At 47.1% G+C, this 104,867-nt stretch overlaps 3 protein-coding genes across 4 annotated transcripts; 1 reads left to right on the forward strand and 2 right to left on the reverse strand.

Annotated features, from left to right (window-relative positions):
• Positions 1-35,740: 35,740 nt before the first annotated feature.
• Positions 35,741-54,153, forward strand: LOC141964722 (rho GTPase-activating protein 20-like). 2 transcript variants are annotated; one of them, XM_074915408.1, is made up of 14 exons: positions 35,741-35,821; positions 38,499-38,669; positions 39,250-39,399; positions 40,956-40,997; positions 41,797-41,881; positions 42,780-42,857; positions 43,581-43,647; positions 45,665-45,853; positions 46,307-46,482; positions 46,987-47,148; positions 48,178-48,287; positions 49,098-49,287; positions 49,911-50,028; positions 50,561-54,153. In XM_074915408.1, exons 1-14 carry the CDS (start codon positions 35,742-35,744, stop codon positions 52,276-52,278), a joined length of 3,336 nt encoding a protein of 1,111 aa, XP_074771509.1. In that variant the 5' UTR covers position 35,741; the 3' UTR covers positions 52,279-54,153. The 2 variants fall into 2 exon arrangements, with proteins under 2 accessions (XP_074771509.1, XP_074771510.1); XM_074915409.1 differs by having other exon boundaries at positions 50,567-54,153.
• Positions 54,154-55,280: 1,127 nt separating this feature from the next.
• On the reverse strand, positions 55,281-61,380 carry LOC141964544 (adrenodoxin-like). The gene is made up of 4 exons (XM_074915083.1): positions 60,998-61,380; positions 56,721-56,845; positions 56,205-56,334; positions 55,281-55,960 (listed from the first exon to the last, which is right to left on the reverse strand). Exons 1-4 carry the CDS (start codon positions 61,171-61,173, stop codon positions 55,840-55,842), a joined length of 552 nt encoding a protein of 183 aa, XP_074771184.1. The 5' UTR covers positions 61,174-61,380; the 3' UTR covers positions 55,281-55,839.
• An 8,028-nt stretch (positions 61,381-69,408) lies between these two features.
• MSN (moesin) lies at positions 69,409-94,459 on the reverse strand. Its single transcript, XM_074914855.1, has 13 exons — positions 94,388-94,459; positions 88,737-88,820; positions 79,847-79,942; positions 79,042-79,316; positions 78,488-78,571; positions 77,993-78,139; positions 77,443-77,539; positions 76,310-76,473; positions 75,720-75,850; positions 74,893-75,053; positions 74,284-74,376; positions 73,629-73,862; positions 69,409-72,632 (listed from the first exon to the last, which is right to left on the reverse strand). The coding sequence occupies exons 1-13, from the start codon at positions 94,457-94,459 to the stop codon at positions 72,468-72,470; spliced, it is 1,803 nt and encodes a 600-aa protein (XP_074770956.1). The 3' UTR covers positions 69,409-72,467.
• Between the last annotated feature and the right edge of the window lie 10,408 nt (positions 94,460-104,867).

The raw sequence follows: 104,867 nt of genomic DNA on the forward strand, positions 1-104,867 counted from the left end.
TCCATTCAACAAGGCCAACACCCATTTTCTCTAAACTGTACCTCTACGTGGGATCTTTTACTCAAGCAATGATTCAGCTGAATGGAAAATAATCATGGAGCCAACAGTTTTCAACACTGAGCAAAGCCTGTGCTGCTGCTGGAATCTAAATTGGACAGCTTGAGGCTTTGGGGCTTTGCAGCAAGGACTCTTTAGATTAGGAATGTGTAAAGACTTTCCTGTGGTTTGGCACGTGGGCAGCATTCCATAAATGCATCACAGAAATTAAATATAGACAAGACCTGCTGATAGGTCTAATCCATTTTGCTTGGCCAGCACAGCACTGGTTCCTGTGGGACACTTTGCATTATTTGCTTGAGACAAGTTTAAAATTTCCTAGGTGAGGAAGCTTCCACCAATTCTTTGCAGGAAACAATTAACAGTCTAACACATCTCAGTGTCAAGTAACTTTTCTGAGATTCTTCCTAATTTTCTTCATTTTTGCAGCATACACCTCCTAGCTATGTCCTACTAGACTGTTAAAAATAATTTCCTTTCTACCCGAGTGCTTACACTTTCAAATTTTTCTGGTGTGCTGCATGAACTAGGCAGAGGACAGGATTATACATATTGTGATCTCCCAGTTCAATCCTTTTTTATTCCCTCACATAAGCTTTTCGTTTAAAATCCCCCGTCAGCAAATTTTTATATTCTAGATCTTCACTGGTTAGATCACTGTTTTTTCAGCAGAATGGTGAAGTGGATGGATGAAAATCTCACAAGCACAGGACACAGCATGCACTATTCAGTGCTTTGCCTTCCTTAGAATGAGTGTGTTGTAGTTTTTCATGGGCTGTAACACTCTATATGTTCCTGAGCTGTGAGTCATTTTGGCATTTGTTTTATCTTCACCACAAGTACGGTTTTTAGTACTGGAAATTATGCCAAGGCTTTAGCAACCAGCGCACAAGCTCCTCTTCAGTGCTCGCTTTGTTCGAGTTCAGTGCATAATGTGGGTCTCGTCCGGTGTTTGTGGGAAGCTCACTCACGGCGTTTAGCCGCTCTTTAGTCTGGCAGGGTGGATAGCAGCAGCAGTGGAGCTCTGGAAGCAGGTGTGCTGGCCGGAGGCTGGGCCTGGGTCTCGAAGCAGAGCAGCAGAGCAGTGCCACGGCTCCGAGCGGGTGAGCCGGGAACTGAGCTCACAGCTGCTGAGCAGGACCAGGGTCGCTGCGGGGCCAGAGCCGAGGGAGCCCGGCACCGACTGAACAAACAGGGCTGTGTGAGCTGTGTGCATGAACGAGTTAAGAGTGGCTTGGGTGGAGAGCACCTGCAAAGTTTTACCTTTCAGGGGAAGACTTTCTGAGATCTCAGACACTCTCATTCTTCATCTTTCTCAAGACGAGGCACTGGTCCGGCTTCTCGTGTACAGTGCGAGCTGAGATGTACTGTTCTTTGTTAAGTGCTGTGATCTGCAACTGAAAAGTGCTGTTTAATTTGGAAAATCAAATATTATTTGCATGTATGTAAATAAAATGTAAAAATGCTCTTGCTGAGAAAATCATTTTAAGATTAAAAACCCCGCTAAAGCAAGTTTGTTGCCTTTTGCTCCCTCGCCATACAGGAGTGGAACAGTGAAAGGGGTTGTTCTGTTCCACTCGGGGCTGCTGCTGCTGACATACTCTACAGTGAAGTTACATGGATTTGCCTGATGGGGGCAGGTTTTATGTCTTCTGAGAATGAACTTTGCCCTCTCCCAAATGTTTCATGCCTGGCATCCCCTTCCATGGGCAGTTTAAAGCAGGACTCCTGGGACTGCAGTTCAGGTGCGTGAGAAGAGATAAACAAGGCCAAGACTGACCAAAGCCAAGAACACATATATTGAGTCTGTTTAACATTTTCTGTGACCTCTTTACTGATTTGTTTAGCCTAACATATCTTTATTATGTGTACAGGAGAATCTGAGGCTTCTCCAGCAGAATTCTTGTCACTTCACTAGAAGTTTATAAACATTTTGACAGTTCTCATACAATTAATGTGATTTTTATATTCATATAGTGAACCACACTTGTACGTAGTTTCAAGTGCTAAAGGTTTATTCATTCTCCTTTGCACTTCCTAGAAATGCAGTAGCAATTCCTAATCTGGACAGATTGCTTTGGGCTCTGGAACAGTTTTTCTCTTTCACAGAGATATTAAAACTGGATCAACCCTAAGCTGGAAACCCATATGCTCAACTACTACCTTGATCTTTAGCATAAGCCTTTCCATCAGGAAGACAGTCCAAAATCACGGCTGCTATTGCACTCCCTCATTTCTGAGGGGTTTTTATTATCCTTTTCTCTTTATTAATGTTTTTGATGAATGGAATCCTAGTGGAAAATGATTGATTCAGCTGGAGAAGAAACTGTAGCCTCTGCAGACTGCATCTTTTCCTGCCACTCCTAGAGTGACATTCCCCAGGGTCAGGTGCCAACCCCAGGCAGGAGCTGGAGAAGCCCCAGGACGCCTGCGTCTCTCAGACAAGCAGTGAGGACAAGGCAGCAGGATGTGCACCTTGGAGCCTTCCCCTCGGCTGAGTGCCGCCGGTAACACGAACGCATCGTCAGCCTGGAAACGGAGGGTTTCTTCAGGAGGGCCGTGCAGAACTGGCTCCAGTAAAACACGTTTCTCACACGTATCTTGGAGCATGTGAGAAGCTGCTCTCTGTCGCAGAGTGGGTAGCTCATCCTCAGAGGCACATCGATGTGGGACGGTTCGGCAGGGACAGATCCCACTGACCCGCTGTGAATAAGCCTCTCTGGGAGCTCTCTGCTGGGAGAGGGTCTGAGTACGGCCCTCACAGACTTCCTGGACGTGGTTGAGAGAGCAAGCCAGGAGGCAGACAGTCGAGTCCAGCAGCAGGGTGCAGTTTCTCGCATCCACTCCCCCAACACCATCCTGCTCACATCCTCTCCCCACAACCCCAGTCCATCTCCTTCTCCAAGTCCATATTTCCTTCCACTGTTCCCCAGCAACTCCTTGGGCAATACCATCTCCCTTCCCAGCCTCATAGGCAGGCTTGGCCCTCCAGTGTGAACTGATGGATGGGCTTTAAACAACAGAAAAGAACAAACATTTGCTTCTCCTCAGAAGTTCCCCCCAGTGCACGCACGCCCATGCGCAGGCTGCACTCAAATTGTCTCCTCTCACACCCATCAACTCGGGGATGGAGGGTGGGAGGGTTTCAGGGAGATGCTTGTGTCATCTCCTCCCTTGAACAGACGTGCTCGTAGAGCTGCCAGCGCAGCTCGGCTCGGTGCTGAGCTCCCAGGCTCCTGTCCCCTTCCTCACCGTCTCTTTCCAGACTATTCAGTATTTGCCAAGGTGCTGAGCATCTCCAGCCAAAGTCCTAAAGGCTAAATGGAAGCAAAGCCCTTGGAGTTTGTTTCTCTCTTCTGTTTTCCTTCTTTATCAGCAAACATCAGTGAAGTCAGGCAGAAGGAATCGGCAATCCTCAGCAAACTAGGAACTCTTGCGCAGACCAAATGCCCCCTAACATTTCCAGCAACCAAAGCCATCAGTATCCAATTTATTTATTTAGCCAGAAAACCTGAAAACCATGAGAAGTCAAAAGATGGTAATTTTTAATTTTTTAATAGCTTAATTTCAAGCTATTTAAGCTTAATTTGAAAAATTAGAAACATACAATAGAGGGGTTTTGTTTGTTTTTAACTGTAAATGAACCAGAAGAAAAAGAAATTTGGTTTGGTTTGGTTTCATTTCATTTTGTTTCATTTCTGAAATGATTTGGCCTTCATGCAAAAAAAGTAAGAAAACAAACAAATATGTTATTCTTTTTGTTAATTTGTCATGGGAGCCACAAAAATCCATTGCTGCGATTATTGTTTTATTCCTGACTAATGTCTATTAACTCTACAGTGTCCCACAGTGATCCCATAAAATCCTTGGGAATATGGACAATAGAAGAGCTGCTCATTCTACCCAAATGCTGATGGGATGAGAAGGGCGTCAGCTCGACCATCTCATCACAAACTGGTTACCTTGCTTGTTAACCCTGGTGCTCTTACCTGCCTGATAAGCATGCTCTGGGCCTCACAGTGCCTCACGGTGCCCCAGGACTTTTATTCCCTAATAGTGGATGGGCCTCACAGTTCAAGGAGGGACAATGGCAGTCGTTTGTACGTGGGCATTTAGAAATCTTCTGGGGATTTCTGGCTTCCCGGAGAGCTCTCAAAGCTGCTCCACCTTTGGAAGCACCAGGACAATGGTGTTAGAGAGCAAGATTAAAATCTTGGAACTCTTCTGTGCTCTTTTACAGAGTGAGTGAGGTCACAGGCAAATTAGCAGGTTGTGGGAAGGAGATCAGGGCTGTTTCTGAACATCTGTCATTTTCCTGTGAGGGGTTTCTACCACCCCAATAAGTGACTGTCCAAGACTGGAGCCAGCTGAGGGAAACTCTTTGATCACACTTTGGCCAATCCAGTCCCCAGTGATGCTTCTGAGGGTTAGACAAAACTCCTCCACCCAATTCAATGACTAACTCTCCTGCATGCAGCCCATTTCCTCACAACAGCAACCACAGGCTGCCGACAAAACCTTCCGACGGGAGACTGGTCATGTCCGAGGGATGTCCTCAATACAACCAGCTCAGTACAGCACGGCCGAAGGAGCGTTAACATGGGCGTGATACCCTGCTGAAGAATTCCAGTGTCACTAAGTAATTATTTGTAATAACTCAGAGTAACAATTTCCATATGTAAGACCCAAAAACAAGAACTACAGGTCAGGAGATGCCTTCTGCAGCTTGTTAGATGAAAGCAGGATTTCCATCTCCTCTAAAATAAGATCTATCCTGTTTTCTATTCTGGTCTCCATTGCCCCACCAAAATAAAATCAGCTGAAGACAGGTATGTGAGTGAGCAGAGCTGGAATTTTTGTTAGAGATTTGGGGTGGGGAGGGATTGGCATGGACTGGACTCTCAACATCACAATCATATTTTACTGATTAAGGAGCCTGGACAGATGCACCTTTCACTTCCAGTTTAGGTGAAAACCTGGGCTGTCTCCTCCAGGACGGCGAGTTTGGTGTTCAGGCTTTTCCAGGACTGTCCAGAATGTGGAAATTTATAAACAGAGTGAAAGAAACCAGGGGGCAGGCACAAACTAAGAAAGTGGAACTGAGGTCTGCCTGTTTCCCCACAGGGAGGAATGGGATTTTCCTTTACCCACCCCTCAGAGAGCTCCTTTATCCAGGTGGACCAAAAAAAGCCAGGCAGATAAGGGTTAATGCCAGCGAGGGTTTTTAGCTGAATGGTGCCTTTTTTTCTCCTCCACCTCCCATTCCACACCCCCCCACAGTCTCCCACACATACACATCCCAAAGCAAGAGGAAAGGAATTCCCTGAGCAGCCAGGAGGGACGGTGGGACGTGGGCCAGGACCTCCGGTGACACCACAGGCCGGTGACACCTCCTCCTGCCGTGCCCCCACGCCAGCACCGCCGTCAGCCCCCCCGGAGATGTGAGACCCCGTCACCGGGACCAGCACAAACGTGTCTCTGTTCCTCGGTCCACGGCTGTGGCCAGCACAAACCCTCTGGCTCCCGGCCAGGCCACAGGGGTTTTTTCCCTCTCTCTCTGCCAAAGCAAACAGACTTCTGACACCTTCCCTCATGTTTTCATCCTTTAAAGGGTGGAAAGCTGAAAGCCTGGCTTTGCCGTGTTCCCTTCCATGCCTCCTCAGTAGTCTCCCGCCTGGACGTTCAATAAGCTCTTTCAGGGAGGACTGGGCACCTGGGCCACTCGCAGGGAGCAGCGGGCACGGGCACAGGCATGTGTCTGTCCCTGCTGGTCCCGTGTCGGGGTGCTGTCCCCGCAGCCCGGGAGAGCAGCTCCAGTGCTCCACCATCCCCTGGGCCCTTCCTGCCCTGTGAAGCGGGTAACAGCTCTTGCCTCCTTCTCGAGCGTTTGGTGAAAGGCACTGTCTGGGGCCCAGGGATTACAAGCAGTGCCTAAAACTTACAACAAGCAACATATTGATAATTCCATGGCATCTATTTGTGCAAAAATCCGTCCCTACCACTCCTGTGGCAAAACTGATCTTGGAAAGCCATTCTAGAAGAATCCATTGATCATACAGAAACAGCACAGGACCAGGTTTTTTCCCCTCTCTGCCTTTAAGCCTTCATGATGCTTTTTTCATGTTGCTTCCTTGTCATCTCAAAAAAACTTGGAAATATGATCTATCTCAAGACTTAAACTGTCCAAAAAGGCACAGGGCAGGAGTACTCAGGCCTCCTGGTTTGATCCTAGCAAGCCTTCGCAGTGCCAATTCAGTAATTCTTCCAGCAGCTGGGAAAAAAAAAAAACTGTTCAGGACCCCTTTTACCCTCCAGTAAAAGGCGCTGAGCTGGGAGGGACAGATGGGTTAAGCGTGCAGTGACTGCACGCCCCAGCTCAGATCCAGGAGGAAGAGCTATTCTGTGCTGGGTCGAATTCCCAGGCAAGGACTGCGGGGCCAAAGTCTGTCCCAACCAGCCATCACCGCCGGTGCTGCTGTTGCTGCCCTAGGACTTGCAGAGCTATCGTGGGATCAGCGTGGACCAAAGGCCTGCGTCACCACTGTCACTCAAATGACTGACTTCATCCCGACCTGCTGCGCTTATGCTTTCTGCTTCAACAGTGCTATTTTCCACTAGAATATTGTCACATTCCAGCCATTTGACATGCCCATGAAAGTATCACTTTAGCCTTCTCAACTCATTAGCCCCCTAGAATGTAAGTTGGCTGAATTCACAGAGTTTAGAGACCTAAAGGATGCTTTTTTTCTCCCAGCCATGACTTACCTCTCTCTCCTGGAAGAGGCTGCTGGACATCTGTGAAATTACTTTTTCATGGGCCGCCCTGCCAGCAGGTTTCCATCTGGAATCAATGACAAAGCTTGGAAATAAATTTCTGACTGCTTAGAGCAAGAGAATCAGGAAATACAGCCCAGTTCTGAGCTAGAAAACAACAGAAAAAAACATCATGCCGCATACCTCTCGCATGCGTGCACTTCCCACAGCCTCCCCGACTGTTCACATTTTGCTCTGCAGGTGCAGAGCAGAAATTGTCCATCTTGGTGCCATTTCAGAAATTATCCAAGAGGATGAGACTGCTGGCAGTTGAGCAAGGAATAATCAGGGCTTGTAGTATGTGGGAGGCTTGGGATGTACAGGACCATCCTTGATGGAATGAGGAGCCACCTGAGGGACATGTATGTCTGTTGCAGACTATGCTTGATTAGAATATTTGTTGTAGGCTTGTACAAAGCTTGCAAACCAGCATCTCCATTTGCTTGATGTTCCACAATGGTGGTTGTTACTGATTGAAATTCAGGCGTGATGAGTTCGTAATGAGCGTGCTGGGTAGCGATATCTCAGTCAGCAGGGTCGCAGGGTGACTCTGCACGGGCACATTGCTGGCACTGGAAACCATCTGGTGGTGGAGTTGGGCTTCAGAAACCATCCTGGTGATCAGGCACTGCAGCGCACGTGTTGCGAGTCATTAGGCACCAGCTGTTAAAATGCTTCCTGGAGAAACTCCTGCAGGGTCCCCATCATTACTAGCAGCATTCTGGTGTCACAAAACACCCGGACCACATGAAGAGCAGAGAGTATGAGTGGTGTCACTCCAAGAGCACACCGGAGCACTGCAGCTCTGTTCTGAGCATCACCCACCAGGCAGCGTCAGCTTTCCCAGTTGGAAAAAAGCCCACTGGCTATTGGGAGAGACAAAGGATGCCTACTAAGCAGTTATTGCTGCTAATACTAAACATGTTCACTTCTAGGAAAACTTTTTCAACAGCTCGAATGGCAAATGAGTAGTAAGAAGGGCTTTTACTAAAACATTTAGACTTTGAACATTTTTAACAATTAATTTTTGGCAGTCCTGTCTTACTTTGTTTCTTTAGCTGCTAAACAAATAGCATTGAATCTCACTGTGCACTTTCATGGGGGACAGAAGAACTCAAAAGGAAAAAATATATCCCAAGACCTTAGCCCTGTGGTATATACAGGCATGGTCATTAATCTCAGTCAGATTTATTCCATAGTCCACATTTTCAGTCTTCAACACATGAGAAGACAGGTCCTGACATATTCTTCCACTGTAATTGCTGCATGAGTGCCAGGAAGGGCCTTCGTATCTTTAGAGTAATGCATTGCAAGAAAAAATTCCCTTTGTAAATTTGGAAAGATAATCCAGATCATTTCAATTAAATGTTGTGCTACCTGTACCATGGGTACAGGACAAGTAGGGTTCTCTAGGAAGTGCTGCCTGGTGCACAGAACTTCACAATCTTTATCTTTCCCTGAATGTGAATATGGAAAAACACCATTTGCTGAGTAAATAAGCTCACTAGCTGTCTGACATTTCAAAGCAGTTTGCGTATCTACAGTAGCATGTCTACACCTGGTCCAGGTTCAAGGACTGTAAAGCCTTTCCTCAATACCCGACACCAGTGTCAGCACTGGCCTTCCCACCCGACTCCTACTCCACACCAGTTTGTGTCGGCCTGTGTCTCACGGCAGCAGCAAGAACTGGATGCCAGGAGGAAGGTGGCTGAGGCCTGCGTACGCTGCCTTCCCACCAGGGTTGGAGTGGTTTCCAGTTCTTGGGCTTTTTGTGGCAGCCCAGCTGTGATGGGCAGGAATACAGGCCCTGTCTAACAGAGCCATGTCGGCAGTGACTGGGGAACAACTGCACTTGCCAGGATGCACTGGTTTCTCACGGCCAGCAACATACTGCGGGGTAGCCTGTAGAGTATCTGCTCGTGGAGCCTAAGGCAGAAAGAACAGGCTCTCATGGAGGTTAAATGCTCTGAAATTGTAGTACATCCTAAAACATGGCCAAAACCTATAAAACGAATATTCTCTCTCCATGGGTCTTACTCCCAGGGAAACTTCAATAAGACCCAGATGAAAGAAACCAGCAGAGAACTATTTCATGCAGAGACACCTAACAGACATCCCACAGAGTCTGTCTTTTTTGAGTGGTAAAGGGATCTAGTCCATTGTTCCTTAGAGATCCCAAATGTATTCTTATCTTTGTTTTGGAGTAAAACAAAGCTTTTACTATAAACCCAAATATGTTAATTTCTTCTTAAGCTTTGGAAAAGTTTCAGCCAGCCTTTTACTGGAGTTTTGTCATTTTAAGGTAATGAAGTTTCTACAGGTTTTAAAAACATGAGGACATGGGTTGAACAGGGAGATCTTAATGCTGATTTCATTTCAGAAATGGATATAATCTAGTTCATCTCTTATTTGATATAATAGAAAACATAATAGATTATGACTGAAAGAGAAACAAGGGTTCTCTTGCCCTGTGGATCATGGGTCTTATCTATTTAAAAAAAAAAAAAAAAAAATATTTCTAACAATACTTTGCAATCTCAGACAAGACCTTGTGCTAACAAGTGGATACCTTCTCCTACTTCCTTCACATTAGCAGAAACCTAATCCACTTTATATACTCCACCCAAATTCTTGTTCTTGACCATATGCAGTTTGCAGCAATTTTTCCAAAAAGAGTAAGAAAACAGGATTGTCCATGAACTCAGTGAACTCTTCCTCTTCTACTCCTCCTCTTAGTCTTGCATGAGCTTATGAGGGACCACCTCTTGCTTTGTGTTTATGTAAAATTTAACACTGTGCTATTACAGCAATCCAATTAGTAATGAACTGGTTAATAATAAAAGTGATGTCAAAACCAGATGGAATCATCTGACAGTCTGTTTAGCTCACAGTGGCACAAAGGACTAAGCCCAGTGTCCAGCGGACGGCAGCTGTGGACGTATGTGCAGACCAGTGAGCTTGACCTTAACCAACAACCCCAGTGGCTTTGCCACAGCTGTAACCAAGATGCACATTACCAGATCTAACGCACGGATGACTAGAACAGCACTCTGTGACAGACTGGCGCAAGAAAAGTACCTTGCCAGAACCGGTTCTTCCTTTGTTTCTGTTGCGACTTCTATGACCGAAGCGGTAAGTAAGCAGACGTTCCTTAGCTGTGCGCTGCTATGGCGTGGCCATCTCAGCCCGGCTTGGGACGAGCTCAGGGCCTAGAGCTGAAAATGCCCCAAAGCATCAGAGTGTGCCATCTGGCCTTGGAAGCTGGGAAACAAAGAGCTTATAAATATGCAGGGCCTCCATATGTTCCTGGGACCACAGAGCAAGAAGACAGAGAAACTCAAACGTATATGCAGAGGAATGTCTCTCCTCCTCCCTTTGCATGTGCTTCAGTCAGGATGTTTGTACAAGAAGAAAGTCAGTTGAACAATAAAACCCACATGTCAGATGTTGAAGGGAAGTCTGGAGTCGAACACACCAAAAGAAAAGATTGAGACCAGTTCATCCTTATGATAAGATTACCCACTCAGATCTGCACATCACAACACCCTTGTAGGGGACCAGACTGATAATAGTAGCAGTGTGGTACTTGGCACTTTGAACTTTTCACCCAAGAATTGCAAAGCTCTTTAGAATAAAGCCTAAATATATCTTTATGTGAGATGAGAGAGGCTGTAAAGAGATAGCTTTGCTTAGTTTGAGCATGAAAACCACACAATTCCATTACAACACAAACCAGAAATCTCTAATTCACCTGGAAATGGTGCTTTTAATGAATTTTAATGGAATTATACCCAGTTGGACTCCAAGGCCAGTGGTCTTGCATGTCTTCACACCTAAAAAGAGAGTTCCTGTGAGCTTTTTCAGTTGCATTTTTAATACTAAAGTTGATATTTTAAAAATGGACATGAGTCCCCACTTTAATAAGCATTTAATTATTTATTCGAAGTGGAACAGCTCTCAGCAAGCCTGAGAGGTCCTCCTAGATAAGGGACAAGCCAATAGCCCCAGAGAGGGCTTTTGAGGCCTGAGTTGAATCCTGGGGCCAGAGGGAGCTTCGTCTGAAGGTGGAGATACTTCATGGCTGTGAAGAACTGGACAAAAAAGCTCATAAGAGTTGAAAGCTCTGCCATGAGTTCTTGAAGTTTTCCTGCTGTTACTATGGCCAGAAATGCTGCAAGAGCAACTTTCTTTGTTGAGGGCTACATTTATTCACCCCTCAAATAATGGAGCAGGAAGGAAAGTGTTGCAGACCAAGTCTGGCAAGCCATAAGCTGAAATGAGTTCTAGGTGCTGGGGGGTTTTACATCTGAGTACTTGAAAATATTCCTCAACTTTTCATCAGATTCATTAGCTTTGGGTGGACAAATGTTGGCCTCTCATCTGTCTGTGTGGGAAGAGTCCTTGCTAACAAGATTTCTTTTAACATGTAACCCAAAAGTAAATAAGCTGCTAATTAATTAAACTTTGAACGAAGTTCTGGCAATGACAGTCCCCTGGCAGCAGTACTGACTGGACTGGGGCTGTCAGGCGTTTCCAGAAAAGAGCAGCGAGCATCTCCCAAAGTTCACGGCCACTCCTGCGCCTTCTGCCCTCCCGCCGCCCGCCAGCCCCTGCTCGTCTTTCATTGCTGAGGCAGCTCAAAGAGACAGTAATGTCCTGAAGTGATCCTGATGCCAAGTTTCTCTATCAAAACCATCTCCAGACAACAATCAAGTTTGTCACACGTCTGTTGTCCTTGTCACTGTCCGGCAGGCACAGCGTATCAAGGATGGGGGCTGGTTTCATTCCATGCCTTTGACCTGCTGCTGCTGTCCCCAGTTTCAAGAAGGGCTGTAAACAATGACGGGAAGATGAAGCGGTGAGGGCTGCATCTTTCTTTATCTCATCTGGCAGTTAATCCCTTGCCAGATGAAGAGGGGAAGAGGCTAGTGAGACGGACACATGGTGTCTTTGCGTTCTGTGGGTTCCCTGCTGCATCTATTTTTCTTCTGTACTTCTACAGCCTGAGTGAGCGACAGTGGCCCCAGATGAGGAGTGAGCAGCGGGGGCTGTTACACTCCCAGCCTTGGCACTGACCACCAGAGGGTTTTGGCTCCCATTCTACCCTTTGCCTGTATATTCATAGTCTCTTTAAGCTGGTGTAAACTGGCTTCATTGCCAGAAGCATCCGTCCTGACACAGGGTTTGTGTGATGGTCCCAGTGGGGCATCTTATCCCAGCTCAACCCAGCCAGAAAGCATATGTATTTAACCCTGAGATCAGACCTGTCAGTGGCTGTGTAAGCCAGCTCGCTGTGACTGTGCTACCAGGGCATCTCTTGGCCTTACCATGCCCGAGCCTGAACTCCCAGAGGGAGGGACTGGGGCTAGCTACCTGTGTAACAGCACCGATGTCAGTGGGTCCTTGGGCCCTGTGCAGCATCTTCCTCTGGGTGCACGGGCAGGAAGCCGTAGTCCACACGTAGGAGCAATTTTGGGCAGAGACTTGGCTCTCCTGCTCTGTCTGTGTGGCTGCTCTCAGCAGGGCTACTTCCACTCCAAATGTGGTTTTACAGTGAATAAACGGGAGACGGGCGGAGCGGCGGGGCAGTAGGGACAATAAAAGGAAATGTGTCTGCTCCACATATGCTGTGGAGAGGGAGGGTGTCTGTGTGTCGGGCGAGAGGGGATGTTGAGCGAGACAGGGTACAGAGGGGAGGCATCTGCCTGAAACCAGAGGAGAATAAAGTATCTGAGAGAGCGTGGGTGGTGGCGAGGGAGTGGGAACAGGACGAAAGCGGCGGTGTATGGCTGTAAAGAGAGAGTCTGCTTGAAAAGGACGGGGAGCGGGGTGTGTGTGAGAGGATTGCAGAGATGTGAGGCAGAATGTCTGTGGGTGGCACAGAGATGGATGCAGAGCCTGCACCACGCTGCAAACAGAACACTCCAGCCCGGATGCTCTGACCACCTTTCCCAGTGTCCTTTTCTGAAGCAGAAAAATTGTGGTATTAGAGCCTGGGGAGGGTGCCAAGGTTCAGCAAGAGCTGTCCATCCCTTCAAACAAACATTGCATCTTTTCAAATCTCCCTTGAGTGAACAAAGAGACTTCAGAGTCACTGTAGTGCTGGTGGCTTGAGGATCATTACGGAACCACATCTCCAGAAATGTTCCTCCTGATTTTTGAGTCAATGAGCCATCTTCTTCTTACCAAATGTATTCACAGGTATCAAGAGTTGCCACAGGGAAGTCAAAAGCTTCCTCCTCCACTGCAATAGCCTTCCAATCACACTCTTCCATATATGATTTTGACACCTTGTAGTCCGAGGGGTTGTTTCTTCTGGTTTCAAAAAAAACTCAGCTTGGTTTGGAGACTGCCCCGGTCCACATCGCCTGGACCAAGATGCAGCTGACCCCCAGCACCCTGGGGTGCTAACGTCTGACCTTGGAGGTTGGACCCCTCTGTAGGCCCAGTTCCTGAACAACAGTTGGCATGTGCCAAGTACCTTGGTGAATAAAATGAACTCATTTGAAGCCAGAATAGAGAAAAAAAAATCAAGCTTGTTCATAAATATTCTGCAGAGAGCAAAAACATAGAAATAGTGACCTAGCAGGAGGCTGTACTCAAAATTCCAGAGAAACATGGTAATCTGGTATTTACAGTGATTTCATGAGTTTGCAGTCCTTCTGAAAAATCAGACAACAGCAACACACACTTGGTCCTAGCCCCTGCATGCAATCTCCATGCCTAGCTATTATGGCTCTAGTTTGCAAAACGTTTCTGTTTGTTCCCTTGGTGGATGGTAATTGCCCTGGATCAGCTTCAAATAGGAGGGAAAATGTTAGAAAAACACAAAAGGAGTCTTCAAAGGTCCTGAACATTATGCCTAGGTGGTGATCTCATGGTAGCAATGACCTCAGAGGTGTGTTTGGCTTGGTTCAAATTCATAGAACTGCCTCTTGCCAAAGATATTTTAAGTGGGCCAAAAACATCTGTAAACACGCCCGTCCAAAGCCACATACTGCATCCATGGCAAACACACGCCATGTCCCTCACGTAAACACCCATCCACTGCCAGAAAACGTGGGGTCTGCGGCTGTAAGCAACCTCCTGCTGGTCGTTATCAAGATCGCTGGCTCCATTCGCTGCTTTGTTCCTGTTGTGCCAAGCATGGCAGAGGCAGGGACTAGCGGCAGCTGTGTTCACATATTTCCAAGGTCACATTTACATACTTGTAAGCATGAACATGAACCAAAATGCTTGCTTCATGCACCCCCAAAATTGTGAGGATTGCAGATATCCCCAGCTGCATTCCCCATCTGACTTCTGTGTTTGTAGCTCAGCAAGTGTAAAATGGCCACACACTTAAGAGCAAACAATCCTTCAGGAGCCCAGGGTGTTATCGAGTACCAATGGGAAAAACAGGACAAATGGTGAGGCTCAGAAAACGCAGCACTCAACAGAAGCTAAATCTCTGGATGAACACAAGGAGTTGACTCTGTAGATTCAGTGTGAAATATTGGCACAGTGTCACAGAACCACAGAATAATTTAGGTTGTGGGGGACCTCTGGAGGTCATCTAGCCCAGTTTGCCTCTCAGAGTAGATGCAGCTAGATCAGGTTGCCAAGGGCCTTGTTCAGTCAAGCTTTGAGTATCTCCAAGGATGGAGTCTCCACAACCTCGTCTGTGTCAGACTTACCCCCAGTGAAAAAAAAAAAAAATATTCCTTCTATCTAATCTGTTTGGAAGCTCAAATCTGTTGCACAGCATCCTACCACTCTGCATCTCAGAGAACAGCCTGACTGCCTTCTCTATACCCTCTCCTTAGATATCATAATATTGAGGCAGTTCTGCCCTATAGGTGACAAAATATGGAACTGAAACTGCAGCAGTGTGAAAAAAGCAAAAAGAGGAGCTGGAAAGAAGGTAATTAGAGTGTCGGAAGAACATGATCCCAGAAGGTGACAAAGAGTGGAAGGAAAAGAATGGAAATCCTAGGTTTTTTCTGAACATTGTGCTCCTTGCAGCCATAGCTGTTTGATGGTGGTTGCTCAGAACTGCTCCCAGCAGTGATGGCAAGGAAAGCACAGGTTGATCCCACCGGGGAACCCTCAGTGCTGAGCCTGCCTGACATTCTTGGTGCTCAACATGTGCAATAAATCATTTCACAGGCTGCTGTGCATTCCTCTCCAAACACACACAGGATGCGCCGATTGCCTCTACTTTTCCGAAGGCTAAATCATGCACACAGGGCCAGGGCTGGAAGCTGGCAAGAAGAACAGCCCTGTCTGCGTGGGCAGAGTGCTACCATGGCAAAAGCTCATACTCTCAAAAGCACATATTTTCCCATAAATGGCCAGTCACTAAGAGCCAGTCACCATGAACTGATATGGGCATAGGGAGGAGCTCTAATACCCATTCACCATCAGAGAGCAGCTCTGGCCTGCAGGATAAAATTGTAGGTGGCTCCACAGCCACCAAAATGCAGACGGAGGGTGCCTGGGGACCCGCAGGCAAGGCTCGAGACTTCCACCTGCCCCAGTCCCTGCGAGGACACGCAGCAACCAAACCCCAGGCACGGCCGCCGCCGGCACAGCTCTCCCCAGGCACGGTAATCACCCTCTCCAGGGACTCACCGTGGGCTGAGGACAGCCTGGGAAGGTGTCACAGAGTAATTCACAGGTGGTCAATTTAGAGACCCTTTTTAGCACACGTGGGTTTGCAGAGAGTCCCTCAGTGTCCGGCCCAAGCAGCACACTCCTCCGACTCCAGCCTCTCGTGAGTGCTGACAGCGTGTGACAGTGTCCCCCGGATTAAACAAACACCCTTGAAGTACATAGAACATACCAGCACACTTTAACAGCCATAGCAACTCCTTTCTAAACTATTTTAGAAAATGCATAGCTTTAATCATTTGTTTAAGCTATTTTTCAAAAGCTCTGGCACAAAGTGAGCACTGAAAAGGCTCCCTTAGCCTTCTAACACTCAGCGTATTTTCTCTGAAAGTGACATGTGTCTCAGCGTGCTGTTATGGCAGATATCAGCCACTGCCAAGGTGAGGTTGCACAACAACATCCACTGTCTTCCTAAGTTTGCTTAGGACACTTCCACTGAGTATTTGACCTCACATTTCCCATCCTTGGTCTCTCTTAAGAGCAGGGTTTTTTATTTTGAAACTGGGAACAAAATCCCAGTTGGTATTTTCAAGTTCAAGGAAAGTGAACAGAAACAAACCTAAACCCCCAGTGTGCAACCCTCCCCCCTGTAAAAATATTGCGGCTGTGCTTTTTTCAGCAGGCCTCTAGCAAGGAGAGATGAAAAGCAGCGCTCAGGACCAGGTCTGGAAACAGGACTTGGTCCAAGGCCACTGAATCTCTGGCTGCAATGTATGTTACATTACGTTTAAACAGGAGAAGGGTGGAACCTGAAGCGAAATTATTACCAGTGTTTGAAAATCCACCCTGAGTGTGCTTTGGGGCATCTGACAGAATTTTGTAATGGACCTTGACATAGCTGACTCCTGTCCGTCTGACGGGCCAGGTCATTGCTGCTTCGGGGTTTCTGCTGGGATAATTTGCAAGGAGAAGACTTCAACATCAGCTTCACAAAGCAGAGTCCTCAGAAGACCCATGCTTTGTTCAAGAATCAAAGAAAGTCACAGCTCTCCCAACACATAGGGACCTCCTGCATTTCAGCTGCACTCAAGAAACAGTGTGAGAACAGAGTGCTGGAGAGATGTTCCTTCCAGCTGGGAATCAAGCCCTGAGTTCTCATCTTTTATTCTACCTGAGATAAAGCAGTCACAATGTAAACAGACATATTCCTGCCCTTTCAAACCACCTTTGTGTCACGGTATTTCCAGACTGGCAATGACCAGAACAGGCATGGGAAGAGAGCCTTCATCACGCGGTCACTATTAAAGATCTAAAGACCCATTCTCCAGTTCTTTCCCTTTCTGGTCACTTCCACATATCTGCAAAACTGCTCAGAAAATACAGCTGTTCTGAGCTGGGGGCTTTCTCCTCTGAGTCTGCAGGACTATAAGTATGAAATAGAAGCAAGGCAAGATCTAATTAATGACATTGATTAAAATCACGGTAACTAAATCTCACCAGGTTTACCCATGTGAGTAATATTTCATTGAAACACAGGAACAGGGAGTAACTGAGTTACCCCACTGATTTCAGCAGGTCGTGGATTTTTGCATGGGTATTTCCAGCTACTCTTACAGCTAAATGAAGGTTTAACCACACTGGAACTGGCTTGTCTAGCATGCATGGAAATGCAAAAGATGAGATTCCAAAAGCAGCAACACCTTGGCCAAATAGCACAAGTGATGTGTTTTTTAATCCTGCTTGCTTGATTAACGGCGTGGCAAGACACACTGTGTATTTCTATTGCAAACAGGAGCACAACTCCAAGTTAGAGGTGGTTTTAGAAGATCTTTGTATTTTCTGATTGTGTATTCACGCTAGGAAGGTGTAGGGCTGCTGTACCTGTGGGAGAACATTACATAAGTTGTAAACACATTTTTCTCCTGGCCTAGCAGCAAAACTATGTGACACCCCACTCTAATGAATACTAGCCAAGCAGTGAAGGAACCTGTTGCTAATTGGGCAAAAACCTTTCACAAAGCAGCAAGTCAGTCCTGAGAGGTGAGGCTCAGGAGGTTGAGGGTAAGAAAGGGCACTGACTGGAAACCACCTGGGAAACACACACCTGGAGTGGTGGTTAAAAGGACTGTAGCAAGAAGGGCTGTTATAAAACTGACTTTTTGCCCTGAGGAAGGAAAGAAAAAGGAGTATCTGCCATTTGGAAACATACTCCTTTCAGTAGCCTTCATGCTCTTCAAACATGCCAAATCATTGTACAGACATCCTTATAGTATTTTCAGCCCAGAATAAAGCTACAGCAGACAAAGGAACCAGGAAAACAGGATGCCAGCGAGCCCGGCTAAAGGAAACACGATGTAAATCAGGGAGAGGAGTACACAATGCCTATAGGATGTATTCTTTCTATAGCAGGGGCCAGCTCAACCTTTGGCTCCAGAACAAGATCCAGCCCAGGCAGCCATGTTAAATGACATTGTGTCGGGAAGATGTGATGGGCTAGCCCTCACACATCAAAGGCTATCATCAAAATTCATGGCACAGGAACAGATTCTTGCAGAGCTCTGATCCATGCCCCAGCTAACCCAATTTCCTGCTCTCAGCCACAGCCTATGACTTCATGCTCGAAGGGAAGGAGGAACTTCCTTGGGTTTCAGCTCACGGACAGTGCAGTGCTAGACATGGAAGAGCTTCCTCACTGATCCCTACATTTGTTCAGCAAACATCTAATTAGGGCCTCTGGACATCGGTGCGTTACGACTGTGGGCAGCAGTGTTGGCAGTGTGGCGAATCGCCAGCCGTGTGGTATTTCTGCAGCACTCTAGTATGCAAAGCAAACCCCGGAGCACAGTGAATGTATTTGTTGATCCTATGTATTGGCAGACTCTTTCAAATAGTTCCTCTGCACTATCAAATAACAAGTCAGAAAAATTAAAACAAAATATTCCTATCTGTTGAGAAATTTACTTCTGTTCAGCGCTGGCCTGTCTCTGAGCCGCTCCCATCAGACAGAGGCCTGATCACTGATGCTCATGCATCAGGGTCCAGGAGATCTGGCAGCAGCAAAGTCTTCAGCCGTGTCCCATAAACAAGGGAAGTGTTCCAAGCCCTTCCCTGCCTGCACAGGAGGACGAGGACTGGACTGCACTATGTTTTGAAACAAATCCATAACCAGCAAAGGAAACAACTGCATTGGAGCAGAATCTCCTGGCTGATTCTTTATTTTCTAATGTAGATAGGGCCAGAGTTGTGGAATTGGGTCTGAGATGCCTCCCATGTGATAATGCAGGTTGCATTTTTCCAAAGCACAATGATTTGGAATAACAGTTCTCAAGGAATTTATCCTGAACGTCCTTCTGAAAACAAATCCCCAGCTGCTAGGGTTGTATTTCTGGGGAGGTGTGGGGTTCTTTTTTTTTTTTTTAAGGACTCTTTAAAAACTTACTCTAACAGCTACAGTTGGAACAAGCTGGGTTTGATCTGGTTGCAAATGGGCTTCCCTGCTGGAAAAGGCTGTTTCAGTGGAGCACTGACATTCAGCACCCCTGCGAAAGACACCAGGGACCTAAAGACCATTGATACTGTCAGATTTCCAAGACTGAATTCTTCTCTATAATATCCAGGCTTGCAGCCAATTTGGCTGGCTTGGAGTAGTTGTATCTTTAAAAAATGTTTGATGTGTATTCACACTTCAAAAAGGAAAAAAAAAAACAAAACAAAACCACAACATTGCTGAGCGATTCAGAAAGATAGGCAGATGATGGAGCAGAGCAACAAAGTCACAAGCAAAGACAACGCAAGCAGAGACGAGCTTCCCAAATTCCACATCGCTAATTCTGCTCCTTGGAGAGAGTGCCTCAGCATTTGCACCCTAGCATGATACAACTATTTCCTTTCTCCATATCTGATCCTCTACATGGCTGCTGTGATACCGCAAAACAAACTAGTTTGAGAAAACAGCAGGATATTTCTGAGCCCTTTCTGACAAAGATTAACTGCTCTTCACAAAATGATCATTCATGGATGTTTCCTGGGCAGGAGGCAAAGGGGAGGGAAGAGAATCCTCTAAGTTTGCTCACAAATTTAGGAGAAATGTTCTCTTGGTTATTCATGCATTTGCTGATCTAGAAAACAGAGATATCCTGAAACCCTATGCCCATGCAATGGAAATAAAGAAACATCAAGCTACAAGTGGGAGTGTAATAAACTTAGAGGCTGTAAAGCATTTTTAATTAATGTAACGAGTTGTTGCTAAACTCAGAATTCACAGAAACTTGTCACTGCAAAGGAAACTTTTCTCTACTTGCTAGATTAGAAAAGAGGTACTTTGGAAAGAAAAGCTCAAGAAATCTTATCTGGAGAGCTCCTTTGGAAAAGGCTGGGCCGTTTCACTTGCAGTATTGTTGCTACAACAAGACAGTGGGCAGAGCCGTATCAGATTGTGGATCCACTTCACCAAACACGGAAAAATACAAATGAAAAGCACTAATAAACTCTAGTATTGTTTACAATCTTAAATTTGTCTGGTCCATTTGCACCTTTTCGCTTACAGGAAATGCCTCTGCGGAGTTTCCCGGGAGAGTAAGAGCTGATGGAGGGACTGCAGGGTTAGTAACGCTCCAGCAGTGTATGCTGGGGGGAGGCTGGCTGCTTTGTTTTGTCTTTTTAAAGACTAAACACATCACATTGGGAGGGGGCTATCATTGCGTTTTTCAGAAGTATCTCTTATGTATGTACCTTATGTTCAGAAATATTTGTAAGGGTTGTTTACAGATAGAGATGTCATTACTGAAAAACCGCAACTTTTCAAATCTTGTATGCATAGAGAAAACAAAGATCAGACCACAGTGCCAGGTGGCAAATCCCTCCTATTTCTTCATAGCTTTCAGAAATCACTTGACAGTCTGTGTGACTGAGATGTGGTGTGCTTTTGTTTTTTAAATGCTTCCATTTATTTGCCGCTTTAAGTACTTGTTTGCAGGACTGAAGCTATAATGTGAAAGAGATCAAAATACTGTAGCCTAGATCAGAGTACGTTTCCCCCATGCAACGTTTTCTTTTTAGCACATCTCCAGAGAGAACTTTATAGCACAGGTATTTCTCAAAGTGACAGAACTGTGAAAGTATCCGCCCTTGGTACATGTTTACCTTGGAATAGCTTCCCAAGTGGCTTCTTTCTTAACACAAATAGACTTCCTCACAGAGACAAAATTTCCCTGCCATGCAGATAGAAACTTTCTAAAGGAAACTTCCTACGCAACAACAAAACAAAAATAACAACCTAAAAGAAGGAAGAGGGGGCAGGAAGGGAATACACTTGGCCCCTTTTGCTCTTCCTGTCCTCTCAGTGACGAAGGGTCCCAAACACTCCAGCCCGTGCCGCAGCCCCCGGGCAGGTCCCCCGGAGCACAGCGAGGAGCTTGGGCCGCTCTCTGAGGCACTTCCAGACCTCTCCACTTTGTTTATGGTGGCAAAACATTCCCGTGACAGGAGCTTTAAAAGTCTTGGTGTGAGAGCTTAACAGAGTGCCCACCACCTCTAGCTGCCTGGTCACTCTGAACTTTCAGCGGGACTTGAGCCCCCCCCACTTCGGGGGTTCTTTCAAAAAATTTCCCCATACGTTACGGCAACACTAACAAATAACTTCATGATAAAATCTATTAGCACGATTGCCACTCGCTGGCTTCCTTGCAGGAAGATCAAGGAAGAGGTCAAACACATGCAGTACAGGAGGTAAAGAAGCCTTCCCCGGACGGAGGCGTCCCAGGGCACGGGCAGGAGAAGGCCACGCGCTCCACCGGCGCTCTGGTGCGCCCCAGGTTGTCCTCGCTGGGCCGCCTGCCTGCTGCCTGCCCTGCTGCAGCGAGAGCTGCCTGAAATCTAAAAAAAACAACATTTAAAGAGAGAGGAAGGTAAAAAAATTCATAGCAAATATGTGACAAAATGCTCAAAGCAGATATTTAATAGAAGAGGGATACAAAGGGGAATGGGAGCCGGGGTGCAGAGCGGAACCGCCCCGGCCCCCCCGCACCCCCCGGGGCCGCCCCCGCCTGCGGCCCCGCAGCGCCCGAGCGCAGCCGCCGCGCCCCGACAGGGGGCGCCAGCGCCCGGCCACGCCCATCCCCGCGCGCAGCCAATGGCCGGCGGTTCCCGCGGCCGGGGGGGCGGGACCTCCGTCCCCGGCCCCGCCCCCGGCGCGCGTGGAGCCGGTCGCCCTCAGCCGCGGCCGCCGCCGCCCCGGGACCGAGCGGCCGCCATGAGCCCCGCGCGGAGCAGGCGAGTGCGGGGGTACCGGGGGGAGCGCGCTCAGCCGGGGCGGGGGTGTCCGGTGTCCCCAGCCCGGGGGCGGCCACGGCGCGCGCCGAGCCGGGGGGCCTTGGGGTGGGCGGGGGGCTGGGGGCCGCCCGGCCTGAGGCGCCTTCACGGAGCCGCTCTCCCAGCGCGGCGGTTCGGCGCATCCCGGTGTCGTTCCGGCTGAGCCCTCGGGAGCGCCGTGCCCCGACGCGGTGAGGGGCAGGGCCGCCCCCTCTGCCGCCGGCGGGGGAAGCCGGAGCGCGCTCTGGAGCGGGCGGCGGGAAGGGATGCTCGGTCTGTACCCGCCGCGATTTTGTTTGAGTGCAACAGAGCAAACAGTAGAATCTCGCATTAGCATGGGGTTAGCCTGGAAGGATGGAAAATGAGAGGGAAAGCTGTAAACGTTATTCAAAGCGCCAGTTCGAAACGCTCAAGCGAATCATCCAAAACAAACAGGAGCTGAGTGGAACTATTTTCTTTTCAGGGAGTTTCCACTGGAATAAATAGCAAGTTTTATTGAAAAAAAAAAAAATCCGCAACTAGCTGTAATACTGACAGTGCTTGCCAGGGGTTGGAGGGTGCCTGCAGCCAGAGGGACCCTGCTCCGGGGTGGCGGTTCATTGCAGCTTTTGCTGCCAGGGCTGTAGAGGCACTTGCAGTTTTTTACCTGTGGGCCCTGCCTAAGACAGAGGTGTCTGTTTTTCCCTTTACCTTCCCATCTTCGACATTTCGAACATTCCTCGGCGTTCTTTTTCCTAACCAGACCTCTGTCTGCTGATGCCTCGGTGTAACCCAGAGTGTTGCTGTAATGTGCCAGCTCTGCACACCCGCACAGGTGGAAAATGGGGCCTTTAAGGGCAGGTTCTTTGCCTCTGCGGGACCACGGCGCCGACTCTATTCCCTGGGATGCGCAGAGCACCGCCAGGCACTGCCTCAGTCTGCCCAGTGATTTCTTTAAGGACCTGGTCACCGGTTTGTCCAGCACGACAGAGCTAATTAAGCCCCTGGTACCTGATGGGTTCTGTATAACCAGCCGTGTTCCTGGCCACAGGACAGCTGCCCCACTCGCCGAGACCTGGCACAGCTCGTGCCCAGCTGCAGGGAAGTTCCTGGGTGCATTTCCCGGGCCCCCCGGCTGGCGCTCTCCAGGGCACACCTAAAGAGAAGTAAAGCATTCAGCTTGTGGGCCAGAGAGAAATTGGTCAGGAGGCCGTTTCGATATGCACAGACCTTTTAAACCTTCCCCACCAAGGTTTGCAAGGAAAGGGTTTTCTCAAAGATCTCACTGCCTGTACAGGCAGTTGGCTTGATTGGGAAGCTCATTTATTTAACGCCCTCTAGTGATGTTTTAACAACGAACATACATTCCTTCCAAGAGGAAAACAAATACTGAAGTTTATTAGTTTAAAAAGATTTACATTTTCTGAGAGTCAGCTGCTTCAGGGAATGCCTGTCAAGCACATTACCACACTTTGGATGGGTGCAAAACCTACTTTTGGATAGGTGTCTCTAGCTGTGGAGACATAATGATGGTCTCTGCCTCCCCTGCAGTCTCTGTGCTCAGTGAAGGTCTTTCCATCACCAGCACTGGGCACAGTTCCTTTCTCTTAACCTGTCTTTAAGTGCTGCTGCACTTTAGGTGTTGGCTGAACTCACAGGTGGATCACTTAGTGTGGCTCTGGTCTAGGTGAGCTTGGCATTCACAGAAGGGAACATTTATGTTTCTTGGTGCTTCATCTTTATTTGTTATAATTCAGCTAGTCTGGAGCCAGAAATGGGAAGTGTGTGGCCTTGTCTCTGCAGAGGAGCTAGCCCCAGGAGATGCGACTTGAGCATCTGTGTGGTCAGATTGGTTTTATTTCACAGGTATGGGAGATGTTGCGGAATGTACCATTGATATGGTTTCTCTTAATTAGCCCGAAGATGCAGTAGATGTTGGTTCTTCATGACTAGCCTTGAGGGATCTCAGATCCTCTCCTGCTTGTAACATGGAAGATTCTGATTTGTGGCTCTGACACAGAGATCCTGGTGATCCTTTCCTAGTCCCTCATGGACAGCATTACACCAGCACGCAGTACTCCCATCTCCCTGCCTGCCACAGGTTCACCAGCCCTCTGCTGTCTCTCCCTCCGTCACGCCAGCGCCCTTACAAACACCCCAACTCCTGTATTTGTTCTCTTCACCTTCCTCCACTTCTTACTGCTCCACTCTTGCCCGTGCCACCATCACAGCAAGTATCACCCCTGCAGATCCTAACACACACATCTCCAGAAGCGCCTACGGCAGCGCTCAGGTGCTCGCGCTGTGCCTCACGGTGTCCTGCTCACAGCTGTGTACGGTCACACGACTCCAGGCTGTGCCCGTCCGGACGAGCCCCCCAGCAGGGCATCGCCCGTTTGGCAGTGCTGCTCGGGAGGCAGCCCCTGTCCTCTGGCGAGCAGAGGTGGTACTGGAGGTGGTGCACGTCTGATCCGCATCGAGAGCTGGGACACACCTGGTCTGCACAGCCGGGTTCTCAGCTAAGGCAGGACATCTGCCTCGCCAGCTCCCCACCTCTCCACGTGCTCTGCCTGGGGACCGGGCACCAACTCAGGGTCTTCTCTTTGGCTCATCCATGAAAGCATCATGCATATGAGCACTTAGGCCTAGTAGAGCAAGTAGCAAATCTGCTTAACAGCACCTTCTCAATTTCAGAGGCTGAGACTGTGGCAGTCACCGTGATTTAAAAAAACAACAACAACAAACAACCACAAAAAGCAGTAAACCTCACTTCTGCTCTTCTTACCCTTCTCCACATTTTCTCCTGAGGGATCCTAGAGCTGTGGGAAAAAGGACTGGCTCAGGGATGAGTGTGGAGGGGATCAACCCCTCTTTTCTTGGCCCCACAGTGCAGCCCTCCTCATGTTCCCTCATGGCACAATAGATAAGGACATGAAAGTTTCCAAAACCTGGAGCTGGTAGGTAAGGTGGAGTTCAGCTTGGGGCATGTGAGAGAGAAACTGAAGCAAAACAGGATGTTTTTGTGATTTAATACTTATTTTTCATAATTCCTGTTGAAAGGCTTGTTTTGATTTGGTTTTGAAGTTGCCTGCCGTCTTTATTGGGAAGTTTATCAGCCAGAGAGCTTTGTGTAGGTTGTGTGTGCGGATGTGTATGTGTACATCTGCTTGCGTAGGGGGAGCAAATGAAGAGACTGCTATTCAGCCTCAGGACAGTTTTCTACCTGACAATTAATAAAACCAGTAGGGACTGACCTCTAAGTGGTGGAAAATACAAATTCCATGTAGGTCTTCTGTAAACCTTGCTGGACAATTGTTTTCTGCTCCAAACACCTCAAAATTGGAAAGATTCTCTCAAATTACAAGGTATATATCAAAGATCCACAAAAATGCTCATGACTGGAAGTATTAGTTTACATATAAATGTGTTAAACCCAAGTAATGGGAAGTGAGGCATAAGGGGTAGATTAGGAAGCCTTTGGGGTCGTCTGTACCCCATAATGTGTTCTATATTTGCCCTAGTTTCCGCTGATACATTTTTCACACTAGTTCCTGTAGAGATTAAGGCAAAAGTAAAAAAGAAATACCAGGAGAAGTGAAGGCGGGGAATAATATATGAATCAGGATACGTGTCTTTAAATAGAATGTTTCTCGGAGTTTTCCACTGCCTGCCCCTTCAGGCTGTGCCAGAAATAGTCACAGGGAGTGACATCCCGAGGAGCCCCGTGGCCACGCGGGCTGGGTGCTCCCAGGAGACGGTGGGAGCTCTGTGCCCCTCTGTCCCAGAGCAGAACCACCGCCCTGACCCCAGCCTGTGCCCTCCCGTGGGACACGAGGAGTCACTCTGCTCTCTCGCGGTTGCCTGATTCACTGGAGATGTCTGCCTGCTCCTGTAAATCCTTCGTGCTGCACGGCACTGGCGTTTTATCATTGGCTTCAGTGGAACAAGACATTTTCTGCCTTAATCCTTTCTTCTTGCCTCATCTGTGAATTTCTGCAGTAGCATGCACCAGTTGCTCCTATGGAATAATGTCTAGGGAACATGCAGGGAACTTAATGTCAATAGTTGGATTCCACTGCTTATCTTTTTTCCACCTCTCGTGTCATCAAAGAACTGGGACATGTTCTTTAGGGCCACACAACTTAACTTGCATTGGTTCACAGCAAGAGCTTTTTACTATAAGAATGTGCATATTTCTTTGTTAGCCTCACTTGGCAAACCATCCTCTGGCTTCCAGGCTATTTGATCTCTGAGCTCTTCGTCCTCCACGGTTTGCCTCCCCCCTTCCCTGTCTCTGTCCACTGGTAGCTCTTCACAACCCTCCTTCGCACCTTCTTTTTTACGTGGGCTCAGCTCACAGAATGCTGCTCCTGCCTGCCTTTCCATTCCTGACCTTTGCCCAGCTGCTGAGCCATGCCTCTCCCTTGGCCTCTGTCACTATTCAACCCTTAGTGTCTTCCTGCAACTCAAAAAGGTTGGAAAAAAAAGTCCAGTTGTTTAAGCCAAAGTCTACTTTTATTTGCCCGGCTCGTGTAACTTTAGACTTGCAGCTCCACTGTAATTGGAGATGTTCAGATCCTCGTTTAAGACTGGGATGCCTGTTTTTCATTTGCATCAGATGCAAAATCTGTGGGATTAAATCCTACAATTTAGCACAAACCTATCATGAGTTTTGAGGAGTTCAACAGTGAATGTTACCCGTCCTGATGCTGACAGGCAGATGAGCAAGCAACAAAAAGAGGAAAATGCCTTTCACAGTGTGTGTGCTAGCAGAGGTGCTCTTCATTAACCCGTTTTTCAGCCAGGCAGCTCTAAGAGTGCCATTTAAGAACCCCAAGTCTGTGTAATGCTAAGAGGATGCTTATAAGGCATTAATGTTCAGCTCTAATGAAAGCCAGATGCACAGAGCTGACTCTCTTCGAGGTCTTTTCCATGTCCAAGCTGCAAATCAAATGATTGAGCCATTGTAAATAGACAAGAAACACCAGACTTGCAACGTGCACTAGGCCCTTAAACTCGGGGCCACCAAGAGCTCTGGCAGTCGCTGGGTGGAGGATGGGGTCACCCACGGACCCTCTGCCTGCAACAACCTCCTTCGGAAAGTGGGACCTTGGGACCTTTCCCGAGAGCACAGTCGGTGCACGTTTGCACTGGGGCTGGGGGGAGCCTGCGGGGAAGCAAGCAGGCCTGCTTCTGTCCCGAAGAGAGAAAGCCAAGGCAGGCGGAGAGGGCTTGGTGAGGCTGGTCGGTCTGTCCGGGTGCTGGTGCCCCGCTGCAACGTGGCGGCTGGCACGGGACACACGTCCAGGGAGGGCAGAGGAGCCACACCACAGCATCCATGCGCTGTCTGCTCAGGGGACTTGAAGCGTTGCTGCCTTGTAGAGTGTCTGTAGTTTACACTTTCTCTTCCTTGTGTGGTTTTATATCCTCCTGTGTCTCACACCGAGCATGGGTGCTGCGTGTTTCATTCACCAGTAGTTAACCTGGGCCCTGGCTAGGCCTGGACCAGCACACTCGAGCTCAGAGGCCCTGCTTTGGAAAGGCTAGAGTCATTCTGTAGCCGAGGAGACCCCGCTATGAGTTTTTAATTTTTAATAGGGCAGGAGGGGGAGTTTTGAACCAAGAGAGGGGAAGAGAAGGGGGTTATTTTAAAGACATGAAGGAATGCATTACATTTTTCTATTCCTCAGGTTTGGCTGCTCTGCAAGCTTTTCATTTTGCCAAAGTTCAATTCAGTGAACTATTTATTTGCATTTTTAAAGAAAGAGCATGATTCTTAATTTACTTTGGCCTTGGTGATGAATTCCTATACTGTGAAACCCAGCAAGTTCCCTTCCAGTGCTATATATACATCCAACTTTACAGCAGAAACCTCAACCACAAAGTACCAGCTTGAATTAAATGGTTTAAAGGGCTTTATAAAAGTGTGCCCCCGCTGATTTCCCACGAGTCTTAACAGTAGTCACCCCATAATTGTTTGGTGCTACACTCATAACCAGAGTGTGCCACATCATGATGCTAGAGACCGTACGTGTGTGTGGAGCTATGTAGAGGTTTTCTTTAGAGCTCTAGACACAAGAATTCCTCATGAGAAGTTCCTGGGGTAGCTTTCATTATTGGTTCAAAGGAAGGAAAAGGGCGATGAAAGTTCTATCAAAACATACAGGGGGAATCTGTTGCAGTGGGGTTTCACCATGGGAATAAGCATTGCAGGAAAATCCCAACAGGCAGCAGCTGTTTGGTCTAATCCATTGTCAGCAAATAGTTAAATTTACTCAGCCCTGGACATTAGAATGCAGCCAAGCCATCGGGACCTCCAAGAAAAGGTGAATTAATTTTACAAAACAAGGTTTAACTTTTCCCAATGCTTTTGGTCTCCTATGCTGGTACTAGAAGGGGCTGTTGGTTTCTTGCCAGGCCAGAAGCACCAAGTACAGAAGTATTTCTAAATCAACAATCAACATGTATTGATCTCTGAAGTTTCCCTCAATTAGCAATGTGCTGTGCTGGCTACAGAGAAGAGACTTCCGTTTGTGTCATTCAGAGTTTTTCAAATTGATATTGATGCAAAAAAGACTTTGTCCAGGTGCACCATTCAGATGTTCAGAGCCTGATCCCGTTGAAGGTGATAGCCAATAATCATCCTCACCAGCAGTAAGTGTTTTTCTTGCAGGTTTTTTTCTTTTGTTGTTGCCCCAGAATACATAGATGCCCCCCCTACTCGTGAACCTTCAGACTGGCAGAGAAAAGACCATCCATGGGTGTTTTCAGCAGCAGTTGCCCATAATTTTCATAGATTTTGTCCACCAATACTGTATCAGCAGGCTGAGGCTTAGAAATAGCAGGATTATTTTTTTTTTTAAATTCTTGTATTTATCAATTTTCACCTCTCTGTCCAGTACCGGTTGCCACAGTAAGGATGCACAGAGCTCCAGGTGGGCACCCCTGTTTATCAAGGCACAGCTGACGAACGGGAGCTGTGGCCTTATCTTCGTACTTCAGGCTTTTGGGCGCTTTTTTAGGTACCTGTCCGGCTGTTTGAGCAACAGTTGAGAGTTTCACTGTGGTTGAGGACCCTGGTGCTGTCAGGGACCAGACCCTTGTGCTCATCCCCAGGCATGGACACTCCCAGAGGAGTGCGGGCAAGGCTGCGTCCAACCCACCGAAGCCTTGACAAATTCCAAGTGTCCCGATTTGGGGTCCAGCCTGGTGTCACTTAAGAATGTGGGCCGTTACATCAGTTGTACAGAGAGACCCACTCCAGTTGGGAGGGCCTCTGTGCTCCATGAGACAGCAGTCCCCTCTGTGCTTCGCAGGACATCCTCTCTCGTTGCCATCTGCTGCTGGTGTTGTTCCAGACTCCCAGGCAGGCCCTGCAGGCACAAGTAATGCATGGGAGCAGGGAAAAAAAGTGGCATGGAACAGATTAGCGTGAATCAAACTAATCCCCAGCCACCTCTAAGTGGAAAACCCCCTTGGCCTTTGGCAGCTGAGAATTGCTTCTCCCAGTCCCCCTTATATGGGCCATTTTAAAATAAACCAGCAGGGCTCCATTTCTTGGAAGGAAAAGGAAATGTTTCAAAGTGTGTCCTTGCAAACTGATTTACTGCCATCAGGCTCTGTATATTTTAAGAAATGTTTGAGTTTGGTTGGATCTGTGTTTTAGCAGTAGAGGAAAGCAATTAGTGAAACAACATGGGAAGATGAATTTGTGTAAAACATCTCAGATAAATATTTACACCCAAGTTTCTTAGCTCTGAGTTCACATTAAACCCTGCCCAATCTCTCTGAAAGGATTTGCATCCACAAATAAAATACTGGTCTGTGGCTACCCAACATTATTTTACACTTCCTCCTCTGATCAATTAGGCTAATCATGGCTCTTAAGGAATTCAAAGGGTTAAAGTGGTGACAGGAGAGTTAAAGATTCTCCCTAGCATTTGGAAGGAAATGTTAATGCTTTACCATATGCCTCTGCTGGCAAAATTCACCCCAGAGAGCTCCTAAAACAGCTGCAGGTTTTTTTTCCTCTGTTCTGGGCACTGAATCTTCACCCTGTGCAAAGTGAAGTAGTGCGAGCTATTAAAATATAGATGGACAGATGGACACATGCACATATCCTTGCCTAACATGAAAGAATGTGGAAAAATAAGACAGGATGGATTGAAAGAGGGTTGCATTAGCCAGAAAACAGAGTGGACTGCCAGTCTCAGGGTAGCAGGAGGCACAGGGCAGTTAGCGTAGTGCTAATTGGGGCTGTGTGAGCAGTTAATGCTGCTCCTTGTTAGCTGGGGTGAGTCATCCCTGTTGTGGAAAAGCTCCTTGTAGCCCCAGTGGTAGCAAACGGGCCTGTTTCTTTGGACAAGTAGATAATGGCAAATGTTTAGATATCAGGAATTCGTGATAATATTCCATGAGATCTGATCTGCTCTGATTCTGTCTGCTGACAGATGTTGTTGGGTCTGTCTGCTTTTGGATAACATTCTGGGGAAAGAACTGCAGGTCTTGTTTTTGCAATGAAAATGTCACAATAATGGCTCCAGGAGGTTATACCTTATGTTTGGAGGAGAAAGAACACCTAGCTTAGCCCTCTCCAGAACAAAGGCCTGGCTTCCAAGCCTAGCTTGCCACCACTTTTCTGCTCTGCCAGGGCCATGCTACTTAAATCTTCATTCTGAGCCTCAGTTTCTCCATTTCCCAAGCAGTCACGTCGAAGCTGGAGTAGAGATGTATGATGTAAGAGTAAGGAAGGGCTTGGCTGAATAATGACTGTAACGCGGTCTAGAGCCCATCAGCTGGAAGGCACAGCAGTTACATGGAGGAGGAAGCAGAGTGTCACTTTGCTAAGGCCACCGCTGTCTCAGAAACAGCCCATGCCAGTCCACTGGTGGGTAATCATTTTAAGTGCAAATCAATATAAAGTGGCAAGCCCAGTTGTTTTCAGTTCGTGTAACTTAATGACGCATTTCCTTTTATGCAGTGAACAATTTCCCCTTCTTTTTCTTTCTCTCTCTCTAATCGGGTTTTCTAACTAGAAACGCAACCGCAGCCTTGTACAGCAGGCTCTTTGTAACAGCATCCTTCACTCACATAAACAAGAGATGTACCAGAGCAGGAGGCTGAAGTGTCTCACATTATCTCATTAAGATACTTCTGTAGGAATGCCACTGCTAACATAAATACTCATTACTGGATGGAAGAGCAGCAGCCGCTGTTTTCACATGGATGGATCCAAGCCCAGGCGATCAGTTAATTGTTTCTGTACTCTTAACTGGATTCTTAAGTATTTTTATGAATGTTGCCTGAGAGCTAAATAACCACGTACTGCATTTATACAGTAGCTTTAGTAGCTTTTGCTGTTGCGGTAGACCACTGAAAAATGGGCCTTTGCTGGGTTCAGTTGATTAATAGCAGCGATCCCCACCTGCTCTGACACAACATACCAGTACTGTGGTGAGAGCGCTCGTAGGAAGAGAGGGCTTCACAGGATTCATCCCAGAATGAGAATAATACCAGTGTTATTGGCTCTGAACAACCTGTGATGCTCCAACTAATCAAAGACATTGCGGCCCCAGTTTTGCACTCTCTGACTGGGCCTTTAGCAACGTAAGCCTCCCTAACTGATCTGAATGTCAGCATGGAATCGATTCAGAGCCCATGTTTATAAAAATGTGTTTAGTTTTTTTAAAGAGTATGTGATACCCATTCACCACCTTCACAGCTAGAAAGTGGACTGTGTCTAACATGGGGAGAATGACACTGACAGCCAAATGTTTCACATAAATGAGTAACAGAACGTGGAGCTGAGAGCATTGGGAGAAGCGGATTTCCCTTGGATGTGTGAGCTGGTGCCTACAGCCATGCTAGTGACGTGTTGGTCAGGTCGCTCCACTCAGTGGTGGCATGCAGAGAACCCACGGTGAAATGTCGGGATGCTGAGAGTAAGAGGAGATCTAAATGAACTCTCTCCCTATTTGATCTTACTGCTTTTAACCGCCCTGGGTACAGGGAAGCCAGTCCAGTGTCAGGTCTGAAGTCTGAATTGCTTTGAGAGAGTCTTCCAGTAAAATGGAGGGCGGGCTCTGGAGGAACTCTTCCTGCCACACAGGATCTTAAAGCTTCCTGCCAGGCAAGTTTCCATTGGAACACGTCCTGAATTCGTGTCAGCTTACCCACCCAGCCCCATGGTCTGCAGCTTTGCAGCAGCCCTATCATATGGATTAACCCAGAAACTCAAAGTCCTGTGGATCTGCCACGTGTTTCTGTGCAGGTGGTCCTGCAGCCTGGCGCTTGCAGGTGGCCCAGCCAGCCAGCCCTTGGCTCCCGTCAACTTGCAGCAGCTGCTAGGGTCAAAGAGAGCACATGGAGGTTTTGAAGACACAGTGCATCAATGTTTCTGAAACAAATGTTTCAATTTATGTTTTGCAGGAAAATTGCACTATTAAAAAAATGTTGTTTTCATTTTTGAGTGTGAACTAAACCAAATGGCAGCATTCCAGCACCAGTCATTGCAAGTTTTGACCAGCCCTTGACAGAAGGAAAATCCACCCTCTTCTAAGCAGGTGTCGTCATTGTTCGGCTCCATCCCACCTTAACTATCTGAAGAATAACATTCAACTGCAGAGGTCAGTGGGGGGAAAAAAAACCCGCTCATGCTGGCCAGGCGAGCCGATAGTGTAGGCCATACATGGGTTTGGAATGAGGGGTATTAGACTCACAGCCTCCCCGGTGCCAAGAAATACACAGCTAAAATGGGCAGCTCAGAGATGAGTAATGCACAAAAACGGTCCAGAGCATTGCAAGTGCTCAAGCCCTTTCAGAGTATGTTGGGTAAACGAGTATCTGTTTCCATGGCATCAAAACAGCACACAGATGACGCCAGGTCCTGTTGGCGGTTCTCTGATTCCCGGGCCTGGTTAACGTGAGCTGGACTCCCGGCAGGGGCGCTTCCTGGCTCTGAGATGGAGGGGCAGAGCGAAGGCCCCCTCCATCCCAGGCAGTGCTCGTGGGAATGGCTGGGCGAGGCTGCTAGGCCCTGCCAGCTCTGCTGCCGAGGGGCGGCAGGGCCCGGGCACTGCGGCTGCTCCGGAGAGCTCCGTCGCACAGAGGCCTTGTGGTGTTCCTGCTGTGTCAGGAGAGGAGAGCGCTGTTTTGCAAGAAAACTATAAAACTGTAGACCTTGGAAGCATGCAGGATTCAGAGCACATTTTAGTGGCACTGGAAGAACACTCGAGGTGTTAAGAGGCTGCTGGACGAGGAGAGTCTCTGAAGGAAACATCATTCACATGGGTGAGCCCCTGCAGACCAGAATTGTTTAAAATGGGGTACACAGCTAGGGTCTCCCACACAGGGAACTGTTTTACCTCGCAAGGCTACTGAAACCAAAGGCAGAACAATTTATTATTTCTCTATTAAATGTGCAAATTAGTATGTTGACTGTGAAATGATGCCATTTAGTTGTGTCCTGTTCCCTCAGTAAGATGCCACTCGTGTGATCTTGTGGCCATCACCTCAGTGATGTCCTAGGCTGGCTAGGGTCAAAGAGTCTTTGGCTAAGGGCTTGGAAGGCAGTTTTCTGGTTTGCCTGGAGGCTGTTTGGCATCAGGCAACTGGATCTCTGGGCAACGGATGATACCCATATTTGATTTGGAGATAGCATGTGTGGGGAATACCTTGTGTCCTGTAGTCACAGCGTCTCCCTGGAAACCCAGGGCTGTGTCTTTGTGGGACTCCCACAGGTAGCCCAGCGCCTGCTGGAAGCAGTGCCAGTGAGCAGGTCCTCAGACTCCGCTGGAGAAGTGCAATGGGTGGGCAAAGATGAGGCTTCTCGGAAGGCACTGCTGCACCGTTCAGATACAGCCTGAAACCGTTCCGAACCATCGGGAGAAGAAATCCACCGGTGCAGACTCTCAGATATCCACCCTGAAATTTCCTCTGAGTAAAATGTCCTTCTACACCATGCTCACATCATGGGTGTCATTGGCACTCCTCACCACCTTGTACCACAGAGAAGACTCGTTCTGGGGTGGCTAAAATACTGCTTTGCGTACAGTGAGGTTATTATGTGCTGTAGGATTCTTTGGCACAGAAGATACTGTTATGTGCAAGGTTTTCTTACAGTGCCACTCAAGATGTTACTACAATGCCCTGGCACGAAGATGCATCCAATTGTGCTGCTGTGACCTTGGCAGCAACAACCCGCTGGAGTTCCCCCCAGGCCACCACACCCATCCTCTCCTGAGATACAGCATGACTGAGGCTTTGCTCTGCTGTGTTTTGTAGGAACATTTTACCCTATTAAGGCACCTCTGAAAGCCAGATGTTCTGTTTTGGTCAGGACTCTCTTTTTTTAAAACAAACATTTTTGAGCTGATGTTATTTTTATGTAGTTCTCTCTGTGAAACTTCCGAAGACAGATCTTTGCTTGGCAAGGTCGTATCAGGGAATGAGGGAGAAATTGCCATCTATCTGTCACTGTCTACATATATACATGTACTCAGGGAATCTATTTAGAAAGCACTGCAGATGTTGCAAAACTGAATATTCATGTGTTAGGAAATTGCTTTATTGCGCTTGCAGTCCCACTCCCACTTTGAGTTACGTGATCATGCGCTCTTTTTCACAAGGTCATCTGTGCTTTGGAGGGCTGGACCTGATCAGGCAATGAATCAGGAGTCTGTGTTTTAGAGAGCCCTTGCCTTTAGAATTCCATGGTCTTTTGTCACAGAATTCAAAGGTACATGAAATGGGACGTGAGGAGGAGTGCGCCTTCCCTGGCAGCTGGACTCCACCCTGGCCTCTGCCACAGATCTCCTTTCTGAAGTGTTGTAAATCACTTTCACCAACTTTTGGTCACTAATCCCTTGTTCTTAATTTCTGGGGTTTCTGGAGACAGACTTACAGCCATGCTGAGCGCCTGTAGCTCCAGCGAGAGCAAGCAGGAGGAGTGTTTCAAACCAGCCCCGCAGCCAACCTTTTGTCTGCTCGGAAAAGCCTGGCCCAGTGTACTGAACACCAGGCACCCAGATTCACTGTAATCGCTTTGTTCTTGTCCTTTCCATCAGTGAAAAGAGGACAGTACCTTCCTCTAACATCATAAGAATGTCACGATAATGTGGTTGTAAGGTACTGAGCTGTAATAGCATCGTGTACTCAGAGATGGGACTAATGAGCTCACATCCAACTAACAATTCTGCATTCAGCACAGAGTTTGAAAAGTATATGGTTAACAAAAGGGACACGCTTTCTCCATAGGACCTCTCTTCAATCAGCAATCCTGGTTTCTTTTATTCTTAGGATATTCCATATTTTGATATGTTCAGAAGTCAAAAGATCAATAATTCTCAGCAAAATCTAATCTTCACTTAAAGCTCTAATACAGGCAAATGCTGAAATTAGAAATGAGCCATGGGACAGATTTCTCCATGCTTACTAAGCAAGAGCCATTGACAGAGGTACAGGTGTCCTGAGGTTACACTGCCTGGAGAGGGGCCTAATAACAGTCTATTTGCTGGATCTGTGAGTCATAGAAAATGAAGACAGAGAAAAATCTACTAAATAGCCTCATCCATTTCTTCAGCCCATAAAATAGGGCTCCCTACAGTGTCTTATGCTGTTCATAGCTTTGTCCACTCCAGTTTTAAATTGGATTTCTATCCCTTTCCTTAAGAAACTCTTCCATGGCATGAGTGCTAGGAAGTTTTTCCTGACCTTCAGCCTGTAGTTTTTTTCTCTGTATTTTGGCTGTGAAAACTGGAAGCTTTTCAAGTTAGGAAAGTTTTAAGCGTCCCACATAAATGTGAGAGTTGACAAGTGTTTTAACAATAAGGAAGTGGAAGGAGGTGTCTGAAAGCACAGACTTGTCCACAAAGCTCTTGGTGTGGAGGTGTCATGAGTGTTAACTAGATAAAAAGAGAACTTGTAGAGTGCAGTGAGCAGAGCTACTTCCAAAGCGGCCAGGCTAACTGGAACGTCTTTTTGTCTTGCAGAAGATGAAGCCCATAGTCCAAAGACGACGATCTACCCCTTCTGCCATTACTAAAGCTCTCGGCAAGTCAAAGTACCATTCCAGGTAGGGGAAGTACCTTTCTGACTCCTTTTTCCGCCTTTCTGCCTATATGGACTGAAATCAAACTGGTTTTCAGATTCATTTAATGGTGTTGAGGGCAATTTGTTTGTGGACAGTTAAGGAAGAGTTTCTTTGTTACTAGAACGGCATGGTGCTCAGCAATACAGGCTGAGGGGAAGGAGGAGGAGGAGGGGACATTAGTATTATGGCATTTATCTTCCCAAGTAACCACTGTGTGTGCTGAGGCCCTGCTTCCCATGCAGAGGCCGGGCATCTGCCCGCTGATGGGAAGTAGTGCATGAATTCCTCTTTTTTCCCATCTTATTTTCTCCCCTTGTCCTGTTGGGAGGGAGTGAGAGAGCAGCTGGGTAGGGGTCTGGCAGCCAGCTCGGGTCAACTCACCATGCAAGGCTGGCTGGTTATTTTCAATGCAGATAATATAGAGATTGAGGGAGCTGGGAGTGTTCAGGGTGAGGAGGAGGAGGCTGAGGGGAGCCCTCATCCCTCTCTGCAGCTCCTGACAGGACATTGCAGAGAGGCTGGGGCTGGGCTCTGCTCCCAGGGGATCAGGGACAGGACAAGAGGGAACGGCTGGAAACTGCCCCAGGGGAGGGTCAGGCTGGGCAGGAGGAGAAAATGTTTCCCAGCAAGAGTGGTCCGAGAGTGGAACAGGCTGCCCAGGGAGGGGGGAGTCCCCATCCCTGGGGGGGTTTCAGGGCCGTTGGGATGAGCTGTGGGGGATGTGGGGTAGGGGAGAACTTTGTAGAGTCGGGCTGAGGGTTGGACTCGGTGATCCCGAGGGGCTTTTCCAACCTGAATGGTTCTATGATTCTATACTAGGACTAGACATCTGACGCCTGTTATATCCAAGTTTAAATACACCTGGACAATATAACACAGTGCAGACACCCAAGTAAAATCAGGTACAAGAAACGGTGTTTAAGTTCCTGCTTTTCTGAAACGTGTGTGGGGTCAGTGTTGTAAGATCATTTAAAATAAAGTACAGGAATGATTTTCATCTGGTTGTCTTCTGACCAAGTTATGTGGCTTATTTGTCATTCCCACCCACCCCCTTCTAAAATGCACTAAAAAAAAGTAGAGAAACAAATTCTTGACTTTATTTGGCTGGAGAATATCCCATGAGGGAGGGAAGCTTTAAACATTTCTCTTGATGGATTGCTCTGGAGGGAGCTGATACAATGCCATCTTTGCTTAGGCCACCAGAGTATTGATGAGATTTTTTTTGCTATCCTGTGTTGTGTTTACAAAGCTGTGTAACTCCTCCAGCTTTAGGAAATCCACTGCTGAGATTGTGAGATGGTGTGGCTCCCACTGCTCAACTGACGCACATGGAAAGTTTTTAATACCAAGTTTAAAGGTGATTTAGTTTCTCACTTGTAGAGGCAACAGATGCATAAGCCCAAAATTCACTTGTTGGTGACTGTGGAGAGGAGGGAAGAAGGAATTTCTGCTTGCAGGAGTGCGGCTGTTCCTGTGACTGGGGGATGATTTTAGAAAAGCAGCTACTGGTTATCTTTAACCTCACTCCTGTGAAATACACATAGCCCAGTTATGAGGCCAGTGGGAACTGAGTTAAGACTAACAACGTCAAAAATACTACCTTTAAAGCTCATGCGGTTTCCCATTTTTTGCATAGAGACTGCTCTCAGACTAGAGTAGTATTGCTGAGGGGTGGGTGGAAGGTAAAGCTCCTCCACGTGCATCCTTGCCTGCAGGCAAGAAACACATTTTTGTCTGTGTGTAGAGACAGGAGGATTTCTGGTTTTCTCCTATCTGCATAAATCTAAGGCCGTGTCTCGGAGGTTAGTTAATGCGGTCAGGGTCGGGCACATGAACATGGTCTCTGAACAAGGCTCAGCAAAGAACCATCGCTTGTTCCTTCAGCACAGGCCACCTGCAGAGCAGGGGCAGACCCAGGCAGCGAGGGTGGGACCCACCGTACTGCCAGCATTGCTGACCTGAGCCAGGGGCAGCGCTGAGACAGTGCTGGGAGGGTGCTGAGAGGCACGAGGGGAGATTAGCACTTGGCAGAGCTTTTCCAGCTGGGAAGAGCATAGAGAAGGGCTCTGGTTTGATCCCAACAATGGCTTGTTGACTGCAGACAACATGCAAGACCAGCCAGGTTTTCTTTGGAAATGGTAAACACCTGTATCAATCTCAGTAGAAACAAGATGCTGGATTGCAGGCAGGCAAGCCAGAAACAGATGGCTGGAACTGGATGAGTACGTGCAGTTCATTTTCTTTGTGCTGCAGCCCCCGCATTTACAAGCAATTCAGTACGGGTGGAAGACATGCACTGAGATGGCAGTCCCTCCCCACGCCAGGCTGAGCAGTGCCATGGGTTTCTGTGTTCTCCTCGAGTCACAGCTCACACCCATGTGCAGGAAGTAAGTGTTTTACCTGAGTGAGAGATTACTCAGAAATCAGTATTTCAGCAGCTTAACCTCCCCAGATTTGGGGTGGGCATTTTCCATCTGTCTGAGGCTGGTAAAATTGATTGGGCAGAGGCAGGCAGTTGCAGTTCATAATTGAGAGCAATAGGGGCAGTGCTGGGAGCAGTAGGGGGCTGTCGGGCTGTTCCAGAACAGCCTGTGTCCAGTCACAAACCCCTGTGAGAAAAGTTTCTGATAAAGTCTTACAATTTTTCTTCCTCCTGCAGGGAAACTACCCTTTCCTCTTCCCATTCTGACAATGGGCTGCCAAGTGGCCTGTTCAGCAGCCCAGGCTCCACTTTCATCCTGGACGAGCGCGTACAGCTAACCGTGGGCCTGCAGACCCAAGAAAGACATCTGATTTTGTTCAGTGATGTGCTGGTCATCGCCAAGTCCAAGTAAGAGGAATTCGCACTCACTCCTTCTCCCCGGTATGTGCTGTTGTAGCTGTTTGTGGAGCAGACATCAAAACAACTCTTCTTTACAAGTGTAGATCTAAAATGGGGCATCTCCCCCTTCCACCTCCAGAAATTCTTCTTGGTATTAATGTTTCGCTCCATTTTCCTCAAGGAAAAGACTGTCTAATTGGTTTTGCCCTTTCACTTATGCAGCTTCTTGGAGAAATAGCATGAGGACAAGAGGCAGTAAGGACAGAAGACTGGCTCCTGGTCTGGCTACTTCTGCCACACATAAATTAAGAGCTTGGGTCACTTCAGTCTAATGCACAGACAGAAATTAGCCTAAATCACCCTTACCTGCATTGGGGCTCTAGTAGATCACATTGCCCTAAGCCACAGCTGTCCCACTGCAGGCACCACCCCCAAAATCCACTTGCAAAACTCCCTGGTAGTGCCTCCACGTGCCTGGACATCTAGTTCTGGGGGACTTGTACATCCACATAGTGGAAAGTGGCACGACCAGACTCTGAAAGTCTAGATGTTAGTATCTGGCCTAAGAAATCCGTAATTTGAATTGCAGATCCTCCTCCAGCCTGAAGCTGAAAAAGCAGGTGCATCTGAGTGAAGTGTGGACTGGCACCTGTCTCAGCGAAGTGACAGAGAAAAAGATGGGTCCTGAGAATTCATTTGTCATCGGCTGGCCTACCACCAACTATGTTGTCACCTTCAGGTATCTCATCAGACACCAGACCTCCCTCTGCAGCCTGGCAGCTGCCTGAGTCTCCCCTGTGTCAAGCAAAACAAGGACTGAGGCTACAGAGCCCTGAACTCTACTACAACCCTCGTCCCCATTGAGTAGAGCACTTCCACTCAGGCGGTGTGGTAAAAACTTAGATGTTGGGAGACAGTCACCTTAGAGAGGTATCTGCCATCTGGTCCCTGAGAGCCTTTCAGAGGCCCAACCCTTGCGAGCGTTGTTATAGCAAGGGCTAACCCTGCTGCAGAGCATCCTGGAACATCACAACCAAATCTGCTGTAGCAAACCAGCTTGTGCCATCATGTAACCTACAAGATGGTGTTTCAGCACCTGTCAGCAGCCATTTCTGTCGGGGATTAGCCCTAGTTTGAGAATTTTTCATTACAGAGGACAGGTTAGTTATGTCAGTGAAAAGTGCCAAATGGCCTTGTGCCAGGATTAAGTCCTTTATCCACCCCATGTGGGCAAACCTTCCTCCTGCATTTGTCTGCAGTTGTCCCAAGCCCACACCAGCAGGCTGTAAAATGGAAAGGTTCTTCAAGGTGGGTCTGCACAATCAGCACAGTCCAGAGCTTGCTTAGCCCTTGCTAACCCCAAAAGCAGAAATGGAGGGCACTATGGAGCAGACTAGAGAATAGCCCATTCCTACCCAAATGCCATCTTGAAGGCTGGCCCAACGTTGTGCCTGAGCTAATAAGGCTCACTAAAAAGCAGGCGAGCTTTTTGTTACCTGGAGTTCACTCTAGCCTGGATAGATTGTCTAGAGCTGGTATGTCCACAGGGAGCTCAGGGCACTGCTGGCTTAGGCACCTCTGCCTCATCCTCTCCTGCAGAGCAGAGGGGTCAGCAGTCTTCCAGGGCCTCTCTGCCCTCGGGGGTCTGCTGGCACAGCTAGGAGGGGCTGAGCTGCCCTGAAGCTTTTCCTTCCAGGGGCAGCTGCCTTGGTGGAAAAAGAAACGGGAACCATACCGTGGTTTCATGCATGCTGTCTTGTCATTTCCAAGGGTCAGCATGGTCTGTCCTGGGTGATGCATCCCTGGTCAGGATTCGTGCTCCGACATGCAGCTGCCGATCGTGTCTCAGTCCAAACTCAACAGCAGTTCCATTGCCTTCACACTGCCGAGACCTGGGTAACCCGTGTTGGCAGCAGAAGCTTCTCGGAACAGCAGACACTGGGAAGGAAATAATAGGAGAAAGAAAATAGCAATTAAAGGTCACTGCAAAGATAATAAGGGCTCAGAAGATGAGTTAACTCCAACATCACAGAAAGATATTTGTCCCTTAGCTGAACACTCGCCATCCTGGGCAGGAAATATAGTCTGGTTTGTTGCTGGGATTTTTTTGTTACTGTTAATTTTTGTTATTCGTTAAAATAGGACACAAGCAGGAAAGGACTGTGCTTTTGTTCCAGGGCTTTGCAGGAAGGAACTTTGGCTTACAGCTATATATAAATGAAACTGGGTAGAGTTTCCAAAGGCTGTTACCCACTCAGCACTTGTTTGATGATCTGCCTCCCTTTTTGTCTTCAGCTCAGCTGACGTGAAGGAACGATGGCTGTCAGCATTACTGTGGTAAGTGACCCTCCTTTCATCCTCCTCCTGGGTGGTTCCTGTACAGTCCTCAGAGAAAGTTGTCATGCTAGGTGTCAAATTGCCCTCTGATCTTCAGCACATTGTCTAGCTACTGTTTGAAAAATCCACCTTTGAAACCTGAAAGTAGAAGCCCCTGGGTGAAAGCAAAATTGGTGTTAACAGTCCAGAAAAGATGAAATCCACTAGAAGCTAACATTGTTGGAGCACCATTTTTCCTTTGGAGCTGGAGGCTGACATTGCTAGCCACTATGAAAATGTCACAGGTTACTGATTCTTCAGACTTTTTCTGATTACTTCTGATTCTTCAGATGTTTTCAGATTCTTCAGATGTTACTGATACAAACTAAAGTTTGTATTTCGTGGCATCTAGAGGCTACAGTTGTTTCTTTTTCATATTATGTTTTTATATGTTGTTTCCACTGACATCCAGGCAGAAGTGTTTATTATATAGCTACGGAGAGGGGAAGAATTCTCCTCATTTGTGGAGAACAGTAATGGTCCTAAGGATGCTGGAAGGTGTTATGCCAGATGCATCCATCTGCGTTAAAGTACTGCCATGTGGGGTTTTGCTAGTCTGGGGCCTCAGGAAAGGTAAAGAAGCCAGTAAGAGCACATGACCATGCTATGAACATTGCATGTTATTGTAACTGTCGTAATTAATCTGTATTTATTATAGTGCCAAGGAGCAGGTCCCTTGGACCTCTTGGATCAAAATCTTAGAGTCCTTCTCAAGTTTAGTTGGGAAATTATATTCCATCTCCCTTTCTTTGACTTTCAGGCATATCAATGAGGTCAAACAGAATGAATATCTGAAGAATCTAACCCTTCAAATCTTTGTGCTGGGTGCTGACAACTGTTCTTCTGTAAGTAAAGCTAAGTACCTGCTCATCAGACCAATGCTACGTGGAGGTCTGTGGGGTAGGGGTGGGAAGGGAGGGCTGTGCTGCTGCTGCTATCCCTGTTTAAAATTCAAGTCCCAGCTGTAAAGGTTTTAGAGGGTGTGCATCTGAGCAGCTGCATGCTTCCCACTGGAAGCCCACTCAGAGAGTTTTGGTTTGGGAAATCAGGAGGTAGCCAGACCATTACCAAAGAGCAGTTAATTCTTAAGATTATTCTTGGCCTCTGGCTTCTTTTCTCTTTTTCTTCTGCGTCCCTTCATAATTGGTGATGGTTTGTCGTTGAGTGCCCAGTCATTCCCATTTTCAGTGCAATAAGTTGAGGATATTGATCATGAAAGAGTCACCAGTGTGTTCTCCTGAATTAATTTACTGGAATATGTCCCAGTCTCTTTATATTCATAGCGTACATTTCTAGGCTTCGTGCCAAGCTTGGTAGGTCACATTGAGCTCCCAGGGACTCTTCTCTCAGGGAGCGAACCCAAACACTTGTGGTTTATTAACGTTGTGCCATGTGCACCCTTGGAGTGGCAGTGGCACCACCATCAGTCAAATACTGATGGGATCAAATACAGCATCTAATCACCACCCACTTCCTGTGATTTCTACCAGATGAAATGCTTGGATGATATAATAACCCCGTGATGGAAGTAGAAGAGAACAGTTTTCACAATGTATAGCCATCACCCTTAATGATTCCACTGTAGTTCAAATTAGTACAACTTCTCTAACCATGAACATTTAGTGAAGACAGTCAACAGACAGATGAGTGGCTTTTTATCCAGATTTCCAAGCTACAAGAAACTGCAACCAAACTTCATGCCTTCTTATTAGCTTCCCATATTTTCTCTGCTTTCCTTTCCAGACTGCTGCAGTCAGTGTCTCCAACGTGGAAACGGCAGAGAGTGTGATGAAGAAGGCCCTTCTGCAGCTTGGACTCCCTGTAAGTGACAGGTGCACAGTCTGCCTGATCTTAGCTAAGGAAGCTGGCAACGTCTGGTTTACAGGACAGTGCAGCTGTGGAGAAGTCTAGATGTGCTGAACCTAACCAGTAAGGCATTAATACTCTCTGGCTTGCAAGATGAATCTATTTGTGTGGGTGCCAAGTATTAGAAACACAGACATGCTTAGATGCCTATATTAAATTCAATCTTTGTATAATAAAGTCCTTTGGATTTCAGAGGTGCTTGCAACCCAGCATTAGCCAAGCTTGTCAAAGGGTTATTAATGTACCCATGAAATACTGAATGAATCGGTGGTGTTATCAGATGGGCCTTGCCCATTGCAGTGGCCCAGCCTTCCCCATCACAGTCTTTGACAGGTAGCTTTAACAGTGTTCCTGTAGTTTAATACCAAGGAAGGCTGTGGAACACAGTGCTAAAATAGTCTGGGAAACCACCATCATGTTGGTTTACATCCTGCTGGCTCCTGGCCTTTTTCTCTCCTGAACCTTTCCCCCTCCACTCCGCATCGGGCAGACTGACCCCGAGCGCCGTCCGTCCCGGCCTGCTGGCTGTCCTGGAGACACCCGTGTGTGTCGGGCTCCTCGGCCTCTCCGGGCGCTTGTGGCTGTCTCTTGCTGTCTGAGTGGAGTACAACCTCGTGGACCCTCACCCTGGCCCACTTTCACCTCATATTTTTCTTTTCTCTGTTCCTCAACCGCCAGGGCAGGACAAGTGAACACCACCTCTGGGTGATCTCAGGGAAAGATGACCCTGCTTACCCTCTCATTGGTAAGAGCTCTTCATTTCCCCTCAGTCCTGGCACCACAGGAACTAGTGATAAATGGTACTGGTGTGTGTGGCAGAGAAACACCTCAAACATTGCACTCTCCACTTAAAAAAGCATTGGTCAGGGGACTGTTGCTGGTGTGAGATGTCACATCAAGCTGATGTGAGATGTCACATAGCTTTTATGGTCTCAGGATCCATGTTTAAGCAGTGGATGGTGGCATCTTTCAACATCTTCCCACACACCTCCCTTTCCCAGGCAAATTTGGATGGGAGCCCGTGACACTTTGCAGCAGATGCTTCAAATGAAAGGGAGATTTTTAGGCTGGCCTATGCAGTGGGTGTGATGCAAGGGTAGGACACGCCTCAAAGCCCAGTCCCATCCCCAGGGCTGCTGGTATGAGCTTGCAGGGCTGCGTGCGTGGAGGCTGCTCAGCTGTGCAGGCTTCTCCTCACAGCCAGCACTGCGGTCTGGGGCAGCCTCAGCCCAGCTTCGCTGCCATGGTGGAGATGTCCAGGGATGTCCCTCGCACAGAGCAGCCCCTGACACTTCCTGAGCACTTTGCCTTTGGGCTCCATCAGAAGCAGAGCAAGTTGCTGCAGCTCGGTGGTCATTCAGCAAGAACATGCTGGGTCCAGAGGAAAATACTCTGGCAGCTGAAAGAAGCAGAATTTTTAGATGGATCATTGGTGATTTTAAAGCCCCTAGTTAGGAAGTTAACATGTTTATCCTACTTTTTGGGTATTTATTTAGTTTTCATTGCATTTCAGTTCACAAATAAGGAAACTGTTTTCCACACAAGATGTCATGTCGTATTAAAAAACAAATTTGTTGCATATGGCTCCTTAACGTTACTGTCCTCTGACCTGCCACCTTAATCCCGTAACGATCTGATCTCATAGGCACATGTGGGCCACTTGAGGCAATGCCTTTGCAGGCTGTTTATTTGAAAACTTTCCTTTTTAACAATTTGTGTTTAGGTCTTGGAAACTCCTAAGGCTTGAGGGAAATTAGGTGTGTATGTAAAGGGATTTGAGGAGAGTCACAACAGAGGAGAGTGCTGGAGATTTGTAGGAGATTATTTCAGAAATACAAGCAGCATTTTCAAATAAACTACTGAATTTTGTCTGTTAAGCATTCATCACAGAGATCACCAAAGGTGGAATTTTCCAATAATAATATTTAGTTGTGGATTGCTGGCAAAACCAAGACAGCAAAATACAAGATTAAATGTACATTCTGCCAGAGAGGAAGCAAAGAAATACACTGATTTACCCAGCATCTAAACCAAAGCTGTTAGATGCATTGAAACTGCTGCTTGCTTCTCTGACAGATGTGTCAGTGATGCAGCCACTGCTCAGACCCTATAGAACACTGCTTAGTTACGCTGAACGAGTAGTCTCTGCATTAACTCTGCGTTGTGTTTTCATTGATATCCCAGTAAATACATCCCCAGGTTCTCCAAGGAAGTTTATGCATGTTGGCTTATTATTAAAGAGATCTCGCTCCAAAGACCATGTTGTTGTAGTAAGACTATTCTGGGGCTATTTAGACTGCAGTTGTTTGTTTGTGGGTGTTTACTGGTGTTTTCCAAGTCATCATGGCACATGCTTACGTTTTGCCTTCATCCAGTACCCAGCAGACTGTTGGAGTGAGCTGGCTCCCACCCAGAGCCACGCTCGCTGTACTTCGTTAGTGCGGCGGGCCTGTGAGCCTGCTAGTGAGGGCTTAGACACAGGTAATAGTGCTTTGTGGCATGATCCTCTGGGGAGCTGCTAATAAAGAGTGGCTGGCCAGGCTCAATTGGATGAACTTATTTGTAAAGCAATGATCATATATATGCATAGATGTGGCCCCCTTTAGTCCGCAGGTAGAGGCTTTCAGCAGCATTGCTGAGGGGCCCAGCTGCAGTCGGAGCCGTTGGATGCGGCCTGGCCACTTCCTCCTGCCCAGATTTGGAGCTGTTTTCACACAGCTCTGCATCCTTGTTTGCTCCTTACACAACTCTTTGCTCAACAGGGCATGAACATCCTTTCAGCATCGCACTGAACTGTCTCCGGGACTCTGCTGACCAGCAGCAAGGCACCAACAATAACACCCTCCTGGCCGACGGGACAGAGGCTTCCTTCCTCCATCAGCTCCCAAAGGAAAAGCAGTGCCAGTTTGTCCTGAAGCCCAGGCTCCAAGCTCCCATGCAGCTGAGGAGAGGTAGGGGCTGCAAGGGAGCCTTACAGCCAGGCAGAGACTATGCTGCTTTCCACAGCAGTGACAAACTTCTGGCATCCTACACGTGTCCCAGAGTTGCTGACCTGAGCGTTATGCAAAGAGGAGGAGATTGCAGAGGGGCTAAATTTGTGCAGATGTTCAGAATGAGCTTTCAGTCCTTGATTAGCTTTCAGTTGCAAGCCATTCGTACGTGACTCGGACAGCAAGGTTCCCTGAAGAACAGTGACTGAGTAAGAGTTTTGCTGATGGTTTTGAGAGGAACAAGTGGTTTCGCTGCTGTATGTTATCTGACCATCCCTGTTCAGAGTGTAGTTGCTAAGCACACGATGGCAGAAGGTCCTGGCCTTGTTGGGAGCTCTGCCTCCTCTGTGGACCACTTGCTGGCCAGTAGGAAGCACAGACAGGTGTGTAACGAAGGCCTGTCTTTTCTTCCAGAGTCACTGCAGAAACACACCAAGAGGAAGAAGTCCTTGATTGACTGGGCCCTGCGGCGCAGCACCAGCACCCCCACAGGCAGCCCTCCCTCGCAGTCGCCCACCACCCCCCGGAAGCTCTTTGGCCTGTCTCTGTCCTCTGTCTGTCCTGACGGGATCCTGCCCAAGCCCATCATGGTAAGGAGCAGCCAGGACTATTCATCCTGACATCAACTTGATGTTAGCCCAGGATTTAAAGTCACTTGTGGTATTTATGAGGATTGGATCGGGAAGGAGACCGTCATTTGCTTGTGATCAGATCTAGCTCAGTAACAGCAGTGAGAGCACTCCTCTCCTCTGTTATCTTGCCACTTTATGTCCATCCTGTCTCAGGGGGTGTCTCCAGTCAGGTCATCACACAGTGACAAGGGGCAGTGTCAGTGGACTGGGCTGCACTACACAGCCTGGACCTCCTTAACTGCAAGAGTCCACTGGGCTCACACATGTCACAGGATAAGAATACCTACATGAACTGTACCTGCAGCTTAGCTGACAGGCTCTTGTCTCTGGTTAAATCACGTGTCTGTCCTCTTCCTGGTACCGGCTAGGTCTTACACAAATTAAGTTATAATGGGTGAGGTATAATATACGAACAACAGGGTAAACTGTTAGGCTCTTAAGTACAACTGGGCTTTCTCTTAGGATATGCTGCTCCTGCTGTACCACAAAGGGCCCTCTACTAGGGGCATTTTCAGACGTTCTGCCAATGCCAAGACCTGCAAGGAGTTGAAAGAGAAGCTGAACTCTGGAGATGATGTGCAGGTGGATGGAGAGTCTGTCTTTGTGGCTGCTGCTGTCATCACGGTATGTTTGGCCAAGTAACTCAGCTGTCAGGGCTAAGGGTACCTTCCTTCTTTGAGGAAGCAACTTTAAGGAGTCTTTATGGGTAGGGAAGATTGAGGGGGGAGCAGAAAACATTTTCCAGCAAGGCACATTCTCACTTGGTCCATCTGTGTGCACAGAGGTGTCTGCCGGGCCCCATAGTGCTCGGTTTCACTTGCAGATATGTGCAGTGGCCCTGAGGCCAGTGTGTTATTTTCACCTCCCTGTACAAAAGAGCCTCCAGCAGGCAATATCGTGACATCTGCCTGCAGGATAACCACGGTATCTATACAGAGCCAGAGTCTGGAGTCAGCAGGACAGATGCTGCACTGCCATAGCGTGAAGCCCTTTGGTGGCGGCAGCACAGATGCTCTGTGTCCTTTGGACACACAGGGGAGACTGAGGGAGATGTGGGAGGACACTGAAGTGCTCTGCACCCCCCAGACAGGCCGTGCTCAGAGGAGCTGGCCTGGGCTGTCTAGACCCTGAGCCTTCACCTTTAATCAGCCAGCATGCAAGAGGGAGAACAGCCGCCAAATCCAAGCAGAGGGGTTGTGGTGGGTGGGGATGCAGCTTGCAATAAGACCAAGTTTTAGTGAGAAAAAGCCTATCTTTTGCACTGGCAATTAAATCCGGTCAAAACAATTCACGTACCTAAAGTATCAGAAAACATCCCTGTGTCTTGCTTTTGTTGGCCAAATGCAAAGGCTGTTGACTGGGAGGAGGATATTCAGGCACTTTCCAATGCAAGACATATATTAAGTTATTAGATGGTCCCCTGAGGAAAAAAAACAGCAGTTTTGCCCGTTCAGCAGAGCTCAGCCCGCTGCGGAGGAGCGGCAGGGCCGAGGGAGAGCCCGGAGGAGGCGGGGAGGGAGGAGAAATGTGTTTGTGTCATGTCTTGTTTTATCTTGTGCTTAATATGAATAAACAGTGACTTTATGCATCGTGAAACCACAACAAGGAATTCAAAACTGACCAGACTGCTCTGCATATATATATTTAATTCAGGATTTTCTCCGAAATATACCTGACAGTGTTCTATCCTCAGACATGCACGGACTGTGGATGGAAGCTGTGGACACAGAAAATCGGGCACATAAGATTGAAGCTATCAAAAGGTTCGTAAAAGCCTTTGTAAAAGCTTCTTCTGGTGGGAGACGGGGGATCATATGGCTCTACACATAGACTTCATCTTCTGGGAGACTCCTGGTGATGCTCCAGGCCACAGTACAGCTATTGCTGATGGCTGGAGTCACTGGTCAGAACGTTCTCCTTTCAGAGGTCTTTTATGAATTGTTAACATTTCTGATCCCAAAAAATGTCATTCGAAAATTCCTTTCTGATGACCAGTTCAGGTTACCAGAACCAGCAAACTGAAAAAGTACAGTAATTCAGCCACCAGGAGTACATCAAATGTTAGTGGAATTAGATCCTTAACAATGGTAACTTTTCTCTGATGTGCACAAAATGAAGCTGATCATCATATTGGCAGTTAGAAGAAATGGCCCCGTCAGGGTGGTGACTGGGACCTTAAAAACAGCTTTACTGCCTTGAAGCTGCTGCCCTGAGCAGGACTGTCCTGTGCAGTATATCAGACCTCTTCTTGTCTGTGGCTCAGCTCAGTGTTTGACCCTGCCCTGCGCCTGGGCCTGCTCCCTGCACTGTCCTGCAGCACAGGGCCCGGAGCCCCGTGCATCCTCGCGGGCTCTGGACACACGTCCCTCGGTGCTGCCAGCTCTGACCGGGCGAGCAGGCAGGATGGATGTCAAGTTGTGGCTCTCACAGAAGTTGCTTGAGGGGAGCAACAGAGTCTTAACTTTATTATCGAATGCAAAAGGGAGAAAAAGCCTTGGGAAGCACCTTCTGGTATTTGAAGAGCGGATTTTTGTGAACAGCCCCATTTTCCTTTGTTCCCACTCTCTGAACAGTCTGGTCAACCAGCTTCCAGAGGCCAACCTCATCTTACTCAGACACCTCTTTGGAGTCCTCCATCATATTGAGCAGAACTCCGGCGTGAATCAGATGAATGCCTTTAACCTGGCTCTTTGCATAGCACCCAATATGCTGTGGCTGCCAAGTCCTACTGGGCCTGAAGAGGAGAGCAGGTCTACAAAGAAGGTAATTGCTCATGGTTTGGCCTCACGCCGCCTTCCCCTCCTACTGCTTCTGACAGGCACTCATAGACCAGAGGAAGGCACAGGGCCAGTGACAGCGCTGGCTGAGCGGCATCCGGGCTTCATCCGTTCCCCCATGCAGCTGTGCCTGTGCTGGAAGGGGAATTCATCTACTCAGTGTGTCCAGGGTGGAAGGGGAAGCTGTGGCTGCTTCACCAGAGCGACGTCCCGTGTGGTCAGGCAAGCACAGGAGCAGCTGAAGTTAGACACTGCCACATCAGCCAGGTCTAAAGCCATCTCATGGAGGCAAAGTAAGGAACAAACACAACAATGCATCAGAGGGAGGAATGCTTGCCTGTACCTTATGAGGTGGTACCAATAGTAAGGAAAATTGTAGCATGTGCTGTACCCGGCTCACTGTACCAGTTCATGTAGCTCATATTCTCTCCCCAGGTGTAGTTCATAGAGTCACATTGCCACATTCTTAACAGCTCCTTCAGCAAAATGCTCTGTAGGAAATTACATCATTGTCCAAGGAAGAGGACCATTCTGGGGCTGATTTGACTTGCTTTGTACAGCTGGCTACATTCTCATGAAACTGACTGTGTAAATTCATGTCTTTGCCAGGTGGCCTTATTAGTGCAGTTCCTGATTGAAAACTCAGGAGAGATTTTTGGAGGTGACATTGCTTCCTTGTTTCAAAGACCAGACAAAAAGAAGTCCAAAACCTCAGAGGAATCTCTGGGTAAGTCAGTGGTGCTGTGTCTTCCGGAAATGTTTAACATCTTTGAACAGGTAAAGTCCTCGTGCAGAAGAGTTTGCTTTCCCTTCATGTCTCTTCCAAGGAAAAGCATGGAAAACCAGTTGGGTTGGGTTTTCTCTTTGCCTGTCAGGCAGAGGCAAGGGCAAAGCAGAAGGCTGAAGTACAGCACTTGAGACGTGCCCCTGAAGATGGCTCTGTCTCTGTGGCTGCTGTTCAGCCTGCTCTGCTCTCACAAGGGTCTAGCGTAGCCTTGGCAATGCCATGTCCCAGATTCAGCTAAACCAAATGGTTGAATGGAAAGAGATGGAGTGGTCTCTGTTAACTATCCAGTGGTGAATGCTCAGGTCATCAAGCCAGAAATTTTGGTACTGTTCCCAGTCCTGCTCTGGTCCCTGTGAAAATAATGGATCATCTTTGCTTTTCCATGGACTCAACATTTCCCTGCCTTGATTGTAAGATACCATATGGAGTTAGGAGACATAGGCAACAAACTGACTTGTGTTCTCTGTCCCAGGCATAGGCTTGGCTCAGCATGACGATTCCTCTGATGAGCTGGAATTTTCTGCTTGTGAGCCAGAAGGACCAAAGCACCACCTGGTACCTGGAACAGATGCCATTTTTGGCCCATCCAGCGACTTGTTACTTGATGAGGACCAGGAAGACTGGGACTTGTTCAGCGAGATCACAGCCTGCTACCAAAGCAAAGCCCGGAAGAACACCAGTGCGGACAGCTATGACCTCCTGGAAGAGGAGGGCTACTTCTGCTCCCTCGGCTCCATCCCCTCCCTCAGCCTGGCCAGGGACCGGTGCTCCTCGGAGCCCAGCGTCTGCCTCAGCTCCCAGCCCGCTCCCAGCCACGAGCCGGTGGCCCGGCAGTCCAGCTGCGACGCCACCATCATGCGCAGCCACACAGACTGTATCCACCGCCTGCGGCAGCTGCAGGCCGAGAGCCAGAAGCTGATTGACGAAGGTCTAAGCCCTGGGGTTAGTAAGGCCAGGCAGAACTTGTGGCAGTCGCCTCAGACCAGCTCTAGGGTGAAGAAGCTCAGCCTTCAGAAATCCAGCCTGTCCAACAGGTCCAGCTTCTCCAGCCTGTCCTCTACCACCACCTCCCCGTCCGCCTCCTCGCTCAGCTCCTTAGACAGCGCCTTCTCTTACTGCTCCGAGTCCTCAGCCATCAGTCCCACAGACGTCTCGGCCCTGCCCTTCATGTTCGGCACCTCTGCCAGGCTTCACGCTGTGTCCCCCAAGATTGCCAAGAGGGCCCCGAAAGAGTGGCACAAGTCCTTCACCTCGCCTGTGCCTTCACACCCGTGTGACCTGGAAGGTTTCCAGGGGCATGAGCCCAAGCCTGTGGAGAGCACTCACTGCTTTGGCGAGGGGAGGAGGTGTCCGTCGGTCAGCGGCGCTGCTGCGGCGAGCCCACGAACCGGCAGTGACTGGGAAGAAGAGGAGGGACAGCTGAGTTGTGCGGGGGGCCCTGGCCCAGGGCTCAGCAGCCAGGATTATGCCAAAGAGTTTGAACAAACACCAGAGCTCCCAGCTGCCAGCCCACCCAGCAAGAAGACCCCAGAGGTCAGCCCCCAGCAGCACAGGGAGAAGGCAGTGAAGAACATAGCAATCAGAAGCGTTGCTGCCTGCCCGCCGAGCCAGGAAGGCCTGAAGCGCACCAAGATAACGTTTTACATGGCCCCAAATACAGAAAGCTCTTGGGGGCTGCCAGAGGATGAGGATGAGGAGAGCCCCACGGCGAACAGCAGCAGCAGTGGGCAAGGCCTGCCCAAGGGCTTGCAGACTGTCCGAGTCCACATCCCCCAGACAGTTTTCTATGGGCAGAACACCCCCCTGGTCCTGCAGTCCGTCTCCAGGCGCTGCCACCAGGAGCCGGTGATCCCGTCCCCGCAGGCAGAGCGCAGGGGTAGCCCCCCCCGTGCCCCCACGCCCCAGGAGCCGCAGAGCCAGCCAGTGGAAACAGCACAGGCGCCAACCCCCAGCCAGGGCTTCAGCACCTTCAGCCACACCATCCGCATCGTCCTCCCCACCTCCATTCGGAACACCGTCAGGGAGTATTTCAAGCACGATGAAACCCAGCCCTGTCCCACGGCCGAGGCAGAAGCGGTGGAGGACGAACTCCTCCGGAGCAGGGAGCAGTGGCTCAGGGGCCAGCCCGCGGCAGAAGTGGGCACAGAGGAGCGCGGTGCAGTGGCCTTCACAGAAGAGACCTTTGTCTAGGGGAGATGGGTGTGGAAGAACTGAGTATTTTTTTGTGTATGATGTGCAGCAAAATGGATTTTGTAAGATATGATCAGGGTGTGAAGAATTTAGCAGGCTCCATGGGGCAATAAGTGTAAAGTGACACTCTTGTGTATGTAATGTTGGGGTTCAACATTCATTTTGGCTGGGACAGGGTGGAGGGCAGGGGGTTCTCTTTTTTCTTTACACCATTTTTCTACAGAAGAGATTTCACTGGCTGGTGTCTAAGGGGCTCACAGACTCTCCCTGCCTGTGAATAAGCTGACCTACAGGGTCTGACTTTTTTTTTTTTTAAAAGCTGTAAAGGAGAAACTCTACTCTATTTTCTCCAGCCACTTGTTGCTGCTGTGTGTGGATGTCCAGGGAACTGGGACAGCTAATGCTCCATCAGAATTAGTTAAAAATCTTTACGCTTGCACAAAATTCTCCACTGTTCACCACCACCATTCATCCAGAGGAATACCCTTCACCTCCATCCCAGAAAGCGCTGCTGCTCCTCTCTGCTCACCTTGGTCTAGCTCACATGTGGTCCACGCTCATCCCTGTCCGAGGCCGCCCACCAGAAACACCAAGCAGAGCCCAGAGCCCAGCTTTCACTGGCAGATTGCATGTGTAACACTTTAACCCTGAGATATTGCTCCCCGCCCCCTGCCAAGTAATTGTGCATTAATGCTCTTCTCATACCTCCCCCCAAGCTAGCATTTGACAGAACCACAGCTACTACAAAGGATTTTAACACTGTCACTGTGGCAGGGCTATGAACGTTTGTCTTCTTCAGTGTCCTCTGGGAGTAGCTGGTCCTTTTAGCCCTAGTAACAGGTGACATTATATTTCTGTAAATGACTGACATTTCAGAAGGCCCTTTTCCAGAGACAGTGTGGATGGGGCAACTAATCAAATTCCTAGTCCTGCTGACAGGGACTGAAGAAGGATTTGGCTTTAGCATGAGGTCAAGGAGTTGTGGAAGTTGTCAGTCTCAGTTGAGAGTCTCAGTCCATGAGCTGAGACTCTGCAGGTGGAGAGATGCACGGGTGGCATCTCAGTGACATGTGGGGTTCCCACTAGCACAGGACCTGGCCCAGGTGCAGCAGAACACAGCCTGGGGAAGCGCCGGGTGGGCGCAGGCTGCTGGGGTTGCACCACTACAGAAATGCAGCAGTGGACTCTGGGGGTGTCCCTGCGACGCCTCTCAGAACGATACTTGAAGCACTGTAGCCACCGTGGGACTTGCTTAGAGGGTTGTGATGCTGCCAGCTGAGCTCTGAAAGAGGCTGAGAGCACCACATTAGTCTGACAGGCACTAAGAAAGTGATGGGAAAAGGCACAGCGGTTAAAAGGTTCAGGATGTTTCATTTGAAAGTGATGGGAGAGTTTTCTAAGGTGGTTTCTCTCAGAGACACTCCTTTTACGGAATTATCAGTGAACATGTGAAGGACCAGAGGAATACCCAAACCCTAATGACTGACAGGGGGTCCCGGTGGAGCATGAGCCCCTGCAGGGTGGCTGTAAGTGGCCATATCTGGAGCTGCCAGAAACCTGCCATGGTTCAGTCCTTGCACAGAGGGGAAGCCGCAGCACTCCCACTCCCCACCATCAAATACCAGGGCAAGGAGAGAGGGGGAAGCCCAGAGCCCCCATTCCAAAGTGTACAGAGTTTGATTTGTTATATGGAGGGTGTTGAACACTCCCTGTCCCAGATCACATCAGGGGCCCTTGTATGATGAAAGGTGTATGTAATTGTAATACAACCCCCCCTGCCATCGTTCCCCTCACATGTGAACACTGACAAGGCACTCACAGCCTTTTTCCAGAGCTACAGTTGTAACTTTTTCAATAAAAGACACACAAGTTTGTCGTTGTGGTGCTGTTGTCACCTTTTGTTCCCTTGCTGTTACTTCTCTCCCTCCTATGCTTGGGCCATGGCATTTGGAAAACACCAAACTGTGCTGAGAAGCAGTTGAGTCTCTGGCCCTGCACTCTTGGAAAGCCCAAGGAAGACAATTGCAAAATCTACAACTAAGGGCCCCTTTCCTCGAGGAGAGTACCCCATCCTCACAGGAGGATGTGATCAGTGATGCCTTAGGGTGCTGCTTGATGTCATTTACCTGTCACATATTACATCCAACTGCTACCAAATTTCCTTTCTCAAGTCTCCCAAGTGGGATGTACCCCTCCCTGAGACACAGAGGCATCTGGAAGTCACCAAGCAGTCTTGAAAAAGTTTCGTAGCACCCAGCTTGCTGATAAAAAGAAATACCAGACAGTAGCTTTCTGCCCCAGAAAGGCTACACTTTCCCTTCATGTACAGCCCTGACACAAATGGACTTCCTTTCTCCCTCTGCCCTTTTTCAGACCAAAAGGAGAGATTTAGTCCAAGCTGGCCTGACACGTACCACAAGCCCCACTCGGTGCCCCAGTGGACGCAGTCGCTCAGGAAGACACATCGTGCAGTTGCCATCGGGGAAGCAAGGAGCTGTTCCCTTGCCCCTAAGGCTGACAGAGACCCTGATGGAAGTTTATTTCAACCATCCCCCTCCCTTCTCTGACATCCCAACAGAGTCTCCCAAGACACATTCTCCCCCCTGCTCTGCAGGAGGCTCCTTCATTCAGAGTCCTCTGCACCACGGCACTGTCGAGGGACAGACGAGTTGGTTTAAATTGGCTGCTAAGGATAGGCTAGATTTTAAATAAATCCATAGGAAAGGTTTCTGTGCAGAATTCTGTTTGGAAAAATTGGTTAGAGATCATGGGTTCTCTATGACATTGAAATGGCAAGTCTGACACATTCAGTCATACACGAGGGGAAAAATCCAGTCGAGTCAACCAGGCAACAGGATATTATACCTAAATTTCCATCAAATTCATTCTATTCCAAGCAAACTCATGTTACCACAAAAGTGCACCTCATAGGTCTAAAAGCCTGACTATTAGAATTTTATTTCATGTGGTAGTACAGCAATGGGAAAACTTAATATTTGGAGAAAGTAGCAGATTATGGCACATAACAATACAGTGACGTGTAACATCTCAGATTCACAGAAAGCAGTTCCTGCCCCAGGAGCTGCCAGTGCCCGAGGGCTAACCAAGCCCAGCCTGTACCATCAAGCCAACAGCACACCGTCTTGTGCTTGGAACAGCTCTCTCTTCTTAAGCTCCCCAAACTGGGAAAAATCCACTCTACAGTTAAGGAGCCAAACCTTGCAAAATGCCCAGCAATTACTTAGAATAGCAGAATTCCTTAAATTTCAAAGGAGAGGGTGAGTCATACAGCACAGATGTTTACTGTCCCCCACCCAGGGAAAGGTGAAGCCATACGCTTTAGTCCAGTTGTGTTCAGAGCACTTAGGCACTGAAAACATGTACCAAAACCCATAGTATTAAACTTTGTTTAAATAAGAGATTTGCTGAACAGGCATTTATACTGAATCAGACCTCTACAGTGTACTGCAAGCCAACCACAAAAAACAATAGCATTAACCCAAAGCGAGTACCCTGCCACACCTAACACGAGGATGTGAGTTGTGCAGGAGTTGTTTCCAGCTACTGTTTGCTTTGCTTTCCAACCTCCAGCTGCCTCCTGATGTCCGACACATCCACGGGGACCCGCACCGTCAGACCATCCATCCACTTCTTAACACGCACCTGGCAGCCAAGGCGAGAGCTGAGAAAACAACATTGAGTGAGGCTCATCCGTTCCCACAGTAAAGGGAGAAATTCCCCACCCGCATCTGGATGTCTGGTCCAGGCTGGGTTTTTACTAAATCTCCTGTTAAAGGTCTCATGTGCCCCAAGAGAAAGCAGCTCTAGAGGCACAACTGTACCACAGAATAAGTCCCATCCCCTTGGAAACAGGTGCCAGGAGAATCTGCCTGGGAGGTTTGAGAACCCGCTGTGGTCAGGCTTACGTCTCCGTCAGCCCGTACGCCAAGTCCAGCATGTCCAGCTCTTCATCTGAGATGGCATCCAGCTTCTGGAAGGCGTCCTTCTCAAAGATGAGGTGACAGGTGGAGCAGGCTAATGTCCCTTCACACGCACCTGGCAGAGAAATGAGGGGGTGACAGCAAATCAGGAAAAACAAGGGGGTGAGAGCACTCATCTTGGGGAACAGTGTGAGAAAAGGTCCTTTAACAGGTCAGGAGCGTGTCAAAAGAGATGCCAGAAAACTCAACAGATGATGCAGATTTCAGCCTGCCTCTTCTCTGGGGGGATCCCAACCAGTTTCCAAATCTGTACATCAGCTCTAACCAGCCAAACGCATTGGCACAGGAATCCCAGCGGTGACGGCACATTGTCACCTCCGTGTGGCAAAGCAGCCCAGCAAGCCCAATTCATGGTCTCGCCAGAACACAGTGACATGTGTAGAGCTGGTCACAGCACAGACACATAAACCCCAAGAGCACACACCCTTGCGCAACACCTACCAAATCCATCAATGGCCAAGTTCTGATTGACTACCACTTCCAGCAAACTCTCCCCTTCTTTGGCCGTGGCTGTAAATCTCTCTCCATCCCGATTTATAAAATGCACCATCACCTGGTCTGCAGAGCTGTAAAACAAGTTTGCAGGAATCAGAGGAGCCCACCCCTCCTGCACACCCACCGCTGAGGTCTTTCAGATGAGCACTACAGACATGACGCTTGGAGGGAAATGTGCATACAGACACTTTCTAGAGGGATTACACCACTCATGTCAGAAGAGATTCAGATTATCAGTTCTCAGTGACAGGCAAATCCCAGTTGACCCAAAATATTTCCCACTTTATCAAACATCCCTTAAAATAAATGTATGGCTGCACATGAACAAGTGCAGATGCTCTACACCTGCTGCCTCTGCTTGGGCAAAGCGTTTGCAAGTCCTGGGCCTGGGATATTACATCCCTCTGTTTAGGATTAACAACAAGAACAGTGCTCAGGTTCAGATGCTAACCATGCAATAAGGGCTGTTGTCATTCACATTTTGTTTCCCCTTCCCAAGGGGATTACTCGATAACTGTTCCTTTTCTAATGCTTGTTTGTTCATGAAGTGCCTGCTCCTTCCTGAACTCAGTCACGGGGATCCTTGTTACGATGAGACATGCTCAGCCCCAGCTTACAGATCAACTGTGCTGAGTAACCCCTGAGCCGACGTGAGCCTCGCTCAGGAGACGCTGATAGTTATTTTGACAGCCTGTGAGATTTAATCTGGTAGAGAGTTAAGAACAAGGCCATCGGCATCTCTTAGTGCTGACTTGCAGAAACCGCATCTCCAAATAAGACGGAAACAGCACCCACTTCATCCCCTCCAGAGCACGCTCTGCTCCCCACCAGTGTGGAGAAGGCTGCCACCCTCAGCAGCAGTGTCACGGGTTTCTCACTGAGACAGCATATTCCGAGACCATCTGTCATACTGGCCAGAGGAGCAGACAAACACGGGGTTTTCTTAGCGTGCAGACCCAAATGGCCACTTGGAAGCAGGAGGTACCAGTGATTCAGAGGTCCCAGCCCCTGTGCTGAAGCAGGGCAGTGGGGGTTTTGCCCAGTACCCTCCACTGTGGCACTGCCCCTGTGCCCGTCAGCTCAAAGCCCAGGACCTTCTCCTGTGGCAGGAGCTGCCCCCACCCTCTTCTCATCTGTCAGGCCAACACCACACACTACTCCCAGGGCCCTGGAAAGATCCACCCCTGTCCCCAGAGCTCTGACCAGCTCCCGAGCACTAGCAGTGCCAGCGCTGCCCATGGCCTTGCTGCTGACATTTCTGGCACAGGAAGAACGAACACAGCCTTGGAGATAGAGTGGATTTCAGTGCAAACTGCCCAAGCTCACAGTCCCCTGATTTTTCTCCACTTACACAAGACTGAGCAAAGCTGCATCCAGCTCATTCCAATAAAAGTGCTGTTTGGTACAAAGCTTGCTAACACTTCTCCGGGAAGCCCTGGGGCCAGTGGAACAAGCAGCAAGTACAGCTCAGAGCTCCGAGAATTTCCAACCTGCCAATTTCTTGCAATGTAATTGCAATATACACTGATACGAACTGCCACAGCCCTGGAGTCGCATGTCACTGCAAACGTGCCAGCGAGGAAGGGCTGTAGCACCTACATTCCTCTGTGCCAGGCATCCTCTTGGACAGTCAGAGAGGTTGGGAGAAGGAACTGGTTAAGTGGGAATTGTCCCTGGGATAGCAGCACCAGCAGCTGGAAGGCCTTAGCCTGCCTGCTCATCCCTCTCTGCTCTGTAGCAGATGACCATGAAGTATGTAGAGATCTCTGCTGATTTCCTTTGAACATTAAGCACAGAAATACATGAGGATCAAGCTTAAACAATTTTCTTTGCTCTTTCTTAACTCATAAGAGGCAGAGGTGGAGTATGGGGGAAGTATCTAGCTGAATAGGAGACAGGAAAATTCCTGTAAAAGTGTAATGGAAAAGGGAGAAGAAATGTTCTCTTTCAAGTTTTCGGGTATTGTTCGTTCTGCTTTACATAAGTCACAATCACCATCTAGATCTAATCCCATTCACCTGTTGACAAACCTCTGCAGTACATCTCTAAGTGACTAAGGATGCTGGTTTTTAAAATGCCACGTGGGCTTGACCAGCAAAACTCCAGGAGCAGAAAATTCCAAACAATTATCTCTTTGGAAAGCCAATCCCCATATTCCATCAAAACTTGGAACTGGATAAAAGAGTGAAACAGTGTGTTGTGCCTTTTCTGCTCTTTTGGTTTTAGTTGCAACTTGATTCAGCTAGCAGGAGCAGAGCTCAGGGGCCACTGTACCTTCATCTGAGGCGGCTGGCTTCCTGTTTTTCAGAAAGCTTCAGCAGAAAACAATGCCTGGGCCATTAGTCTACAGCAGGGTCCCCTGGTTATGAAAACAGCTGTGAAGTTAGCACTGAGACCACGCTGCAAAGGGAAGAGTTTCCTACATGCAGAATGGAAGGATCACACTGCAGTCACACACAGCCAAGCAGGACCACCCTACGTCGCAAAGCAAACAGCCAAAGAACATCTTTAAGACATTTCAGTCTCCTTCAGGGAGACACCCACAGACATTTCTTTGTAAATAAGCAATTTAAAGACTAGTTCTCAAATGTCAAAAGAAAACAAAAGAACCCTCTCTATATTTTGATGGATTAGACCCATTTATTCAATTTTTATGGCAAATAGGCACGTTTCCTGGCGATGTTGGTTTTACAGTTATGGGTGAAATAATTTATTACACAATAGCAATGGTAAAGTCACAGGACTTAATGCTGCAAGTCAATGCATTCTTCAAGGGGATAATGCAAGCTGCCTGCCTGAAGGCAGAGCACGCTAGATCCAGCAATCCCAGGGCTGCACGCATGTTTACTGACAGAAAACTTCATTCACGTTGTCTCTGGAGCACCTAGAGCCCACATCAGCCCCAGGAGGATCCCCACACCAGGCTCCCAGGAGTGCTGGGGGGATCACTTCCCTGCAGCCCCTCCTGCCCACAGCCCTGCCAGTTAAACGAGCCCGGAGACAACTGAACTGCAGCCAGGGACAGCACAGGGGGATCAGGATGGAGAGGGGGGGCAGCGCAGATGCTGTGGCCACAGACCACCCGCAGGACTCTGCAGAGCCTGGGTGCAGCAGCTCCCCCTCCTCAGGAGCAGGGATGCGGCCGAGCGCTCCTGACCACCACACAGAGGACCCATGAGCAGCTTCTCTCTCTTCGCCGGCTGTAGGGGAAATTTAAGCTGTTCGGCTGTGTTTGTGGTACAGATGCCTCTGCAGGGGGCATAAACCCAGCCTGATTACTCCCCATTTTCACTGTTCAGTTCAGTCCCCTCCCACAGACCCGCTCACATACTGGCCTAGTTGTCTTCACATCCCCCAAAACAGTCCCACGCTCCAGTCTCCTCTGGAGGATAACTGCTTGGTGTACCCAAGGCTCCAGGAGAGCCCGGAAAGAAAACATGGAGCTTTCATTTTCTATTTACTGTTGAATTTGTTTACGCACATTTCTGAAACTATGAAAAAATTCCTTTCACATTTTGTTAAGAAAATTATTTTTGAACCAGGATTTTAAAAACAAGTCAAAATGGATTAAACCAAATTTTGCTTCATTTAGGCTGAACTATTTTACAATGTCATTATTGTCACAGGACACACAGTCAGAGCTTTGGAAAGATCAGGATGTGACAAACTCAGCACTGCAAGTTCAACACTTGTCATCTGAGTATCCCCTTTCAAAAAAAAAAATCTCAAACTTTCTTTGACACATAGAACTAGTGAAGGGAGTTTCAAGAATGTTCTTCTCCCTGTCTGTGTTTTTCCCTAAAAGATACTTTCCAAGGCCATACAAACCAGCAAGATGCCTACAAGTATTGCCAGAGATAACTTCATAAGCAACAAACCAAGTAGAAAGAGACCCCACTGATAACAAGCCTTCATAAATCCCATTAGACAGGGTTATCAGTATAATTTTTCTCTAAGGTCAGACAGCAAAATGTTTTATTGCTTTTTCTGTGATGACGGTTGGGTTTTTTTCCAGCATCTAGCAGATTGCCATCTGACCCAGATCATACTGAACTAGGCGATCTGTGCATTCTCTTTATTTTGCTCAGACAAATGCAATCTCCTTTTGAATTATCCTTCAGGAACAGACAGAGGAAAGACTGGCTGCTTACAGGTTACTTACAAGGCAGAAGTAAGCTCATCCCTCCTGGATGCAGCAAGGTCAGGTTCAGCATTTCACTCACCTCGACTCCCCAGGGGCGTCCTGGAGCTTGTGCGTGGAGCTGAAGCCTCTTCTCCACCACTGCTTCACTGGTGTGTGACACTGCTCAGCCACCCCACCCAGATAAATAAAGCCAATCTTGCTCACATTCAGTCCACTCCACAAGGGTCGCATGAGCCCCGAGATGCCGTGAGCCATCGTGCTCTGTCTCCTGGGCTGTTGTCTGTTGCAAGGCCAACTGTATCAAGAGTTTTAAGTACAGCTGGGGGGTGGGGAAGGGGGAAAAGAAAGGAAAAGAGGAAAAGCTAGGACAGCCTCCCTGGGGGTGGAGGGAGGGAGGAGGGAGGGGAAGGCAGAGGGAAGGATGGACAGAAGGATGGTGCTTGGATCTTGCTGCAGCCTAGCCCATCGGGGCACGGGAGCTGGGTGAGATGAGCCCCATCTCCACATACCAGTTCCCAGCGATGCTCACCTCGTCCTGCCTCCCCGACCTCCATTTTAGGAACCAGACCTACCTCCAGTTACAGGGGCGATACTGCAGTGTCTGATCATACAAGAGGTTGCCAGCTGAGGGCTGGAAGAGCCGAGAGGAGCACAGAGCGCTGCTGCCTCAGGCAGGGGGGCACGGCAGCTCTTACAGCCATGGGGCGTGAGTAGCGCCGACAGGTCCTGCTCTTGACTGGATTGTCATCGAGCCACATCACTGCCTGCCCCAGTGCTGCAGCTCCCAGCTCTAAAATGTGAATATTCACTTCACAGGACAGTGGTGAGGAAGCAGCCACACTTTGCTCACTTGTTAAATTCTCTGCTGAAAAGTGTCATAATGGCACAGATAAGGATCATTTATTTCACACTGATAGTTCATGCTAGTGAAACTTTGTAAGAAGAAAACTCCTAAATGTATTCCCAGAAACACTGTCATCAATTTAGTCTACTCTCACCTCCAGGGTAAATCAATTTGCCCCCGAGGACCAAAATGCAACAGAGGACACAGTTTCAGTTCCTGGGTTTTGTGGAGTTTAAGAACAGCTCTCACCTCAGGAGCCCAAATTGTTCCTAATGCCAAATTAACGTTTGCTTTAATCAAGTTTTTTCATGCAGTAATGTATCAGTAGTCAGTATAAGCAAAAACCTCTGAAACTAGACTCTCTAATCAATCCATACAGAGGAGATAAACTACAGCATGAGAACTAGCTAGAAAATGTTCAGAAAATGAATCCTCAACACACACACACTATGTTTTGAAGATAATTGGAAAGTTTTGGTTTTCCACCCCAAAATGAAAGCTTTCTACCCGAAGCTTTCAGATTAGAAGTAGATCCTTAAACCTTCTGAGAAAAGCATTGAAGGCACTGAGTGCAAGAATTTTCCATAAGGAGTGGGGAAGGGAATCCTATTCTTCAGTTCAATAAAGTTTTAAAGGCCAGTGTCCAAGCATTCAAACATGCCACCGAGGATCTTCAGTGGAGAGAAACGCATGGACAATGCATAAAGGATTAAAAAAGAAAAAAAGCTTTCTTCGGGGGAAATCCAGTTTCAGATGTCACCTGTCCAGTTCCCTCTGTTCCCTCTGCACCTGGTGGAGCAGCACAGAGAAGTATTTCATTCCACCTCACTCCCATTTGCCAAGTGCAGGCTGGGCATGAGTGCTCCAGTGACAGGGCACAGGCAAGAGGAGCAGGCAGTGCTCTACAGAGGGGTGTGATCTGAGGCAAGGGAGTCGCATTTGAAGGGCATCACTGACCAGTCTCCTCGCCCCTTGTGCCAAACACGGGTGACACATGCCAGCTCAGTACACAAGGGGTTTGGCCACCGGCAGTCACAGCCCTGCAGCAGCCTCGCGCCAGCCCTGGCTCATTGCACAAATGCATTTTTTCTGCTGCAGGATTTGCCCCTCAGGTTTTGTTCAGGCCAACAGCTCTGTGAGCGCAGAGAGGGTAGGACAAACCCCTGAGTATCACCAGGGTTTTGATCCAGGGTGAGTGGTACCCCCGAGCCTGGAGTGGGCGAGAGCCGCAGTGCGTGTCGCGGGGAGCAGCAGGGCCGGGCATGGCGCAGACTGCCCAGCCATGCCCAGGGTCGCTGGGACTGCTCTGTAATTCCACCCCTTGACCCCAGCTAACGTAAAAATTCCTTACTTCCAATCATCTGTAGAGTGTCCTTTGAAGGCTTCCCTCCCCCCCCCTCGCTCCTATGGGAGGAGAGCTGGCAGGGGCGCGAGCGTTTACTTTACCTGGACACAGCCCTGGCCAGCATCCCTGCTCTGTGCCCCCTCACTCAGTCAGCCTTTCCAGGCGGTTTGCTCTCTCTTGCAAGCTGCCCTGAATGCCTCAGCCTTCAAACCCAAATTCTTGGGCTGCAGCTCACCCCTGAATTTAAAATCCATCTGTGCAGCCTCCGCAGCCGAGGCTCTGCCCAGCCCTGCCTGCTTTTCAGGCCCTACAGGGAGGCAGAAGTTCGGTGTCTCAGGCATTTCCATAGCAGGAAAGCAAGGCTTGCCATGAGCGACACAAGGAAAGGGGCCACAGCACATCCAAACAAACCACAAAGCATCTTATCTCTCCAGCAAACCTTGAACTGAGAAATACACCAGATATATGTGCAGCCGTTTTTCACAGCAAGGACACGTGTGTGTTTGCCCGGCCCTGACCCCTCCCCGTGCCAGGAGCTCAGAGCACAGCAAGCGATGGGTCAGTGCCACCCGACGGGAGAGGGGCCAAGGCAGAGAGGGGTGTAGGGTCTGAGCACACCCAGCCCTGCAGAGAGGGGGGCACCAGTGGCCTCTGCTGAAAGCAGGAGCGGCCTTCTGGAGGACCAGAGAATCACACTCTGTACCGAGTTCGGATAGCCTGTTTTAGGGTCTTTGAAACAGGGAAAAAGGCCAGAAAAGTAAGATCTTCTTTTCCTTCCTCTTCCCCAATTCCATCTAGCAGCAAGTCTAGAAGTAAACACAGCCTTTCCAGAGTAAACCAGTGTTCATTTAGCCCAGGACACAGAAATAGAAAGCTTTGCAAATGACCACCCCTCCTACAAAAAAAAAAAAAAAACCAACCAAAAAAACACAAAAAAAACCCCCACCAAACCAAGCAAAAATATCCTTGCTTTGAAAAAACACTCTCAAAATGTTGCTAAGACACTGCCAAAGTGAATCTTTAACTCTGTTTCACAGAGGTCTGGCAGAAGGCAAGTTTCCAGGGGTGTGCTCACAGGCTCACACCCCCCCCGGCCCCCACCCTGCTTGCCAGCAGGTCACACTTCGCTGTTGGTGTGGTGGCTGTGCCTACACCTCTAACGATGTGTTAGCACATGCTGGCAAGGAAGTGGTTTTCTAGCTCAAAACACGTTGCACCAACGCAAAGGACAATTTGCCCCTGCCCCAGTCTAGGGACTCTCATGCTAATGCCCAAAAGAGCTAAGAGGTGCCATTAACTCAACCTCATCCCTGATTTCTGCACAAAAAGTAAAACAGACTGAAGTCAGCACTGCACTGACCCAACAAAAAGTTACACAATACCACTGCAGCTTTCCACAGACAGAAGCACGCCCAGACCTTCCGAGGTACCGTCAGAGTTCCAATCCTTCCGTGGGCCGGTGCAGCAAACACAGAGAGACCGTCAGCACAAGGCCGACTTGCATTGGTTCCTTTGGCAGGACATACTCTGAGCAAACAGCTCTGACCAGAAGAGCTCTTCCATAAACTTTGTGGCTTCCAAGAGATCCTAGATGGAAGGCTTAAAATTATCATATTAGTCTGCTGCTTCTCTGAAAGCAGATGGAAACCACTGTGTAATCCTGTTATTAATATACACATTAATACAGTTTTAGCGATGCTGCAGTTCTGGGGTTGTGACAGTAACTCCACTACCATTTGTATCAAGATTTGATACATTTGATAAATGGAGGAAGAAGTTCCTCCGCAAAAGAGCAGAAGAGGAATCAGAAGGAGCAGGAAGCACCCGGAGAGGCAGCCTGTCCTGCAGCAGAGCAGCCAAGAGAGCAGGAGAGGGAAGAGACAAAAATCTCACACGAGTCAGAAACCACCTGGCTCCTACCCATGAGCAAGCTACAACATACACAGAAAGATTACAGGTGTCATCCAGGCAAGCAAAGTAACACCTGTCTGCTCCAGTACTGGAGGATTTCATCAAATCAGTACTTGATAAAATCCCAGGTGATTGACAGTGGAACTCCCACAGGAAGAGTGTCCAGAGTGGAGGGAGGAGCTGAGCCAGGAAGTCAACAAGTCATGACAACACTGAAGGCCAGCACTGAGCCCCGGCACAGAAGCCACCGCCCTGGCACCGTCTGGAGCAGGCAGGAGCGGCCACGCTCTCCCCGGGTCTGGGGGCCGGTGGTCTGGGCACGCCAAGGGCACGGAGCTGGCGGCCTGAGCTGAGATCTAGGAAATGGGCCACCAGGTTCTGCCACAACTCCTCTGCCTTAGAAGAAACATATTGTCCTCTGTGCCTTGTTTTACCTCTAAAGAAGTAGGAGAAAGGATTCTTGGTTGGCCTGAGGAGCGTGGATGAAGGATGATGGATGAGACAGAGAAGTGCTCTTGCCAGAGCTGCACTGGCTCAGTCATGCCAAGAGGCAGCCAGAGGCAAACCCGCACTGTTCCCACAGGTGAAGTCTCAGGGACTGCAGTCAGCGCAGCAGACACACAGACCCAGTAATAATAAAGGTTTCCAGAACACAGCCTTCGTTCTTAACTTGAACAGCAAGAACAGACCACCCCCCACCTCCTGCCAAGCCCACCACCTCGGAATCCTGTGAGGGAGCAGATACAGGCTGCTTACGTACACAGAACTAAAGCCACTGAACTAAACTAAAATTCTCCTTCCTTGTTGTCACTACGAAAACCCATCAACCACCCTTCCTGTTCCAGAACAAGCTGCTAATAAAAGTAAATAGGACAAGTTGTGCTTGTTCTGCTTTCTCCAAGCCCACAAGAACCAGGTACAAAGTGCTGCCCCAAAGCAGATGCACTGACACAAACCTGCAGACCAAGCGCTCACATCAGGTGTGCTCAGGCCTCAGACACTGCCACGGAGGCTGGAGGCTGAGGGAGAAGACCATCAACATGTCTCATTTCTCTCTCAAACAAGACCACCGCTCGTCCACTCCAGCCTTTCTCTAGATGTTCCGCAGCCTTCTGAGAATCACTGCCAACAGGAGCAAGGGCCCAGTTTTCACCACTGGAAGCAAGAGGGCAGCAATGCAGTCATTGGAGATGGGCCGACACAGCAACAAGGAAACAGAACAAATTCACAACAGTGCTTCTTGACAGCAGCCACTTCTGCAGTGCAGCTGCTGCCCGGCTGAGTGAAGGCCACTGAGAAGCTACAGTGCCCCAGCCAAGGCCTTGCAGATGCTTCTCCTTTAGTCAGGGATGCTCCAAAGATAGATAGGAGCACATGTGGGGTATAGACAGCCTTCACCGTAACCTCCCAGCTCAAGAACAGTATATTCCACATCACCTTGACCCTTCAGTCAGTCTTGTTGATTGAAGATCAACCCTGTCTGGTATTTCTTTAAAAGATGATCCACAGCTGGAGGCAACAGCAAATCACAAGTGCTTGTAATTTTCCAGCTAGCTCTGCTCACTTGAAAGCAGCATCAATGGCATTAACACCTGCTCAGAGCAAGTGCATTCTCAACAGAAGTCAGAGGATCAGTCCCTGCCAGGAGTTCCCAGTATTCCTTTTTGCAGTCTCAGCACTACTCTTTCCTTAATGTCTCTTCCTTGTTCTTTACTCCACTTTTCCCCATACCCACTTCATGCTTCCCTCTACCCTGAGAGACTCCATCTTAAAGTTACTAGTAACTTCCAGAGACCCATCACTTGCAGTCATAAGGACCTGCACCCTTGTCCACAAACTGCATTTAAATTAGAGCTGCAGACATGCAAGACAAAGGCCAGCCTCAGCCTAACATTCAATGCACTGAGGCCCAGATTCTTTTTCTTACAGAGAAGTTATTTTTTCTGTAAGGGAGACATTAACATCACAAGTAGAGTCAACTTGGATAAGGGTATGCAGCAGTTATGGGTCGACATCAGCCACAGATGATTGCACTGCTCTCTGCCAGTTGTCACGTGCTCCCATTACACACTGGTGTAAGATCATTTGACTGTCTGCCCAAGACTGGGTTATGTACAGCTGGGAAGCTGGTACTCAGCAGGAGTCACACTGACTGGACAGGACAAAGCAGCCATTCCTCAGCTACTTGCTGCTTTCTCATCGAGATACAGTCTGTTCACAGGTGTGCAAGCAGCTGCTGTGCAACTGTCTACGATTATCATACCTTGTCCTGTGCATTACCAGGCTTTGCAAGGTGTTGGAAAACAGCGATTAGATGCAGCTACTGAATGGAGAGCTGCTGCAGCGTGAAGCACCAAGTCTGAAGCCAGGTTACAGACAGAAGTAGCAGCTTCTAGGACCAGCTAAAGTGAGAAAGAGGAACAAGTCTTGTTTGGTATCTCAGAGGCTAATCAACCCCAAACAGATTTCAAGAAGATAGTGCTGTCAAAAGGCAGAGTCCTACCCTGATAAGTAGAGAGCAAAATCTAATCTAGTTCTTACTGCTGCAGTTACTAACACAGTTCCCTTACTGCCATAGTTACTAACAGTATCCTACACAAACTGACCTGAACTGCCACAACAACATTCTATTATTGTTCATCACATTAAAAAAAAGAAGTGGCTGGGAAGCTCCCAAGCCTGCTCATCTGTTCACTGAGAATCTCATATGAGGCCACTTCAAAAATAAAAATGCCCATGCTGCCCTCCAAATGTATTAGCCTGAACAAGCAACGAATAAGCTTGTCACCTACTTGGAGAAGTCCCTACAGGACCTGTTTACACCAAAACAAATCAGAATTTAGAGACCAGCCCTTTGGTAATTCCGTGCCTTAAAGTGAAAACAAGAGAAGGAAAAAGCAATCATAGCCTTATTTCTACAGTTGCACTGACTCCAAGTAGGAGGACAAAGTATCCTAGGCCAAGTGGATTAGTCCACCAGACAGATGTATCTCAATAAAAACTTGATTCTACAGTTACTTTGGCTTTTAACTTCAGTAAGCTGCACTGCTTAATAAAACCACATTCCAGAGCCTGCAAAAAGACAGTGTTTCTGGTCCCTAGCTCGTCTGAGAGCTTTTTATGCCAGCCTGTCCCTATCCCACAGAAAAAAAGTAATCTGGGCCCCAGCACTTGTAGGTATGGCCTAAACTGGATCTGAAATGTATGACAGACTACAAATCCCACAGAAGCTGTCTACACAAACTAGAAGTTAAATACAAGCTGCTGATTCTAAACTACAAAAATGCCTTCCAACAGATCAGAAGAATCAGGTGTTTGTTTTTGTTTTGAGGTTGTGTTGTGAATTTTTTACACTATGTAGTCCTGTGGAAGCAGCCTTCTGCCATTAATGCTTTGCACTTCATTTTTTTAAAGACAAACTGAATATAGATATACCTAACTGGAGAATTACTAAGCCTCCTAAATCTCCACGGATACAGGCAAGGGAATCCATGAAAGCTAGACCACACATGCAGAAGAGTAATCTGGCTGCGAGAGAAGAGTCCTCAGAGACTCCAAAAATTATTGTGCATTGAGAAGCAAGGGCAATAAAATCAGCAAGAACCCATTTGTGAGAGCAACCCTTCCAGAGCAGCACAACCTTCACCTGAAGGCTGTGGCAGTACTGGAGCAGACACACAATTCCTCCAGGGGGCTCAAGGTTTTGGAATCCTGGAAGGAAGAAACGAGAGAGACCCACCTATGGAAACTGGCTCTGCGCCAGGCCTGGCAGGGATTGCAGAACTCTTCGCTGCTCCACACTTCACGTTTCGCTTACAGGCAAGTTCAGGTTCCTCCCCTAGCACCAGAACTCCGCGCACTAACACGCTCCGATGAATCTGCCTTATTCTGCAGGGCAGCAACCACGAGGCTGTGGTTCTGCAAAGCCCCTCTTCACAACCATGCCGAGAGCAGCTACAAACAGAGACCACAGAGTTAATTAGCAGGAAGGTGTCAGGAGCCACACTCCTCCATCACTGGTCCCAGGGCCAGGCGCAGCACCGAGGCCCCGCACCCCCGGCACCCTCACCTGGGCAGCAGGCACTCACCCACAGCGAGATCCAACAGCGGCTCCTCCTCCATTTCCCCCATCTGACACAAATTTATACTCAGTGTCTCCACAAAGAAATGTGAATTCCAGTACTGGCTCCAGTCAGCTTGGAGGGCTGGGGAGGGGGAAAGGGAGGTTATTCAAGCAGTTGCTTTTCAGGAGGCAAGTAAGAGATGTCCTTATCTATGAGAGTGCTTCAAGGCCAGTAACCTCTGGGGAGCCCCACGGCAGACCTGTTTAGCTTGGAGACACAGCACTAGTCTCAAAGCAACCTTAAGTAACCAGCCAGACACCATCTGCTGAATTTCTCTGAACTTTATTGGCACTTTAGGAAGAACAGGGTATGGATTTTAACAACTCCTCGAAACAGGGGAAAAAAAAAGCGCCTGAATATCAAGGTTCTCTCTGCAGATAAGTACATGGACCCATGAATTATTCCACAACTTTAATGAACTGATGTTTTATTATAATCCAGTAAAAAGACTGGTCAAAAACTTCCAACATAATTTACAGCAACAAATAAAACAAGAAAAAATAAGCCAGGCAAACATTTGATAAAGTACTTCCCCAACCCCCAAGAGGAGTAGTTATCCAATTAAACTGGAACATGGAGAGGAAGAACAACTCACTGTACTCTAACAAATAAAAAAATGTGTCTACAAATCTCATTGTAATACTGAAAGCTTCTTAACATTAGTTTTCTTGCAAAATATCATTTCTTTACAATACAGTATACATTTCCAAGGGAAGGAGGACAATAAAAACATCCTCTATCCCATGACTAATATTTTCTAATTGTGCATAGCTAGAAGTATTGAAATCAAATATCATTAGATACCACTTGAATATAATACTGGTTAAGAAGGCAGCAGGGCTGAAACAACTACAAAGAGTTAGGTGGACTCACTGGCACAAGCCGTTCTATTCCTATACTGGACCATCTGGAATTAGAACGATTAGAAAAACCCTATAAACAGAAGTCATGCCAGCATCATAATACATGAGCTCAGCAGTGTTGTGTGACCCATCAAAGCATAAAAGGTTTACTGGTTTATTATTTGAACACATATTCCAGGCACCATATATCAGCTTGTTAGGAAATCGTTAAAACGTAATAAAGGCTTTTCTACCCCCAAATGCATCAATAGTTGCCACAGACAAAGCAGAAGTGCTGAGAACCAGCTTTAAAGCACCAAAACAGAAGTGCAAAGGTTGTCTGTTCCCTCAGTAACGAGACTCACATAGAGCCAGTGCCAATAACCCTTCAGTATAGAAATACACCAATCAGTTCTGACAAATTTAACTGCAGTCTTTCATTTGTGACTTTCAAAGTACCGAGGCATGTGTTTTTGGCCAACCAAAAGCTTTCCATGCCGTGCGTCCCCCAAAAGCATGCTGTATCCAGGGGAGAAAGGGGGACTCCCACGTGATCCACCTGAATGTTTAGAAGCAGCACGCTGAGCTCGTGCTCCTAACGGAGGTTGGTCAGTTGGTATTTGTGTGGATCTCCACACAGACTTCTATTGCTTCCAAAAAAAAATATAATACAGCACTGGTAAGGTTGTTTCTAGCAACCCAAGGAATTATTGGGGAAATACTGCAGTTTATTAACACAATCATGAACAATTCTTTTTGGCACAGTCCCCCTTTACCTTTCCCGTAGAGCGGGGAGCTGAAAATGCTCTAGCATTCAGATGCTTTCCTTCTATCACCACTAGCAGTGATATCATACAAAGGGGGAATCCACAAAGCTGAGAAAGTCACAAGACTTAGCATCACGCTAGGCAAGAAAATAAATCCCAGGCTAGCCTGATGCCTTCCTACAGGGACAGGCCAAACCAAGGAGGGCAAAGCAAAGGAGGACTCCATTGCAGATGGAATCCATTTTGAAGAGGCCTCTTCTGAACATTAACATGTCCTTCTACGAAGGATCAAGGCAAAATCCAAGTCAACCCTGAGCACACACAGCTGATTCCTCCCCAGAAATGGCAGGAAGGATTCTGGGCAGCCACAGCATGGATAGCGTGGAAGACAGGAGGTGATGGGTATTACAACAGTTGGTACAACGGCTCTCGGGACCAGCCTCACAACCACTTGTGTCCCACTGCTGAGACAGAGCCTTCTGTTCTCAAAGCCAGAGGGGCAAAGCATCCTTCTGGGGAAGGAAAAGCACTTCAGCCAGGGATCTGGCAGAACATCAGTGAGGATTAAGGCAGCAATTGGACAAATATCTCAGGATCCTCTCCCCTTAAATACTGCTTGAAGCCAGGAAGACAGATGCAGTCTTGTACATGTCCCAGATACAAGAATAGTTTTTGGTCCCCAGCTGCTGATCACTTTTTATGATTGCATCTAGTTTAAACTATAGACATCTGAGTTACAGTAGATCTATACAGTCATAAGGCACCAATGACTATGTGCTAAAAAGTCCTATTATTGAAAAAAACCTGAAGTCCTATTCACATGACTGGAAATGTATTGGTTCAGCAAGGGAATACACAGCTACAAGAATTTTTAATCTTTTACATTTCTACTCACCCCTTTAGGTCTCCGTTGGCAAACCCAAAAAGGAAGGCAGCATTCTTTAGCTATCTCTGCCTCACTGGTTACCACTCATTCAAACAAATGACAGTGAGCAAAGCCATTTACCAGAGACAACACTTCTGGAAAGCAGGGAAGTCAAGGCTCCAAACTACACTGCATCAGTGGACATATTTCAAAGGCCTCCTCGTGGTTAAGAAATTAAGTTCCATCATTAAACAACAAAAGGTAACACCAGCAGGAACGCCACAGAATCTGTTTGGTCTGTTTATGTTTGAAGGACAAAAGCTTTGGTCTTTTAGGAAGTCCACATTCTACTTCCAACACTTCTTCCTAAGCTCCGGCCTCCCCTTCTCAACTACACGGTTCAGACCCTGTATTTAAGTCAGAAATTCAGACCCTGGCTGCTAAGCTTAATACTGAAGCTTGCACAAGTTAGTAGGAAGGCACAGTGTCAAACTGTTAGCGCTTTACTGTATGTAATTCAGTAACAGTATCTGCTGGCCTCCCCACCCAACAGGGGAGGACAGCAACACAGCCACTTCAGTAAGCAACACAAAACTAAATGCAGTGAGACTTTACCCAAAGCCAAACAATCTCAGATTTGCCCCAGTAAATGTTTGTTTTCCCAAGCCACCCCAGGAAGAGGACTGCTATTCCTTCTGTCGCTTAACTCCAGCATTTGCCCAAAACTTGATAAATAAGACCATGGTCACTCTTCTGTAGTGGTTCCAGCGTAGCACGATTATGAGTGAATGATGGGAGAGGATGGGAAAGAGGGGAGAAGAGAGTGCAGGGCAGCAGGTGCAAGGGAGAGTTTACATGGACTCAAACTCATCAATGCGCTGCTTGGTGTTGCCCTGCCGAATCTGACGGAGGGTCTTGTACTTGTCTCGGCCTAGACGCATGTTCTCAGCGTGGATCATATCATTGGTTGTCTTCTTGGTTTCATCCCGAGCATTTGCCAACTCTGAGGAAAGAGCCTTCGGAGAAGGGGAAACAGACAGCAGTGGGTTAGCACATGCCAGACTCCAAGCTGGACAAGGAGGTTCCTTGCTGATCCTCCCAAAGATTCAGTATCACAGAGACAGGAAACAGATAAGCCCAAATGTTTACAGTTCTGGGCAACCTGCTCTAGCTGACCCTACTTGAGCAAGGAAGTGGGACTAGATGATCTTAAGAGGTCCCCTCCAACCTAAACAATTCTGTGATTCTGTAGACGTTGTTAATATTTTCCCCTAACATTTGAAGGTAGAAAACATCAGGCAGTCTGTCACCCTATTTATCTTTGTCTAGCACAGTAAGAGAAACCAACTCCACTGTACTTATGAAGAGTCAAGTGGAGAGATCCCTAAAGACAACAGGAGCATCTTGCAGAATTTGAGCAATTACTATCCTTTTACCATAAAAGAAACTTGTTGCAGAAGATAAAGTGTACCTCTGTCACTCTGCCTGTGCACAACCACCGCAGCACAATGCGAGTCAGTTGGCTAGCAGGCAGTGTTACAAAATGCTTAGAAAGAATCAACACCAGGACACTGTCGTTCCTTGTGAGGTGGTGGTGCAGCACTGCTCCCTCCACACTGAGCCCTGGTGTGTTGCTTTCGGGGTTTTGCAACACACTACAGTCAGACAAGACAGTTACCAACAGCTGCTCAACAGGAGCTGGACCAAGCTCTCTGATTCACTGCAGCCAGGGCTACAGACAGCTGTCAGACGGCCGGCCAGACTCACAAAAGCACACTGTGTCTGACAGATGCTGCTTTCTGGCACTGCTTGAAAATACTTCGCTACTTCCAGCAAAATGGAAGTGCCAGGAGACAAGATCTGCCCCTCTGCTCAATGGTTAAACAGCTACCTGGCAAGATCATGATTCCTCCTTCTTCCCCGCCACCCTTTTAAATACCAGTAATACCTCCCAGCTGCAATGAATGGTGAGAAGGACAGAAGCAGCACCCTCTCTGCTGCCAAGCTCTTACCTTTAAGTGTTTCTGGACTCGTTCATTCTTCTCTGCCTCAGTGGTGCGCTGCTCCTCACTGCGGTCCTTGATGGTGGCCTCTGATCGTAGCTCAGCACTGGCTTCTGCTGCGTTCTCGTCCTGCTCGTCATCATGCTCATTCTCAGAGTGCATGGGCTCAGTGACGTGAGGGGTGCTCATGGCTGTCTTCAGCTCCTCTTTTGTCTTTTCTAGGTCCTCCTGCACCATCTGTGCCTGCAATAGGGCATGCCACAGTAAGTCAGTGTAAACTTGAGTGTGTGAGACTTCTGGCAGAAGCACTGCTCAATGCTTATTACAGGAAACCTTGCACCTCTTGCACGCTGAAGTGGTACATTCCAAAGCTACTCTGCCACAATCATTTGCAAAACTTTCTGCTGGATAACACTTCAGAGATTTGAAGAATGGTTGTAATTCATGGAAAATGGGCTATAGGCCTAGTAAGTCAAAAATATTTCTACATGGAGTTAGAATACAGCACTCGTTCCAGCAAGAAAACTAAGCTGGGTATTTAAAACAGCCTCAAGCTCGCAGACACTCAGTCTAGTGAGTTATCTAGTGCAGTAGTTTAGATGACAACACAGAATGAAGAACAACTTCACAGAACGTATTGCTGTTTGCTCAGATTCTGCTTTACCTTCTGTTGCCACTCCTGGGCCTCACTCTCTTTCTTCTGCCTGGCCAGCTCCAGCTGTGTGATCCTAGCTGTGAGTTCTGCCATCTCAACAGCCTACAAAAGAAAGGCTTTTAGTGGCGACAAAACCAAGTACTTGCTAAATGAAGCATTTAGTCCAAGTCCTGAACAAACATGGTATCTCTAACATCTTTCTGGTAGAGAGAAGGCTTTCCTGTAAACTTCGGTCCCACTGGTATCTCCATGATGCAAGGGAAAAGGAAGCCAAAAGTTTGGGGCTTTGTGTGGTGTTGTGTTGGTTTTGGGTTGTTTTTGTGTTTTTTTCTCTTCTCCTCCCAACAAAGCTACAGAACTCAATTCTTGAATCCAAACCAGGGAAAGCAATTAGTGAGCTCTACACTCTGTTCTCAGTATCACATACCCCAAAAAAAGGCAAAAAGCACAACAATCCAGATCTACTGTACAAATGCACTTGTATTTAGGTATAAGAGGCTAAAAATTAAAGAACCAAACTATACTTCCTCACTATATTCATAGCCTGGTTTGCTTCAAGAGCTTAGATACCTACACCCTGTCACTGTTTTCCTACCTAATTTTCAGCCACCCACTTACCAGCTGTTCCTGGGTCTTCTGTTGATCATGGGATGCTTTCAATAGGGCCTCCTTTGCCTCTTCTGCTTCTCTACGTTCTTTAGCCAGTTTCTCTGCTTCCTCCTGAGCTCGTTTTCTCTCCTGTTCCAGCTCCATAGCTCTGCGGGTCTGTTCTTCCAGTTCTAAAGAATAGGGGAGTGCATTTGAAGAGAGATCAAGTAAAGAATGGCAGTAGAGGAGGAAGGTGCCCTTACACCTCTATCTGGATGAGGGTTTTCCTTCAGAGGGACAGGTAAAGGAGAAATGCAAGCCACTGTCCCCTTTCCTCTTTCACATTGTAACTGGAGCTGGAAGATGAAGAGCCAGGCCTGTTCCAAGACAACAGACTACTTGCCTGATTGATTTGTGGGAAACACCTATCCCAAAGTGACATCCTTAAAGGCAGAGGCACCCTTACAGCATTTTGCTTGGGCACCAGCACACCGTAAGACTGGCCAAGCAATGAGTAATCACACCAGAGTACGGGCTATGTGACCCCTGCTACACTTTGACCCTTCCTCTACAGATGTGCTGGGCTAAAGCGTCCAGCCAGTACATGAGCAACTGCAAGGTTCTCCTGCTGCAGAGAGGCATCTTGGCTGCCACCCATCTCTTTATGTGAGTCCCATAGGCAGCTGCTGACATAGGGGGCTCAACATCCAGCTTCAGAAAGCTAAACCAGGGCCCTAGTGCCAGTTAGCACAGAATACTGGAGAGCCAAACGGCTCAGAGGTGCTCACAGCTTTACTGCTTGAGCCCTTCTCACTCAGACTAAGCATTTAAGGAAATACTGGTATGCTTCATGTTACCTTGCTGAGCTTTCTTGGTTTGCTCCTCAATTTGCTTGAGTCTCTCCATTAGCTCCTCCTTTTCACGTTCAATCTTCTCCTTCTCCTTTTCTGCCAACTCCCTCTTCTTCTTCTCATTCTCCAGCAGGGCCCTGATGAGGAGGAAGTCATCATGTAATTTCAAATTAACAACTACTCTGATTGGAATGCTTCCTGGTGAAGCCATGAGTACACAAGAGATGTGCACTACAGCACTCAGCTGATGAGTTTTAATCCAGACATGCCCCTTTTTAGAAGTGCAGAAAGAAAAAGCTCTGCTGGCATTCATCTCAATGGTAAGTTCGTAACAGGAACATTTAAGGGAAAGCTCCTTGCATCAAGATCCATACTAGTCCCATCAAAGAGACAGACAAATTTTTAACTCTAAAAGTGATGGCAGGTCACATTTGTGATGAGTACCATTTCCATCATCCTATTAGAACTACTGAAGCAGAAAGCAATCTGCTGTGTTTTTTGCTCAAGCAGATTACAACGCTGCCAGCAATTTATCCAGCACCTGATGCTACTGCGCAGTGACTGACAAAGTCCAGGTTCCTCAGAACCCTACCAACCTCTCCATCTGTTTCTGATGCTTCTCTTCCCGAGCCTGTGCTTTCATCTGCTGCACCTCAATGGTGTCTGGCTTACGTCTGCGCATGTAGAGCTCATGGTTCCCCATGCAAAGTGCCAAGATCCGTTTGTTAATCCTTAACCGAGGGGCATAGAATACAAAGTCCTTGGGACAAGAAGAAGGCAGCATTAGACTTGTTCTTTCAGCATAAGCAGCCCCCTCCGTATGCAACACACTCAAGATCCCATACTTTCTAGAACTGTTAGGTAGCTTTTCTTATTGGTGTCTAATCATCAGTGGTCGTCGTCAGACACCTGCCTTTGAGGAATGAACTTCAACCTGACAAATAAGCACAGGGCAGAAGTGCCCTGACTCGTTGTTACAGCGAGCTGGGTTTCACTGCAGAGCATCCCATGCACAGGGTGCACAGCCACTGCGCTTTGCTGTTTCATCAGGAACACCACCAGCGGCTGGTTCACTAGGGCACACCGAGACCGTGACTTCCCTCCTCTGTCTTCCCACTCAATTATTGAATGCAATAGTCTGGCTAGCCACAGCAAGTGTCACATTTTGTCATATGCCAGGAAGGGTGATAAACATTATTGTCCAATGGGTAAATAACTTTGTTCTGTTAAAAAGGAGCAACAGCAGTGAAATGCTTCCAAAGAGCAACACAACAGGAATGACATGAAGAACAGAAGGTGTCAGCTGACACAGAAAGTTAATAAGCCTTACAAGATTAAACCGATTACATTCATTACAAATTTGCAATAAAGAAAAGCCTCCCAGCATGCCCTACAAAATGACCTGAAGCTTCAGCTTCAAGTAAGGTGAAAAATTGCAAAAGACCATCCCAAATGCCACTAAAGCCAACAGGCTGCAAAGGCAGCATTCAATTAAGACAGGTGCCTCAGATCCCTAATTGTATTATCAGAGAATCTGAACAGCCTCAGGAGAATCAGAAACCCTAAGCAAAGAGCTTCTCCCTGCCACTGCCTTTGAACAGCTTAAGGCTATACTGAACAAATTTCTACTGCTTAAGTCAGCATTGACATTATTGATGAAAAGACTGTGTGCAATTAAAAAAAAAAATTGAGCTAAGTCAAAAGTATAAATTTGAATATTGCTTCTTACCGGTGCTTTCTTGTCAATAGGCTTGATAACAAATTTCTTGTCATTGAATGAGATATTTCTGATCTCACTCCAAGGGAATCCAATTTTCGGTGTTAACCTGCAGAAATGGAAAGCAAAAGGAAATAAAAGCCTCAAGTCATTCCAAATTCTTGACTAACAATATAAAGCTTAAAATTCTACCAAATCTGCCCTCATATTTCAGTACTCTTACAGTGACTGGAACCAGCAAGCAAAATTAGTCATGAAATGAACTACAAACATAAGAAGCAGTTTTTCAATACCACTTTTTTTAAAATGGAAGACAGGAATGTATCTGTGGCAGGAAGACTAGGGATAAAAATAACTTGATAAGATTTGCCAATTTCTTGTATTGTTGGGTCCAAAGCAGTACATTTTATGGATCATTCTGGTAGTGTCAAAGACACAGCCAAGAATGATATAGAGACTGTAGCATTTAGTTAAAAAAGTTGAACTCCAGAAAAGATTAACTTTGAATGCTTTCATACTGGAAAGAAGCTGAAGGCAATGATGAGGAGAGGGCGTTTATTACCTGTCATTCTGCTCATAAATATTGAGTCCAAGAGCATCTACCCCCAGCCAGAGCTCAGAGCCCTTCTTGTTCTTAATGCTGAAGTAGTTCACACCATACATTTCCAGATCTTGTGCAATTTTCAGGTACTCCAAGACAGCATCTTCTCTGCAGAATGCAAAAAGAAAGCAGATATTCCTTTCTGAGTCTATAAGCCATTAGAACAAGAAGGTGCTCTCTTCTTACATAGGCAAAGGAGCAACAAACTGGCAAAGATTCCAAGTATCACCCTAATAGACAACAACAAACTCTACAAACTCAGTTTTGTTTTACTAAGAACAGGCAGCTGATGGGGACTAGCAAGGACAGAGGCACATGAGCCTAGTTAGTCTAAGCAGAATAACCTGAAAAATGCCAACTTACTCTGAAGCAAGCTACAGAATTCTGTATGCACTCGTACATTACAAACTAGCATATATCACACAAAATACAGCAGTTTCACACTGCATCAGTTACCTAATCATTCCTCGATGTTCCTCATGCCACACCTGGATCCTCTCCTCCCACTGGTCCTTGTTAAGCTTGTGCTGCTCCAGAACTCTGGAAATAGAACATGGGATGTTTGAGACCAGCCACTGCATTTATACACACGCAGTCATGTAACTCTTGAATAATGCTTCATTAAATACTCCACTGGCATCACAGTTCCCCCAAAAAAATATTCTAGGAAAATACAGTTTTATTATAAGGCTAACTACAGACACACTGGTCAGCATTCAGGCTTCGGACAAATAACAAGTTGATTTCAGTTGTGCTGCTTGTACCGTTACTTTTTGTTGAGAGCTTCTCTCACTAATTCTGATCAGAGTGTCTTCAGTAGCAATAGGATGTTTAAAATCAAAGCTCTTAATTAAATGAATACTAACCCCAATCCTCAGAGAGGCACCAGGCTATATTTTATTCTGAACATTCCAATCAAGACACAGACACACACACACACGCCACACCCCTCAAAAAAACCCCAAACCCTTTGACGCAAAGAAGGTCTAAGACTAGCCAGGTTCACTCACCTCTGTGGGAGCAGTTTGTCACTAGCGAGGTAGCCAGACTTGTGGACCTCTTTATTGAAGTCTCCATATTTTGACTGAACAGCATAAGAAGCCAGAAGGACAGCTGTTTCTGGAGGGCAATAAATGTCATCATTCAGAATTGCCTCCTTCACTTGGAGGAAGAAGAGGCGCTGCGTGATATCCTGGATCAGCTCTTCAGCCACATCCTCTGGGTAGAATTTGGCACGGAATTTGAAAAGCAGGGGGCTTTCCTTGCGTACATCCTGTGCAGTTACCTGGAACAGAGGCATCAGATCTCAAAGCCTACTGACCAAGTGAAGGGGAGCAGGTTTACGAACAGGAAGATGAGCACACATTATGAAAAAAAAAAATAATCTCCTTTCCAACACAGAAAAGAGCGTTCAGAAAAGCAAGGACTGTCAATTCCTTACTGCCAAATACCTCATCACCTCTCCCCACAGGACGTAAGACAAGCCACTAGCTACAATCAGTGGCAGGTAAGTTACTTTCCAGGTTTCTCTCCAACCGAGATGCTCACATGAGCACCACACTAGTGTGTTACCGGGAGGGGTAACAAACACACACTACTAGATGCAGGAGGCCCAGGTCAGACACCAGGACTCCTTGTACCTTGGGGAGGGTATGTGTGGACTGAAGGAAGGCAACACCAACTTGCTAATCTTGTGATACTTCAGGTGTGTGGAGAGGCAAGGACAGATCCCCAACAGAAATACAGGGACTGAATTTGCCCCTACCCTCCAAGAGATGGGAACCCAGGACAAGTGAAAGCTTGGAGCAAACATACCTTTTTGTTCAATTTCAGCCATGTTGAGAAGCCCTTGGTGTCTTGATACTGAAGTCCAAAAAACCAGACCTCTCTTAGACCAATTGTCTTGACAACCTGGAAAAAAGACAATTGGCAAGAGCCCCAGCCAGATGGGGGGATCTCACTGGTGGTGGAGGATGTGTTAGGGGTAAGTTCAGACTAACACAGACAGCCAGTGCCATAGCCTTCTGCCTCCCCTGCTACGGTGATAGGGTGTCTGAGGAGTCTTAAGTGAAAGAGGTGTTCTTCCTTCTCCCTCATCTTTAAGGCTTGTTGCTATTTATAAACAGCAGCTAGAACACTTTTCTCTAGCTACTTATAAGCCAACATGTATAGACAAAATACAATGCAAGAGGTCTGAAGATGTAATAGCTGCCAGGAATCAATAACATAGCTCCATCCGCACCCCTCACTTAACATGCAAATGTACTTACTCCTGGGCAAGCCACAAATCACCCTGCTAGGTTGTGTCCTGCTGGGCTGTGCCATTTTAAGATCCATATTCTACTCCACCCATAGCTGTGGACAGGCCTTTCACGCATCTCTGAGTGGCAGCATTAAGTGGCAGCATTAAGAAGGTACCACAGTGGGTAAATCGATATGCTATCCCTTGTGCCAGGACAAAGAGATGCTGCAGAAGTTAACTACACTGCTCTCCCATTAGTCATTTCCCCAGCACACCATGGGTGCTATGTAAATAAGAGTTAAGCAGGCTTTACAGACATACTGTAACAAGACACAAGAGCCTAATGTAGAGGCAAAACTACTGCAGTATAATGCTACTGCCAGTAAGAAGGAGGGGAAAGTTTCTTGGTAAAGCCCGTTCACTATCACGAGGCCACAGCTTTGTGCCCTGGCAAGTCTGAAACACGTCACAGGCCACAGCAAGCCTGGAAACTGAAGTTCCCCCACATTACTCCTGAATGCCCAGGAGCTGATCTCCTATCAGCAAACGAGGCACCTACTGTCACCTCCACTACTAGAGAAGGAAGAGGACATTTGTCTTTATGTCAGCACAGTACCGAAGGAGGACACTGCAGCTGCTTTCACACACCACCCGCCCTCAGGCTGGCTCACAGCTCCCCTCCCTCAGCAGGGACGAGCCTTGCCCTGGGAAAGCCAGCTGCCTGGATCATGGAGTCTCCCCTGCCAAGTAAGCTGAGGTAATTCTGTACCGCCCTGTCCCATGTTTCATGATTTCTCCCTGAATGACCACTTCCTTTTAAATTACTTCCTTGATGAATCCTAAGGATGCACTGTTCCCTTCTGATGTGGTCTCCAGCTTTGGCAAGATACAACACCAAGGATGCAGGTTCCCTGCAAACACATTACTAGTTAGATTCTTTAGGGCTTGGATCAGACATTTCTGGCCTTACAAAAGCAGCATTAGGGCCCTAGTTCCTTTCAGGCCCAAAAACGAAAGGGAACATTCAGCAGAGGCATGCTACTAGCAACACACACAGAGGCACAACCTACACAAGGTCACATAGTCTATACACTTCATCCCACTGGAGTCCATGAAATTGTTCAGCCTTTTGCGTGAATATGAACTTGAGATTGCCTAAAGCCCCTGTAAACACAGGGGAATGCGGGGCAGAAACTTCCCCTCGTGCCTGTCACACAGTAGGATGCACACCACTAATCGGTTTGCTGCAAGCACTGAAAGCCCGTGGTATGAGGGGAGGAAGAAAGGCTGAGTCTAAGGAAAGCTCAGTTCTCGGCAGCATTAGCATCTGAATGAGATTGGAAGCTCCCCCTCTGCTGCATGTGTCCGCCTGCCTCCCATTTGTCAGCAGCTTAAGCCTGGCAATGCAACAAGCTGGACTGCCAGCGAGGAACTGAAAGGCCCCACACTGAGGCCCTGCACAAAAGGGCTTTTATTCCCCAGCAGAAGCCTGCACAGCAGTAGCAGTGACAACAGGGCTGGACAGAGGACAGGGGAGACAGCACAGCACACATCACAGCCCCGAGCTGCTACTGAACAGGGGGGCAGAGAGTCCTCCTCCTTCTCACCTCAGTTTTAGCAAGTTATTTACTTCCTTTAGCAAGGGAAAAAAGCACGAAGAAAAAACAGCTTGTAGAAAGCTGTAGAAGCTGCAAGGAGTCTGTCTGGCGGTTGGCAGCTCAGCTGTGTTTGAGGGTGTGCAGTGCTCAGAGCCCTAACTGAGAGATGTTCCAGAAAGCGAGCAGTTACTGGCAGCAGCTGAGGATGGAAAAGGGCTGGGCAGGCAGGACAGGGGAATACAAACTAGCGTTTAACACAGACCACTACATTTCAATACCTAAAGTTTACACTCTCAGCTGGAGTGACATCTTTTCTTCATGCCAGGGAGAACATTAAGCCAGTCCCTGGGTCTTGTTTAGCCTGCAGTACAGGGCTTCGCCTACAACTGGCAGCCTTAGAATCCAGCTCTCCCGCAGTGCTGTGACCAGCCACGACAAAGCTCTTCAAGTACAGTTGCTTAAAATCCCACTTAGTAAGCACTACTGCCTCGGGGGAAAAGGTGCATTTCTGGTGACTCTCACTCTACTTTCTGCAGACAGTCCAAGCACACAGTAGCACAATTTTCTACTCACATTCAGAGAAGAAACACAAGGTTTTCCAGGTAACCTTTTCTCTCACTCCTCCTCACCCCACATTTTCCAGGCCTGCATGAAAACTCCCATCCTTCTCCTCAAGCACTCTCACATCCCTCTCCAAACCACATTCTTGTCACCAAGAGTTGCCCCACCACAGGAGAACCATAAGCAGCCTCTTAAATGTAGATTTTAGCATCAAGATGATGCTTGAAGATTGCCTTCATTCTCAGCCCAGGAAATACACTACCCCACAAGTGCGGATCCTGCATGAAAGCACTATCTACACATGGGCAAGACCAAAGCCTCAAAGCAGAGAAGACATTCCACTCAGACCAAGGTCCTGCAACAAAGGTCAAAGCATCTGAGGCTATACAGGAGCACACATTTGTCTTGAATCTCACCTGCTGTCCTAGTTAAAGATGAAGTTGCCTCTCCCTTTCTATGACAGACACGTTGAGCGCTTCTGAGAGAACTGCTATCAAACCTTAGTGCTGGAGGAGCTCTGAACAGGTGCCACACCTGCATATGCCAGAGCCAAAAATGACTTAGAACATGGTCTTCCAGGTACCCTAACTTGACACCCAAGATGGGCTCCCTCTACAGCCATAAATACTCAACAGTTCCCTTTCCATTTGACTGATGGATGTATTTCTAACTTTTCCTTCCAAAGTGCTAAAATGCCTAAGTGCTAAGTGACAGATCTTTGAGTTTTCAAGCTTATTACAGTTTGCCATTGACCTCCTTAACAAACAGCCCATTTTTGTTTGGACTACTGCTTTTACGAAAAGCCAGTAAGTTTCCACATGTTCCTGTGAAATCTGAGACACATTTCCATACCACCCAACCACAAGCCTTCATCACACAAAGAGTTCTGGGGTTTGCTGGAGGAACCAGCCACTGTCCTGAGACCCACTGCTTTCCACCGCTGAAACTACCATAGTAAGTTTTCAGTGCAGTGCTTTCATCTACTGGATCAAGTGCTCCAGACCAGTCTCCTATGTATTTAAACAGTAGTAGGCAGGACCTTACTAAGGCTAAAGGCTTCTCTACTGTCTCCCTCCTCAAAGCTTAGTTTACAGTCCATGAGAGACCAGCCACTTTTATTCCAAGCACAGCTCAATTCAGCTGGAGTTACTCAAAAGTCAAGAGGGATTTGGGCAGCCTGTGTTGTCAGCTTTAGCAACCATAAAAGAAGAGACTCAAACTGGTACTCTACAAAAACATTAACCTTGCTGCAGTGGAAAAGGAAGCCAGGGCAAGGCACATGAACTCAGAGTCTTAGGAGCTCTGGCTCTTAATGAAATCTGTAGGATCCTTAATAAAAAAAAAAGATACCCCCACACTCCACTACATATTAGGCTCCATGCTGAACATAAAATACAGCATCAGTGACTAGGTTTAGAATGAGTAGAGACATTTACAAGCTTAGCCTTGACCCCAAAAGCTCAGGAAACTGAAGAGCCTTCCTCATTCTTTTGCAATGTCCAAAAGCTGACACCAGGAGGTCTGAAGTTTACACAGACAGCTATAGGCTCAGAAGGCACTAAGCACATCACTGAGAAACAAAACTGTCCTGAAGTTGGAGAAATAAAGTTCATTTTAGGTTGGGGAAGGAAGTACTGACTGAACAGTTTAGTAACCGCAACTCATTGTTAAAAAGATCCTGACATAAGGCTATCATCAAATGGGTGGAGATCCCCACCCATCAACTGCACCATGCACCACCAGACCTAGCCTGGCAGGGAGCTACACCTCCTCCACCAGAGACTAGGAGGAACAAGGGGCTCTGGAGGGGAATGGAAGAACAAGGCACCAGCAGGATCCAAGGTCAGAAGTGATCAGAAACAGCATTTGAGAAGCTGCCTCATACAGCACGTGGGGGACACAGAGGAAGGGAGCATGTTTTCCTGTAACAGGAGTCAGAGGATTTTGTGACTAGCGGTATGCAGGCTGCCTGAGGAGCCTGGGAGACGCAGTGTCCACCACACCACACCACACCACGGCACTTCTGCGAGAGCTTGCCAGCCAGCTGGGGAGCACTTAGGAGAGGTAGTTTCCTCCCTCCCTGCCTAAGGTACATCCCCTTGCATCCCCAACAGCCCAAAGTCTCACTAATTCAAGCTAGATTCAATTTACCCAAAACAAGGAAGTTTGAGCAGAAAGATTGGAGGGACGCAACTTCAAAGCTATCCACTTCAATAAGCAGCTAAACAGTTTTACCAGAGAAACTGTTAATCTTTGACATGTAGGAGATACACAAAGCAACACTTTGTTTTGCACACTAGTTTTACACACTAGTCTCCAGTCCAATGGCACTTCAATCTGATACAGAAGTGGATCAAAGGAGGAAGACAAACAACTATCACTGTTGCAGCACCTGTGCCCTGCACACCCAGGAAAGCAGAATTTCAAGGTACCTGTGAAGTGACCAGGCCTGTGGGATAAGCAGCACCTGACAGGCACAGCCCAGCCTCAGCTGCTCTTTCAAATCCATCACTAGCGGCTGAGGAAAGGGAGCAGAGTTACTGGGTTTCCTCCTGAGTCAGAAAGCACTGGAGTTCAGCAGCTGATGCTAAGAAGTACATAAGCAAAGCTGCACAAAACAGACAGTACAATCCTCCTGTCTCAGTTAATCCAGGTTTTGTCCATGCACACAAGCTTAAACTGCTTAAGCTAAAGCTGTACAACTACAAGCCATAGGATGGGGTGTTGTAACAAGATCATGATGTTACTGCACTGTGTATCAGCTCAATGCTATTTCTACAGCCAGCCAGCTATTTTGGGGCACAATACAATTTCCAACAAAGCAGTGAAGCAGGTATTATTCTATTCTATTCTATCCCTACAAAAAATCACTTTGGAATTTAACCAAGTAGAAAAAAGAGGGAGACAGGAATATTTATACCTCAAACCCATTCACCTATTATTACTATGGAACTTTAGACTCAACCTGTTCCTCCTCATTAAGTCACTACCCAGATACACGCTTTCCAAAAGTCTTCTGAATCCTATTCAGAGTAGGTCAGAATTATGTGTGGCATAATGAGTATATTTATCTACTGATATACACAACAGGTGGAAACAAATACTGCCTAAATGTTACTGAGCAAAGCCAGTGGCATGCACCAAGGTAGCTGTGCAGCTAGAAACCTTAGTGATGCTCAGCAGCTTCCTTTTTGCTTAACTCAGAACTGCCAGCTCAAAGTGAAAGGGCACTCTAGGGCAAAAACATGCAGGATATCTTGAAATTTTTCTGCAAAACAGTCAAAAGTCAGGTTTCACACCAGAAAGTTCACGTGCTGCAACAGCAAAAACCATAAGTTCGCTTTGTAGGGAAAGTCTCCCTTCCGTCAAAAAAGCGTCGATGAAAGCAGCTTTCTTCAGAACCAGCATCATGCAGAAAATACTAGATTAGCAGTTCCAGGAGCACAACATAGTTTAAGGGAGCTAAAAAATGAACAGCCATAACTTTGTTCTTACACACCCCATCATGGGACCCAAGACTACCTCAGGATAGAAACTGCAATGGAGTGAACTGATCATCAGACAGCAGCCCCTGATAGTCCTGTTAGCAGTGTCACCGGGGAGAACAGCTCCAGCCCATCCCTTCACAGGAACTAATCTAGACAAAGAGCTCAGCCATCTGAAACACGCTGGATGTATGCTAGCTGACAACACATTGAAAGCCCCATCCCCATACTAAAGGGAGCAAGTTCAGTGTTTACTATCAGCTCACTAGAGGCTCTCATGTTTTGGTTTGGTATTCAGTTAGTTCTCTATTCAAAGATCAATAATCTATTTGAGCACATCCATGTACATGAAGAACTTGCTTTCCTTTGCTTTGCTTGTCTGACCATAAAGTCTCTTTCACAATACAAGAGAGCCTTGAATTTTTCTATTAAAGAAAAAAATGGACAGACAACAGTCTGTTGTGTACCTGCATTCAGGGACCAAGATGAAATGTTTCCCATTGTGGCAGGAGCTGAACAGCTACCTCCTTTGCAATTAGATGCCTTAATTGTGAAGGGCAAATTATTAGATTGCAGGGCAGCAACAGAAGCTGGGATTACGCTCCTTAACCGCTCACATATCAGTAGCATCCAAAACTCCTTATTCACACCAGAGGTGGAAGACTTGACATCCCCACATCTACTGCCAACTCCCTACCTTACTGCCCACAACACCCCCAAGCCCTGGCAGAGTGTCAGTCTTTCTACCACCACACTAACACCACCCAGCACTTCTGTGCTAGGTCTCTGGCCTTTCAAAGCCAGCCAAAGCCTGGACATCTGCCACTAGTGAGGCTCTAGGACATTCACTGCAGAATCAGCCCTGTCTGAAATCAACATCACCACCTCCCCAAGGAAATCTTGTGCGCTCGGCACTAGAAAAGCTGAATTCTTATTCCAGCAAGTGTGATATATGGACAGTGTAAAGACATGGTGTGCACCAGACCTTTTCAAAATAGCAAATGTTTAACATTTTAAGCTGTTAACCTAAGAGCTTCAGACACTTTCTTCCCCACTGTATTTCCTCTAACTCACCTACAATCCAATTTAGCTGAAGTAATCACTGTCTCATTTACATTAGCAACTTAGAAACTCAGTACTGCAACAGCATTTGTTTTCTGCCTTCGAAAAGTGTTTACTACGGAAAAAACAAAGCTTCTGTTTAGACAGGTGCTGTATGAAACACTGCAAGGAGGAGAACATGCAGCTGTTGGAGAACATGACACAAAGGACTGAAATGACATGATGAGTTCACATACTGGAAACATGATCAGATGCTTTCAGAGACAACTTGTTGAAGTCCAAGTCTGCCACCACAATGACAGTTTGCAGCAGAAGCTGCAGATGGTCTAGAGACGACTGAAAAAAATCATGTGCAAATTCTTCGCACCTGGTGCTTTGCTTGGATAATGTCAGAAACTAGATCCTGAAAAATAATCAAGGGAAGTATCCACGTGAAGTACATTCTCTCCATGAAAACAGTTCACCTTTTGATGAACTTGGGGCATATGCTCCCAGGAGCTAACTGTGGTGGAGTTCCATGTTGCACACATTCTGGACAGAATCCAGCTCTCACTTCCATGAATCAAAAACTGTCATATCTGAGACCACACAGGGCCTCCTATGTAGTAACACAGAGGCAGCTGAGAACTACACTGCAACTCAGAACTTTCCTGAAAGCCTTCCTCCTTTTCCCATTATGAAAGGATGCTCTTTTAGTAAAGCTTAGTATCTCACTTGATTCCCTCCATTTCAGGGCTGGGCTGTAAAGAGCAATATAATAGCTAGTGTTGAATCATCCAGCTGAGTATGAGAGGAAGTAGTAGTTTGTGGTTAAACATCTAAAAAAAAATTTAAATTATGTTTGCTGGCCTCAAATGAAATGGCTGACTTCTATGGGTGGGTCAGTCCTTAAGTTTCTCTCTTCATTAAGATAGGTACTATGTAGAGCTGGCCCCAGAACACTTAGCACTACTGAACCACACCCGTATCTGGTCTGGCAGTTACTTCATCTTGTCATTAATCCAGGATTCATTTTACTTTTAAACTATGAATTCACTGTTCAGATTTTCCTCCAAGTAGCAAATGATGGCCTTCAGGATTACAGCACAGAAACACCGTGGAGCCTGTCAAAGTTTCAGCTGCTGCAATTGAGAATGTCTGTCTTCAGCTGCTCCAACTCCAGGCTGTACATGCTTCCCTGCTTCTGCTTGGACCAAAAGTAGGAAGAAATTTGCCAAGCCAGTGAACGCAGAGGAAGGCTGAAGCACCCAGAGGAAGACAGCCCAATACAGTACAGTTCGTAACCTCAGGGCACAATAAGAGTACAGAATATCACTTCACCTGCACTTGAGGGTTGCAGCAACATCTGAAACCCAGCTAAGCCTCTCCTGTTTTAGAGACCAACTACTCTTTGAAATTAATTACACAATGGTTGCACGTAAGCCAACCAAAGGTAGCTTACTAGCTCCCTCATAAGACTTTTTTCATGAATTATGACCGCAGACATCTACAACTTGGCCATCATCATTATTATTATTATTAGCTATAGTACCAATTCAGTTCATTAGAGGTAATAATAGCTCCTAACCCATTCTTGGAGATTTTAAAAAAATGCAGTAGCTTTGAAAAGTGTAATTTCTTACGATGCTGAGATCTCCTGGAGTTATTATACATACTGCCACTTGATCTTTGAAGTCTTTTAGAAATCATTTGCTGTTGCCTTAATAGAATCACAACATCCATATCAACTTCAGATCTTCTGCAGGTCCATCACTTACCTGATCAAAGAGTTGCTTCCCTGTAGTGTTGGGCTGGATGGCAAACTCCAGCTCAGCATCCATGGTGGTAACACGCACACTGATCTGCGAGACAGAAAATCCATCGTTAGGACATGTGCTCTAAGTGATACCCAGTAATGAAAACCAACATCTGCCTAGAGTCAGGACCAGCTCCCAGGCCTCCAGGACCTTCACTACCAGCAGTTACAAAGTTATTTGTCCTGTCAGCACAGTGCTGCCAGTCCACATAGAATAGAACTTCCTTGTTTCACAGCGTAAATTTATCCTCTCTGTTCCTACTGATATTTCCATCTATATACTGACACGCTTGAGAGCCGTTTACACTTATGAAACTGAATTTCTAGTGTAGAACGTTCTGGCATCTTTCACAAAAGCAGAGATGTTCCAAGCCTCGGTACACACCACCAGACACCCACCCCTTCCATTTGAAGGACAAACGTCAAGGAAGTCCCCGGAAGCATTAACAACTCAGCCTACTACAGAAGACTGGTGAATACTAACAATAGTGTTCCAGTCTCCATGGGTATTTGGAGAAATTAAGGCACAATCTCTGACATGCTCCAAGGTCTGTGGGTACAAAGCAGACAGGACACAAGGAGGATCTCATGCGCTAAGGCAAAAAAAGATGCATGCTGAACTAACACAGGCACCAGTATGTATAGGTACTTCAAAAAGCAGTAGAATTACCTCTATTTGCTTGCCTACAGCTTTCCAATTGTTTCAGGGAAGTGAAAGATCTCTAAACACTGCAGAAATGGTTTAGATGTAATTTAATATTACAGTCAAGTTTTCATAACAATATTAGCTTTAGACGTAAGTAGTAAGATCATGAATGGTCCTCCAGAAGAAACACTGTGTGACATACTCTTATCTTGACAGAAAAGTCTCACCGCCACGTTTTCACACGTGGAATGAAAGCAGCAAGGGATTGCAGCAAGGGAGTTCACAGTTCCATCCCACAGAAGCAGGAAGACATCTGTACATCTTTCACCAATAGCTCTCATGAAGCAAGTTAAACAGCAGAGGCATTTCTCCTCAAAGATTAGTGTAAAACATAGCCAATTCCATTCACAACTCCTGATCATTACTGGAAAGCTCCACATAGATTCTCAGAGGTAGAGAGGAATGCTCGTGCCTGAACACAGACACCTTAACTTTTGACCAGGCAAGGTAAGGCTTGCAAGTACACCAAGCTGTCTGAGAATTCACTTCTATTTGCATACCTATCAACTGAAATGGGTGAAGATATTTCACAATTTATGAACACAAGCTGCAAATATTTGATATCAAACCATTTTAATGCTTTTCCATCAAAGCAGAGGTTCAAAACCTAAGTTGTACCAATGAGATATTCACAGTGCAAACCCCAGCATATAGGTCTCACATTCATAGTTCTCCATGACAACATCCATCTACCTCGCATCAGCGAACCCTAATTTATTTGCTCTTCAGTGCAATCAATCCTCTTAGCATACTCCATCAGCCTTCTGGGATGAGGGGAATTATGCTGCAAACAGTTTTAGTAAGAATAACTCAAACTCACATTTAGACTGTAAGCTAATCACATGAGACCAGAGACCAAAAAAGCCAGAGTAAGCAGAGAAATATTCAAGGAACCAATGCTGATGTGATTGTAGTCAGTTCTGACCCCTGTATTTCTAAAAACTATATGGACAAATTTCACATCTTGTTTATTAAGAAAGCAGTAGCAGAGTGCAACAGCTACAGCAAGGGGTTTTTTTCCCCATAAGCAAGAAGCATTCTGCTTGTTAAGTCTAAGTCAAGTGCTGGAAGAGACCATTACAGCCAACTACATTTTGAAGTTTCTCAAAAAGCCCACTTGAGCCTAGGCACAGCACTATTTTGTGCCTGATATCCCCTCATGATGAACCTGAAGGTTTTCTTGTTTTAAGTTTAGCTAAAGATTTAAGTGTATTCTGTAAGAGATTAAAGGTAAGCTTAGCACAGCAAGGCTCAAGTCAAGAGGAGTTGCAGTTCTAATTGCTGCATGCTTAAGAAATGCCATTTAAACATTACTGAAGCAGAGAGATCATGAACAAGCAGACCAGGAATAAGTTGGTTTCAAAACACTCTGAATCTTCTGACACAGTGAAGTCAAACTGAGGAATAAACATCCCATAGAAGAAAGTAACAAGGAAAGAGAAAATTACCTAAACTCATAAGCAATCATGCATTGTCTAAAATTAGCAGCTTTCAAGAGAATGGAGTTGCTTTAAGTCCTCTTGTTATATCTTCAGAAAGTTATTCTCCTCAGATCCTAGATGTTGACAAGTGGCTAATTTCATGGTGCTTTGGTGAACCAGGAATACAGCGGCTTGCTAGAAGGGCTGAACACTCCCGGAAACAGCTTTACTACTTATATTTGGAAGTAGTCTCTTCTGCCAGGAGGAGTGCTGGCTTGTAAGCCTGACCTGCCCAGCACACCCACCAGCAAGAGCAAAGATGTCCATAAGCCACATCTGAGTATAAGAGGGGTTACATTAAATAAGCTGTTAAGAAACGGGTCGCTTTGTTTGTTTTAGACTTTCCTGTTCAACTAACACACAAATGTACCAGCTACCATGAAAGAAAACGTCTTTTTCCTCCGGTTTATAGATAAGAGTAGCTACTCTTATCTGGTATCATCTGCATAGGTGATTGAACACTGAAGTGTCTAAGCCGAGGAGCACCAGAAAACAGAACCGAAACATTTGCAGGAGCTCTTCACCACCTGTGCCTGACTAACTTAAGATATTCAGAGCAAATCAGACCTTAAAATTTAAAATAAAGCTGCTTCAGTAAGCATCCTCACAGTTCATGCAGAATACTTATTTGTAAGACTCACATCTTTCTTAGCACAGTAAAGTAAGGTGCTGAGCTGGAACCAAAATCCCTTCACCGTCACTCAAACACTTAAACTATCTGACCAGTTCGCATCCTTCAATGAGTACATTCCACAGGAACAGATAGACTTTTTAGCCCCCTCAGCAGCCCCCTGCACTCAAGATGAGTAGCAACCTAAGGCTTAGTAGTAGCAAAGTTCTGAATGGGGTCTGCACTTGCCTCTTCAGTCTGTGCTATTTTAGAAGACAGTGTAAGCTAAGATACCACAGGAAACAGGCTTGTGCTTTAGAGAACCACACCCCGGTAACGCTTAGCTTCCGTGATCTGAACGGAGTTTTAACACATGCGACAGAGCGCTGCTGTTAAGTGTCAGCAGGCTGAGCTGGGGAAACCATGTCCTGGGCTCTACCAGGGACATTTTAACAACTAGTTTCATAGTAATTTAATACTTGTCTGAGAAGTTAGTTTGCTGTAAAATTGAGCATTGTTAAACCTCACTGGTGTGGAAACAACACACAAAGAACTTTTCCCATATGCTACCAAGCCAGGTTTTTTTGAGCCAGTTGTTGTGACCTGGAAAAACAAAGCAAGGCAGCTACATTTCAGGTGGTGGGAGGCACTGCTCTCCCTGCCCAGTTAGCACATAAGAAGCCAACCATAGATCGGAGCAGATTCAGCTTCACCCAGTGTTTTATTTCATTTCAAAAGTCTGCATACTGGCACAGAAACACAAATTGTTTCTCCTAGCATGTAAAAAGGTTGACAAACCAAGCCCAAGGGAGCTCCATTCTAAAAGATAGCCGGGGGCCACCTCACAACTGGCCAGGCAGTTTCAATGACCTTAGTGTGCTCTGCCTGCAGCTCAGACAAGCTACAAGAGATCCACCGGCTGCTATAATTTCTACCTGATGAGTGCCAGGCACTGCACGTTTACCCTCATCCTCCTCATTCAGGTGAAGTCTTACTTTTGTAAAACCACTTCACCAAGGCATTCACAGGTGAGGGCTGCCCAGCACAGATGTTACACAGAAGTGCTATACCAGAAGAAAGCCAGCATGATCGAGTCCCATCATAATTTAGACTCGTTTGCCTTGTCCCTTGAGACTTACCCTGCCAAAGCACTTTTACACCATTTATCTAGTTTACCATCAATGCTTATTCTAAGAAAAGCCTCAAGATTCATCAGCATTAAACTTTTATACTTTGTACTTCTAAACCATCTAATGATGATTTCCTAGGTTTGAGGGCTAGCATAATCATCAGCATGCTTACCATTTGGGTTGCAAACAGAATAAAATGCTCCTCAATAAGATAATCAACTTGGACTGCAGAGGATATACAAATCTAGCTCTGTCAGTCCAGACAGGCAAGGTGCACACTGCTGAGACGCAAGGAATATGAGTAAATACAGTAAGAAAAAGACATTGTCCACAGTGATCAGATCACAAGGTCCACAGTGGCAGCACTCATCCAAGTACACTACACCCCTTTTCCAAAATTTATTGCTAGTAAACTTCTGTCTTAAATCTTCAACACTCGGGAGGTGTTTTAAGAGGATTTACTGGATTCATCATCAACAGATTTACCAAACATACTATCCTAAGGCAGTGATTTATACTGAAATTCTATTTAAAGCAACTTACTGAATTTTTTCATCATAGCATTTATAATTGTAATTTTCAACTGCTGCATCCAAGTGCCTACAACCCTCTCAACAGTGCTTAAATCTTAAACTAGCAGAAGTCTTTCCCCAGTAGGTGGCCTCTTAATAGCCACCTTCTGTCTTTCCATCATCGTTTAATATAATATTCTGCATACAAACAGCTAGCAACATCATATGAAAAGCTTCCAGAGGCCATCTTGCACATTACAAGAAAATTCAAGTATTACATTTCAACAGGCAAATTTACACTCACCAAGCTAGAAAATACTCAAGAAAAAAAAGCACCCATATTTAGCTGATTGATTTCATAACAGCTATGGAAAAGCACTAGAAACCTAGCAAGTCTTCCTCTTCTCTATTTGAGGAATGACCATTGTTCTACCAGTCTAAGCACAGCTAAAGACTGCCACTACCAGAGACTGTCAAAGAGCTTCGGGCTGCCAAGGGCAGTGTTGTGGTAACGGCAAGAACTCCTGCACAGACAGAGCCTCTTGCATGTTCCAGCTCCCAGAGCAGCTCCAGCCAAAGAAAGCTCCTTTTGACAGGCAAAAGCTTTCACAGGCTACAGGACACCACCACCCTCCTCCTGTGGTGTTTAGCAGGAGACAGACGTAATAGGTGCCTGGTACAACTGTCTATCTGCGACATCTTTTCAAAGATTTTAACATTGCCCATATACCTTTAAGTCTCACTTTCTGCCCCACTGAGATTCCCACTAAGTTTTAGTAGCAGCAGTGATGATTATCAGTTATCTTCCAGGTCTCCGAGTGAGCCCTACTAATAACCTGCTCTAACTACTTCCTAAGATGAAAATGTGTAGCTGCATGTGGCAGGACAAACAGGAAAGACTGATACCATCACACTGAGTAACGGATGTATTACTTGTACTAATGCCCCAGTGCATTGAGCAGTGCAAGAGGTAGAAGAGACAATTCTGTTTGTTGTAAGTTGAGACAGGAACAGAGTACTAGGAAATTCATGTCAGAACAACAGGTAGAGTCAGCACAACAGAGTATCAACCTCTACAAAACCCTGACCCTGAGCTAAAGCTTCTTTCCTCCCTGGATTTCCTGAATGCAAGGAAGCCGTTATACCCTGCTGGTCTGTAGGCTTCAAGCTGCACATATTCATGCTTTCCCAGGCTCAAGCCATCAAGTGGACTATTTCTGGAGAAGATGGCACAGGGAAAAGTCATACTTTATTGCTTATTTGACAGTTACAGAACAGAAGTAAACTTCAGTTAGAAGAAATTCCAGGGCATCCTTTATGGACACTATGCTATGGGGCAGCAGTTCACGATACCAGCCTAACACCACACATCAGTTCCAAGAGCTCTGACCAGAGCAGCACATCCAATGCAGCTAGAGTTGCATGAACTCTGAACTCAAGATCTCATAAGGCACCCTAATAATCTAAAAACCTTCCCAGTTTTGGCTTTCAGCAAGATTAGCAACAATACAGTAAGTATAACAGTAAGTATAAGAATGGTTCCCTGTCCCTTAAAATGCACAGCTGTTTTCTGGAGGACACGTGCTCCCCGGGGCCATGCTGGCCAGCCCAGCTGCGAGGATAGGAGCCACATGCCGACCTGCAGAGCCTATCAGGGCATCACGCTTCGCACTGCCTCGGATGGCGACATCAGCAGTGTACCCCCCGCAGCACCAGCAATACTCACAGACATCTGGCTTCTTCCCGAATGCAGCACCCTGCCGAAACAGCCCTGGCTCCTGTGTCAGGGTGAAGCTCCAATTGGGTCATGTGAAAGTACTTGCAATTTCTAAAGGGATTACACTTAATTAAACCAAGCCCCCTTCCAGCCATCTTAAAGGGCCTTTTCATACCCCTAAGCCCATCAGGGAACAGAACAGCAGCAGCACAGCCCAGGCACCAGCCGCACTGCAGCCCCCAAGCGCCTTAACCCTCCCCATGGCTCGCTGAAGCTCCCCAGCCCTCCTCACTGCCACAGACATGACACTCCTCCTTTGGCTGCAGCTATAGCGGGGCCAGCAGGGCCAGGGAAGGCGTCCCATTCCACCTGCTACCATAACTGAACAGGCACCATAATCCAGTGGAGGAGGAGGCTTGCCCACCTTTGATGGGCTCAGTACCAGCGAGCACACGTACAACTTACGGGCTACAGAGCATGTGTTCTAACATCACCCTTACGGGCACCAATAGTGTCTTGGCTTTGTTCTGGTACCTAACTACAGCCTGTAGCAGGAACTCACCCTTTAAATAATCCCTACTGATTTTAGTGCAGAGTCTGAAGACAGAGAGCTGATGTTAGAGAAAAATTGAGCTTCTTCACACATACATCTTTTAGTATCTTACGCTGACTAAAAATGGACACAAGCAAAGATCATTATCTGAAAACATTTCACCAGATGGGGGGGGGGGGGGAAATTGCACTTTCCCCACCCATCCCCTGTTCTCTTTGCATATTTAACAGCACCTAAACTCATTTCACAGAAGTAGTTGCCAGTTATTCAGCTGGGGCTATTCTTAATGTCACTTCCGACAAATCTAGACAGGGACCTGACTGCACCTTTCAGCAACACACTAGTTATAAACATATCCCAACCAATTGCACCTGTTACGTATAAGACAACACAGGACAGTCATCTATAGACTGTGGACAGACTTCTCCATAAGCAGCCAGTGACAAAAGCAACAAGGGACTAGATACCCTCATCTCAATTAATGGGCTCAACCACAGAGTTCAGCTTGGCAGAGACATCAAGAACTATAGTCCAGAAGCACAGAAAGAAGCTCCACTTACCAGCTTCAGCAACAAGTACTTCTTCTGGCCTGTTTTCTTATCCCTACCACCATCCTTCTTGCAGAAGGATGGAGGAGATCATACATCTAGTGTGCTATGAAACACACATCACCAGGGTCTAGACCAAAACCACGAGGAATTGGTAGCATACTCCAGCTTCCACTGGAAAGTACATATTGCTGCTGACTGACCTAGAGATCACAAACGTGATCTGAATCCTCAAGGAGAGTCCATAACTACTGGGTTTATGTGCAGAGCCCTGTGGTCACATATGCAGTATATTGCTTTACCTTAAGTATACCACATGTATTAATAAATTAATTTGAAAAAAAAAAAACAAGCCCAACAAGCTTCCTTTGTTTAAAAGCAAGTGGCAGATAGGGCTGAGCAGCGCCCCGTCAAAAAAACCTCAGGTCAGCCTTTGGACTAAAAATTATAAAAGAGCAAATCACTTGAATTGCAGCATGATTGTCACATACCAGCCAGCTGACTCAATGGTAGACTGAGGAGGAGCTGGAAGATGGCTGACAGCACAGAAGGACAGACCGTTCTGTGGGTGCCAGTGCCCTCCAAAGCCACTGAAGGTGCTGAGGTGTGCCCATGCCGCATCACCACCTGCAGCACCACCCCAGCGCTCTCAGCCCTGCTCACCCTGGGAAGCTGTCAGGCTACATCTAACTACATTTGTGCTCACGGGGTCTTATTCTTTCCCTATGAAGAAGCACAGAAGCAAGCCAGCTCAGAGTCTGACACGGCTGCAGAGCCACACCTTAACGCAGCCACACTGGGGCTGCGTCCCCTCCACCACCAGCCTCAGCGCCAGGCCGGCGGGACAGCGCGCGGGCGTGAGCTGCGGCTCTCACACAGCTCAGGAGCCAAACTGCTGAGGACAGCAAGGGGAAAACGCTGCCACAGGAAGCGAGCCACAGCAACAGCAGGCAAGACTGAGAAGGTTCACAGCTTTGAAGAGCCTGCCTGCAGAAAATGAAGTGAGAAAGGGTGGAGGAGGGAGTGCCGAGGCTGCAGGAAGCCAGACGTGCCCTGCAACACAAACCTACATCTGACACTGACGGTGGAGACACTGAGGGGGCTGCCAGGGCAGAAAGCGCTCTGGCCACAGCTTCCAGCAAAACTCACCTTCATAGCACTGATTTACTAGCACAGGGCAGGGGGGATGCTGGTTACAGCACACTGGCCATTAAAAAGCTATGCTGCAGGTCACCCACTCTTGTAGCACTTGGTGACTAACATGGAGGTTTTTAGAAGTACCTCTGCCTCACACAGATCTTGGAAGAGCAGAAAATTCCTGCTTTAAGAAAGGGGTTCAACATAACCTGATTCTGTGTCCACTCCAACAGCATTTTCTAGACAAGTTTTCTGACAGGGTTTACAGCAGGCATCGTACCCAGTGGTTGAAAGAGCCAATCCCTATTCTTGAAAAGGGTAAAGAAGTGACTGACTGAGGTGCCTCTAGAAATCCCATACAAATACAATGTTAAAGCAGTCAGTTTCAAAGAGGAAACCAACAGATTTATCCTAATATAAATCCTGTCATACTATAGTGTCAGAGCTCCAAATATGTATTTGTTTGGCTGTTAACACAAGAGAATATTGAGATGAATTTGGACTGATCATCTCCCAGTGATAAAGAAAATAAAGTTCTTCCATACAGCCTATGATAAACAGGAATGTTCTAATGAGGAAAAAAAAATAATCCGTTTCCTTGAATACATTTCTGCCATTGAAAAGGTAATGCCTACAGAGCAGAGCAACACAGCAATATTTTGTTGCTTTTCTGGTTCTCAAGATCAAGTGTGAGAAGCCACAACTACCCTCGTGTTTAAGTTCCCCCTTGGAACTGACCAATACACAGTACTGAGAGGCGCCTGAGTACCATAACCAAGAGGAGCCGTGTGGATCCTCCTTGCAGGACACGTCCACCAGTCCAGAGATCAATTACTCGAATCTAGTCAGGGAGTCTACGTCCACCATCCTTATATAAGCTAGGGCTGCTCCCGCCCCCCCCCCCCAAGTAGCAGACAATCAGATTTATTACCTCCACGGACAGACTCTCTCAGAAATAAAGTCTCTTCCAAACCATTCACTGAGCTCACCAGAGGCTTCAGCGAAGCCTACTCCTTCGGCAACGGGGCTGATGTTTGCCTTAGAGGTCTTCACTCACCCACTCTGCCCCAACTTCAGTTCTCATCATCAACGCTCCAGAGGTTCAGTGCTGTCCTCAATGAGTACTAGTGAGCACATGGTGGTAATTCGAGAACACAGAGCCACACAAAGCTAGGGCTATCCCAATGCTTCCTCATAGGTTGGAGAGCTCAACATTTTAGAACTCTGGAGGCATCATTCACCCAATTTAATAAGTGATCTGATTTGGGCAGGCAACTTTTTCAGGAATAATTTTGTAGAGTAATCTTATAAATTAGAACTTTTATTAATTCAAAGTGATAAAAAACCCACAAAAAAACCCCAGGGAATTCCCCTACCCCTTACACTGCACGGCTTCCAAAAATCACTAAGGACATGTTTCCAAGTTAAAGTTACTTGAACATAATCCCCTCCTTTTCAACCAAGCAGATAGTAAACCACATCCTACCAGTGGTGTTTCAACACCATGGCTGCTAGCAGCTTGCCACCCTGTCCAACAGGCAAACAAGTTTCAGTTTGACAAAAGGAGTTGCAAGATGAGAGTACTAAGCCAGTAAATGAAGCCATGGGTGGATCCCCATATTTACAGACAAGTCCAGAGACTTGTATGCCACTTATTACACAACTTAGTCACAACCTTGTGCAATGGATCAATTCCTCTATTTTTGCCATTTCCTTTCTCATAAATAGATCCCTCGCACACCTCCCTTTGCTTTCCTGTAGCTGTTCCAAGCCATTAACATTGCCATTTGCCATTTCTTTAGAGCTAGTTTGAAGAGGTCCTTAGAATAACTATTTTTGTACCTGTTGTTTGAGCTATTTGGAGAGAACATCCTTTACTAGTCAAAACCCAGAAGATTAAAAAAAAAAAAAAAAATCACAGGGAAAAACCTTGATCCCTTTTTCCACAATATCTGGATCAGCAAGTAAAACTCAAAGCAAAATCTAGCCATATGCAGTTGCCATCATTTAACTTCTACATTCCGGGTAGCTTAGGGTTTTGTAAACACCCATCTGTTTTCTGCCTGTTAGAAGGTGTTACTCTCTGGAGACATAGTATATGCCCCTTACAGCCTCTGCACACTAATAGCAGGGTTGGCAGTTGTACTTCACATGTCTGAGCTGAACCACATCCCTAGCTCAAGCTCTTCAACCTAAAGGCAGTCAGCAGGGCCGTGGGTGTGTTTGAAATGCCAACAGTGGTACTGGTGACATTCCTCACAGCTATTGTATGCCCCTCCTAGGCAATCCTATTCACAGGTTACAAACAAGTATTTTGTGCACATACACCCCCCCCCCAGTTGTACACCGCACACTGGTGGTATGATCCTGGCTGCTACTGCAGTAACTTTTATCAGCAAAACAATTACAGCACTCACCACCACCACCAGAAGCACTTCAGCTTTTCTGAGAAGATGCTTAGAGGGCAGCTTCTTCCCCACCCCTAAACTAGTGTTAGTCTAGTTCTTCCCTCCCAAGCCTCATTCCAAAGGCTGGGGATTTCCCCGTACAGTTTAACAGCTGCACAGACCCAGTTCAAGGGGTTAAGCAGACAAGCCTGGTAGCCAAGACGCATTTGCAGACAGCCAATAAGCTTTCCAAACCTAGCATCCAGTGGATGTCTGCCAAAATTACAAGCAGCTATTTTGCTGGAAGGGGCTCAAAACAAGATCAAGACAGGATGCTAACAAGACAAGTGTGAGCTGCAGAGAGGCACCCCATGTACAGTAAATACTTGAGGTTAATAGACTAAATACACATTCCCCAGGTAAAGGTCTTTAAATTCACCTGCAGTTAAGAATTGTTTTAGAAGTAACTTGGAATGGAGGGCAAATAAAAGAAAAACTATGCTCAGATACTCCGCCTATCATTCGAGAGACTTTCCACAGGGAAGACAGCATGAAGATGACTGCTCTGTGCTCTTCCTTCCAAAGAATTCTTGTGTTTGGATGAGCAAGTCAGAAGCATGCTTATCTGTTTCACATGCTCCTCTATTCTTCAAGAGTCACCCAGCACTTCAAGTCACTGGTAACGAGAGGGGCAGCTGAACACAGGGCTGCCTGTTTCAGACATCCAGAGCTCTGCCTGGGTGTGGCACGTCAAGTTCTTGGCCAGCTCACAGCGCTCACTGAATATCTGAACAATAGCCAGACTTCCAGGAGTTAGAACACAGTCTTACTGTGGGATCTGACTGCTCAGACTATGAGGCATCCCTCCAAATTTAACTGCAGGCAGTCAAGTGTGAGGTAAAGATGTTTCATCATCCTGTGATTTTCAATTTTATCATTTCCAGCATGCTAAACAAATCCTGCAACTTCCTTTCAGTACAGGGTCTCATTTAGGCTGGCTGCCTGCCTTTTCCTATCTGTTTAGGTCATGGCTCCCTGAAATGGCTCAGTTCTACACTTCTTTTTAATATTCAGCTTCCCCACCCACATTTACTTCCCTCACCACCAACCTCTTTTAGGCTTTAAATAGCTCTGTGGGGACTGTACATAATTTATAAGAGACCCGCTTGTGACTGCTGAAGTACCTTTTGTTATTTTAAGCTCCATCTAGTTCAAGCACTTGAGCTTTCCTAACACAGAGGAGTCTCTAAACCACCAGTATCTACACCTGTGTCTCCACAGGCTCCCAAAGAGGCTCAGAGCTGCACGGGGAGCCACAAGCAGTGGTGCCAGCACAGGCAGGGTGTGATCCCACCACCACCTTCCCCGGGTTCACATCAGCATTCTACAGCCACCCCACAAGCAGGACCAAAGAGTGAATCAGGCTGAGAATAACTCATCTGCTATTTTCTCCAGCAGAACCATTCCACTGGTCCTGTTCACTACATTTAGAGGGGCACTGCTACTGGCACATGGGTTATGGGACAAGGGAAGGCCAAGACAGCTTTTTGGGTACAATTGGAGAGGATGGGCCAAGCTACCAAACCACTTATTCCTCGCTCCCAGGCACTCCTGCTTTATCCTTTGCCGTAGCTTTGAGACACAATGCCTTGGTGAGATTTATCCCTCAAGCCACATGTGCACACGCCGTTAACCCAGTATGCTGCTGAGCCAGCAGAACAGAGCTGAGGCACTATCAAGTTGGACTATCAAAGCAGTGCGAGGCAGGAGCACACAGGTGGGAGCAGGACTTTAGAGTGGCAGCAAACCATGAAAGCTCACAAACATGCAACCAATTTGATCTAGCCCACCAAAGGCTACAATTAGATGCATAGTCTCGCGTTCACACTCACACACCTTTTGAAGTACATTGTTTGAAATTGGGCTATTTGAAAAGAATTGGTGATAAACTTCGGTTACCACTTGAGACCTCAATGCATGCACAAAGACATTACTAAATGCCCAGGAATGCTTGACAGTGGTCAAGCAACATTCACTAACATGTCTTCCTTTTAAAAACAGGTCCAGTACATACCACCCTTAGTGCCCATGAAATTAAGGGTAGATGATACCTGGACATTCTATAGATCAGGCAGACACCATGAGATCAAGTAGTCAAAATCCAGCCACAGTAGTGGGTATCACTTAGACCGTTTCAGATGCAAAAATAAACAACATTCTGTATTGTGTAGCCTTCTACTGAAAGCCTGACTAAACTGAAAAAAAGCCACATATATATATATATATTTTTTTTTTTAAATATAAGAAAACAATTATACCCTCAACTCCAGATTACTGCTGCTTTGATCTTTCAGGGTGTTCTCAAAGTCTACTACAAAGATGTTATAGGTACCTGAATGTAATTCATATCTGGCAGACTTGAGTTAAAGGCTGTAGCTGTCTACAGTTTTACAGAGAGACAAAGTCACAATTTAAAGAACAGAATAAAGGCTTAGATCTCCAGTGACTGCTACAGAGTCAAGCTATTCCCAGTTTGCTACAGGGCTGCCTGTTCTGAAACCCAGCTGTAAGCACTGCTAAGGAGCAACTATTGAATGCATCAGTAACACACTGCCTCAGGACTCTCGCAGCTTAATATCATCTTCTGGCCTGTGCCAGCTTCGTGGGGGGAAGTGTTTTTAGAACACTGCCTGGCCAGAACCAGAGACACCCTGCATAGCTCAACTGTACCAGCAAACACAGAGGATTAAGACAGCTGTACTCACAAGTAACCAGGCTTATATTAAGTATTCCTTAAAAAAGGGTTCGCTTTTCATAGGTTTTAATCATTATACTCAACTAGATCTTTTCCATGCCTCTACACTCCAGAAGATGAGCTTAAGAACTTCCAGGAACCTACACAATACTTTGCAAGTTCCAGTACTTTCCAAGTTGTTTTTGTCAAGAACTACTGTCCCACTGTAACAAAAACAAAACCTTGAACAATTTAGCTTAGAAAGTGATCCAACTTTGAAATTGGCCTTGCTCTGAACATGGGGTTGGACCAGATGATTTCTAGGATTCTCTTTCAGCTTAACTCTTTCAATAATTCTACAAGACTGCAGAGGCTGTTAGGAAGCTACCCTACTGTAGCTTAAACATTTATAATATGGCAGAAGGCAGGGGCCTTCATCCTTACATGATCTGCAGTTTTGATATTTAGATCCTTTAAAACTCCTCTGTAAACAGAGATGTTATGAACTATCTTTATGCAGCCAAACATCCAGATAAGCCAAACTGCTAGTGGTCTTCATGAAGCTGAAGGTCAAAACTGAGAAACACAACTGAGTAGCAGGAAGATAAATAGCCAGATGCTGAGTACATCTCCTGTGTAAGTCAACATTCAGGCAAATATAACATACAAAAGCAAACAGTAAAACTTACTAGACTAACCAGAGGCAGGGAGTCTGCAAAGCAACCCTCTGCAAGGAGCATTCATAAATCAGCTTGAGAGCTTAGCTCTTTTTCAGACCTGCTGCTTATGGTTGCACTTTTTTTGTTTTCAAGTTTTTTCCATGCACTAAAGAAGAGCAGCAGCATAGGATTTGCAGGCTTTAATTCAACTTTGATCAAAGCCTGAGGCTCCCTCAACATTCCTGCATGCAGATACCTCACCCCCAACTGGACATCTCCAGAACAACGGAGCAGCAAGAGCAGATAACTGCTCTCGCTCAGGCTTGTTGCAAGACAGATAGTTCCACGCTAATGCATCTAATAACCCATCTTACTCTAAGGGAATGGCAGACCAGTGAAATCACTTTGTTTACAAGACTGTCTGAATCCCCTCAGATCCAAATTATTTTCAAACCCTTCCGAACACTGCCAAATCCAAGCTGCCATTAGAATATTGTAAAAGCTTTTCACTGTAAAGTCCTCTATGCCAAACTTTTCAAGAACCAAAGCATCTGCAGAGAGATAAAGAAAATCTTGGAAGGACAGAATAATGCAGTCCCAACATACAAAGAGTCACATAACGAGCACCCCTCCTCTAAACCAAGGGAACAGCTTACTGAGAAGCAAGCTTATGAGGCAGTCAATCTCAAATTTAAAATACCACATAGGAATTTGAGGTGTTCTATATAAAAAAGGAGAGACACCCACCAACCATCCTTTTTGCAGTATGAAAGACACTTTCAAAGCTTCACCATGGGAGAAGTGGCTGGTCACCTCCTCTGCCTAAGCTACACTTGGTGCTTAGTGGCAGAAGAGATTGCACAGAGGTGAATCAAGTATGGAGCAAGCAACAAAGCCTGTGTATTAAATTTGTCAGAACTGAAGCAGCAAAGGAGAAGCAGGACAGTCTTCTGTCAGATTTCTACTTGATTATTTAGCATCTGTCAGAAAAAACACTAAGTGTATTTCCTGTGTTTGATGCTGAAGCAAGTGTTGTTTCAGACATCTCATCTTCAGTTGATTGCTCTGATCTTTCAGAAATTTGGAAGTTTCTTAGTTCTATTTGCTCTGTCTTTTTAACAGAGAGATTCAAGACAGACACTACAGCAACACATTCTTACAGCTGAAGATGCTGACATACCATCATTCAAAAAAGATCTGTCGGGTGTGCAAAGGGGTGCTCAAACTGAGCACAATACACCGCATTGCAGCTTGCCGTCAACCTTCAACTTCAGAAGTTAGTAACAAACCGTAGAGCAAGATAAAGCAAAAACCACCACCAACTTGGGGGGTTGAGCTTTAACTCGCTTCCGCATGCATAGCTGTCACCACAACACCCTAAGCATACACTGTGCCCATCAGTGCAGAAGAGGAAGCCTCGAAGATGCTGGGGGGGCTGGAGCACCCCTGTGAGGACAGGCTGGGAGAGTTGGGGGGTTCAGCTGAAGAAGAGAAGGCTCCGGGGAGACCTCAGAGCGGCCCCCCAGGGCTGAAAGGGGCTGCGGGAAAGGGGGGAGGGACTCGTCATCAGGGGTGTAGGGACAGGACAAGGGGTGATGGTTTTAAACTGACAGAGATTTAGATGAGATCTGAGGCAGAAATTCTCCCCTGTGAGGGGGGTGAGGCCCTGGCACAGGCTGCCCAGAGCAGCTGTGGCTGCCCCCTCCCTGGAAGGGTTCAAGGCCAGGTTGGACGGGGCTTTGGGCAACCCAGGCTGGTGGAAGGTGGCCCTGCCCGGGGCAGGGGGTGGCACTGGAGGGGCTTTAAGGTCCCTTCCAACCCAAACCAGTCTGGGATTCTGTGATTATAGCAGCAAGGAAAGCATGTCATCTCAATATTCCAGGAAGGACCAAGTTAGAGTCCAGCTCCCATCACAAAGG

Source organism: Athene noctua, chromosome 11 (assembly GCF_965140245.1).
Source record: "Athene noctua chromosome 11, bAthNoc1.hap1.1, whole genome shotgun sequence".
In the NCBI taxonomy this organism is placed as follows: Eukaryota; Metazoa; Chordata; class Aves; order Strigiformes; family Strigidae; genus Athene; species Athene noctua.

Bases quoted from the DNA above. Each gene is read 5' to 3' on its own strand.
- LOC141964722 (XM_074915408.1), top strand. From the start codon at position 35,742: ATGAAGCCCATAGTCCAAAGACGACGATCTACCCCTTCTGCCATTACT. The intron at 38,670-39,249 runs GTAAGAGGAATT...TTTGAATTGCAG, and splicing joins CTGGTCATCGCCAAGTCCAA to ATCCTCCTCCAGCCTGAAGC. The intron at 49,288-49,910 runs GTAATTGCTCAT...TGTCTTTGCCAG, and splicing joins AGAGCAGGTCTACAAAGAAG to GTGGCCTTATTAGTGCAGTT.
- LOC141964544 (XM_074915083.1), bottom strand. From the start codon at position 61,173: ATGGCTCACGGCATCTCGGGGCTCATGCGACCCTTGTGGAGTGGACTG. The intron at 56,846-60,997 runs GTGAGTGAAATG...CTTGTTTTACAG, and splicing joins GACGCCCCTGGGGAGTCGAG to CTCTGCAGACCAGGTGATGG. The intron at 56,335-56,720 runs GTAGGTGTTGCG...TTTCTCTGCCAG, and splicing joins CTTGGCCATTGATGGATTTG to GTGCGTGTGAAGGGACATTA.
- MSN (XM_074914855.1), bottom strand. From the start codon at position 94,459: ATGACTTTTCCCTGTGCCATCTTCTCCAGAAATAGTCCACTTGATGGC. The intron at 78,140-78,487 runs GTAACTGATGCA...TGCATTCTGCAG, and splicing joins GAACATCGAGGAATGATTAG to AGAAGATGCTGTCTTGGAGT. The intron at 74,377-74,892 runs GTAAGTGGGTGG...TTTCTTTTGTAG, and splicing joins AGAAGACCCAGGAACAGCTG to GCTGTTGAGATGGCAGAACT.